This window comes from Sparus aurata, chromosome 18 (assembly GCF_900880675.1).
Source record: "Sparus aurata chromosome 18, fSpaAur1.1, whole genome shotgun sequence".
Lineage (NCBI taxonomy): Eukaryota > Metazoa > Chordata > Actinopteri > Spariformes > Sparidae > Sparus > Sparus aurata.
Window position 1 is genome coordinate 24,702,434 of NC_044204.1, and position 144,179 is coordinate 24,846,612.

The window sequence follows — 144,179 nt, forward strand, 5'->3', positions numbered from 1 at the left end:
ATTCGCTTTGACAACAAAAGGATTGTCAGTGGCGCCTACGACGGGTCAGTCTCACGCACACACACACATACACACAAAGCTTTGTTCACAGAGACACATTTTGTTCCTGACATTGTGTCGTCTCATGTTTCTCTCTGCAGTAAGATCAAGGTGTGGGACCTGCAGGCAGCCCTGGACCCACGAGCCCCCGCCAGCACATTATGTCTGCGCACACTAGTGGTGAGTGTCACAGAGCTTTTTGCAGCATCACACCAGGCTGAATCAGAGTCGACTGCAAAACAGAATTAATATCAGAAGCTAACAAACAGTCATTCACGCTGTACACTGGTTGATCAACCCTCACTTTCCGCTGCATTGCATCGGTGGCGTACCAGTACTTTAACATCATTTTATAATTCTATGTTTTCAGGAACACTCTGGCCGCGTGTTCCGCCTCCAGTTCGATGAGTTTCAGATCATCAGCAGTTCTCACGACGACACCATTCTGATCTGGGACTTTCTGAACGTCTCGACCAATGGCCAGTCAGAGGGACGGTCTCCCTCCCGCACCTACACTTACATTTCTAGATAGCAGGTACGAAGACACACGTGTTCACACTTAGTTGATGAGACCTTAGTGTAATCGTGTTATCATCTTCGGTCTGTATGTTGGACCCATTTGTGATCGCAAACTATTTTCTATCCCCCAGGTGGCGCCACCCATCGCACCCTTTCTTGGAGGAGCCCAGGGCTGATTGGCTGATGGGTGCATCCGTCGCGGAAAGGAGCCCATCTCTTCTCCTCCTTCCTCGTCATCTCTCTGTCCACCTCCCACCCCGCCTCCCCCCGCCACCTCCACCTCCCTGCCCGTTCTGACAGACTCTCGAGCTTGTGCCCATCGCCTACCAGTACTGAGACATGCACTCACAGACACACACACAGGTCAACACTGATGAGGATTCCCTCCTACAGAACCAACGCGACTTTCCCAAGAAGTTCACCTTCTACTACTAATTTATGTTTTGTAAAGTACACTAATGTCAGTATTAACTTAGACATGATGTAAGTCACAAGCTCCCTTTTTCCCCCTTGATACAAACTTAAAGCAGCTTCTGCTCCTCAGTTTTCCACCCCTGCCAAAACAGGTTTCCACAGATATGGAATCGCTTATAGATATATATTTATATATATGACACCTATACACACGCACGCATACACACACAGACACACACACACACACACACACACACAGACAGTGGCACAGTTGGACAGAGGATGACCGGAGCTGTGATGCGGGAGACAGAGACTCTTTACTCAGCTCCAGGAAAGGAGGGAAGGATCGGAGATGGAGGGAGTGAACGAGGGAGAACTGTGTCGGGGATGACCCCCCCCCCCCCCCCTCCCTGCTTCCTCTCACTCCCTCTCACTCCTCCTTGTCTCTCTCTCCCCTCTCGCCCCCCCCTTCCCTTCTAACCTCCAGAGATGCACACTCGCTTGGAATATGGGGGCGCACACACTCAAGTTTGCGTGAGTGTGTGTTTGTGTATGTGGACTTGTGAAACGGCAGAACAGAGCAGAAGCGTCAAACAGACAGACATGCATGTGAGGTTGCCACGGATACAGCATCCCGGTACACCTCTGCTTTTTTTTTCTCTTTAACTCTTACTTTCTTACTGTTTTTTATTACTGTTTTTTTTCTCATTTTATTTGAGTATTTTGGTTCTTAGTACAAAAATCATACTAAGCGTAGTCCTCTTTCTCTTTCCCTCTCTCTCACTGTCTTTCCCGTCATTCTTTCTTCTAACTTCGACCCTTGTTCATCTGTCCCTTTCACTCCATCTTCTCTCCCCCGTCATCTACGTGCTTGCTTTGGTTATGAGAGAAGCTGGAACTCAAGAGCTCAAATTTAGCTGTAAACGGAGTTGTCTTGTCAAAAATTGTGTTGTATATTAAAAATGATTTTTTAAAGAAGAAAATGACCTTATTGTGAATAAAGTACTTGACAGTGGTGGAGTGTTGAGCCAACTGTAACATGAATGAGTGTCTAATTGTCTGTCTGTTCTCGTCTGTGTATGTGTGGGTGGGTGGATTTGACACTCAGAACTCTTCAGTCCATTTGTACTTCAGACAAACAGTTGGGAACCTGTGGCTGTCCTCCTGAGGAGGACAAAAAATGTAGATATTTATTTGCAGAGTTGTGGACTCTAGTCTTTGTGACTTGGACTTGAGTCGACTCAAGCCACTGTTTTGATGACTTGCAGCTTGACTTGACAAAATAAATCGAGTGTGATTGGACTAGAAAGTTAAAGATTTGTGACTTGACTTTAAGCATGATGACTCAATTGACTGTTAATTTTATGTTGTCAGTTTAATTTAGTTTTGTTGTCAGTATTTCTGTTTGACAGTGATGGGAGATGATTCTTTTTTATTTTATTGAAGAAATTGGAGGAGAAGAAATGCATTTAAGTGATTTGTTTTTTGTCCATCAAATTCTATTTTCACTAAATATCACTAATGACACAATTTCAGTTGTTTTTACCAAGAAAAAGAATGAGTTGGGACTAACTTGAGACTTTGACCAAATTACTTGAGTCACATGTCTGTTTGTCATTTTTATGTTGGAAATGTGTGGTTGTTCTCAACAAACACTCGTTTTTGTTTTTTGTGAAACAGTTTTAACTTTAGCATCCAGTTACCAGATTTTTCTGGAGACCACAGCATCTTGCGGTCTTCCAGAGTGGAGTTTGCTGTGGAAGACATGAATGAAAGCTTGATGACCAAAATCCAAAATCCTTACTCAAGGGCTAAACATGTTCACAAAGTTCAAGAAAGCATTTACACTCCACCTAAAACTGAGTGAATTTACTGACAGATCAGTAACCTGGTTTTTATCTTGTTTGAAATATATTCACATGGAACATCAGAAACCCGCTTATTGAAATTAATAGTTTTATGATCATCTGTGTTCAGTGTTATCTTGATAACCTGCCATCCTCTGTTTTGGACCGAAAAACCGTATCCTGGCTGTGCATTTCCAGGTGTCTCAAATTCAGGATATGATGTTTAAACTAGCAACATATAGCCCAGACAGTCAAGTTCAGCACTGAGATACGAGTGTGTAAGTAAACACACTCCGATCTCTGATTGTACTGTGAGAGAACTGATGGAATGTGATGTGATAAAGTTTAAGAACACAAACCGGCTGCTGTTAAATGTAAATGATCTACAGATGATGTAAATATGGACGACAACACTGTGGTAAGTTGTTTTAAATCATCATTTAAGTCTTAAAGTCTTGACACACATTGGCTTCAGTTAATTTTACTCTACTTCTGATGCAAGAATCCCATGTATTCACTTGACCAATTTTTCAGTTTTCAGACCTTCATCAAATTAAATGAAGACTGTCAATATGAAACATTAATAAGACGAGTACAAGTGATTTAAAAGTACGCAGAATTCCAGACAATTAAAAGTAGCTGAATTCATGTCAACTTTTTTTTTTGTTTGGGATCACATTTTTTATCACAAATTCACTGTTAACAGTTTTTATTCTAGACACTGGTGTGCAAAAACGGTAACACTTGGTCATAACTGTCATTAATGAAGGGTGAAATTAATTAAATGTATAGTTAATTAAACGTTAAAGTTACTTCACTGGTAAAGATTAACTTAACAGTCTATTAACCATTACTAACCAACTATTATTAACATCAGTTTCAAATTTGATAAATAAAAGGTTTATAAATAATTTTGCAATGTCTGTTTGTCAATTGTCTAAAAGTTAATTAATTGTGAACTTACCGTTTGTTAATGATGTTTCTCACGAAATGTTTCTGCAGAAACGTATTGTCATATTTGTTACTTTTCACAATTTTGACTTGAAGTCATTTAAAGCAACAAAATGTAACTTTCTGGAGACGACTGTTCATTGTTGAGTCTCATACACAGGTGTTCACATGCTGATTATTTGGGTTTGTGGCCCTGATGAGTACCAACAATCATCTATCCGCTTGAAAGTTACATATTGTTGCTCTAACATGAACCAAATGTTTAGTCAAGCCGTGCTGAGATGACATTACCGGTGTGTTCAGGACGGCCACCAGGTGGGAGTATAAACCCAGCCATCTCCATCAGTGTTATGTGTTTATGAGACTTGGGCTCTGACTGTTTGGTAGCCAAGTTTTGAGTCTAAATAACCTGTTACACTAGATCACATACCCAGTCTTGTAAACAGTGTAACTGTGAAGGAGGAATGTGTGTTTGAGATGCTAAAAGTGGTGCCTTTATAGCAAAAAGGCCTGGCCAGTGTGTTTGAGCTCGATAACACGTCTGTCTGGTTATTGTACAGAGTGTATCCTCTCGACCGGGACGAGGAGGGGAGCTGGGCCTGCTGACGGGGTTAGGGTTTTCAAAATCTTCTGGGTTTAGTTTTAGTATAGTATAGTAGAATGCTTCAAATTCTGGGAGTAACTTATGTGGGATGGATTTGTGCTTGGTGGAGCACCATTAGTATATGATGTGTGTATGTGTTGGATATGGGTGTGTGTGCTTCCTCTGGGTCTGTGGGATTTTGGCCCATAATTCCTGCAGCTCTCAGGTCACAGCTCCGTTCTCACGCACATATTTGGCATTCCTTCCCCGACATGATTACCATACACCTTCCACTCTGGGTTTGGCTACGCGGAATATTTCCATCATTCCCCGAGTGGAACTGGAGCAACGTTCCAGAAATGAACAGCTCGCCCCACCACCCCCATACTCACTCTTCTTTAGCCCACCCCCACACCCTGTTTCCCTTCCACCCCACTGTCTCCTCCTTATACCACCCCCCCTCCTGCGCAGATTCCTGCTGCCTTGCAATAGGAATCCTCTGGTAAAACCCTTTTTTCCCCCCCCCCTGAGTCAGCTGTTTGTGTCTGCCGGCATGATTGGGTCATTTGGCAGCGACATCTCTTCAGTGACCTCCTGCTAGGATGGGGAAGGAAGGGGAGGGATGGTGGAGTGGGGAGGGATAAGAGCAGGATAGATGAGAGGAGAAGCAGCTATGAAACTCTATCTCACTACCGCATGTTTCCCTTCTACTGCTTTGTCTGATCCTTTAATGCTGCGTATTCAAGGCAAAAACTCTAGAATGTGGAGGTGACCGTCGATTTTTGGAGCTCAGCAGTTTGCGAAAGGTTCCTGAGTGAGGCCGGTCCAATCTAACGTCTGACAAGAACTTTGAAAACTACTTTTGCTCTTGTCCCTATTACAAATCTGCTGCTTTGATTTAAGACTCTTGCAGGGGTCGAGGAGCTTTTCCGCACTCTGTATGATGAATTGTTGTGGGAAATGCAAAGGTTTCATAGCTTCACAGTAGTTCTTCTACCTGGTAGGAGGAAGAGAGTGAAGCTCTTGCCATTGTGCGGCTGTCTGCAGCCGATACTCGCTCAGAGAACATTTTGAAATCTATGATGTAGTTTTCTAATCGCTCTGAAGCCAGCTAGGGCTGCAACTAATTAAGTTTCACTGGCAATCCGTCTTTTAGTCATCAGTTTTCTTTGCAACTTCCCATCAAAATATTTATATAGTTCCTGATACAGAAGAAATTCAGAACGTTCCTGGATAAAATCACTAAAGGACCTTGTTAGTTTTTGGTTATTCCGGTTAATTAAAGACCTGACAGAATTAAGGAACACTCCTCAGCAAACATCAGCCACAACATTGAAACCAGTGGCAGGGAAAGTGAAAAACATCGATCATCTTATTTACATTGAAGTATTCTGCTGGGTCCTGGAGTTGAGAATGAGAATGCCACTTGACACCCAAACACTTACAGGGCCGACCTCACAACCCACAGGACTCAAAAGGATCTAACCTGTGCCATTCACTCCAGGACACCCCTGTAGGTCTTGTGTCTATGTCTTGATGGGTCTGCCAGCTTTCTATTCACAGTGGGTGACCTGGCACAGCCTACAGCCGAGTAACACCAGAAATAATAAAGTTATAGATGTCTGAGTATAAATGTTAGCGTACAATCTCTATTGGTTGACACATTTGTGTAGCATCATGGTAAATATCCTCAAACCGCCCAACCCCTGCTGTGTATCAGTTTCTCAGAGCCCAAGGAAATGTCTTTCGATCACTTGTTCTGTTTAACCCAAAGATTCTCAATTTGAAATGATATAAAACAAAGAAAACAACAACTATTAATCTATCAAAACTGTCGCCGATTCATTTGTTTACGGATCAACTCATTAATCACTAAAGTCAGCCGGCTACATCCGTCGGCTCGGTCAATCAGAAAAGATCCCTTTGAGAAAAAAAGCGTGTGAAGCGGTAGAAAGAGGCCGACAGACACAGGAAGTGTTTCTGTAAGGTTTACTGAGTCGAGAAAGACTGCTGCACACAGAGCTGAAATAAATAAATGAAATAATTTTATCGTAATAATTATAGTAACCATCATAGTAAGATTGCTTATTTAGGGTTTCTGTCTTCTTTTATATATATAATATATATAACTTTCAATAAATTGTTCCCTTTAATATTTTTTCTCCTGTGTATGCATGAGACTTTGGTTTGTTCCACTGAATGTCCTGGTAGCAGCATTCTGTATCCACGGTATCGCACGGGAGCATCATCCCCTGGGTCATTTCTATGGCAATGCTTTATCGACAAGGCACCCTCGCCGCCGTGCTCGCCCCTGCGCTCGTCACCCTCTGCACCTATAAGCTGAGGGTGCAGTGTCCTCGGGGGGGGCAGGCCGTCAGGAGGAGTCATGAAGAAGGTCTCCAGTTGTCTTTGGTCGGGTGTTGGTTTGGTTTGCGGTGATTGGTTGGCTGTTTTTGGTGCAGCTTGGTTTTTTTTGTTTTATACATTCGAGTTCCTAAAGCTTCAGTCCCTGCGGTGAGTTGTCACGGGTCCATGCAGGGACTGAATGGTCCCTTTCCAGAGTCCCTTGCGATCCAGCTTCACTCATGGTTGTTGATGCACTCACACACATACACACACTAAGACACACCAAACAAACAAACAAACACACACACACACACACACACACACGCTCTTAGGTACATTTCCCCATCTTCTTCTTCGTCTTACAAACATGCATTTATTCAGCAAGTCAGTCACTCTATCCTTCCATTCATCCAACAATCGCACAGGTTCCCACCAATCTAGCAGTGAGACAAATAAGTGCGTCACATGTCAACAATCCATTATTGGTCCATTTTGATCTGTGCAGATCACTCAATCCCTTTGTCCACGCCGCCATTTTCCTGTCTTCCCTTTATCCTCAGGCTAAGCACCCACTTTCTTGTTCAGTCAGTCTTTCCCACCCTTGTTTTCTCTGCTTGGTCCAGTTGCACTCCCATACTTGATATTGTCCAGCTGGTCCAGAACAGGAGACATGAAGGCCTTGTGGTTTCTGTGGTTGTGGAATAAAGGCCTTCGAAGAGCCTGGGACTCTGGCTGCCCTTCAGGTTTTCTGTCAGTGTTTCTGGCCTATGAAGGGAAGCAGACCAGGTCCAAAGAGCTTCCAGCGGTGGACCGGAAATGGTCCAGTTGGTCCAGTAAGGGAACTAAAACTGAGAGGAATGATCACTAACTAGGGGGCTGTAGTGGCAAATTAGTAGGTGTAAAGCTAAACCCCGTGAATGATTCATCTAGTTTCTGGTCAATGTTTGTCCCTACAAAGGGAGGTGTTCAGTCGTGTGTGACAGAAGAGATGAGTGGGTTAGCCATTGTCAGGCTCAGGTCAAGGCTTTGGATGACAAGACAGTGGGTACTAGCGTTAGCCACTACTAGCGGGGCCCAGTAGCACGCACCCTCTTGCCGCCCCGCCTGCCGACGGTGGTGAAGCGGAAGGGTGTGGTGAGGTCGGGCTGCTCCCCTGGCGGGAAGCGCTTCATGAAGTGTACGTCCTGCTGGTTGGGGAGAGTGTGGGGTCCGCGGCGAGGACGGCCTCTTTTAGTGAAGCCCACATACCAGCCTGTGTATCGCGCTGACATCAGAGCTGTGTAGTGGTTTTCCAGAACCTTTTCCACGAAGACGCAGTCTGCGCTTCGATTACTGGCCTTCTGAGAGAGCAGAGAAACCACAGGTATCCACACACACACACACACACACATTGGGAGACACAAAGAGAGGCTGGTCAGGAAACTGTTAGATATTTTTGATTAAAAAAGATGTCTCTAAAAGGAAGAAGTCTCACCTTTCCTACCAGCTTGCCGCGGCGGTTCATGCACAGGTAGAAATTGGTTTCTTTGCCCCGGATTCTCACCTGGCTACCGAAGGTGTCGGCCTCCACTACGAGCTGGGCTTGTGAAGGGACAGACAGAGGGACAGACAGACATTAGAGCCACAGGCATTGCAGAAACATGCGACATGCTGTGTTGGCAGAATTTCACAAGGATATCAAGTTGTATCAGACGCATATTTAGAGGTAGAAAGACCTTTGTTTAGGGCCCACGTAGAAATAGCAAAGAACCGTTTTTCAAGCCAGCCACACTGCCAAGAAGCGTGACACTAATTGTGCAGATTACCAGCCACCATTAAATCAGATTTGGCTATAAACTAGATAAGGCATTCACATTGGATCACAGTTTTGGGATTCATAGTTGCTATTAAACGTGCTGATAAATCACACACAGATGTAAATGTCTCAGGACGGACAGATGGTTGTCAGATAAGCCCGGTCACACACATGGATGTGAGGCCGCTGACCACAAATGGGCCTCGTAAAACAGATAACAGCCAGGAGTAGAAGGAGCACGGTGGGCCGGGAGCAGCGGGGGAACAGTCAGACTCTGTGTCTGCGGTGCTGTTGTTTTAGAGGTGCGTGTGTGCCTCTGTATATATATGTGTGTGTGTGCATGTTCATCCTTCCAGGCACTACGGCTTCACCGACCGCACATCTTCAGAGAGCGCTTGTGCCTGTTTAAAAATAAATCCCTAAAATGGTTCCTACATGACCTTAGTCAACAAAAGGGTCAAGAGAAATCAATACCTCCCTCCCTCTTGCCCTCTTCCTCTCTCTTCCCCCAACTCTCCTCTCGTCTACCTTCTGCTCTCTCACTTCATGTTTACACCTCCTTTGCTTTATTTCTCCTCCCTCTGCTCTTGGTTCCCCTGTGGAACACCTCATCGCCATAGTTGGTCAGTTTTGGGTGGATTGTGTCAATAAACAGACCAGCTTCGTTTGCATCTGTGGTCCCATGTCTATGGCTTGAAGTGATAGCAACCTGACATGTTTGTGAATGGGCAGGATTTTTGCCATGTGAGCACACACAGAATGTGAACTCTAGCTTTTTACGGCTTGGCTTTCTTCTGCCCATTGATTCTGTGTGGTTTAAGAATGGGTTAGACATCATTAGTGATGGAGAAAGGTGGAGAGGAAGCGGGAGTGGGGGATGGACAGAGGGAGTATTGGAGGAGGGAGGGAGGAGGGAGGGAGGGAGGGAGGGAGGGAGGGAGAGGAAGCCTGCTGTTTTAAATCCAGAGGAGACAACAGGGAGGTTGAGAAATCAATGGAGGGATCGATGAAGGAGATGAGTTTCTAACACTCAGCCCGACACTACCTGCCAGGCTTCTCCCGCTCACTCACACTTTTTTTCACTAACACCTTCTCTTTCTCCCCCCCCTCTCTATCCCTTTCTCTCTCTCTCTCGCTCGCTCTCTCTTTTGCTCTCTTGTGAATCATTGAGTCAGCAGCCAGTCGATGAGGTCTTTGTACTCCCAAGACAAGCTCCACTGCCCCTCTGCCAAAGCCTGGGGAGGCATGTGTGTGTGCTTTTGTGAGTGCGCCTGCACAGTTGCATTCTGTATCCACTCATGCATGCACTTGGTCAACCTTCAAGTCTTTGTACTCCCAGCCGTCGGTTGGTGTGAGCGCGCATGTACGAACTGTGCAATGCGCATGCACTGTGTGTGTGTGTCTTACCATATTTGTCTCCGTCTTCTCCTCGCGCGCTGATCCTGCGTCCGATCACCTGCACGTGTTTGCCGCTGGTGCGGCTGTAGAGCTGGTAGACCCGGTGGTGTCGCCGACTCATGGTGTCTCGCACCTGCGTCTGGTTCTCCACATGCACGCTGAAGTTGACCCCATCCACACCGAGTACCTGCTGTTAACACACACACACACAGACACACACACACAGCGTCATGAACGGGCTTGGAAACACTGCATGTACCACCAGCATACAACTTGTCTTTCATACTGTACGAAAGCTCCTTGCCCTGCATGAAGATCCTTACCTGTAATGGATTGCACATCACCAGCAACATCTGGATACATCTGACAAAAAAGTGAAAACAGATGAGTTTAGAAATATGTAAGCAACACTGACTGCTGTAAGAGTCATGCGTGACACCATCATTTCCATCTCTTTCTTCTCTGCCGTTCTTTCTGTTCAACATCTCTTTTCCTCATTGGGCGATTACTCACACTGCTGGGTGTGTGGCTGGCACCGGGACTTGACTTACAGACAGGCAGATGTCCAGGCATCGGCAGACAGACAACACCCAGAGCAGTGTTTATCGTTACGCTACCAACCTTCTGTCCAAACCCACTTTCTGACCCGCTCTTGACTTTCGCCACACCAAAATCTGGCCTCCAAATGACCCGATTGGACCGTGGCGAAATGGCAAACATGCCGAGACAACTAGAACATGTTCTGGTTTGGACATCTAAGGGAATGGGCTGGCTTATTTGGCTGCTCCGTGTATGTAGACAGCTGGGCTGGACTACAGGTGTACACTTGCTGTGATGTGGCTTTGGAGTGCAGTGGACTGTGGTTACATTTAGAGATGCTATGAATAAGTGGGAAAAAAACTGTGTGGAAAGATGATTTATGGAGGAATCGATCGGTGGGGAGTAATCGCGCAGAAGTGATTTATATTGTGTCTGAAAGCATACCTTTTAAGTATTATCACTTACTCGACTATCTGGACCGTCAGATACATTTATGATTGAAACAGCTGGTTACACTTACAATTAAAATTCCTCACACATTATCACATTGCCTAATTGAAGTTTAGACCTTGACCTTGGATGTATCAGATGTTATTTACAGCTTTAGTAAGGGAGGGATTGTGTTGCGCAAAAATCTACTCTGGCAGTCCTTGAACTGCTCTGAATTAGTGGCTGAAGACTTGATGAGGTTCAGAACCGAGTGTGTGGGCTGAACTGCAATTCTACGAATTTTGTCTTTCCCCACCTCATCACTTGCTATCTCTCTCTGCATGCCTCTTCTCTCGCTCTCTGCGCTCCGCTCTCTTTCTCTGGCTTGACGTCTTCCCTATCTCTCCTCTACCTTATCTCTCGATCCACTCTACCTTTCTCCTGTCGTTCCCTGCCTCCCATCTTTATGTTTGGGGTTAGCGGGGTGACTCCTCCACACTGTCATGGGCATGCACACAGATGTGCAGATGTGTGCGGGGTGAATGTCTGTGTGTACAGGCGGAGCACGCAGCTGACAGCTGGGCCAAAGCAAAGACATACGCGCTGCTGAGAGAGGGAGATAGTGAGCAGGAGAGAGAGGTGGACTGAAAAGTACACAAATGGATAGGGAGAAGACAGGACAGGGGAAGGTGATGTAAGAATAAATAGAGGGGAGATGAGGCGAGGGAAAGCTGACAGATAATAAAAGAGGTGAGATAAAATCAGAAAGAATGGGCAGATGTGAGGAGGAGGGGGAGGAGGAGGAGGAGAGCGGGTCAACAAAGACTAACGTTACATCTCGAAGGACGGAGGGGAGAAAAAGTGGCATAATGAGAGACAGTCGTGTAACCACAGAGTGTGGTCTGGCGTGAGAGGTAGACAAAAAGATAAATAATGGGAATGAAAGAGGACGGGGGTTCGACTCATGCACATCTTCTGACTAACACACATATACCATCTCGGTTCCCTTCTCCCCTTCTCAACATGTTTTTCCCATGGCTGGTGTGTTGGCCCCTGACTCGCTCCTAATAGATGCAGATACCCCGGGCAGTGCACTGGAGTGTTGGCCCTCACATTTTGCCTGCGCAGCCGAAAAAACCTGAGCGCCTGTGCATTGTGAGGACTCTCAGCTGTTAAAACACCACAGCTGCACTGCTGCCGAGGACACTGCAGGAAAAGTGCCTCGGCACTGGATTCCCCCGCTCCCACAAAAACCACAGACACTCCATATTATGCCAGCCACAGAGAGAAAAGAGAAGGAGCGAGAGGAAAGGGGGAGACAGGATCAGTGGGGGATCGGGGGGAGGCGGAGGGATGAGAAAACGAGAGAATAAGAGAGCAACCGAGTGAAAAGTCGGGTAGAGTAAAGACAGAAGGAGGTATGGAGAGAGGGAAAGCCCGGTGCGCCTTGGCCGGCTGCCAAAGCAAGCAAGGGTCTGACATCATAAACCTGCGTCCCAGCAGATCTACCATATGGAGGCTGCGGTTAGACTAGCAGGCCTCAGCGCCGAGGACTGGGCAGCAGCGTGGAGTGAGAGCGGTCGGCCTGGTGGGACTCAGCACAGAGCGGCGGTTTCAGCTGTGTGTAGCAGTGGTTATCGTGGTAGGCCAACACTGGTGCAGCGGGCTTCGGCACGGTGCGAGAGTTTCAGATGTTCAGCAGCGGGCCTCGGCGAAGAATAGTGGTTAGGCTAGTGGGCGTGTGAGTGGTATGAGAAGTCATGGGGCCTACGGTGGAGCGGAGGGCCTAGACACGGAGCTGCGGCTTCAGAGGAGGAACTGTAACAGGTTGTTGTGGCAAAAAGGCCCCCTTGGCTTTTCTCACCGGCTGAAGAATTTAAGGGGAAAACTGCACGGACGAAATGAAGTGGCTGATAGGCAAGAAGGAAATGAATGGAGAGATGATTGGCTCCGAAATACCTAAACTAAAACCAGCAGACTAAACAGTGAGACTTGCTCCTCCTCAGATACTGCCAGGGGCGCCATCATTCATCGGTTATTAATTCATACTTTTTATCTGAGCAAGTATCTGTGGAAAAGAAAAAAAAAACAAACAAAAAAACACGGGGGTATAGGCAAAGACAGGAAGACAGATGTAGGCAGTTAGGTGGGTAAGTGGAGACAGTGTGAGAGAGACACGGACGAAGAGAGAGAAAGTCAGGCAGACACCAGCAGCAGCAGCAGCAGCAGCAGCAGGAGCACACACCCTGTCCAGGTTGTCTGAGGAATGAGAAGTATCTGGAGATGACTGCCATCTGGGAGAAGTACAGCCGACACAAAGAAAGAAAAATAAATCCCTCGGCTTTTAACAAGACACACCTCGAATGGGCAAACTCAAGCCCCCTGAGTCTGTATCCTCCTCCCTTAGATTTGCTCTTGGCAATTTATCATTTTCCTATCCCACTAGATAAAGCCGGTGTTATTTGACTCAACTTCTGAAATATTTTCAATAGGGGGGGGGAGAAAGAAAAAAAAAAAAAAAGAAGAAGCATTTTCTTGGCGATGGGAAAATGGCCTTTTCTAAGCCAGCTTGGCCATCCCTGAAGTAAGTGCAGATGGTGATGGAGATGTTTATGGCAGGTTTTATGAGTAACAGGGCCCTGACTCTGACCCAGTGACCCTGAACTGTCAGCCAATCAAAACAGGGCCTTCCATGGCATGTTTTCTATGGGGACTGATGAGGAGTGATGTAATCGTTAGACACTGCTACCCTCCTCTCCATCATCTTCATCTGTAGCGAGGCCTGCCCTGAAACTAGTTTAAACAACTGCAGACAGAGATAAGACCAGAGTGGATAAATACGATTTAAACAGGATAAAGTGACTTACAAGACGGTCAGCGTGGAAAGAAGGGACCACATTGCTTCCCCCCTCCACTATGGAACTTGGCCCAGAGACAGTCTCCTCGCTCGGTCTGAGCCAGTCCGACAGTCCGGAGAGTTCCCCTCTGTGTTTTGAATCCGCTGGATGTTGTGCAGAGTCAAAGAGTCAGCGGACACTCCCGTTGGCATCGGCGGCGGCGTGCCCCGGTTCCCCCAGCGTGGGTGAATGTGCGGGCGTGGGCAATGTGGGGTGTGAGGCCGGGGTAACTGTGCCACTGTGACCGCCGGGCAACCTCTAACAGCTGTCCAGACCGGTGGAGAGACGAATGGGCGGGGGAGCAAAAGGGGGGAGGTTAGGGCTTTAAAGGCGGCGCGTCCCCGACAAGGAGAGGTAACAGGTGAAAGCGCGCTCACGCGTGACAGATAACCAACTCCAGTCGACCTCGCTGACCCTCAGAGTGATGCTCGGCCCCGTGGACAGATGCGCTGCGTGCGTAATCTTCTGCGTAATCCAATGCGTAATGTTTCAGCACAACAGCAAGCTCTCCAAAATGACTTCTGCTGTAGGTGAGGTGAGAAAAGAAAGTGATGGAGTGTTTGTTCCGGCACAGACAGGAGCAGGAGGCAGGTCTAGTCCCAGCAGACCAGGGTCAGGAGCTGTTGGAGGTGGGCTACCTGGGCTGGCTGATGGAGAAAACGGCGAGCTGGAGACGGGGGCTCTGCGTGCGCAGGGTAATGCAGGGCGGCCTCGGTCATGACTGCGCCCCCACGCTGGCTCAACGGGTCTGTGGCTCAGGTGACACCGACCAACAGTGTCCGACGGAGAGGGTGATGAGGTCCCGGAGCGGTCCAGCTCAGAGGGGTATATGGAGAGTGCTGAATGAGAATGGGAGGGGATAATAAAGGGGAAAGAAAGACGAGGGAGGGAGGGGTGGCTGGAGAGGATGGGAACAGCTGTGACTGGGTGGCGGACTCAGCCACCCGCGACACAGCGAGGAAATAACAGCCGCACTTTGCACCTGATTTTCCGGACTTCCCCGCTCGCCTCAGCCGCTGGTAACCGCCTGGCTGCAGCAGTCCTCTCTGCGCCCTCTCGACACAATACCAGCCAAAACACAGCACGATGACATCACCTCCGAAATGTTTGAAGGGGGAAAATGCAATCCGATCTTTTTATTTATTTTTTTAAACGTAGAAAGTTTAAGCAGTTTCTCTGCAGGGGGAAAAAAACACGAAAGTCTCCTCGTTCCGAGAAAAAAAAGGCAAAACTCCGCGGCGTGCAAGAGGCGAGGAGTCGAGCTCGCCAGTTTCTGAAGAAATAAAAGTTAAAAAACGGGGCGCACTGGAAAGCGTGTTTACTCAAAAGCACACTGACAGATCGACTCCCAGTCCACAACCTGCACCGTCCCTCTTCCCTTTATATTTGCCTGCCAGTTTCATTCAGACACCAGAAGAGAAAACGCAGGAGAGAACGCAAAAAAAGAGCCCAGCCGTGCGTTCTTCTTCTTCTTTTTTTTTTTTTTTATCCACTTCACTGGTATCATGCAGATCCTGCTCCCTTTCAGAAAATTCCAAGGTTTCCTTCCATAAAAAGCTCTTGTTGAGGGGGGCTGCACAGGAGAGGCGCGTAGGCAGGCACAGACCTCACTCCAAGAAAAACCAGAACAAGATTTTAACAGACGCGGATCAATCCTCCCTCCCTCCCTCCTCTCCTCTCCTCTCCTCTCTCCCCCTCCCACCTCTCTCTCTCCCTCTCTCTCTCTGCCTCACACACACGCACATGCACACTTATTGGATCAAAATGGGATTAGTCAGTCGCTATGCGATGCCGACCCAACTTACACTGCAAAAAAATATCCCCCTTTAACAAGTGTTCCGTCCTATATGAGAAACATCTGCTAACGAGGTGAGATAATTTCGCTTGTTTACAGTCCGAACCAACTTGTTACTGTCATTCTTCCCGAATCGGGCGATTATCATGCGGCCTCGTCTCAACTGATATTTGTTTGTGGAAATTCCTGACACGAGTCAGATGCATTGGAAACAATTCGGATGATGTCATGGTTTTTCGGGAGGAATTAATTCGCTTCCAGAAAACGCGATTTAAAAAATGCACCTCAGAGCAAAATGAGCCGGGCTCTTGAAAAAGTCGGAGAAAAGTGGCGTCAGACAACCGCCTCGCGCTCTGCAGAGATCCTCCCGAGACAAAGACACCTGCCTCACACAAGTGAACATCTGTCTGCAGACTGGGCTGCACTTCTTGCCCTCCTTTATCTCCCCCGAAGATAACCTCACCCCTGCAGCCCCAGTGGCCTCAGAAATGGAGGGTGGAGGACAGCGCTCGCGCACGCACACACACACACACACACACACACACACACACATACACGCACGCACACACTGTGCAGCACCGCCGCGCTTTCAAGTGATGTATTTTGACTCCCCCATTTCATAACTTTTAAGTTAAACCTTAAGAGGGAAAAATGAAACGCAGAATGAGAGACAGTCGGGAGGGCGGTATGTAAGCACGGACACGGATCCAAAACGAACATTTCTCAGGGATTTCGGCAGCAACGCCCGCTCTGCGCTCCCAAAACTCCCTCTCACCGCCGCACAACCGCAGACGGTCAGCCAAGCCAACACAACACTCCTGCCATACCTTTCATTCACACACACACACACGCACGCACGCACACACACCAGTGCGCAGAGAGAGAGAGAGAGAGAGAGAGAGAGAGAGAGAGAGAGAGAATAGTGGGGAAAGAGAGTCAATTTGTGCGTTCGTGTGTGCGTGTGTGTAATAGAGGTGGGAGGGGGTTGGCCTCATACATCAGGGACAGTTATCTTGGCTCAAAGTGTAGGCTTATTCTTTTCAACATTGTACTTTCAAATCACTCTTTGACACACACACACACACACACACACACACACACACTCACAGACTTCTGCAACTGGACAGGGTTGAGCTGGGCTGGGTAGGGGTACTGTGGTTGAATGCCTTTCCAGTCATGCTCCATAGACAAGCCTCTGGCCTTCTTTCCTACTACTGGCTCCCTCTGTCTTTGCACCTGTGTCTGGGCGCTTTTTTTTTTTTTTCTTTTCTTTTTTCGCTGCTCACCGCACGGCTGCAAGGGACACGAGTGTAAATGTTGTGGAGAGGGATTTGAACCACATTCTGGTGATGAGGTATGGGGCCCGTCTGGTACTCTTAAGCCCAGATGGAAGAGTTCAGAACGGGGACTGTAGCACATCTTGGTACGAGGTTTTGGAGTCAGAAATAACAGGCAGCAGAGCCCGACGACGGTTTCGCACCGTGCACGAAAAGCCTGATTTAACGGTAGGAGAAGATTTGGACATGGATTTTCCAAAAGGTTACTGATGCTGACAAACTTAGTCTCACTGTAAATCTGTAAAATGTATGCTACACTGAGATTCTTCTGGGAAACAAAGCTCAGTGCGTTGCCTTGGCTGAGCACAAGTTTCGGCTGAAACACGAAAAGAAAATAAAGGACGAAATTAGATTGAGCCCCACTCACATCTGGAATCATAGACAGTTACAATAACATATTGTTGCTCAAACATTCGTATACTCGCCAAACAAAGCTGTACCTGTGGCTCAGAAAATGACCCGCAGCCAACCCCTTCTGTGGGGAAGAAGAAGGTGGGATCTCATGCAACCAAAACGTTACCTGGGTTTGGAGAAGGAACAGGAACAAAGAGAATCAAGGGTCATTATATCACAATCTCGCTTTGGTGCTAGACTTTGATGTCAGCTGTATTGAAGTCTATGGGAAATGCATGGAGAAACACACTAAAACCTGACACATCGATGTTGTTTGACCTCTGATAAGAAAATGTCTCCAGAAAATGAAAGGATACACTCCAGAGAGAAGGTTAAGGACTGATGTTTTTATTGTCCCTCGAGTAGTAAGCGAACCCCCTGTTCGCAGCGTCTCATCAGCGATATTTGGTCGGACCTGCCCTGTTCGATCACATTATCAACGGCCCTGTCCATCATTTGGAGAGGGGAAAAAAATCTGATCTGAACTGTATTCCTTCGTTTACAGGAAGCGTGTCTTCGTCAGAAACATCAGAAAAATTCTTCTCCCATTGACTCCAACATGCTGACACCACAGTCACCAAAGCGAGACGCTTGACGTAATGACCCTTCCTTCTTTTTAAGATTCCTTTGGTTTGGCAATGACAATTCTTTCACTCACCTTATCTTAATAGACAAAAAATAACACAAAGTTAAGACAGAACAAGGTTTTCAAGCAACCAGCCCCCCCCCCCCTTCCTTCTGTCACATCACTCTTTCTCATTCATTTTCTGTCCTCCCTATCCGTCTCTTTAATCTCCCAGGCTGTTTTTTATCTGCTCGCTCTGTCCCTCCCTCTGTTTGCAGCCAGCGTATTGATCGCCCATGTCTTTGCCTCTGCAGCTCCTGCCTATTGATCCTCGGCTAAGACACACACACACACACACACACACACACACACAAACTTGCGCACACATCTTCGCATACGTGACTGTCCCCTTCCCGTCCCCTCCACGCTCAAACGCCCGTCTTACTTTCATGCGGACCAACTTTGCCACACACACATCATCCATAAATGCACACTCACATGTGCACAAACACACAAAGAGACACACACCAGGACACCTATTTTTTTTTGCATATACCCTCTGTTGTGTTGAATAGACTTGGCATTGATGGACGTTATGCCTTTGTGCTCCTCTCTCGACTCATTAAAGTGAATGAGACCCGTGTGTGTGTGTGTGTGTGTGTGTGTGTGTGTGTGTGTGTCTGGGGCCCTGTAGCTGCTGTAGGTCTGGGCCCAGTAGCTTTCTCTCTCTCTCTCTCCCTTTGACTGGGCCTGCAGGCTTCTTCATCCAGGGAGCCTGGTCAATATGGCCATTCTGTCTAGCAATTAACATCGATCAGCGCTCGTCAATACCGTCAGCACCCAGACAAAGACCCAGGGTGCATTGCGTGTGCTTGCCCTTTCTCTATCACAGTCCAACAAATCCCCAAACAGCACTCTCATTATATGAGGGCATTCTGGCCTGACCCCAAGGTCATCGTGGAGGAGAGGGATGGTGTGCTGGACTCTGTGTTATGGGTGACTGGAGTGGAACCACATGCAGGGCTCGGAGCGTTCTGAGCCGCTGGCCCATTGTTGACTCGTTATAACCGAGTCTGTGTGCGTGCGGAGGTGTGAGTGGCGTTAAGATAGTCCTTGGATTGGATGCAAGTCAAAGCAAGTTGGCAGACAGGCGATATCGTCCCCCCTGCTGTGCACTCTAAAGTGTTTGACACTGTGAAAACTTTGAACAGTATAAATGCAATCCATCATTCTGGTGACACTGCGCAGATTTGGAGTTCTTAGATGTGTCAAGTGCAGTGGATTGTGTCCAATTAGCCCCGTCTATAAGGAATGGGCTGTATATGTTTGGATGGGAGGAGGAAGCGGGAAGGCAGGCCTGTGTATATGTGGGATCTCTGCGGGGAGAGAGAGACTTGTGGCTTTGATTAATACCTGCAGACATGGACCTTAAACTTCACATCAGATGTTGAGATGTCAGCCTAACATTGGTTTCTGGGATAGATATCCTCTGTCTGTTAATCACGGGCCAAGTTTAAACTGTTCCCCAATGTGTAAATGTATGAGACACTTAATAAAGGCCCTTTGATGACAGGGGGGCCCATGCGAAGTCAAGGAATGTGTACAGTGTGCCGGGCTTTGAAATGAGAACCTGTTCGCCACTTGTCCGCGTCTGCAAGATGAGAGAATCGACAGCTGCAACTAAGTAAGAGCAGGAATTAATTAGCGGCGGGCCGTTTGTGCGATAGTGAGCCGCGGCCGAGATGAAGAGAAAAGCAAAATATTGTTTTTATTAGCGGCGATGTTGGTGGTGCACAGCCTGCTCCCTTCTCTCGCTTAGTAAGATTAATCCAGCGAATATGAACGTTTACTCTCCTCCCTCCCAGAATCCATTGCAGCTGTTGTCTCTATACTTAGACCAGCTGAAGCGCTGGAATAACTTTACTTTGACACTTTCAAGTTGGAGGGTTTGATGCTGCGTTGGATTTGTGTCAGGGTGATTATTCATGCAATCTGGCCTGTCACTGTTAGGCCAAAACCTGGTTTTTACAGAGTGAATCGTGCCCAGGTAGTTGTTCTGTTTGGGCTACGGGATACGTGGTTACGATTCTCATTATGGATGTTATTCAGTGGCCTCAAGAGATTATCGTCATCGCTGCGGACGATTTTTTGCCAGAAAAAATCGACTGATCCAAAACATCTGTGTGCCTTTCATATTAACCAAGCGCATAACATCGACCTTAGATGCATCAACATATGCAATCCAGCAGCAAGACTGTCTCATCTTCACCTCTGTGCCATCTGGCAAGACTACTTGTTGAAGTTTGGACACTTTGCATTGATGAAGTGGTATGTAAAAAACACACTGAGCACCATCTTCATGCACCTGGATCGTATATCAGCATTATCAGTTACTCATGACAGAAGCTCACGCGGGGGCCAAAAAACTTCTGACCGGCCCAATAAAATGAAACCACAGACAGAAATAAAGTTCAGCTAGAGCAGATCTGACATTTAAATGCAAGACGGTAGAGACAGAATGCTACAGCACTGCACATTAAAGACGAAAAACTCGATTTACTGTGGGACTGGCACTAGATGCTGTCTAACACTGATTGGCAGAGAGGAGGAGGAAGACGAGGAAGATAATTGCTTTCGACCAATGAGGTTGTAGATAAATATGCAGCGCTCAGCGGCTGGGTGGATGTTTGTTTAATTATGGTCCTTGTGGTTGTGTATGTTTGGTTGAGTGAGGGTGTCATGACCTCTCAGTGACAGACGGTACACAGCTGAGTGTGTGGGGTTTGTGGCTATAGTGTGAATGGTATGCACAAAGTTGTGTGGATGTGTGTTTCATGGCTGTGTGTGTGTGTGTGTGTGTGTGTGTGTGAGAGAGAGAGAGAGAGAGAGAGAGAGAGAGGGAGAGTTATCCAGTGCTGTCCATGCATAATGATGTGAATTGCAGCTGTGGCTTGTGTTGGACGCTGATCCGGCATGTTGTTTTTTTTTCTTCCTTTTTCATGTTCAGGCGCTCAGCGATGGAATCCATGATCATGGTAACCTTCACTCCTGTCGTCCTTTCTGTTCATCTCTTCCACACTCCTCCCTTCTTCCTCCCCCCCTCCTCTCCAGCGAGTGCCCTTTACTCCTCCATCCTCCTCTCCCGCTCTCCTTTGTGCTGCCTCCGCTCGCCGCTCACTGTGTCCGCTTCCCTCATTTCTGTTTTTTCCTCCCTCCCTGCCCCTTTAGCCTTGCCACCGGGCAGAGGAGGAACTGTAATGTTTATGAAACCCTTTAATGTGCTATGTAATTACCCTGGCAACACCTCCCATCATTACTCATGCCAATAAAGCACCTTCGAATTGACATGTCAGAGTGGGAGAGCGGGAGACAGAGAGAGAGAGGGACAGAGAGAGAAAGAGAGAGAGAGAGGGGTACAGCACACACACTTTCCATCATTCACCCCCACCCCCACCTCCATTAATCTCTCCTCCTTTCTTTTCTTTCCCCCATTCTCCATTTGTTCATCTCCCATTTTTTTGTTGTTTCTTTCATTCTTTCCGTCCACTGCTCCTTCCTCTCCCTCTGCATCCTCCTTCTTCTCTCTGGCTCACTGTGACTTCTGCCAGATGCCCAGGTGGTGGTCAATTACAGCACAAGTCCTTTTGGAATAACAAAAGCATTCTTTAACTTGCTTCACTGAGCCTATTTTCGGAAGACCTCTCTGTATGTTGGAAACTGGGTGAATGGGCTCAGAGAGAGAGAGAGGGAGAGAGAGAGAGGGGGAGAGAGAGAGGGAGAGAGAGAGAGAGGAGAAAGAATTGCAAAAAATAACACTTACTGGACTGAGTGTAAATACGGATGCATTTAACAGGCGGGCAGCTGCAGGAGTAACCTGGATGATGCGTTCCTTAAAACAAATTGTTGTGAGTAATGCACAAATGTTTGTTGATGCTTAAAAACTTCCATATGCAATTAACACATACTCTGAGCCTCTCACAGCGGCCCCTCCCTTCCCAGCGCACCCACCCATGCTAGTCCTCCGGTCACTATACCTCCCACTTAGACAGCTGAGGCCTTGGCTCTTCTTCTGCTAGCACTTATGCTAAGTCCCCTAGCTTTTCTCTTCCTTTACCGCGAGCGCTCGAAAACCCATTTGCGGCCTCAGCGTCGGGCTCTTGCTCTAATACCCTTCGCCCACCTCTGTTCATCTGCAGCTGCAGCCTCTCACTCTTCCTCTGTCCTGGCAAAATCCTCATTTGTAAGACAAATATTATAACAAATTAAGCAGCAAAACAATGGGTGGGTGTCTGCCTGACGTCAGCCTGCATTTCATTAGCAATCGCTAGGCTAACGCGTTCCATATGGACGAGCCTGCAGGGTAGCCCCCTGCTGCCCAGCCCCAGCCTAGCCCAGCCCAGCATGGCCCAGCTCGACTCGGTTGCCACAGTCTGCCCCCACCCTCAGTCTCAGTCAGCCCATAGTTTGGACCCCATCCGGGCCCCCGCCATTATGTCATCTTTAATTTGGACTTGTCACACATCACCTGACACCTACCCCCGTCATGCTGTAACCTTTTGTCCCGTTGGAGCGAAAAAGCACTCCGGAGGCTTTCTCCCTCTCCTTTTCTCTCCCACTTTGCCTGTTGTTTTACTCTCCCTTTTCTGCTCGTTCCCTCTCGTTCTCTCACGCTCTTTCCCCCTCGCTCACACTTCTCTCAGTTGGCTTCTATCACTTACTACCTTCCTCTTTTCAACCTCTCACTCAGTGTAAACCCACCTGCCTTTAACCTCTGTCCTTTGTCATTTAGACTCGGGTCAGATGTGTGTGTGTGTGTGTGTGCGTGTGTGTGTGTGTGTGAGAGAGAGAGAGAGCAGAGGAAACAACTGAGAAAGCCTCAGACAGGAATCTGATGACACCTCTGCTCAGTCACCCGCAGCCCTTTTCCCAGACCCCCGACAGATGAGCTGAATGACAGTGATGTATGGGAAGTGACAGTCAGAGGGAAACTAAAGCGTCCTGGAAAGAGCTAAATTATAGCACATGACAGGATTCTGGAGTCAGACTGGTGTTTTGGACAGAGCTTTGGACTTCTGGAGAGCGGCAAGGCCGTGGGGCTGTCTCCCGTGATGGAAATATGGAATGTGACGGATGCCTGGAATTTGATAGAAGAAGAAGAAGAAGAAGGGGCAGAGATTGGAAGCTGGGAGAAAAAAAATGAGAAGAAACGGGCAGATAAGACAAGGATTTGTGGTAACAAGCTTGAGTTTATGTGTTCAGTGTGTACTGGAACAAAGGCGCAGACTGCGCGTGCACTACAGGTGTGTTGTTTGTCGGATGGGGCGTGTGTTTGCACGCGTGCCCTTTCCTGCGCTGTGTATCTATGTGTGTAATCGTGTGTGTGTTTTTTATAGCCCTTGTGCACTGGTGTGTGTGGGTTGCTGTGCATGCCCATGTGAGTTGCTGGGTGTCTCTGGTAGCCGTCCCTCATCGCCGCTCCGTTCCCCCAGGACTCTGCTGTTGGCTTCACTCTCCTCTCCTTTTCCGCCGTATGCTTTGTGTTCAGCTCTGCTTTACCCTCTGTTCTATTCTGTCGCTGGAAGTATGACTAACCGCAGCACCGTAAAGAGCTTTGCCAGTGTAAATTTTCATCATACAGATAATATTTTTTCCCCTATGACTGGTTCGAGACTTGCAGTTGGGTTGTCGGATGATTAAACTGCAGTCAGATAAATTCATGAGTTTTGAAAGCTCTATTTTTATATCTTGTAAGTCATAACTCCCCTCTTGCTTCTGCAATAAAAAAAAAAAAAAAATGAATGAATCAAGTAGTGAAAGCTGGTAGACAACCATTTGGTCAAATTATTCTCTTCAGCTCAATAGCCTGTATTCAGCTCAGTTGGAGGAAAATGATTTTTATTATAAGGGAACTATTCTGGATCCAAATGATCTGGTGAGAACTGCGCTGACCGAAGTGAAAGGAAACTTCGGAGGCTATAAATACCCAAACAACTACATATTGGATTAAACGGTGAAAATGGAAAAGAACAGGGAGACTCATATTATACACAACTAAATTATCTTCATTTAAATTCCTTTGTATAGAGCAAAGCCAAAAAATATATTCCCACACATTTTGAAACGCTGCACGGCAATTAAGAAGCGTCTCCTTCACTCAAGACTCATGGCCGTATGAACATTCCTATGAAGCTGATAATTGACATTTTCCATACGCAGATGGGAGACAAATTAAAGAAACCTGAATGGAGAAACTTAACGGATGCAGATGCTTCCACAGAGGGCACGAAGGGTCACTGCAGGGACGTGCACAGACATTTTGAGGGGCCTTTGCTCTCAAACTGAAAACGGATAGAATAAGGTGACTTCCATCAGCTACATTGCTTGTTGGTTGAAAATGTATACTGTGCTGAAGGAAGCGTGTTCAAGAACAAAGCTAGCAGCTCCTGTCACAAGCTAGGAAGATGCTTAAGTGGGTGTTAGGCATGCCTTGGCACACTAACTTTGCATCGTGTTCGCATACGACATGTAGCTTCATATTTACAGTATGCAATATTTAATCTGGCATAAATCAAAAGTCAAAACCATCAGATCCTGATACTTCCACATAATGCAAACTTTGTCATAACTAAGGAGTTATTTTGCATTTTGAAATCGGCTCCATGAACTGTGTCATGCCAGAATCGGGAAAGATATCAGCCAATCACATTGTTGCAGTGAACAGTTGAAATTCATGGAATTGCAGACAGACTTCTAATAAGCAGTGAAGAGGACAATATACCGATAATGCACAAGATTATTAGGCAAGGTGAGGTCACTGTCACAGGTCTTTTGAAAGCCATTCTGTATTGAGCTGTAAATAAAAGTTGGTGTTGTGAAACCGTGCGGGAAGAAAGCATTTTAAACGTTATTGTTGGGCAAAGTCACCAATGTTGTTCAGATTCAAATGGCGATTCTATACATGTAGGTTTTATGTCCACGAACCTTGAAAGTGAACTTCTGGCTACCTCCCTATTCATTTAGATAGGTGCCTTGTCTTAACCTGAAACAACTGCCTGGGGGCATTGCCAAGATCAAGATGGCTGCAGAGTGGCAAGACTTGCCTACAAGGACTTTGATAATAACATCAAAAAGACTGTAAAGACTCACCCTGAGCTCTCACTCAACAGCAATATTATTGTTTTTTGTCTTAATTCGTCTCACAGCTGTATTTTGAACATTTGCCTACTTTTGTCTTTTCATTTCATTGAACTGTTTTTCTGTTGATTGATGTTTTTTTCCGTCTCTTGTTGACCAGCCTCCTGCATCCTGGTGTTGCTTTAAAATGTAAGTACATCATAACATATTGGACATTTTGACAATGGCACTGGAAACAATTTCTGACATTTACAGCACTGGATAAATAATTTAAACCCAAGACGACACTTTGTTGGCTGCACCCATTAGATCAAATGGAGCCCTTAAAACATCTCATACATCGTTTTCTACAGTTTTGTGTAATCAGCATGACAGATCAGATCAGATTTTAAACCCAGCGTGAAAGTTGATTCTCGACATGGAACCACAGTAGTTTCACGAAAATATTCTCAACTAAGGTCCACTTGGCAGCGTCTTCTGAAGCTTTCAATCATATCTCCTCCTCAGTGGAGTGAGTTTGCTCACTCGGTGGGGGAGATGTCACACAGGTGGGATGCAACCACCTGAAGACTGAAGGTTCAGATTTGGATGAGAACTGAGGCACCTCCACCTGATGATACGGTTGAAAGGACAAGAAAAAGACAGTAAGTGTACCTGGAGTGCAATGTTTTTTGTAGATTCCAACTCATTTGGGCAGAATCCTTAGAAACTTGAATAACATGAAGGAGAGAAGTTTTGGTGTTTTCACTGTGTCCGACAACAACTTTTGGGGTTTGTGCAGAGAGCACATCAAACAGTGCTCAGAGTATCTTTGCTGATGAAAACAACAATATTTACACCAATAACACATGAGCTCTTTCATCTCTGTTTTCATTTTACAGTCAAACAGAGACATAAACCATGCCGACGTAGTGGAATTGTAGCACTCATGCTCTGTTTTCAACCAATAACTGTCATATTATGTGAGCTGTACTTTCAGCACGCAGCTAAAATCACAATGCTTGCACATTCAAAGTAGTGAGGCTGGCTTATAAACTGACAGTGGTGGAGTGGTAAATACCAGAGTGACAACATCAGACATTTGTTTAGTGAGTTTGGAGTGTCTGGTTGCGCGGTATGCTCAGTAGCAGTGTGTTTTCAGTGGCTGTGTCCTATGTGTGTGTGTGTGTGTGTGTTTGAAAGCATGGTTTGTTCATACGAGCGCAGTTTACTGTGTGTGTGTGTGTGTGTGTGTGTGTGTGTGTGTGTGTGTGTAGATGCTTGTGTGTTAAAGGCGTCAGTAGCTTGTGCCTCAAGTGTGTGTGTGTGTGTGTGTGTGTTGGCTCTCTGTGGGGTTGTTGGTTGCTCATGCTGGTTGGAAGTTTATGATCAGTATTTTCCGGCTTGCATGACTTAGCGTGTGAAAATCCATTCACACCCAACACAAACACACACACACACACACACACACACACCGAAAGACACACAGTAATGGTGTGGATCTTGATGATCTTCCATGGTGTGTCCGTTACTGTATGGTAGTCTTGGTAGCAGTGCAGTGAGGGGGGGAGTCAGGGTGTGTGTGTGTGTGTGTGTGTGTGTGACTTTGTGTTTTTGTGAGTGCAGCTGCGTGTCGGTGTGTGTGGAATGAGTGTAAAAGACATCAGACACCACCGTTAATGGGCTTAATCAATGACAGATGAAATTCCTGTTGTTTTTCTCACCGCAGCACTGTCTGCTCCAATAGAAACACGGCACAGAATGTGCAGAGAGACTGATGGGGACGACTGAGGTTGGAAATCTCACTTACGCTCTCAGCCACCATACACACACACACACACACACACACACACTCTCATGAAGGTGGCGAGGAAAGGTTCGACACTGGCACAGACCTGCTAGCATCTTGCTCCGCCGCAGAGTTTACGAATTGCATGAAATATGCATATTACAAATAAACTATGCGTACACTGGTTTTTGACTCTCTTACACACACACACACACACACACGTCCACACACACTCACTCACACACACACACTTGCCAAAGTCCTTTCTGTGCTCCAGCTGGGGACCCAGCTGCAGTGATGTCATTGCTTGCTGCCACTTTGCTGATTGTGACTCTTATTGAAAGCAGAGCACTTTGATTCAGCTTCAAGAGCGGTCACCGTGCACGGGCAGGCGCACTCAAACACACAACAGACAAACGCTAAAATAGATTGCACGCATTATGCACAGACGTACACACATGGTTCATACCATCAGCTTATTTTTTCTCTTTCAGTGCAAACACACACACACACACACGCTCACACACAGACACACACACACGTGCGCACGCACACACACACACGCTCACAAACACTGTCACGCACACAGTGCTTTAAGGTTGGCTCATACTGGCCACATCACTTTAACAGCACTTTTCCAAAGTAGACAAACAGCTTGAATAGGAGATGAGATGGAAAGCAGGATGAGTGAGGAGGAAAGCAAAACGGTTGTGCCCTTGAAGACTTGATCCAGAAAGAGAGATACAGAGAGGGGGGAGAGAGGGGGGGCGGAGGGGGAGACGGGAACGTAGCATTGACAGTTTGCTTTGAGAGCAGAGATAAGAGATGAGGTTACGCAATGAGGGAATGTCTCCTTTGCCTCTTCAAGCTATCCCCAAATACATCCATCTCGCTAACACATGTAAGTTTATGCACACAAACACCTACCACACAGCACGCTGACAAACACACACTCATAACTGTGTACAGATTTACGTATAGACACATACACAGAGTCTCGGCCAGGACTTTTTTTTCTCAACTATCAAGGTCTGATATAAAACATCATTCTCCTCTTAACCTCCCCAGCAGACACACATGCACACACACACACACGCTGACAAAATCAGTTACAAGACGCTGTGAAAGTCCTGCCAGTGTAAAAAGCTGCAAACATATGAGAACAGTTCGGAACAGTTTCCCCATATTATGGTCCATCTGGAAGAGTCCCAGCACCCCCCCTTTTCCTTCTGCGCTGGCCTTCGCTCTGTGTCCTCACTGCCAGTGGTACCATCTCAAGTTCTCAACCCTCCATCACCTCCTCCTCTTCCTCCTCCGCCTCCCCCCTGCGAGACCTTTCTACCCATTCATGTCCCCAGACTTTATTCGTTTGCCTCTTTCTAAAACCTTTTTGCCTTGTCCCCTTCACCGTCCCCCACTTTCTCTCACATCTACCCCCCCACCTCCCCTCCCCTCTCCTCTGCCTTGTATACACTCGTCTGTTGGCATGTCCTCTGTCTTTCCAGCCTTTGAAGGCTTTTCAAGCTGCTAATAAAAGACAGGTCCCCACCACAACAAAAGGGCTCAGCGCTGCCTTTGAATAAACAGTTTATTTCGCTTTTTTTTTTCTCCCCATCATGCACCCCCCCCTTCTCCCAGCCCCCCTCACCCCATCCCCAACCCTGTGTGTGTGTGTGTGTGTGTGTGTGTGTGTTTTCACTCTTGGCTAAGGGGGAAATATGTGCACTTGCTATGTTTTTTTCCATGCGATCACAATGCTCTGGAACAGATTAACAGAAGACGAGGGAGGGAGAGAGAGAGAGGGATGAAAAAGAGCGGAAGAGGGAACAGAAACAGAAAGCAGGTAACTGTGGCAACCTTGGCCTTCGGAGTAGAGCAGTGTGTGTGTGTGTGTGTTTGTGTGTGTGTGAATGTGTGTGTGTGTGTGTCTGTCAGTCAGTCAATCCGGTTGTATCATCTCTGCCGACTCGGACCTCATTGCTTAGGGGGTTGTGGGACATATGCTTTCCTCCCATCTCGGGCATCTTATCTTGTGTGCAGCGCAGCACACACACTCCTACAGGCACCTGTAGTTTGTGCTCGAAGGTAAACTCCCCAAACCACATTAGGCCTGTGTACACTGGCAACACCTGCCTTTTCCCAAGGGGGATTCAAATAAACATCTAGTTGAAGAGAGACCTGTTTTGTCGGATAAACTGGAACAACCTGGCTTTGAATCTGAGCGTAATCCACCACATCCAGGGGAATCACGTCAAAGTTAAGTTGACAATTTGTCCTGTTTACATGTGTAGAAATATTTTTCTGGCGAGAAATGGCTTGTAAGGCATATTTGAAAAGGCATATTTTTCCCCCCGCGAATGTAAATAAGTTCTCAGTTTGTTGGACCTGGACCCAGTGCGGCCCTGCGAGCTGGAAAGACACTCTGCTACTGAACGGAGCCCCAACGGCCTCAGCCAGGAGCAGGCTGGGAAGGGCGGCGCGCTCTCTCCAGTAGACCTGGATAAACACAAATACAACTCAAAATATTTGCAATAGATGAGGTGAACCTTAATTCGTCTCATCAGTCACTTACACAACCTCGGCACGAACCAAAATCACTTGGAAGATACGTTTATTAAGCGCTTGTAATGTGTGCTTTCAAGTGCTCCGAGAGAATTCAGCTACTTTTTCTTGCCCGGGTTTGTTTCCCCCGCTCGTTTTCAACCCAACCCACACAAGCCGCAGCCAGACTGTAACACAACCAAACGCTACACTGGACCAAACCACAGCTCGCTGCTCCACATCCACCAGCAGACTCGCTCCCTCGCTCTCAACCTGTGGCTCCTTCTGGCTCATTCTTTTCTTGTTCGTCCACCGCTCCTCCTCCTCTGTCCTCTTCTGTTGTTCGCCTACCTTTTGCCTTCCTACTCCCTCCTCTGTTTCGCTCTTTGACTCTTTTTTTCTCTCTTCTGGTGCTGGCAGGCGGTGTTGCCGCAGCCCCACAGCTCAAAGTAAATAAATGGTCATTTTTCGGCCTCTTTCTCTTGGATGAAGAATAACAGCGAGAGGAGGCATGTGTGTAAAGGTTTGTGTTAACTGTGTAAGTAAGTGTGTGTGTGTTCATGCACCAGTGTGTACATATCTGTGTATATATGTGTGTGTGTATGAGGCAGCAAACCACAGGCTTATTGGAGCTATTAGAGAGCTGGCTGTTCAGCACAGCATAGCAGCACCAGATGGGCAACGAGAAGTAGACACATTGCATGTAGACACATGCATACAAAACACACACACATACTTCATACAAACATAAAACACACAATTTGTACACAGACACATGGTGCACGTTAATATTGACAGATTGACAGACGGACTATTAATACATACTGTACACACGTGCGTAAACAGACTTTGAAATGTATGCAAACAAATTGATTACACACACATACACTTGCACACAGCTAGCATGCACAGCTGCCACACACTCTCCGAGCCCCGCGACGCTCCCGCTCGCTGAATGATGGACGGAGTGAGAGTGAGGACGTATGACACCAGAGAGCATCCCTTCATCTCTGTCACTCAGCTAATCCCTCTCCCCTCTCATCCATTACGTCACTCCGCCTCTCGCCAGACGCCCCCTCCAAACCCTCATCCCGCTCCGTGCGTCAGTCGCCTACTCTTTCCCCTCTCCGTTTGCCTACTTTCCTCCTTGAGATTCATCTGTTTTTCTAGCCCCTCCCCATACTCTCCTTTGTTTGGTTCTAATTTAAGAAAAAATGGCAATTTGGTTTATGTTTTCAATTTTTGCTATGACATACTGTAGGACATGGACAGTGTGTCTTGTGCAAGTCATACTGACATTTTTAAGTAACGGTACGATGTTAAGAGACTCTATTACACGTAAAAGTCCCAAAAGTTTGACTTAAATTGGCAATAAACAAGTTTTCTGCTTTAAATTATCGTTATGAAATACATGCTGATTGCACAACATTTTGGCTTTACAATAAAGACGCCAGCAGCATTTAGACTGGTTCCTTAAAACCCTCGCTTTCAAGAGCTGCAATTTGGTTTTGCCATCAAGCACGAAATCTGCCAGGAAAATGATGTTGACTGGTGATCCAAGGTCTAATTTGAAAGAAAGTTGATTTTGAGTCCCATTCCCAGCTTGTCAAATAGTGATGATTTGGCATTGTTGGTCGAGTTGGGAATGAGACTCAAAAATCAACTTTTATTACAAATTGGACCTTAAATGTAGAATGGCGCCCTGTAGAATGCATACCTCTGTCAAGCCAAGACAGCCCCCTATTTGTACTCACTCATAGATAGAAGCCACCCAAATACAGCTGATTCTGTAATGTTAAAAAATTCCTTGATCTGGCCCTTTTTTCAGATACACACCAAAAGTGAGTGGGGTCTGTTCTGGGCCGAGACCCATCCTCCATCCAAGTTTTGTGGTAATCTGTTTAGCAGTTTCTCTGTAATCCTGTGAACAGAAATAAGTGCAGAACAGGCCCTTTTTTAATATTTCATACTATTAAATATATACTTTTATTAGATTATAATTACTAATACAGTGGCGTGTAACAAGCACCTTTAAAGGCTTTAGATGTGTCGACAGGGAGATAATTTGATCTTCTCTGTAAACTTCTGGGCTATTAAATAAATCAATAACAATGCATGATATTTTACAGGCTAGGGGTATTTTTATGAATATAATAACTTAATATGCAAAGTCACTTGTAAATAAAGCTGTCAAAAGAATGTAGTACAAAGTATAGTTCTCCTCTCATGCACAGTGTAACAATTATAAATTCAACATCAAATGGAAACACTCAGCAAAATTACGTCAGTACTTGAGTAAATAATTATTTCTTTTCCGGCTGTTGTCACTCTCCGACCTGCACATACATTTATGTGTCTGGTAAAAAGCCTACAAAATTATTTTCCCTCCTTTTTGAATTGTCTTTAACATCCCTCTCATTCCCATTTTGTGTTTCTCTTACAGCTGTATGCGTTATTACAGCCTGTTTTGTAAATTTCCAGCCTTCAGCATTGCTGTCCAGCCAAACCTCTCAGAGTATGTTGTTTACCCTCTCCACATCCGTGCTTTACACCTTGCTTAGTACCAGGGATAACCTGTCCAGAAAGCCTTCTTTATCTAATGCCAGTGATTTGAAATCCCACAAAAACACACGGCTCACACTTATCTGCTTCCCAGAAGTCAAAGCAGCTCGTCTAGAATTTCTTATTTTCCCTGCAACGTTCCCTTTGCATCTCCCTCTTGGCCGGCAGGAATTTTACTACGAGCTCCAGTATTGCCCCTAACGTTCTTCCATTTGTCATCCATCAGGCTCAGCAAAGTTATTGGAACGTTGCAGCCCTGCTTCCCGTGGCGTGGATGCGGCCGGCGGGCACGTTCTTGGGGTTGCAGTAAAACAAGCGTCTAATGACACCCCCTGTAACCACAGCAAAGGGGGGGCACGCGTCACCAGTGCTAACCCAGGAAATGCTTTGGTTGGCCACAGGGTAATTGGGACTGTCCCATGTAATTTGGGCGGAGAGGCAGGCAAGTTTGGCCGGCACTCCTGCACTTGTCTCTCCCCTGGCTGTTGGTCAACCACACAGCACCACAGAAATGACAAAGGGATGGAAGAGGGGGGCGGAGAAGAGATGGAGGAGATAGGGGTACTGACGAGAGATAAGGTTGGAGTTGATGAAATCGGGGGGAAGGAGTGAAGACAGAATACTGAGAGGCTGCATGGAAAGAAGTCAGCAAACAGAACGCAGAAAGAAACTGTAGATATTGACGGAGCAGTCAGCAGTGTGTGTGTGTGTGTGTGTGTGTGTGTGTGTGTGTGTGTGTGTCACAGCGAGAGTAAAGAAAGTGAAGCGTGGCGTGTGTATGGTGGGCATTATTTTTCCCCACACAGGTTCTCCTACGCTGAGGCAGATGGAAAATAGGAAAGGGGAGCAGGGGGAAATTCAGCTTAGTCAGGTCTTCTGCTCCAGCAGTGTGCTCATCGCAGTGTGTGTACGCGAGGTGTGTACGTGTGTGTGTTTTCTCTGTCTGTCAGGTCCTCTTCACAAGCGGCGCTCACTTTAAGTGGGACAGACAGCTCAAAGACTAAAGAGTTCTCTGTGTGCGCTGGCTCAAAACCACAGGTGTGTGTTTGTGTGCACACACTTGTGCCTCCCTGTATGTGTGTGTGTGTTTTGGTGCGGGTCGGTTTCAGATGTGGTGGTCATGCATCTGTGTTTGTTTATACATGTTTGTGTGTGTATGTGGGACCGTGCAGTATGGCATGTGACTGGTTATCAGGTGTCTCAGGGTGTGTGTGCGTGTGTGTGTGTGTATATCTGTCTGCCTGTGTGTTTGAGTTAACCTTCCTAAACACATAACTGTGCACCAGAGTGTGTGTAATGTCTCTTGTTGTGTTTGTAGTGTCATACCTGTCTGTGTCTGCAGATTTTTTTGTATTAGTGGAATTAGGCGGCTTGTTCCGCATGTTGTCTGTGTGTGTGTGTCCTGTCTGCCTATCTGTCTGTGTTTTCTTGGCCCCTGATCTTGTGTGTTTGTGTGCACGGGCAGAAATATGTCTGCTCTCCTAAGCGCGCATATAGAAACGTGCAAGAATGTGTGTGTGTATGTGTCTGTGTGTGTCTGTGTGTGTGTGTGTGTTGCAGTCTATGGGGTCACCGGCAGGTCCTCATCTCCTCAGACCAGACCAGACGATGAGGAGGGGAGCGGCTTGGAGCGGAGTGCAGCGGTGTGCTGGGTAGCAGTCTCCAATCTGGGACATGGCCTTGGGCTGCGACTAAATGAAAAATGAAACAGCGCAGCAGCGGGGCCTTAAATGTTTGTAAATCGGAGACTGACTAAACCGCGCTAAACACAAAAACACACACGGAGCAGACTCCAAACAGATCTCCCGCAGAACAGCACCCCCTGACCTGCTTTCCTGGCCCGGTTCTGGCCCAAATCCAAACCCAGTCAGGTACACACTGAAGGCGATTTCTCCACCAGTGGCCTGCCCGGGGTTTATTTTCCTTTTAAAGGCTGCTTTGTTTTCATGATTAATCAGAGTGAAGGGTTCTCAAGCGGGATTCATGACCGCAATTGAACGCATTTTTAACTTCAATAAACAAAATATTTAGCAAGTGTTGTTGTTCTTTGCCCCAGTTTCTTGCGTAACAGTAATATGTTTAACAAAGCACAGATGCTGTATCAGCCTGGAGACATAAGTCTGCCTTACAGAGGGAGAAAGACAGAGAGAGAGACTCTTTAAGAATGTCCTTACCTTCGGTTCAGGCGCAACACGCACGTTCTCATCCGGCCGGGAGCAGAGGCTGGCCGAGCCCGAGGAACACTCTGACCTTTCTCCGGACAATGCTGACCTATTAAGTTGGTATCATGTTCTCTTTGTGACATTTGGGCTCAGCTCTCCACACGTGGCCGGCTGGGGGGGGATTTGGGGTAATACAGGAATAAGCTTAACTGAAACCACAGAGGAGGCAGGGTGGAGGAGGTGTAAAATGTGGTGGAACAGGAGATGAGAGACAGAAAGGGAGATATATACAGAGTGAGAGACAAAATGGGGAGAGGTGAGGGGGAGAGGGGTCCTGCCATGAACAGAGAGAGTATGAGGTACACTTTGCGCAGGGGACCAATAGAATTTTAAGCCTCTCTCTTTCTTTTTTTTTCTGTAGCAGTGGAGCTTACGAGTTGTTTCAATTCAGGAAGGACTCGCCAAGTCAAAACAGTTCCAGTATCCCTGCACCAGCACAGCAGACAACGCCAAACCTCTGCACAGCTGGGAAAGTCCAATCTGACTCATTTGTGGATTCCATTCAATGTCTATGCATCCACAGATGGAGAAATACTGCTGCAGTGTAAATAAGTAGTGAAACACAACACTGTGCGGCCGGCCCTTTCCTCTCATCCATTCTAACAGTTAGCACAATGAACAGTAGCCACTGACCATATGTCAATCATTGAGTGACGCCCGCTGCACCACTGACAGTCAAACTGGGTTCCTCCTTTTAAAAGAAAAATCATTTCCACAAGTCTCTAATGTGGTGAGAGGGATAACAACGAGCTGCTTAACGAAAAGCAGTGAAATGAGGAGAGAGATGGTGGTGATTAAGTCAATTATGTTTTGAGATGTTTTTTTTTTTTTTTTTTTCCCCTGACAGGATGTGGGAGACTACTGACTACTGCCCTTCAGCTATAGCTTCATCATTCCCAACAAGTCTCAGCACTCATGATGTCTCGCTACAGTTATTTGTGTGAATGAAAGGGCATTACCGCCTCGTGGCCTTACTTTTAATTCATTCATAGATTAGGGGGAGAAAAAAGAAAAACAAAAGGGCTCTCGTAACAGTTTAAAAGGGAAAAAGAAAAGAAAAGAAAGCGGCAGTAAAGGCTGGGACACATTATGTGCTATACACTGCAGATGACACTCCATGTTCCCATCCATCCATCCATCCATCCATCAGTCTGTGTAAGTCCACACTCTTGCTTCTTCACTCCTCTCTTTTCACTCTCATCCCTCCCTCCTGCTCCCTCATTCTCTGTCCTCTTCCTCTTTCATCTCAGGCCAGACATGCCCAACTGTAGCCAATTAGCATTTTTCTCCCTCTCCTTTTCTCTCTCTCACTCCACCCCCCCCTCTCTCCTCTTCCCCTCCGTTTTTTGCCCTCTCTTCGCTCCTCTCTCTGTTTGTTGTGTAAATTAGATTTGGGGGCTCTAGACAGATTTTGTACTGTTTAAGCTCTCTCTTTTTTTTTTTTCCTCCTCTCCCTCTCTTAACATGAATAAACCTGCTGGCAATTAAACATTTATGGAACTGGCATGCCCCCATTTATCCCATCTCACTCCGTCTTTTCTCCCTTTTCCCACCCGCTCTCCCTACCCATTCACCTCTAACCTGCTTTTATTCCGCTCTGTCACTCTCCCCTTTTCTTCTCGTGTTCTCGCACTGACGCTCGCATTGTCCGCCAGCCTCCTCACCTTTCAACACCTGCTGTACAGGTCGTCCAGTCCCTGCACTCGTCCGTCCTCATCCTTTGGTCCTCTCTCTCTCTCTATTCTCTCTCTCTCTCTCTCCCTGGGTGGATGGAATAGGGGAATGATTAGTGAGAACACATTCAGATTTTCCTTCCACGTGTCGTGCCAGTGAAACGCCCGTGTGCCCGCAGCATTTGGGACAGCTGTGCCAGGGAAGAAGTGGTGTTTGAGTGTGTATGTGTGTGTGTGGGGGAATGCATGAGAGTGTGTTGAGGATAAGAAAAGGCCGGGGTTGAAAAGCAACAGAGCGTGGAACAATAAGCAGCACTTGCATAACATAAATGAGGAGCCATGTAGCTGCTTGTACAATGTGTGTGGTAGCAGGGTGTGTGTGTGTGTGTGTGTGTGTGTGCGTGATCGGTGCACATGTTTGCTGCTTATACATCACAGATGTTTGTGTACCGATCGCGGTTGATCAAGGTGTGTGCAGACGCATGTGAGTGTGTGTAGGCTATGTGTTTTCAGTCGTGGGAAATCTAATTCTGCTCTTGCAGCCCAGATGTGCTGCATGGTGCTATGAAACCTGACCCCCCCCCCTCACCAACCATAGCAGCCCCCCTCTCCTGCCTTGTCCTCCAAACCCGCCCAGAACTCTGCGTTAAGACACATGTGGAAACAATTCAGTCAATGCCCTGAGCAGGGTAGCCCTCACACACACACAAACAGACGCATACACACACTTCACTCACACACACACACCCACACACAGAAGATACACACTCATTTCACACTCACCCCTCTCATATACTATGCACAGACACACACACGCCCAGCATATGCTCACATGTTACTCTCATCTGTCCCCCTGTTGAGGTGCTCATTGCATGGCATTTGACAGTGTGTTAACTCTACTGTGATCCTAAACTGCTATCAGGTTGTCTACACTCAATCAGTAAGTCGTGTGTATCCCCGGGATAGCTCAGGGTTTATGGAGGAGGTGAGCAGGGGGCTACACTTTCAGAACAATATGTGCGGAGAGGAGGACGTAAATTTGGGGGGGATTCTGTAACATTGTAATGCTAGCTACTAATGCTATATTAGCCTGTGATGCACAGTGTAAACAAAAGATCTGATGTGTTGTGATGTGAAGCAAGGAAACATGTTAGTTCTTTTCATTTAACCACACTATTATTGACATAAACATATATGTAGGCTATAGTAGTCATTACTGAATATAAAACACAAAATGTGAAGAAGTCCAATTCACTTTTAAAGAAACATCATTTATTTTAGACTTAGCAGGTGGGTAAAGACATATTTGTATAAGCTTCTGCTGTTGTCCAAGTTTTAAACTATTTAGGTTGTTAAAAAATCTTAAGTCTTGGACTTGTGTTATGACTGGGTGTTTGCAATCTCATATTTTTATATTTACCTTTAAATGTAATTATCTAGCCAGTAGTACTCATTATGAAAGTATAGGAATGTTGCTTACCTTCAGAATGACCCTTTACTTGTCACCTCTGTTTGTATTAAAAGTGAAGTGCAAATTGCGTTGAAGTAGCAAGAATAACATAAACAACATGTAATTTGTTTTTTAGGTTCAGCAGTAACCACCAACCAAATTCCTGTAGTCTAATTTTGTGGCTGCACTGACTGACACTGACTTGTATTCCTCATATAAACCGTTCCCTGTGTGTGTATTCAGCCAATACACCCAAAAGCCCTCGAGATGTGAGAAAAGCATTCTGGGATTCCACCGTGACATTTAGAGAATTCTGCTCTGTGCAGCCGTTCCAGTTCTCTCAGAGTTACTGCTTTTACTGCTTATTGTTGTGATTAGGGACATCCAGCTGAGCTATTTCATTAAGAGAAAACTGTTTGTACAACCTCAAACTTATGTCTTATATTTGCTAAAGTTTTTGATCAGTGGACACACTCCATGGTCTTTATACAGATGTTTGCCCTGTTTTCTGTATCTTCATGTGGACCTTCCTTAACTTATAGCCTAATCTAATTTATATTAAGCATGTTATACTGTATAAGCATTATTAAACCATACCTGGCCTTTCATGAATGCTCATTGTAACCCTTATTGTAAAGATGAGAACATGTATCTCTTAAGTACCACGTCATGACTGTGTAAGAATTCTAAATAAGCATTGCTTTACCTTATTTAACCATTTATTATCAACATCTGTTATCAATATGAGTTATTACAAATGTAAATATCAACACTTTTACCAAAATAAAGTTTGTTAACCATAACTTAAAGCTAAATGATGGAAGCTTTTACCTTAAAATACCAGCTTCAAAATCATTGTGATGTGGTTCAGTGTCTTGTAATGTGTCTCTGTCGCTGCAACTTGCATCTGACAAACTGTTACAGACACAGGGTTTGTATTTACTACGGTGGGGTTGCACTCAGAAACTCACAAATTGCCAATTCCTACATAATATTGCTTTAATGCTTATCATTGTATTTATTAACTGTTAGTCAATGCTTATCACCACATTAACTAAAATTAACAGCATCTTTATGAACTATTAAACAATGTAAAAACTTATATCTTATAGTGAACCTGAACACTGTTAATTGACTGTTAGTTAATGCTTTTTTACCACATTTACTGATATTAATTAACGTACCCTTATTGTCACTGCAATTTGTTTCTCCAGATTTGGGCAATACTGTGAAGCAAGGTGAGGCTGAAGTAGGTGAAGCAAATGGCAGCCACCACAGCTGAGAGAATAAGAGATCATCACACAAATCAATCAAGCAAACACACCATCCAAATATGTGTACCTTTAAGACTTAATACCCCCTTCACTGAACAATGACTACTGCAATTAGCCTGTGTCACAGGAGGAAAAGCACAGGTGTAACTAATAATATTAATGATGGCTGAATTCCACCACACATCTATCTTAAATGTTGTTCCCTCTGTCAAAGTTAAATTGACATGTGTTGACCAAGAAAAGTATAGACAACACTGTTTATATCACAATTTTTACTGCTTTGGGTTCCATTTATTTCCTATTAGCTCTTGATATAAACAAGACCTTACAGCATGAATGAACCATGAGGCCATTAACAATGTTTTTATTTGTATCTAAGTGCTCTGTTGACTTCAAGAGTTTTTCTCTGAGCCAGCATCTAGTGGTTTTTACAGGGAGTGCACCTCAAGGCACTTTTGCAAGAGCTCAAGGATCCAGCTGTGGTTGCTGCTTGACTCAGTGTTTATTGAGAGTGTGCACGCTAAAGTGAAAACAAATATCACGTAAGTCTGAACACACGATCGAGCCACCGAAGCGAAAGTACCAGCGCTGCCCGATAAGTAAAAAAGCGTTACTGTACTTTTGCTCTCTTCACCTGCGGCGTACAGTCGGGGCACAGTTTGAAATGTGATTATCAAAGTGTGAGAAAGTGTGTGTGTGTGTGTCAGGTCAGAAGAGAGCAGAGGCTGGGTTGTTTTTGATACAGCCCGAAGTGCAGAAACAAGCCCATTTCTGTAATTTAATATTTCACTGCCTTCACATCTGGAGCTGCATGTAAAAATGGAAAATAGAGGGGTGGGATATAAGACTGACATGGAGAGAGGGAGGAAGAAAGAGGAGAGAAAAAATACACCCTCCTCTCCTCTCCACTCCACGGCGCACACATTCACAGCCTTCACTCACTCACTACTCACACTATGACCACATGCTCGTCTGCGTACACACACTTTTTTTTTTTTTTTTACGGTAACACAGGATGCATACTTGCCGCATGCACATATACTTCTTGTCTTTCGTTTTCCTTCTCCCTCTCAATCAGTCTCCCTTTTTTTTTCAAACACACACACACACACACACCACTCTGGGGTGACTGGTGTTGTAAGTTGGCGTGAGTGTGTAGGTGATCTGGGTGTGATTACTGCTTGGCTCCCCGACAGCTCTGATGATGACATTCAGTGCTTTGAGCTCCTCTGGCCTGGGCCCGCTCCAAACACAACCAGGCAGTACACTCTCTCTACCTCGCAACCATGCATATATGTGGTCTAGATACTACAGCAACGCTCACTCGACGTATGCGCCTAAAGTTCGGCTGCGCATTCAGGTTTTGATGTGGGAGTGTGAAGTTCATGGACGACAAGAAAGACACGTTAGCTGTGTACTTTGTGCTCCTGGAGGTCAAGTGATGTGCATCCTGCTGTGTTTAAAGGTGAGATGTGACTTCCGAGGGTCACGTCACCCTCTCAGTCTCACACACACTCAACTGTTATGTTGTTTACAAGAAGTGCAACCTGCTCTCGAGTCCGCTGGTTGCTCCTCAAGTCTCTTCTATCTGTCTGTGTTGTCGCCGCCTCTGTCTGTATCCCATTTGCTCCGAGTGTTGGTTTGCCTCATTTAAATGCCAAGCTTAGGGAGCAGCTGTGTGTTGGATCGTTGCTATCAAGGCAGAGTCAACAAATGTACACACACACACACACACACACGCACCATCTTCTCAGTTGTGGGGCTTTGTGCCCAGATTGTGTTAATCCTCTGTCCTCCACATATTTCTCTACACCCATCAACGTCAACGCCGCTTTGATGAAGACACACACATGTGCTCGCACACACACACACACACACACACACACACTTACTATTCTCCATCATTATCATTGTTTCAGCTGGAGAAGAGTCAGCGCTTTTGTTTGTAATTACGGGGGTTTGAAGTGAAAGGGAAGAATTTTTAAGAAGAGAGAGAGAGAGAAGAGGATGGATGGTTGGAAAAGGGGGAAAAAAGAAAGACTAGGTCAGAAAAAAAAAAACACACCAGCGTGTCTGTGACATATTAGTCACATTTTACCGTAATTGTTGTTCGACCCCATCCCACACTTGTAAAAAAAGAAGAAAAAAAGAAATACTTTGGGAATGTGCTTTGCAGTGGATGGCTTCCAAGGTTTTGTCTGGTGTGTTCTGTACAAAGGGCAAAAGGAGCTTTGTGGCTGGCTGGTATGGCTTTAAAAACATTACAGCTATGGGTAGGGGCCTGTTCCGCTTCCTAAGCCTGGGGCTTGAGTTAGGATTGACCCCATCAAAGCAGAATAGATTGTGCCATTTGTAGAGGTACTAAAGAGTCTTCAGCTGTAGTCTTTCAGTTTCCCTAAAAATCAAAACGAATCCCTCAGTGCAAAACCCGAGATAAAGGAAACATGCCGCCTTACTTGGTTCTCCTCCATCTGGACATGTGGTGATAAGACAACCTGAAGATCTGTAAAACAAGAAAAGAAAAAAAAAACACAATTCATTGACGGACCGATTGATTCACTTTTCAGCAAACCTATCGATTCGACATCGCAAACAGTAAGCCCGTCTGTCAGAGGCATTAGCTTGTTTGACTGAGGCACAGAAAATGTTCAGAAAACAACCCTGCTGAATGATGACAGGCACGTGGCACACAGCAACATCCACACAGCTTGCAGCGATCCCTCAGGGTTCATAAAACACAAGCCTCGTTAAAGCCTGCGCCCCCACTGTGACAAGCAAGTGAAGGTCGCAGTTCAGGGATAAGGGTCGCCATGAGTAAAAATCAGAGTGTGAGGGAGACTTGTAGTAAACAATACTCGCCCGTCCAACTTTTAATCCTCCCATATTTTATCTTGTCAGTCTTTTTACATCTTTGGAGCTCGTCTTTCTCTCTTCCCCCCTTTGATCCCTTGTTTTCTTGGACAGTTCACACAAACTCCAGTGCCACTTTCAACACTCATATTTCATGCAGCATCTTGGAAACCAGCACTGTTTTTCACTTGCTTGTTTGTGCAAGGAGACATTTTCTACGACAGGGGGAAAACTGGTTGTGCAAAAAAACACTGCGATTTACGGCTGAAACGTATGCACACACACACACACACACACACACACACACAAAAAACGCTCAAGCACACAACTGCTTTCAAACTCGCAGCGCTTGGGGAGGTGTGTGACCCATGTACGTCCTCTCCTGACTCCCAGTGTTGCCCAACAGGGAGTGTTTGTGTGGTATCCACGGGCAACGGCTGGAGAGGGTGGGGGAGGCTGATGCAGAGAGGCGGGGCTGCAGCCACACTTTCTACTCTGGTTTGTTTGCATGTCTGATTGCCGAATGTGTGTGTGCGTGTGCCTGTAGAGAGCGTGCAGGTGGGCTTATGCACGATGTCATTCCCATATGGCCCTGTGTGTGTGTGTGTGTGAGTGTGTGTGTGTGTGTCTGTGCATGCATGTGTGTGCCTCTGCAGTGTGTGGAAAGTGTTGTTGTCTACAGGCTAACTGTTACTGACAAGCACACACTGACTACTGGAGTCAAAAAGTTAAATGCACTCTATGCTCTTTTCTCTCCCCGGAGGCTCCCTCTTTCTGCCTCTCTAACTTTCTCTCCTCCCATTTTTATTTTCTATATTTTTCTCTCTGTCATACTCTCCCTGCTTTTTCTCTCTCCCTGACGATTTCTTTCTTTTACTCCCTCCCTCCCTCCCTCCATCTCTGATGATTTTAGCAGAGGTGTGACTCATTGGGCATCGAGCCACAATGTCAGGTAGTGAGGGGAGGGCGGGAATGAGGTAGAGAGAGAGAGAGAAAGAGAGAATGAGAGAGGGGGGTAAGGAGAGTTGTTTTAAAAACAGTGAGGTATAGTGCGAGGAAGGAGGCGGGGGGGGGGGGGGGGGGGGTGGGGGGGGGGGGGGGGGGGCAAGAGATATGCAAAACGGAGAGGAATGTGCAAGAAGGAAAGAGTGAGAGTGAAGGAGGGAGGCTGGGGAGAGGGAGGGGTGTACAGTCAGCACAAGGAAAACATAAAAAAGGAGGGAAATGAATAATTTCTGAAAACTGTTTCCGTCACGATTGAGTTTTTTTTCCTCCTTGCATGTTTTCTCGATTGCCGCTCATGTTTTGGCCACGCAGCAGCGCCGTGCGAGCTGACCAATGTGTTTATGTGCAAACCTGTTCATGGGCAGGCCCTCCATTCATGACTTTTTATGCCTTTAAAGTAGCTAATTACCGAGGGGCTCATTAATATACGCCCGCCTCCCAGTAAAAAAAAAGAAAAAAAGAAAAAGACCTGGAGGAAATAGAGAAGGGGAGGGATGGTTGGGAGATGAGTGTAGAGGATGAAGAGGGCCGCGAAGAGGAGAGGTGGAGGTAGGGATGGGTGGAGAGGAGAGCAGGCACAAAAGAGGAGACGTTGTGGTGTGATTATGAGGATTTTAGAACAGAGAGGGTTACACAGGCACATTCATGTTCATGTGACTTGTCAATCAACTGTCTTTGTGGCCCCTAAGGCAGGGGCTCTACACTCTCATCTCAGGCTTGGCACTCGCCCACACACACACACACACACACACACACACACACAGATGCATGCACAAACACACGCACGCACGCACGCGCACACACACACACACACACACACACACACTTGGCTGATAATAGGAACATCGGGGTATTTTCTTCTGCCTTTTGATGAGACATTGTACTGAATGATTTTGTTTAATATGCCCTTATGTTCAGGCCAGCCCCGAGGACCCACACATTCACATGCGCACACACATACACAAACAAAAACACACACACTTGAGCTTTGACTCCTGTCCTCAGTAGACTCTGCGTCTGTGCCAGAGCCATGTCTCCGTCTCCTCTCTGTCTCCATCTTCTCTTCCTTCCTCATGTTTTTCTTCCTTCCCTGAAATCTCAGATCGTCTTGTCGACAAATCCGGAGAAATTATTACCCACAGATCCGTATCAAAACAAGATGATGGTATCTGTTGTGTTGTTTCACCAGGACCAGAAACATTCCCATGATGTTGTTTGTAATGTTTCAGGTGTAGCTCAAACTCGAGTCACTGGAGCTTCTCTCTCCACACTGCCCCCTTCAGATCACTCCCTCTCACTGATGAGATGCCACTGTTTTTTGTGTATCTGCTTCACTTTTGGACCAAACTCAAGGAAGCACTGGGTACAAAACATTCAGTCAGCATGTCATCTTGTTGCCAGTGTGTACGATGTGCAATCAGTCCGTCAAAACCACTATTTTACTTTGCAGAGTATTTTTGGTGTGCTGCTGCTGTTATTACATCTTGGCGTGTGTGTGCACATTATGATTAATTGGAGGGCGGCCTGATCAATCCGGTGCATTTTCAGCAGTGGTGACAGAGGCATGGGGAAGATCAAAGTCATCCTGATAGATTGCTATCACCACTCCCACCTGTTCCCTCTGGAATTTCCTCTCTACCCAGCATGTGTGCGTGCGCGTGCACGTCTGTTATGTCTATCAGACTGTTTGTGTTTCTGCATGTGTGCCTCGGTTTGCATCTGTTACCAGGTGGACGTGGACCTGTGTGTCAGCATGTACGCATCTGCGTGTGTGTGTGTGTGTGTAGTCTGTTTCAACACGTCTGCAACTTGCGGGAATCTTATAATCTGGAGCTGGGATATGTGCTCATGTCTGTGTCTGTCTAGCCCTGCTCCACCTCTCTTTCTTCCTTTTCTCCTTCTCTCTCACTCTTTGACAGCTCTAATAAGTTGAGTAGATCAGGTTACACCCCTCGATACATGCCAACTTCTCCCTGTTTTTTCTGCTCTTTCTCTAATTCTGTCTTCTCTCCTCTTTTCTTTTTTTTGCCCCGTTTTTCATTTAAACGCTGCGTCTCACCAGCAGACGGTTTCTCACGAACATGAGGATACACACACACACACACACACACACACACACACACACACCGACAGGGAGTGACACACAGTGCATGCACGCACTGTCTCTGCAGGCCTCTCAGGTTGCTGACATTTTCCATTTTTGCGCATATAAAGTAATAATAATAATATTAGTGGGTGTGACAGAGCAAGGGTCCATTCACTGCGACTGCCAGCCTCCTATAAATATCCCCCTTCTTCGGGGGAATCCGAGAAGCAGCAGAGACCTTCAGTTTACACAGCTGAGGAGCATGTGGACGAAAAAACCCTTTTATTCTCTCTCTTTCCCTCTCTTTTTTCCTCCCTCTCCTTTTCCCCCTATCCCTGCTCTTCACTTTCCTATCACATCACCGCTGGGCCTTGCTACTGTGCGTCTGACATTTCTGCTTTCTGTCTTTTGTCTTCTCTTATCTCCCGTCACCTGCCTTCCTCCCCCATGATGCCTTGCACCTATCTCTATATCTCATGTGACCTCCCACCTTTTTCCTCTCAAGCTCACATCTCTCTCTTTTTTCTCCTGTTTGGCCTCCCCTGATAGATATTGTGGTGACACACCGGACAGAGTTCAGCAGGTTATTGCTGGAGACCGTGGAGAGTGATGAGGTGAGGCTAATTGCAGGTGGAAGTCACCTCTAACTCTCTTTCATCACAGCCCTGTGTTATGTTGTTTCATCACTTCCCCCTGCCGTCTGACTCTCTATCTCACCTCCGCACGCAGACGCTCACATATGCACACACTCGGTGTCACATCTGCTGAAGCAATCAAAATAATCGCAGGGGCCCACACGCGCACAAGCTGCATACACACATGATGTACACGTATAAACATACATATATTCATAGCAGTTTATTTACATACTTCATCATATATGGGCCTTACTTCATGTGTGTATGTCAGTAAGACAGGCAGAGAGAGGGGAGAGGGAGATGGGTGGAAAGTGTGCTCTGGCCTGTTGTTTTATTGGTATTTAGCTCCTCCTAGTGGATTTTCGGTGCTAACGTCACAATAAAAGGCCTCTGACTTTCCTAGAAATGTGACGTCATTCTGAAAAGCAATCCGGGTACACAATGAAGTCGCCCAAGTTTCACCTTTAGCGTTGGGAAAAATGCCGAAAGGTATAAACTGGCCAGCACACAGGATCACGGTGACGCATGTTTTCTAGAAGAGGGGTTCTTCATACAGAATATACAAAATTAAAATTAAATAAAAGAAGACAGCAACTAAAAGCCTTTTCTAAAAGCTTTACTCTGTGTTCTTTAAATTATTATTATCATTTTTGTGGAGAAATTAATATCACCGCTCAATCACATGAATTCATCACCAGTCAGTGGACTTAAACAGACCAGAGCCTGAAGTCACCAGTTGTGATTCACCAACAGACCACGTGACCCGCAGGACCTACGGGAAAGCCACGCACCTGTCCCTCCGCCTCCAGCCGCGTCACCAGCCCTACTTTTTAATATTCACTCATGACCTCATTTCTCTGTAAACTTCCAACCGTGTTTAATCAACGCGTTAGTCACAAGCACATTTCTGAGTTTCAGGTTGAAACCCGGAAACCACAGACCACACAAGCCAGACGCACAGATGTTTTTCGCCTTTTTTCCCTTCATACGTCTCGGAAGGCATTTCATCTCAAAACTACAAGCCAAACCCTGTTATAACAGCAACAAGTTAAAGTGGTGGAGTAAATAACCAGCAGTGGTCGTGTTATTGTATTGTAACAGAGGACCATAGACCATCCAATGACTTGCTTCCAGCATTACACACTCCGAATCTGACCATGAATAAATAAATAACACACTGCCACTGTGCTGACTGAGATGTATCCTTCACAGAAATGACATCTCACTGTGGTCCCTCTCACAGACGTGTTGCTCAGCGGCTCAGATTTACCGGTTTGTCTCCAGTAGAAGCCGCTGTTAGACAGATCAGTATCTTACAATGCCTTTAATAAGGTGACCTTAGCTGCTCCCTATCAATTGAATCAAACTGCTTTAAAGTGAGGTAGCTCAGTCTGTAAGGTGGGGGAAAGTCAAAAAACACTATCATGTCCTGTCACATATAAGGTGGCCTGTCCAAAAACGATAACAGTTTCTTTTATCTTTATTTATTCACTTCAAGCGCATAGGCTACATCAATAATCAGAACTGATATTTTATATTTCACATACATGCTACTTTAATGTATTATATTCATCATGTTATGTATTATGTCTCTGCAGAATAAGATTCCGAATTTACTCTAAGAGGGCTCATGCAGCCTCGCAACACAAGTTGCACAACAACTAATTAGCCCATTAATAATAATAATAATACACTGCTAGAAGCCAACCACTATGCCCCTTGGTAGCACTAATATTTAATAAGGCATATCAATTATTTCACCTGAAGTGGGCGAGGTTACCAACACCGACTCGGAATTTAATGTAATTTATTTATCTTTGTTATTTGTCAGGGGAAAGAAATCACCCCCGCCAGATGTTAACTATAAAAACAGAATAAAAGCCACAAATCTGATTAAATTAACCAAATAAGTGTAATAACAAACAACGTGCTTAAGACTGCATAATACACACACATCCGAAAATAACATAACGTTTTAGAGCTGGATCTCAAGTTCTTTTTATCTAATTTCAAACGATTTAAAAACTAATCTTAAAACAAAAACATTCAGATTAAAGAATATTAACGGTGTTCACCGCTTATTTGGCAACAGAAGCTGCTGTTCAGATTAATATCCGGTAGATGGCGCACTAAGATCACAGATAGAAAAGAGACCAAAAATACTACAGCCTATAAATAATGGCCTCTGATGGGAACAGAGTGACAAGTACGGGAACTTAATTGACAGATCCTGATTGATGCTTCGGGATATCTTTATTGACGAGCTTTAACTGCGTTTTATGTAATTTGATTTATTGAGTGAGTGAGAAGCATAGTGAGGGAGGACAGGCCTTCAGTGGTCCGTTCACATACATTTATGCAGACTATTCGTCACATCCTCATCCTCACTTTGTTTATTTTTTTGGTCTAAAACTAAAATATTCTATGCACACATTCTTGTTTTATGTGTGCATATCCTGCTGTTTAAAGTGCACTGTATATCGGATTGTATATGTCTGTAATATCTTTCCAAATGAGCTTGATGTAGACTGCAGGCTGAAACACTCTGGTTTCCCTGACAACACTTATTCCTCCTGGAGGTTCAGATTCATGACCTGGTGCCTGGTGAGTGAAGTTATTACTATGACCTGCCCTTATGCTTAAAAAGACAAATGATCGCTCGGGTGACTTGAACTGTGATGGTTAAATAGGCCGGTCATGATGAGTCCCTCAGTGCCTTTAGTCAGGGTGGAGCAGGGACAACCCATCATGTCAAGAGTCAAGGTTAAGAAGGGCAGCGTGTGGCTGCATTTAGTGTTTTATGTGCTTATGACAGGTAGTGATGTTGTTTTAAAGCGAAATACTGTTGGACCAATATTTCATTTGAGTGATGAATCCCTTCAGGTGAGCCGTGTGTTTTTTTTAGGGGTTCTTACCACAAATATAGACAAAATATAAAAACAAAACAAATACACACACACAAACACTCCTCCTGATTCTCTGAACAAATACCCAAACACACACATACCCAAACAAAGTTGAATAAATACTATAAACATTACAGCAAAATGCTCTATCTGATGTTATTTCGAGATCATTGTTTTCTTTTTATACTATTCTATGCTAAAAAAAACAACAAAAAACAGCCTGGACAGCAGCCAGTAGATGGCGCCACCAGATCACAGATGAAATGAAGTGAATCAGCTGGCGTCCCCTGCGCCCACTGTGGGTCAAATGAAGTGTCGCCTGTACCTGCTCAGCTGAAACCACTTGGGGAAATTAAACCTACACTTCTTTATCTTTAAGCAAGAAAAGAATAAATGAAAAGTTTCAAGCCATTAGTCTTTAACTTTAGTTAATTCCCCCCCCCCCCCTCACCCCGCCGCCACCTTCTCACCCCGTGTCCCTCACCTCACTGTGGGCTGGAGCGCCGGGTCACGGTCAGGTGGTTGTTGAGCGGTAGTTCAGAGAAAGTAATGGCTGTCTTTCTGTCGGACAATGGGGTGAGCGAGGCGATAGGGGCGGATGAGACCGGCTTAATGCTCCGTGTAATGCATGTTAATGTAACAGGCACCGAGGGACCGCCGGCCGGAGTGCTTTGGGATTATTTATCACAAAACATTTGTATTCTTCCGTCGGAGAACGGTTGATCCCGGATAGCTGCACACTAATCCTTCACTCCGTTAATTAAAAAGAAGGGGAAAGCAATGGAACTGGTGGTGGTGATTTTTTTTTTTTTTCCTTTTCCAGAAATGTAATCATTTCTGGAGAAGCTTAACCATCTGCTTGAGGTTAAGTCTGCAAGCAGATTGTGTTTTCTGCTTATTTAAACCTGCGGATTTTAGTTTTTTTTTTTTTTTTTTCCTGAAAAGGGGAGGGTGTTGCATTTCGGGGGCTGCTTGTTGGACAGATACGTCTGGGACCATTCTTGTGCTTATGAAGAATAGTATAAATGATACTTATTGTGTAACATTTTAATTCCGCACTGAGCACTTTAGCGCAGCGGTGTTCATTCAGACACGAGTCATGACCTTTGTTATCCACCCTGGACATGAATCATACAGATATTACACTCCACTTCATCCCCTCTGACGCCTAAACTTATTATTCTCTGCGTTGGCTTAAAAAGAGAAAATGTCACAAACAACCACTTTCTCAAAAAGTTGAAGTATTCCCATCAGCCCCGTTTGTTTTCTCTCAAGTGAAAAGATCACAACATCATCAGACATCGACGCAGCTCGGTTTCCCTGCTCATTCTCACAGAGGACCAGCAGCCATCAATACTATTTTCGACAGAGGATGCAGTCCTCAGGTTTCGGGGGCAGTTTAACACAAAATGTAGCGTCTAGTGTAAAAAGGGGGGGGGGGGGAAACTTCCCCTAGGAAATAGAAAAATGTGCGTCTGGTTCTTCCCTCTCTCATCTCCATCTCTCTTGTTTTTCCCTCTTCTTTTAAAGCTGCCCGGGGGGGCCAAGGCTGTGTCGTCAGTCCCAAGAAGAGACTTTCAGATTTCCAGCCACCGTTTTACATTAGGATGCCACTCGTGTCCGTGTGGAGACGAACCCGTATTCACAAAGGCATCCTTTAGTTTCTCTCCTTCCCTCTCTCCCTCTCTCCCCCTCTCTGTGGTTCAGTGGTTGTCTAACTGACCAGGATTAACAGGAAAAAGATTAGATCTGAACGAACATGTGCCGCACTCTAAAGAGGCCAGAGTTGTCCTCTTTGTCCTATAACAAGTGCGGTGCTTAGCGGCAGCGGTTCATCCACAGAGTTCAGTCCTCGAAAAAAAAAACATCCCCTCAGCTTTTCCTCGTGTCATCTGCGAACTGTGAACACATCACCTTTGGGATAATCCAAACTATAATACCTGATTAGAGATGAATATGACTGAGGCTTTATGACGGTGCTTTTATGTTGATTGTGTTGATACATGTTCGGGCCAACTTAAGTGAATTAAAGTCGTGTAATGCGCATTTGTACGAGTGTACCGCTCGCACGTGACTGTCACTGTAATCATTTTAAGCTCCGAGATGTTGCCACCGCTCATTTAAATACTGATTAAAATTGAAAATACTGACCCATCAAAGATTCTTTTTGTAAAAACCCAATTTCGTGTCTGATGATTAATGAATGGGACTGTTTTTTTTTCTGGGCATTCATCTTCAAAGAGGTCTCATTAAAAGGCATTAAAAATCCCAGGAGCCCATACTGGCAGGGGCCACTGGCCCATTTGAGGCGAAGCGAATGAGTGCTCAGGCCAGTGTGTGTCTATTTTCTTGTAAAAAAAAAAAGCGGAACCCCTGATGAATAGTTTACTCTGTGTTGAAGCTATAATGAGGTTATAATAGATCAATGTAAAATAATGCCGCTGCCATCCTGGGCCTGGAGGGCACTGTGGTCACCATGACAAATCCTTGTCCATCCTCATCTGTCCAAGGCAGCCTAGAAAACGACACCCACAACACAATTTGTCCCCTAATCCAAATCTGGCTCTGACGTCTGGTGTCAAACTTACGCCTTCTCGTCTCTTTAATGGGTCAGAGGAACAGACACGAGGATGTGAAAGGGTTAAGCGTCTACAGTAATTAGAGTCGCACTTCGCGTCGGCGTCCTCCAATACGGAGCTGCGAGGAGCTGCGTCCACCCCCACTCTTTCTCTCTCTCTCTTCCTCTCTCCCTCTCTCTCTATCTTTCTAACACACACACACACACACACACACACACACACACACACACACAACCCACACACACGCGCCTACCCACCAGTTCCTCCGACTGTCTAATACACTGTAAAATCAAAGCGTGAGCCTCCCCCGTTCACACATCACCGGTGTTGCGCGTGGAGCACAACAGAGAGGGAGAGAGGTGCTTTCACTGTCCTCTCCCCTCAGCTTAACTCTCCAGTAAAGTTACCCACACGTCTAGATGTTACAAACTTACAAGTGAAGATTTTTTTGGTTTGTATTTTTATTTTTCTATTTGGGACGCACTCTGCTTTTGTTTGCACTTTTTTTTTTTTTGCACTCCGCAGCTGAGTGGCTTTATGTGGCGCAAGATGTCTAGGTGAGGAGATTTTTACGCACGCCGCTGAGATGGATCACAGACTCTCCAGAGGCAGCTGGGTGCCGGTGACTGGGCTGGTTATATGTCTGCTTCTGTGTGCGTGTGTAGTGGACCTGGTTCTTGCGCAAATTCGGTACTCCATCCCCGAGGAGCTGGAGCACGGAGCTTTTGTGGGCAACATCGCCGAAGACCTGGGCTTGGATGTGGCCAAGCTGTCAGCCCGTCGGTTTCGTATCGTCTCCGGCGCAAAGAAGCAGTATTTAGAAGTGAACTTGGAGAATGGCATCCTCTTCGTCAACGAGAAAATAGACAGAGAGGAGCTGTGTGAACGGAGCCCGGGCTGCTTTTTACACTTACAAGTGGTGATTGAAAACCCTCTAGAACTGTACAGAGTGGAAGTGGAGATTTTAGATGTGAACGATAACTCCCCCAGTTTCCCGTGGAGCGAGTTTAATCTTGACATCACAGAGTCGGCTGCGCCCGGCTCCTGTTTCCCGTTAGAGAGCGCACAGGACCAGGACGTGGGCTCCAACTCCCTGCGCTCCTACCAGCTGAGCGCAAACGAGCACTTCATACTGAATATCCAGACGCGCAACGATGGAAGCAAGTTTGCTGAGCTCGTGTTGGACACCCCACTGGACCGGGAGCAGCAGAAAAAGCACGAAATGATTCTGACTGCCTTTGACGGGGGGTCACCGGAACGCTCCGGGACGGCGCTGATAACTATCACGGTGTTAGACGCGAACGATAACGTGCCCGTGTTTGACCGCTCAGTTTACCGGGCGAGCCTGGTGGAGAACGCGCCGAGGGGGACGCTGGTGCTGAAGCTGAACGCCACAGACCTGGACGAGGGCTCCAACGGGGAGGTGACATACGCGTTTAGCGGGCACGCACCCCTAAAGGTGCGCGAACTGTTCAATGTGGACCCGTACACCGGTGAAATCCGAGTGAAGGGCGTCGTGGACTATGAGAAAGCCAGTGTGTACGAGCTGTATGTGCAGGCGAAGGACCGGGGACCCTCCGCCGTGGCAGTACACAGCAAAGTGCTTGTGGACATCCTGGATGTGAATGACAACGCACCCGAAGTCATCCTCACATCAGTGTCCACTCCTGTGCAGGAAGACGCGCCACCGGGCACGGTGATAGCTGTTATCAGCGTCATGGACCGGGACGCGGGAGAGAACGGGAACGTCGACTGCCAGATCCCGAGCAACGTCCCCTTTCAGCTCCACTCATCTTTTAAAAACTATTACACTCTGGTGACAAGCGAGTTCCTGGACAGGGAGACGGTGTCTGAGTACAACATCACCCTCACAGCCAGAGACCTGGGCTCTCCTTCGCTCTCCACCAGGAAAACCATCCTCGTCCAAGTGTCTGACATTAATGACAACCCCCCGCGCTTCTCTCAACCTTCATACACAGTGTATGTGACCGAGAATAATGCCCCCGGCGCTTCCATTTGCTCTGTAACTGCGTTCGACCCCGATTCTAACCAGAACGCCTATCTGTCTTATTCTATTCTCGAGGGTCAGATTCAGGGCATGCCCGTGTCCACTTATGTCTCAATCAACTCTGACAACGGCAATATCTACGCACTGCGCTCCTTTGATTATGAGCAACTTAGAAACTTTCAGATTCTGGTTCAAGCGCAAGACGCCGGTTTCCCCCCTCTCGCCAGTAATGTCACGGTCAACGTCTTTGTCTTGGACCAGAACGACAACGCACCTGTTATTGTGTCCCCGCTGCCTAAAAACGGCACGGTGGCCACTGAGGTGGTTCCGCGGTCAGTAGACGCTGGGTATCTGGTTACCAAGATAACAGCGTTAGACGCGGACGCGGGGCAGAACTCCCGGCTGTCCTATCAGGTGTTGCAGGCTACAGACCCCGGGCTGTTCAGCGTGGCTCTGTACACGGGAGAGATCCGGACTATTCGCCGGCTGGTGGAAAAAGACGCAACAAGGCAAAGACTGGTCATATTAGTCAAGGACAACGGGCAGCCGCCGCTCTCCGCCACCGTCTCCATTGTCCTCACAGTGGTAGACAGCGTGCCCGAGTCGCTGTCAGATTTCGGAGATCTCACTCTCAGCCCACAGCCCCCCTCCAACCTCGCTCTCTATTTGATCGTGTCACTGAGCACCATATCTTTAATATTCCTGGTGGCAATTATCGTGCTGGCTGCGGTCAAGTGCTACAAGGACAGGGAGACCATCAGCGGGTACAACCTCCCCCCGTTCGCCTGCTGCTGTTGCGGGGGCTTTCAGCCCGAGCCGCCCCCGGAGGTGTTCAAAAAATCCAACATCAACCTGCAGATCTCGTCCGCCGCCAAAGTGCCCACGAACTGCATGGAGGTGAATGGAAGCAGCAGTCTCTCACAGTCATATTGTTATAAAGTGTGCCTGACTCCTGAATCAGCCAAAAGTGACTTTATGTTTCTGAAGCCGTGCAGCCCGGGCAGCACACCGAGGAACAACGAGGCGAAGAGCGCAGAAAACTCGTGGAACGCGCAGAGCCGGAGCGCATCTGTGAACAACGGAGCAACTACTCCCAACGAGGTACAGAGAAATCAGAGTGTAAGGTGCCAGAGCTCGTGTTGTTCATTTCACTCACTGTCACCTCCAAAACCCAGCTCAGACTCCCTATCTGATCGAGAATCTAGACTGTGACATTCTCCCATGAAGGTCAAATTACGCATGCCAGACAGATTTAAAGTCAATTTGCAGCAAAAACTGAGCAAAGCCACAATCTCCCTCTTCTCCTCTCCCTCTTGTGCGTTACACAGCATGTTGTCTCGAATGTTTTTCTAATTATGGAAATAATTTATCCTAATTGCGCAGCCTATGGTAATGTTTGGCACCGGGGAAATGAAATGAGACGATGTGAGATTAGATTTTAATTGACATGTTAATGAAAGTGTAAAATCCCATCCTGCGAGGAGCATATTCTGTGCGCATACCGTGTCTTATCATCTGTATGGAATGAAGTGAGATATCAATTACTGTGTGAGAGGGAGAGGAGATGTGGCTCAAGTTGACTCCTCTTTTCAGTCTTGGTAACATTTCCGGGTGCCTTCACGACAAAAGAAACGCAGGTTGAAGAAGCTTGACACAATAATTCATGGATTTAATTTTCGGTCTGTGGCCTGAAAGATTAACGTCTACATCATCCACTGTGGTTGTCACACACTTCTCCTGCGATGAGGGGACACACACCTGCATCCGGCGCACCCACCTGAGTCTGAACAAAAAGCCAAGGTTATACACGTGACGGGCAAGGTGAATTGTTTGAATCCGTCGGCCTTGAGTTCAGACAATTCGTCTTCGATCAGTCGGGGGTTTACGACACGCCTTCTTGTTCTCAAACTAACAATGTAGGACAGATAACCTCACTAACTATGCCTCAAGGGCACGGGCGCAGGCCGAGCCATTATACTACACACAATGTGGCCTATTCGCGAGGGGGGGCTGCCCATTATTGATGAAAAATGGCAAATGGCCGATTTTGGGGAGACAGGGGAGGACATGGAGAGGGGAGGGGGCAAGGAGAAGGGGGGGGGTGCAAGGACATGGCTGGACTGAGACGTGGGCCGCCTGTAGATCGGGCCCGGCGTTGTCCTCTGAATGCGTTGGGAGAGAGAGAGACAGAGAGCGAGAGAGAGACAGAGAGAGAGAAAGGGAGAGAGAGAGAGAGGGAGATGTGGCTTCATCTTTGTCGAGCGAGGGATTGGGGAGAGGAGGGGTGTAATGGGAGGAGGGGGGAGGAAGGAGACAAGGAGAAAGGGAATTTACGGAGGCAGGGTGTCTACACCAGTGTTTTCTAATTCTAACAGACGGGGCAGCAGAGCGTAAACATGTGCGTACTGCTCATTGTCGCCTTCGTAGAAACGCGCAGAGGGACAAAGACTCAGAGTCATGATACCGGACTCCACCAGGCGGACTGAGAAATGTCAGCGCGGTCACTGGCACACACACCTCTGGCCACGAGAGGGATTTCGAGGTCACGGTGATTGTTCCGCCCGCAGCCATGCTCCTTCAGGAGAGAGTGTCCTTCCCGTCGTTAATTGGTTCCCCTAATTCACCCGGCGGACGTCCCTCAGCGCGCCCACGTGAGTCGTCGTGAGGTCGTCGGTGACACGTTACAATCTCAAAGGCAAATCGCAGCGAAAGTGCGCGAGCGTTGCACAAAGCGAGTACACGGGCCTCCGCTCAAGTTGATGAATTGAAGGTGAAGAGGGAGATTAAACACACATCCAACCGTGTCAGACGCGCAGGACAGGTGCGTGCACGTGTATGGCAGGGCGCTGCGTGCCTCGCGTGTTGAGCCGCCTCGGCTTATATACAGCTGCAAGGACCGCAAACTTTTCCAAGGCTCTCTGCGAGACTTTTAATTAAAAACCTTGCTCGAGGAGCATCAGGCAAATATTAATGTAAAATGATGCATAAAATCCACAAAACAATGACGTGTGTAATTTTCTTAATTTCCTCCCTGGCACGCTTTCCTTTGAAGATTAAAATCATGTTTCGTTTCATCCCGGTGGGGTTCTAATTGGTTTTGTGCGTAGCTGGCGAGGAGTGTATTTTGAATACAGATTCTAATAATACGCCAACGTCGCATTCTCCTTGTTAACAACTTTAAGTGAATTAATAGAGCGTGGAATCCATACTATGAGACGCAGACCCGGAATAAATATCACTCGGGGGCCCCCCCACCCACTCACCCACTCTCACCCCTCCCGCGGCACCACAGAGGATAAAAGCAAAACTAAGTGACAGGCGAGTGGTAGCTGAAGGCAACCAGCACCTCCGCTCTCGACGCGTCTGTTCCGCCAAACGTCCACGGGGCGGCAGCCGAGATCCACGAGGAAGAAAAGAGTCCTGTCTCCATTTCAGGACGAACACAAAGATAGACTGCTGCTCATGTCAGTTATCACTGACCTCTGCTGACTCAAGGAGAGAGCGTGAGCAGACAAGTCTGATGTCAAATCCACTTTCGAAGTAGATCCGTGCGGTGACATCTCACTGCCACACTTGTGTGCCGGAACATGTGGAGTGTGTCATTTTTATAATAACATTTAGATTAACTCTCTGGTTTTTCTGCCCTTTTCCCTGCAGCTGAAGCAGCCGAACACAGACTGGACCCTCACAAAGAATCAGAACTCCTCCATCAAAAGGTAACACTTTTGCCCTTTGACCTTGACAACCTAATATAAGGCACAAGTAACAAACTGTATAGAGCCTGTATAAAAAACCACTCCGGTTAAAATATATATAGATATTTAATTTACCTATAATTAAGGCACAAACTTGTATCTCGTTCACAGTTATAACTCTATCAACATGGACGGCACCCTCATGCGTAAGGCCATGCACGCAGACCCGGAAAACTACGTCACCTCCATGGCACCTGGACAGTACTGGACCTGGGGGACTCACATGAGAGGCATGAAAGGTAACAGCCAAAATATTTTGGGTTTGGTTTGTATGTACAGTATGTTATATGCACCCGACTTCAACAGCACACTTATAAAATGAGATGTCCTTTGTTGTTCACTTGGAAATGTGGTTTGTTGTTATACTCTGACCTCCACTACCACTGACAAAATAAGGGATATCTTTTGTTGTACATGTTGTTGTTTACTGTCCAGATTCCAAAGTACTTAACTATAAAAGTGTTATTGAAATGAAAAGAGCGCTGCAGCAATAATCTCCTTGTCTATGTCACACTACAGACTATAAGATGTCTCCTTCAACCAGTGGAGTCCCCTCTCGCCCCTGGACTCCTCGCTGCACGCCTCCTCCCCAACAGCAGCAGCCATCAATCCCCCCGCACCCTCACCCTCACCCTCACCCACACTCTCACCCTCATCCACACCCTCATCCACACCCACCACCCGACTACCACCACAACGTGTACATCCCCGGGACACCGTCGGGCTTCTGCACCTTGAGGCCCGCGTCGCAGCGCAGCAGCGAGCTGGACGTCCACAATTCCTTCTCCACCTTTGGCAAGAAGCGCCGTCTTCAGATGTCCCCCCAGGGGGAGGCTGCAATGATAAATAACGACCTGTACAATGACTGACCTATTACTGACTCTCTGAATGGGTGATTGAAAATGATGGATATTCTCATATGAAATCAGAAGGAGAGACCATTCAACACATACAGTATAATAATGGACACGTGATTTATAAGTGGTCTGAAGAGGATGCAGAGTTCACTAAAAGAAATAATGAATCAGTTTTGGCTAAAATGCTGAAAGAAAAAAATAAGTCTGATGGCTATTTATGTGACAAGCCACTGTAACATGGCCAGTGTATGTGTCTGCCTATTATTATTATTATTATTATTATTATTATTATTATTATTATTAACATTATTATTATTTAGACAATCAAACTGGAGCAGCAATTACATCCAAAAATGTTTTCAAAAAGCATTAGTGGACACTAATTTTGCACATCCTTATGAATTTATATTTTTCTTTCTATGAAAAGTGTTTTTTTTCTTTTTCTATGCTTGTTTGCTAACAGAGCTTGTGTGAATATGACCAATAGTATGATGATGTATATGCAAGCTGCAACGTGATGCAGATAACTGTAAAGCCGGGGGGGACTGTCCCCACACATGTACTGTATACATTTATGAAAAATAAAGTATTTTTTTCATATAGTCTTTTCTCATGTTACTTAAACGGCGCATGCGTGGCCCCTGCTGTGATTCATCAAACCCGAGGCTGAACACAGGTTTCGGTCGATCAACACGCACAGAGCATTTAGATGTGAGTTTTCTGTGTTTAATTAGCTCGAGTCAATTATTTTTTGGGGTGAAAAAGTTCCACAGCTACTCCTACAAGGGTGAAAAAGCTTTTCGCCTTGGTAAGCTGTTTTCACGGTGAGGAATAAACATAGTAAAATGCTAACATATGCTAATTGGAGTGCTTGCATATCCATTTGCCCGCAGAGGATAGTGGGGTTCATTAAGTGAACAAACAGAACCTCCTCTCTCGAAATATCACTTTAATTAAGACCACGAACACGAAAACAAGCGTCAGGGGAGCAGGAGGGGGGCTCAGCTCCAAATGCCACACCTGGATGGGAGCTCGGGGGCCCTGCGACTTCTCTCTCTGTGCCCTTTTACGTCTTACTTCTCAGGGAATTAGTTCCTGCCATCAACAGATGAGAGCTGGCCACTGCCCAGAAATGAACAGGGTAATTAGGTCGTCGTGCGGCTCAGATTGAAAATAATTCCGTTAATAAGGAAACGGGTGTCCGTAGAGAGCAGGGAGGAGGGGGGGAGCAGGCTAACCTTCTCTGCGGTGAGGTGATCCATGGGGACGGCTGAAGGGGCAGGCGTTTTTAGGTCAGCTTGGCTTACTTTCAGATGAGAGAGGATTGGAGCTATGTTCTCATTATAGAGGTGTAGGACTGTCCTCACTCTCTGCTACAGGAACTACTTTGAGTATAAAGTAACTACAGTTGTTTTGGAATCATCAAACAAAACGTATTCAGAAGCATCGTGTATATGTCGAGACGTGGAGAGCAAACCAGTCAGGCTCACACAAAATATCGTAGTTGGTGAAATTGTTTTGAAATGACAAAGTTGTGATCGGTGACATTATGGTCATTAAGGGTATAAGATCTCCCGGTCTGTTCCGTTACAGTAACGTGATGCACAGGGCACCTCGTGTCACTTCACATCATTCAGCCGTGTTGGTCATTTCCACTGGGAGCTGTCCGTGACCACGGTGCTGAAATTGTTTTTAACCAGAGGTTCTTTTACAGCCAGCTGCAATGTCCCCAATCGTCCACAAGAGGGCGCGTCTAACACGGCTAAATGAAAACTGGTGCAGTGTGTTAGATTTAATGTTTTGGAGGCAGTCACCACACAAACAACCATATTATCTTAATAACCCACATGTTTTTAAATTTGATTCTGATCTTTTATTTTCATCTTTGCCTTCCCACTCCAGTAAAGACCCATGTTTATCTTTAGTTCAACAATATTAAAAACTAACAGTTGTTTTTTTTTAATTCAAGGTAGGTAAAAGTAATAACAATAACAATAATAATAATAATAATAATAATGATAATAATAATAATGATGATAATAAACTCTATTTATATAGCAAGTTACATGGTGGTAGCGAAATAGTGAAATAAAACAAAAACAACAAATGCAATAAAAAATGTGAATTTAAGAGCAATTAACAAGAAATATAAAACAAAGTTTTTAAAAGCTGTTTTAACTACTAAAATTATAGCTGCAAAATGTACATTAAACATAAAAGTGCTCATCATTTAGAAAAACGGCCCGGTTGAGTGTTATACAGTAATACATATTAGTGGATAACTGATGCATTGATGCGCAGGAAACATTTAAATGTTGTGGCTGATCATGGTAGAGCTAATTTTGACTACTTTTTGACTATTTCCTGTGTGTTTTATTTTAATATGCAAGTAACTAGTGATTATAGCTTTCAAAAAGTTTTATCAAATCTCTGAAATGAGGCGCAGCAGAAGTATTTAGTAGCCTTAAATGGAAATACTCAAGTGAGGTAACACAAATTTGTTCTTAAGTGAATTACTTAAGAAAGTGTACTTAGTTACATTCCACTTCTTCTTGGGCTCAGGCTTATTAAAGAATACATACTCTTGTCATCTGGAGTGCCACAAGAATCAATGCCTGTGAGCCGTCTGCATGCCAGCATGAGAAATTATACACAACTATAATTGAAGTTATTGACCACATTCAAACAGTGTGGGGCAGTCAGATACTGGAGGAAATTAAAATCATGTATGACTCATACCCAGTCACAGTCAATGTGCCTATGAAAATCATGCACCATTTTCTAACACTGACATTGGCACTGGTTTCTCCACCAGAGGGCATCATTGAGTAAGAATCACTGCACACCAGACAAACAGTCTGATGTTGGAAGAGTGTTTTCTACCCAGTCAGTGTGGGGCTGGGAGGTCACAATGACGTAATCCAAAATAGTGTCAGACAAAGAAAGGAGCCTGATTGAATTCATTTAGGGGAAGAAAAAAAAAACAGAGAGTGCAAGTGGGAGGGGCAGAGGATGTTCTCCTCTCTCTTTCTTCCTTTTGTTTAGACAGATACACACAAACAACAGCTTAACAACTGTAGTATTGGCTGTTACTCATGAAATTAAAGGTCTGTTTCTGATTTTACTATTATATATATGTAAATAGAACTTACATGTAGACATTATTTGACAGTTTTACCTTAAATGCACACAGAAAGTCAAATGTTATGTATGAATGCAGTCTGTTGTGCTAAATATTTGTGTTCTGTTGCCATAAAAACATCAGAACCAATGTCCCAGGTTCTGTCGGCTAACAGTTAGTGTAAGAGTAACACATGATTTATAACTGACCCACTGCAAAGTCTGATGCTTTATTGCTTTAAGTGAGACAGAAGGATAACACATCTTGGGATGTAGTTGAAGAGGTTTTTTTTGTGGTCATTAATTTGATTCTGGTGACTTGATTAACCGCTTTAAACGCACTATATTATCCTGCCATATATTTGGAGCGATAATCCAATGTTCTCAATCAGTTGAATTTGACAGACATCAGGCTAAGGAGGAAATAACACTGCAGTCATTTACATCTTTGACAACTGGAAACAGGCAAGTCTTACTTTGTTCAGTTCCTTACTTTGCCTAGAAAAATATCAGTTTGTCTACCTATGAAATAGCATATTGCTGTTTATTAGTTTAAAAGAAAATTTGAGGATCAGGCTCAGACAAATGACTAGTGTTGTGTCTAATATGGATAGCGTGGAACTGGCTGCAACAAGTGCAAAATATGTACAAGTATTTCCTTTCAAGATTATCATCAAAGAATACGATGTCTTACTTGTATTGCTTGCTACACCATTCAGAGCTTTTGTAAAAGAAAAAATGAAGTTGAGTATAATGAAAAAGTAGAATAGTATAGGAGTCCTTTATGCACAAATGAGACATTAAAAATGAAGGGTGAACAGTAGGATATCAAGGATAGGTGTATGTAGGATGGTCCTCTCCTCAGGATAACAAAACAAGCCCATATTAAGCATGTGTGTTAGTCATCTGTACGGGAGGTAAATACGTAAAAACACACATTAACAATGCAGAAAGAACTCTACAACTTGCTTACTGTCAAGATGTGACTTAACAATGCCATCCAGTAAATTCTTTACATATAGAGTAATGGGCCTTTGAGTGAGCATGGCACATATAACATTGTCCACAATAAAAACCATAACATTGACAGTCTGACAGAGAAGTTGGTTCTGGTGGCTAATCACCTCCAATCAATCGACAACTAATCACTACAGCACAGAAACAGCCTATCTGCCTGCAACAATAATAACTGGATGAGATTTGATATTATTATCACTGGTGGAACGTAACTGAGTCCATTTAGAGTATTACCATATTCTGCTACTTTATATTTGTACCCCACTACAATTCAGAGGCAAAAGTTGTACTTTTTACTCCACTACATTTATTTGACAACTTATAAGTTACTCTGCAGACTTAGTTTAATAAAATCCAAAATACAATCAATAACCAAAATTTGATGCAATATTGTACATAAAGATTAAACTATTGATCGCTGAGAGGGCATTCACAAGCAGAGGCCGTTATGAACTACTTCAACCACCTTTACCAGCTTTAACAATAAATATATTACCATTATTAAAAACTTAAATAATTATAATCCATTGATATAATCCATGTTATGCTGAAATATGCCAGTCTGCATTTTGAGTACTGAGTACTGCATTTTGAGTTTGTACTTTAAGCATGTTTTGATGCTAATGGATGGTATGTGAGTTTTCCAATCTACTGACCTTTACAACACTTGTCACATTCACACATTCACATACACATTTATACACTGATGCTAGAGCCTGCCATACAATTTGGGGTTCAGTATCTTGCTCAAGGATACTTCGACATGCAGCCGGGGAAGCCAGCGATTTAAACAAGTGCCCTTCCAATTACTGGATGACCCACAGCCACCTTAACATGATGATAATATGTACTCGTACTGTACTTTATATTGTTCTTTTTGTGAGATTGCTTAATGCAGATATTATTGCCCTCATCTCTTGCCTGTGGTTACATAAAGTGAATAATAAAGAGGTCTCTGGGTCTCTATAAATGAATCATGCAGTCAGAACCACAGAGAACCCCTCCACTGCTGGCTAACAAGAGGTTAAGAGGCCATACAGACATTTGTAGAAAGTAACTGAGTATATTTATTGTAGTTAAGCACAGTCTTAAGGTAATTACTCTTTATACTTCTACTCCACTTAATTGGTCAGTGACCATTAGCCAACTTTTAATTTCCTTTTGCTAATGTGCATCAGCAGGAGAGAAAATCCGAAGTGAGAGGAACAAACTCATTGTTAAATAGCGACTTAAAATGCAATATATTTATAATGTATTTCCCTCGTGGTTTTCACACACAGTAACACCAAGCAAGGGATTGAGGTTGTGGAATGCAAATAGAAAAAGATATTTAAGTTTTCAACTAAATCATTGTATTATTTCTTATTTTTAAGCATGATTACACAGGAGCATCCAGCTTGTAAAATTGAAAAAATAATGACAGAGCAATCAGTATGTTTTCCCATCATGTACAAAACACAGATGCATTGCTCAGCATCTCCTAGTCCAACAATAACATGTAGGCCTTGTACTTTTCCACAAACCACAGATACACTAAAGCCATACATTTCATATCTTAACATTTTAACAATGCATGTCATGTCATGTTCAGGTAACATATACTGTATACGGGCTGTCTTTCATGTCAGGGGGAGGAGAGGATGGATGGTGGTGGCATGACAGCTAGGCGAGATAGTTGCCAAATGAGAGACCACTGTTCTAGGTATTGTTTACACATTTTTAAGTCAGAAAATACTGGATATTTTTAATGAGAAGCCATTTTCCAGCCGTGTTATTGGCAACAAAAGTGGACATTTTTTTGACGAGACATTGGTAATTCGACAGACATGTCTGTGGTAACATGATCTTTTCCTAACCCCTAACCAACCAAGTGTTTCAACATATTTAACATATTGTTTCAACATATCTATGAAGGATAAGAAAAAAGTACATCGCCTACATTTATTGTAGTGATTGACTGACTGTCTTTGAGGTCTAGGTAGAGACCTGATCATACAATCACCCACATCACAACCACTAGCTTAAAGTAATAATAGAAAACACCTGTATGATTTATAAAGGTTGACTGGTTATTTTCATTTCTCTTACATTAAGAGTTATGTCCGGCTAACTACTATTTCTCCAGCCTGCAAGGCATTTAGGGAAGGAATATCTTTGAATTTGTGGCTACATAAAATAAATTGGGCTGTAATTTCATACAGAGGAATTGGAAAACACAACATTACATTTTTTTAAGATGTGTCAAACAGGTATTGATTAAGTGCGGTGTGTAATGTTATTGGATTACATTCGACTCTCGGTTTTCCTTTTAGTTTTCTTTAACATAATACACTGACAAAATCACCATCCTTTACATTAAAAAGAAATATGTGTGGGACCACTGTTGTTGGAGTAGTTGCTGAGAGGTTTGTGTGTTTAAGGGAAAAACCCTTATGAATAGCCTGCTTTAAGCATTTTCAATATTAAAGCTGCAGTCTGGAGTTCTGAGAAAAAAACTGAACTTAGCCAGAGTATTTGGATAAGCACAGCCCCCAGCTCCCTCCTTCTTCCTACAGCCCTGCCTTCAGAGCCCTTCCCCACAGAGGAGCCTGCCCTGCACGAGCAGCCTTGTAACCATGGTAACAGCTAACGCCAGATAACCAAGATGTCACATTCAAAGTACCAACAACAACATAAGCCCTGATTGTTGTATTTCTGATCAATACAACTAAATTACAATGACGAGTGCCTCGTGCCGATCACTGTAGTAAACCGAGTAACAAACAATATTCATCACATCATGGCAGACGGAGTTACCAGGTAATTATTACCCAGTGCAACATTTTCGCCATGCTGCCTTTCTGAAACATGAGTAACGTTTTTTCTCTAAACCAATTCAACCACTTCAGAGCATTCTGAACACAAACTGACGTTATAACTGCCCAGTCACTTGAAAGACACTTTTGCTAACCAGTAGCCATAAAGACAAAGCTAAACACTGGAGTTAGCATACAAGCTAACAGATTTACCAACAAGCTACATAGCTCGACTGCAACATCAGCGACATGCACTATAGCGAGTATTACTGTAACCACCGCTATCTTAGCCCTGTGCTTGAATAATAGAAATAAACATATATCAAGCAGGGGTCCTTACTTGTCCAGCAGAAAAGCCGCTAACTCTGCGTCCTCTTGAGTCCTTACAAATCCCGCAGCTCCCTCCACCTCTGAAATGATGCTCCAATATTTATCCTAGTTTTCTCCCTGGCTCGGTCCAATTCTTTGTTTTGACTCTGCTTTTCTTCAGCAGTCTTCCTATTTCTTCTCTTTGATGTAGGCAATGGTGGGACAGTTTTTTGCTCAGTTACTTCTCTGCCATTGTTTACAGTTTGGGCTTGAGCTTGAACATATCTGACCAGGTAAGAGCAGGCACTGCGCCTGCGCGGGGGAGGGACATTGCCCAGTACGCGCTGTGCGAGGGAGGGGGTCTGCCAGCAGCTTCTGCACTAGAATGATTGACACTTCTCAGACACTCCCCTTGGCTCTGATTAGTTGTGTGGATCAGGAAGAGGTGGATTAAGAGGTGGATTCTTGCAAATCAAATTACAGCCACTGGGTGGACCCACAGACAGTGGATCTTTCCTCAGATGACCTGTATCTTATTCTACTGTCAGATCATAATGACAGTTTTAGCAAATATAACAAAAGAACAGTTACAGACTACAGCTTAAAGTTAAGTTTGAAAAATAAATGCTTCAAATAGCTTATACTGCAGAAATATAGCAGCACATTACACAACCCATGGCAAAATAATAAAATGCAGTGCACAATCATTCCTAAATGACAACAAACCTCTGTCATACATATGAAATACATTTAGTCAAGTGTGTTTTTCGGCCAACCTAATTCTGAACACATTTCAACATACTGACTAAGAAAAAAGGCACCATTTAACCAGTTGCATGCAACTCATCCTTGGATGCATAGCTCATCAGGAAGTTAGTTTCACACTGCTGTCTCTGTCAGCAGCCCTGGGCTGACACAAACACAGGATGTTATCCAGGAGAATTATAATATTATAAATATTATAAATATTCTTCCCACAGAGACCTACCTGTAGAGGTTTAAGTTTTCTGATATTCTTATCTCTCATGTCAGGTGATTGCTGACTGGGGTTTTGTCACACAAATCTAGTCACTATTTGCCAAAATACAAACAAATATAGTTAACTTGGTTAAAATAACTTGTGATGATGATGCTCACTGCATTTTGTCTGACAGGGAACAGATTAAACAGAAGCTCTTTCTGAGGGAACACTGAACATTTTTGTCCAGTGAAACCGTATTTTGTCTAGTTGTTGGTCAACAAAGCTGATTCTACAGTAGCTAAACACTGTACAGTCTCTGCCACAGGGTGCCACTGTGGACCACAAAAACATAATGCATCACTCTCCTCCAGTCATTACAGCGACACACCCATTTATAAGGGGTGCAGGACACAGCTTCCTGGAAGATGTGCCTTTTTATTTTTAAATTAAAAACGCGAACCTAAGACATGTCATGAAGTTTTTAGTCAGATCCTAAAAATCAACCAAAAACAACCCCTTCTTACAATCTGGATTATTGTTCCCTTAGGACGAGAGGATGCATCTCTGGGCCACTGTCTTTGTCTGGTGCGCAGTATGGCCAGGCGCTTTGTCTGTGACACGGTACTCCATAGCCGAGGAGATGGAGAGGGGCTCTGTTGTGGCTAATCTCGCTGCGGATTTGGGACTTGATCTTGGAGGTTTGGCACAACGAGAGGTAAAACTTGATATTTTCCATAACAAAAAATATCTAGACGTCAATAAAAAGACAGGAGAGCTGTTTATCGTGGAAAAGATGGACAGGGAATATCTTTGTGCGAAATTAACCTCCTGTTTCCTAAAGCTTGATGTCATCATAGAAAGCCCCTTACGTATCTTCAACATTGAACTCGGAATAACGGACATAAATGATAACGCTCCACATTTTCGACGAGACAGAGTCGAGCTAGACGTTTCAGAATCGGCCACACCAGGAGAGAGATTCTCCCTGCCCAATGCTGTGGATCCAGATGTTGGCGTTAACACAATTAAGACATACAGACTCAGTGCCAATGAACATTTCACCATCGAAATTCAGACGGGCAGTGATGGAACTCAATATGTTGATTTGGTGCTGACCAAATCTTTAGACAGAGAAAAGACCGCTGTTCATAATCTGATACTGACAGCTGTGGACGGCGGGATCCCTGTGCGCTCCGGCACCGCCAATATTATTGTGAGAGTACAGGACACAAACGATAATCCTCCTCGGTTTGACAAGCAGACCTACACGGTCAATATGACAGAAAATTCCCCGATCGGAACCTTAGTGATGAAGCTGAACGCGACAGATCTAGACGAAGGTGTGAATTCAGAGATAGTGTACTCGTTCACCCTGTACACGTCAGAGAAAACACAAGAGGTGTTTGCATTGAATCCTAAGACAGGGGAGATAACAGTGAAAGGTACTATCGATTATGAGGATATGAAATTTTATGAGATGCACATTGAGGCCAGAGACAAGGGGACACATCCCTTACTGGGGCAATGCAAAGTGGTGGTCCACGTGACAGATATGAATGACAATTATCCAGAAATTACAATACAGTCTGTTAAAGACACAGTGGACGAGAACATCCCAGTGGGAAGTGTTATTGCTCTGGTAGACATTAATGACAGGGACACTGGCGATAATGGGAAAGTTAGTTTATCCATAAATGAGAGACTGCCCTTTATTCTTAATAAGTCATCAGACAGACCCGCGCATTACAAGCTCATAGTGTCAGAACCCTTGGATCGTGAATCAGTAGCTGAATATGACATCACGCTGATTGTGACAGATGCAGGGACGCCGACTTTATCTGACAATGAAACAATACATCTGCATCTATTGGATGTCAATGACAACGCGCCACAGTTCCCTCAGTCATTTTATACTATACGTGTGATGGAGAATAACGCACCTGGGGCCCTGCTCAGCTCACTCACTGCGTTTGACCCTGACCTCCACGAAAACCAGTATCTAGTTTATTTCATCCTGGAGAAGGAGATAGCCAACACCTCCATGTCCATGCTGTTCTCCATCAATCCAGAGAACGGGAACCTTTACGCACTGAAAACTTTTGACTATGAGATCGAGAAGGAGTTTCTTTTCCACATCGAGGCCAGAGACTCTGGCTCTCCTCCTCTCAGCAGTAACGTCACCGTCCACATCATCATCGTGGACCAGAACGACAACGCTCCGGTCATCGTGTCTCCGTGGCGCGCACACGGCTCTGTGGTGGAGGAAAAGATCCCCAGATCCACCGATAAAGGCTCTCTGGTTGCCAAGGTGATAGCCTTAGACACCGACTCGGTGCACAACTCTCGGATTACCTACCAGTTTCTACAGGTGACTGACGCCACCTTGTTCAGTCTGGACCAATACAACGGAGAGATCCGGACCATGAGGATGTTCAGTTACAGAGATCCGCGCCACCAGAGACTGGTTGTTATCGCCAAGGACAACGGGCAGCCTGCTCTCTCTGCTACAGTCACCATCAAGCTGTCCACAGTGGAGACTGCTGTTAAGGCCTACTCTGACCTGACTGAGGTGCCTCTAGAATACGACATCTTCTCAGACCTCAACCTGTATTTGGTCATCGGTCTGGGCTCGGTGTCTTTTCTCCTGCTCATCACCATATTGGTCACCATCGTGCTCAAGTGTCAGAAACCCAAGCCCAGCAAAGCGGCTCCTCCCTGCAGGAACAGTGTGCTCAGTGAGAGGAACTCCACCATCGCAGACTCCACTCTGGTGTCCAACGATGCCTACTGGTACAGTCTGTTTCTAGCAGAGACCAGGAAAGGGAAGCTGGTGGTCAGACAGCCTGTGCCAAAGGGCTCCAGATACATCGTGTCCAGTTTACCGAGAGGCACAGGACTGACAGATACTAGTGACTCAGCTGCTTCTACTCTGCAGGTAAGACTGTAGTTTGCATTTGGTTACATTTCTGCATTTTTTAAACTGAAGTGGCATTTTATATTGCATCGTAAAAATTGTGACAATACACATACTAAATTAGTCTCATGATTCTATTCTGCAACATCCGCACAATTCAATCTTTAAAATCCTCTAAACAAACTGCAGTTAGTTCCCATGTCAAACACAGAGTGTTTCAAAATGCAAAAGGTGGCGCTGTTAACTCATTAAAAAACAGGCAATGGCCGCCATGACAGTGAATTTTGTCATTCGGGCAGTTTGAAGAAACGGGACAGCTCCTTGGTGCTGAAACGCCGCGACGAAAAAAGCGATCAACCTTTTGGTGCGCAAATATATCACCTGGATTAAACCCCTAAAAATATGCCTTAGACCAGGGCCGGAGGAATAAACTTGGATATATTCGGAAATGTGCGTTATATTGGCTGAATTGCAGTGAAGCCACACACAACAATGGGGTCCGTTGTAACAATGCGTTCTTGTAAAAGGTACGTGCTGCTCGTTTTTCTACTTTCTGTCGTTCGTAACATTTCGTCTTCAGTGACACATTATTCTATACCAGAGGAGATGAAAGAAGGATCAGTTGTCGCAAATCTTGCTACAGATCTCAGCCTGGATGTTAAAACACTGAATCAGAGGAAGATGCGTCTGGACATCATTGCAAATAAGAAATATCTGGACGTGAACAAAGAGACTGGTGAACTGTATATTGTGGAGAAGATTGACAGAGAATACCTATGCCCGACAAAATCATCAACCTCTTGCTACCTAAAACTGGAAATAATATTAGATAACCCTGTGAGAATTTTTAATATAGAAGTAGAAATTCTGGATATGAACGACAACGCCCCACAATTTCGAAGAGACGTCATTCATTTAGATATTTCTGAAGCAACACCGAAAGGAGAGAGATTCTCTCTGAGTAATGCAGTTGATCCTGATGTTGGAAGCAACTCAGTGAAAACATACCATCTGAGTGAAAGTGAACATTTTAATATTGAAGTTCAGACCGGAAGAGATGGGTCTAAATTTGCTGAATTTATTTTGACGAAGAACTTAGATCGAGAGCAGCAAGCTGTTCATAATTTAATACTCACAGCTGTAGATGGAGGCACACCTGCTCGATCAGGTACCGCAAGCGTTATTGTTCGAGTTTTGGACACTAATGATAATGCTCCTACATTTGACAGATCGAGTTATAACATATAAAGATGATGGAAAATTCTCCCATTGGAAGTCTTGTTGTTCATCTCAATGCAACCGATTTAGATGAGGGGTCAAATTCTGATATAACATACTCGTACAGTTTATATACGTCAGAGAAAACACAAGAAACGTTTCATCTGAATCCTTCCACTGGTGAAATCACTGTTAAAGGAATGTTAAACTATGAAGATTTCAAAATCTATGATATGGAAGTGATAGCCACTGATAAAGGAGCCAATAGTTTGTCAGGACAATGTACAATAAAGATTATTGTCGAAGACATGAACGACAACCACCCAGAAATATCTATTAAATCATTTCAGAGTCCAGTCAATGAGAACATAGAATTAGACACAGTGATAGCTGTAGTTAGTGTCAGTGATAAAGACTCAGGAGACAATGGAGTGGTGGATCTTCATATTCCAGATAATATGCCTTTCAAACTGAAGGAGTCCTCTGATAACTATTATGAATTAGTGGTGTCAGAGCCGTTAGACCGCGAGAAGGTCCCAGAGTATGACGTCACGTTCACCGTCACAGACAGAGGTTCTCCTCCTTTATCTGACAATGAGACTATGACGTTAGAGCTGCTGGATGTTAATGACAATGTTCCACAGTTCTCTCAGTCGTTTTATACGATACGTGTAATGGAGAATAACGCACCTGGGGCCCTGCTCAGCTCACTCACTGCGTTTGACCCTGACCTCCATGAAAACCAGTATCTGGTCTATTTCATCCTGGAGAAGGAGATAGCCAACACCTCCATGTCCATGCTGTTCTCCATCAATCCAGAGAACGGGAACCTTTACGCACTGAAAACTTTTGACTTTGAGATCGAGAAGGAGTTTCTTTTCCACATCGAGGCCAGAGACTCTGGCTCTCCTCCTCTCAGCAGTAACGTCACCGTCACATCATCATCGTGGACCAGAACGACAACGCTCCGGTCATCGTGTCTCCGTGGCGCGCACACGGCTCTGTGGTGGAGGAAAAGATCCCCAGATCCACCGATAAAGGCTCTCTGGTTGCCAAGGTGATAGCCTTAGACACCGACTCGGTGCACAACTCTCGGATTACTTACCAGTTTCTTCAGGTGACTGACGCCACCTTGTTCAGTCTGGACCAATACAACGGAGAGATCCGGACCATGAGGATGTTCAGTTACAGAGATCCGCGCCACCAGAGACTGGTTGTTATCGCCAAGGACAACGGGCAGCCTGCTCTCTCTGCTACAGTCACCATCAAGCTGTCCACAGTGGAGACTGCTGTTAAGGCCTACTCTGACCTAACTGAGGTGCCTCTAGAATACGACATCTTCTCAGACCTCAACCTATATTTGGTCATCGGTCTGGGCTCGGTGTCTTTTCTCCTGCTCATCACCATATTGGTCACCATCGTGCTCAAGTGTCAGAAACCCAAGCCCAGCAAAGCGGCTCCTCCCTGCAGGAATAGTGTGCTCAGTGAGAGGAACTCCACCATCGCAGACTCCACTCTGGTGTCCAACGATGCCTACTGGTACAGTCTGTTTCTAGCAGAGACCAGGAAAGGGAAGCTGGTGGTCAGACAGCCTGTGCCAAAGGGCTCCAGATACATCGTGTCCAGTTTACCGAGAGGCACAGGGCTGACAGACACTAGTGACTCAGCAGCGTCTACTCTGCAGGTATGGGCAAAATATCTTCTCAGCATATGTTACACACAGAGGTGCATCCTGAATATTCATCAAGTCAGTGCTTAATTAACGATAGTATGGCCTTGTCATGTTAGTGGGTTTTAATTTATTTCCTTTCCTCCCTTTAACCGCATTCATAGTTAAAACTAAATAGGAACCATCCATCATCAGTAAAAGTGTCATGGTGCACATTGACACTGTGGTATAAAAGTCGTCTTACAGTCATTGGCAACTAGTTTCTAGTAAAACTAAGCTACTAAGTACATTAACTTCAGTACTGTTTGTAAGTACAATTTTGAGGCACTAAGTCACAGTGACTGAGCAACTCAGCCTCTCCAGGTCAAATGTACGACTTATCAAAACTGAGTGACATTTTGTTCGATATTGTAGATATTTTTGATCATTCGGGTTCAAAAGTAAAACTGAAAAACAATAGCAATAGATCACATTGGTCTAGTTCGCAATAGTCAAATTGAACGTACACTCATACGAATAAAATATGTGTGTTCGGCATAATGTTAAATGCAGTGAAAAGGGTGTTGCAAAATTAAAGGGTGGCGCTGTTTTGAAAGTAAAAAGCCAGCCCATGAACGCCATGACAGTGAAACGTTGTGATCGGGAGCAGAAGGCGAAAAAAACGGACAGCTCCGCGGTGCTGAAAATCTGCACGGAGAGCGCGCTCCTCTTTTTAGCGCAAAAACGTTGAAAGGATTGAGATTTTTTCAATACTTTTGGGATTACGGTCTTTGCAACAAATTTCAATATCAACGGAAACGTGAGGTATATCATTTAAACTGCACTAAACCCACACACAACAACGGGGTCTGATGTAACAATGGAGTATTGCAAAAGGTACGTGCTGCTCGTCATTCTGTATTCGTTGGTTTCAAACATTTCGTCTTCAGTGACTCATTATTCAATACCAGAGGAGATGAAAGAAGGATCAGTTGTCGCAAATCTTGCTACAGATCTCAGCCTGGATGTAAAAGCATTGAACCAGAGGAAGATGCGTCTGGACATCATTGCTAAATAAAAAATATCTGGACGTGAACAAAGAGACTGGGGAGCTGTATGTTGTTGAAAAGATAGACAGAGAATATATTTGCCCTGCAAAGTCGTCATCGTCTTGTTATCTCAGACTGGAGGTAACACTAGAAAACCCAGTGACGAATTTTTAATATAGAAGTAGAAATTCTGGATATGAACGACAACGCCCCACAATTTCGAAGAGACGTCATTCATTTAGATATTTCTGAAGCGACACCGAAAGGAGAGAGATTCTCTCTGAGTAATGCAGTTGATCCTGATGTTGGAAGCAACTCAGTGAAAACATACCATCTGAGTGAAAGTGATCATTTTAATATTGAAGTTCAGACCGGAAGAGAAGGGTCGAAGTTTGCCGATTTGATATTGGAAAAGACTTTAGATCGAGAGCAGCAAGCTGTTCATAATTTAATACTCACAGCTGTAGATGGAGGCACACCTGCTCGATCAGGTACTGCAAGTGTCATTGTTCATGTTTCAGACACTAATGATAATGCTCCTACATTTGACAAAGTCAGTTATAATATAAAAGTGATGGAAAATTCTCCCATTGGAAGTCTCGTTGTTCATCTCAATGCAACAGATTTAGATGAGGGGTCAAATTCTGATATAACATACTCATACAGTTTATATACGTCAGAGAAAACACAAGAAACATTTCATCTGAATCCTTCCACTGGTGAAATCACTGTTAAAGGAATGTTAAACTATGAAGATTTCAAAATCTATGATATGGAAGTGATAGCCACTGATAAAGGAGCCAATAGTTTGTCAGGACAATGTACAATAAAGATTATTGTCGAAGACATGAACGACAACCACCCAGAAATATCTATTAAATCATTTCAGAGTCCAGTCAATGAGAACATAGAATTAGACACAGTGATAGCTGTAGTTAGTGTCAGTGATAAAGACTCAGGAGACAATGGAGTGGTGGATCTTCATATTCCAGATAATATGCCTTTCAAACTGAGGGAGTCCTCTGATAACTATTATGAATTAGTGGTGTCAGAGCCGTTAGACCGCGAAAAGGTCCCAGAGTATGACGTCACGTTCACCGTCACAGACAGAGGTTCTCCTCCTTTATCTGACAATGAGACTATGACGTTAGAGCTGCTGGATGTTAATGACAATGTTCCACAGTTCTCTCAGTCGTTTTATACTATACGTGTGATGGAGAATAACGCACCTGGGGCCCTGCTCAGCTCACTCGCTGCGTTTGACCCTGACCTCCATGAAAACCAGTATCTGGTTTATTTCATCCTGGAGAAGGAGATAGCCAACACCTCCATGTCCATGCTGTTCTCCATCAATCCAGAGAACGGGAACCTTTACGCACTGAAAACTTTTGACTATGAGATCGAGAAGGAGTTTCTTTTCCACATCGAGGCCAGAGACTCTGGCTCTCCTCCTCTCAGCAGTAACGTCACCGTCCACATCATCATCGTGGACCAGAACGACAACGCTCCGGTCATCGTGTCTCCGTGGCGCGCACACGGCTCTGTGGTTGAGGAAAAGATCCCCAGATCCACCGATAAAGGCTCTCTGGTTGCCAAGGTGATAGCCTTAGACACCGACTCGGTGCACAACTCTAGGATTACCTACCAGTTTCTACAGGTGACTGACGCCACCTTGTTCAGTTTGGACCAATACAACGGAGAGATCCGGACCATGAGGATGTTCAGTTACAGAGATCCGCGCCACCAGAGACTGGTTGTTATCGCCAAGGACAACGGGCAGCCTGCTCTCTCTGCTACAGTCACCATCAAGCTGTCCACAGTGGAGACTGCCGTTAAGGCCTACTCTGACCTGACTGAGGTGCCTCTAGAATACGACATCTTCTCAGACCTCAACCTGTATTTGGTCATCGGTCTGGGCTCGGTGTCTTTTCTCCTGCTCATCACCATATTGGTCACCATCGTGCTCAAGTGTCAGAAACCCAAGCCCAGCAAAGCGGCTCCTCCCTGCAGGAACAGTGTGCTCAGTGAGAGGAACTCCACCATCGCAGACTCCACTCTGGTGTCCAACGATGCCTACTGGTACAGTCTGTTTCTAGCAGAGACCAGGAAAGGGAAGCTGGTGGTCAGACAGCCTGTGCCAAAGGGCTCCAGATACATCGTGTCCAGTTTACCGAGAGGCACAGGACTGACAGACACTAGTGACTCAGCTGCTTCTACTCTGCAGGTAAGAGTGAAGTTTGCATTTCGTTTGAATTCTACATTTTATAAACTGAAGTGGCATATTAAACTGCATTTAAGAAATTCTGAAATTACGAATACTAATTTAGTCTGATGATTATATTCTGCAACAACCGCACAAATAATGCTTTTAAAATCCACTTCAGAAACTGCAGTTAGTTCTCATGTCAAACACAGAGTGTTTCAAAATGCAAAAGGTGGCGCTGTTATCTCATTAAAAACAGGCAATGGTCGCCATGACAGTGATTTTTATCATTCGGGCAATTTGAAGAAACGGGACAGCTCCGTGGTGCTGAAACGCCACGACGAAAAACGCGATCGTCCTTTTTGTGCTTAAATATATCACCTGGATTAAAACCATAAGAATATGCCTGAGACCAGGGCCGGAAGTTTAAACTTGGATATATTCGGAAATGTGCGTTATATTGGCTGAACTGCAGTGAAGCCACACACAACAATGGGGTCCGTTGTAACAATGCGTTCTTATGAAAGGTACGTGCTGCTCGTTTTTCTCCTTTCTTTCGTTCGTAACATTTCGTCTTCAGTGACTCATTATTCAATACCAGAGGAGATGAAAGAAGGATCAGTTGTTGCAAATCTTGCTACAGATCTCAGCCTGGATGTTAAAACACTGAATCAGAGGAAGATGCGTCTGGACATCATTGCAAACAAGAAATATCTGGACGTGAACAAAGAGACTGGGGAGCTGTATATTGTGGAGAAGATTGACAGAGAATACTTGTGCACATCAAAGTCGTCTACGTCTTGTTATCTTAAACTGGAAGCAATACTAGAAAATCCACTTCGAATTTTTAATATAGAAGTGGAAATTTTGGATATGAATGACAACGCCCCACAGTTTCGAAGAGACGCCATTCATTTAGATATTTCTGAAGCGACACCTAAAGGAGAGAGATTCTCTCTGAGTAATGCAGTTGATCCTGATGTTGGAAGCAATTCAGTGAAAACATATCATTTGAGTGAAAGTGAGCATTTTAATATTGAAGTTCAGACCGGCAGAGATGGGTCAAAATTCGCTGAGTTAATCTTAACAAAGACTTTAGATCGAGAGCAGCAAGCTGTTCATAATTTAATACTCACAGCTGTAGATGGAGGCACACCTGCTCGTTCAGGTATGGTCAGCATCATTGTTCGTGTTTTGGACACTAATGATAATGCTCCTACATTTGACAAAGTCAGTTATAATATAAAAGTCATGGAAAATTCTCCCATTGGAAGTCTCGTTGTTCATCTCAATGCAACAGATTTAGACGAGGGGTCAAATTCTGATATAACATACTCATACAGTTTATATACGTCAGAGAAAACACAAGAAACATTTCATCTGAATCCTTCCACTGGTGAAATCACTGTTAAAGGAATGTTAAACTATGAAGATTTCAAAATCTATGATATGGAAGTGATAGCCACTGATAAAGGAGCCAATAGTTTGTCAGGACAATGTACAATAAAGATTATTGTCGAAGACATGAACGACAACCACCCAGAAATATCTATTAAATCATTTCAGAGTCCAGTCAATGAGAACATAGAATTAGACACAGTGATAGCTGTAGTTAGTGTCAGTGATAAAGACTCAGGAGACAATGGAGTGGTGGATCTTCATATTCCAGATAATATGCCTTTCAAACTGAGAGAGTCCTCTGATAACTATTATGAATTAGTGGTGTCAGAGCCGTTAGACCGCGAGAAGGTCCCAGAGTATGACGTCACGTTCACCGTCACAGACAGAGGCTCTCCTCCTTTATCTGACAATGAGACTATGACGTTAGAGCTGCTGGATGTTAACGACAATGTTCCACAGTTCTCTCAGTCGTTTTATACTATACGTGTGATGGAGAATAACGCACCTGGGGCCCTGCTCAGCTCACTCACTGCGTTTGACCCTGACCTCCATGAAAACCAGTATCTGGTTTATTTCATCCTGGAGAAGGAGATAGCCAACACCTCCATGTCCATGCTGTTCTCCATCAATCCAGAGAACGGGAACCTTTACGCACTGAAAACTTTTGACTATGAGATCGAGAAGGAGTTTCTTTTCCACATCGAGGCCAGAGACTCTGGCTCTCCTCCTCTCAGCAGTAACGTCACCGTCCACATCATCATCGTGGACCAGAACGACAACGCTCCGGTCATCGTGTCTCCGTGGCGCGCACACGGCTCTGTGGTGGAGGAAAAGATCCCCAGATCCACTGATAAAGGCTCTCTGGTTGCCAAGGTGATAGCCTTAGACACCGACTCGGTGCACAACTCTCGGATTACCTACCAGTTTCTACAGGTGACTGACGCCACCTTGTTCAGTCTGGACCAATACAACGGAGAGATCCGGACCATGAGGATGTTCAGTTACAGAGATCCGCGCCACCAGAGACTGGTTGTCATCGCCAAGGATAACGGGCAGCCTGCTCTCTCTGCTACAGTCACCATCAAGCTGTCCACAGTGGAGACTGCCGTTAAGGCCTACTCTGACCTGACTGAGGTGCCTCTAGAATACGACATCTTCTCAGACCTCAACCTGTATTTGGTCATCGGTCTGGGCTCCGTGTCTTTTCTCCTGCTCATCACCATATTGGTCACCATCGTGCTCAAGTGTCAGAAACCCAAGCCCAGCAAAGCGGCTCCTCCCTGCAGGAACAGTGTGCTCAGTGAGAGGAACTCCACCATCGCAGACTCCACTCTGGTGTCCAACGATGCCTACTGGTACAGTCTGTTTCTAGCAGAGACCAGGAAAGGGAAGCTGGTGGTCAGACAGCCTGTGCCAAAGGGCTCCAGATACATCGTGTCCAGTTTACCGAGAGGGACAGGGCTGACAGACACTAGTGACTCAGCTGCTTCTACTCTGCAGGTAAGAGTGTAGTTTGCATTTCGTTTTAATCCGACATTTTATAAACTCTAGTGGCATTTTATATTGCATTTTAGAAATTGTGGTATTACTAATATAAAAATAGTTTGATGATTGTATTCTGCAACATCTGTGAAAACATTTTTTTTAAATCCACTTAACAAACTGCACTTAGTTCTCATGTCAAACACAGAGTGTTTCAAAATGCAAAAGGTGGCGCTGTTCTCTCATTAAAAACAGGCAATGGTCGCCATGACAGTGAATTTTCTCATTCGGGCAGTTTGAAGAAACGGGACAGCTCCGTGGTGCTGAAACACCACGACGAAAAACGCGATCGTCCTTTTTGTGCGCAAATATATCACCTGGATTAAAACAAAACGAATATGCCTAAAAGCAGACCGGTAGTAAAACTTGCATGAATTCGGAAATGTGCGTTATATTGGCTGAACTGCAGTGAATCCACACACAACAATGGGGTCTGTTGTAACAATGCGTTCTTGTAAAAGGTACGTGCTGCTCGTTTTTCTCCTTTCTTCCGTTCGTAAAATATCGTCCTCAGTGACTCATTATTCAATACCAGAGGAGATGAAAGAAGGATCAGTTGTGGCAAACCTTGCTACAGATCTCAGCCTGGATGTTAAAACACTGGATCAGAGGAAGATGCGTCTGGACATCATTGCAAATAAGAAATATCTGGACGTGAACAAAGAGACTGGGGAGCTGTATATTGTGGAGAAGATTGACAGGGAATATATTTGTCCTGCAAAGTCATCCTGCTATCTGAGACTGGAGGTGATACTAGAAAATCCACTACGAATTTTTAACATAGAACTAGAAATTCTGGATATGAACGACAACGCCCCACAGTTTAGAAGAGACGTCATTCATTTAGATATTTCTGAAGCGGCACCTAAGGGAGAGAGATTCTCTTTGAGTAATGCAGTTGATCCTGATGTTGGAAGCAACTCAGTGAAAACATACCATCTGAGTGAAAGTGAACATTTTAATATTGAAGTTCAGACTGGAAGAGATGGGTCGAAATTTGCTGAATTTATTTTGACGAAGACTTTAGATCGAGAGCAGCAAGCTGTTCATAATTTAATACTCACAGCTGTAGATGGAGGCACACCTGCTCGATCAGGTACTGCAAGTGTAATTGTTCGAGTTTTGGACACTAATGATAATGCTCCTACATTTGACAAAGTCAGTTATAATATAAAAGTGATGGAAAATTCTCCCATTGGAAGTCTCGTTGTTCATCTCAATGCAACAGACTTAGACGAGGGGTCAAATTCTGATATAACATACTCATACAGTTTATATACGTCAGAGAAAACACAAGAAACATTTCATCTGAATCCTTCCACTGGTGAAATCACTGTTAAAGGAATGTTAAATTATGAAGATTTCAAAATCTATGATATGGAAGTGATAGCCACTGATAGAGGAGCCAATAGTTTGTCAGGACAATGTACAATAAAGATTATTGTCGAAGACATGAACGACAACCACCCAGAAATATCTATTAAATCATTTCAGAGTCCAGTCAATGAGAACATAGAATTAGACACAGTGATAGCTGTAGTTAGTGTCAGTGATAAAGACTCAGGAGACAATGGAGTGGTGGATCTTCATATTCCAGATAATATGCCTTTCAAACTGAGGGAGTCCTCTGATAACTATTATGAATTAGTGGTGTCAGAGCCGTTAGACCGCGAGAAGGTCCCAGAGTATGACGTCACGTTCACCGTCACAGACAGAGGCTCTCCTCCTTTATCTGACAATGAGACTATGACGTTAGAGCTGCTGGATGTTAATGACAATGTTCCACAGTTCTCTCAGTCGTTTTATACTATACGTGTGATGGAGAATAACGCACCTGGGGCCCTGCTCAGCTCACTCACTGCGTTTGACCCTGACCTCCATGAAAACCAGTATCTGGTTTATTTCATCCTGGAGAAGGAGATAGCCAACACCTCCATGTCCATGCTGTTCTCCATCAATCCAGAGAACGGGAACCTTTACGCACTGAAAACTTTTGACTATGAGATCGAGAAGGAGTTTCTTTTCCACATCGAGGCCAGAGACTCTGGCTCTCCTCCTCTCAGCAGTAACGTCACCGTCCACATCATCATCGTGGACCAGAACGACAACGCTCCGGTCATCGTGTCTCCGTGGCGCGCACACGGCTCTGTGGTGGAGGAAAAGATCCCCAGATCCACTGATAAAGGCTCTCTGGTTGCCAAGGTGATAGCCTTAGACACCGACTCGGTGCACAACTCTCGGATTACCTACCAGTTTCTACAGGTGACTGACGCCACCTTGTTCAGTCTGGACCAATACAACGGAGAGATCCGGACCATGAGGATGTTCAGTTACAGAGATCCGCGCCACCAGAGACTGGTTGTCATCGCCAAGGATAACGGGCAGCCTGCTCTCTCTGCTACAGTCACCATCAAGCTGTCAACAGTGGAGACTGCCGTTAAGGCCTACTCTGACCTGACTGAGGTGCCTGTAGAATACGACATCTTCTCAGACCTCAACCTGTATTTGGTCATCGGTCTGGGCTCGGTGTCTTTTCTGCTGCTCATCACCATATTGGTCACCATCGTGCTCAAGTGTCAGAAACCCAAGCCCAGCAAAGCGGCTCCTCCCTGCAGGAACAGTGTGCTCAGTGAGAGGAACTCCACCATCGCAGACTCCACTCTGGTGTCCAACGATGCCTACTGGTACAGTCTGTTTCTAGCAGAGACCAGGAAAGGGAAGCTGGTGGTCAGACAGCCTGTGCCAAAGGGCTCCAGATACATCGTGTCCAGTTTACCGAGAGGCACAGGGCTGACAGACACTAGTGACTCAGCTGCTTCTACTCTGCAGGTAAATTAATTAATTTTATCACCAAAGTTAACATTTTTTACACAAACACAATCCCTCTCAGAAACTGTAATTTTTTTTACTTGTCTTCCCGGGTCGAGCAGTTGTGAAAGTGACATGTTAAAAAAAAAAGAAACCTGAACATGGATTTGGTATTAAGGTGACTAAAAACTATATTTTCCAAGTCTATAATCCAAAAAAAGGAAATCTTGGTACAGAATGTAGTGCACATTTCTACATTTTAAACATCACGTTGATTCATTTCAAATCAGTTCGACGTTGTTATGAACTCCATGCAAATATAATCATGCATAAACGCGTTTTTCTGCATTTTAGTGTCGCTGTTCCCCAGTAAAAAATCCTTATCGGTGACTTCATAGGCGCCATGACAGTGTCTCATCTGGAGACAGACCGGACGGCAACAAAAGCAGGGTGGACAGCTCCCGGTGCTGAACAGGCTCTAATGGATTAATCTAACGTGTATGTGTCTTAAACCAGCATCCTTTTATGATCAACGTCATCAGAGCGTATAACCTTTGCCTTTTTTTCTCTGCTTCATCCGAACTGACTCACAGAAAAGGGGACGTTTTTATTAGCGGTGTAACAATGCACATGCTTAACACTGGGAATTCTTGGAGGAGGTATGTGGCTGCGCTGTTGTTTATGGGTACGTTTGTGGACACGGTTGTTGCCGTGACCCATTATTCTGTACCCGAAGAATTGGAGGAAGGGTCGGTGGTGGCCAATTTAGCTTCCGATCTAGGTTTAGACGTGAAGACTCTGAGTAGGCGCAAGATGCGGTTAGACATTATATCCAGCAAAAGATATCTGGATGTGAACAAAGACACAGGCGAGCTTTACATCGTTGAGAGGATCGACAGAGAGTTCCTCTGTGCCATAAAGACACCGACATGTTTCCTGAAAATGGAGGCTATTGTGGAAAACCCGCAAAGAATATTTTATATCGAAATTGAAATAACGGATATCAATGATAACGCTCCTCACTTTCGGCGAGACACCATAAACTTGGATATCATTGAATCAACCGCAGCTGGTGAGAGATTCTCTGTTAATAACGCAGTGGACCCAGATCTGGGATCAAACTCCGTTAAAACATACCTTCTGAGCGAAAATGAGCACTTTGAGATAGAAATTCAAACCGGACGAGACGGATCCAAATTTGCTGATTTAATATTAAAGCAGGGTTTGGACCGAGAGAAGCAAGCAGTGCACAGTTTAGTACTGACTGCTGTGGATGGCGGAGTCCCCACGCGTACGGGAACAGCCAGTATCATTGTTCGTGTGCTGGATACTAATGACAACGCCCCAACCTTCGTCAAAGATAATTATGACGTTAATATTATGGAAAATTCTCCTGTTGGAAGCCTTGTTCTGAAGCTGAATGCTACAGATTTAGACGAGGGGACAAATGCACAGATTGAATATACATATAGTCTGTACACATCCGAAAAGACACAGGGGACATTTAACCTGAATCCATCCACTGGCGAAATAACAGTGAAGGGAATGCTGAATTATGAAGATGTTCGGAATTATGAGATGGAAATTATTGCAACGGATAAAGCAGTCAAAAGTCTATCAGAACAGTGCAAAGTAAAGATTTCTGTAGCAGATATGAATGATAATCATCCAGAAATATCTATTAAATCATTTCAGAGTCCGGTCAAAGAAAATGTGCCTTTAGACACAGTGATAGCTGTAGTTAGTGTCAGTGATAAAGACTCAGGAGACAATGGAGTGGTGGATCTTCATATTCCAGATAATATGCCTTTCAAACTGAGGGAGTCCTCTGATAACTATTATGAATTAGTGGTGTCAGAGCCGTTAGACCGCGAGAAGGTCCCAGAGTATGACGTCACGTTCACCGTCACAGACAGAGGCTCTCCTCCTTTATCTGACAATGAGACTATGACGTTAGAGCTGCTGGATGTTAATGACAATGTTCCACAGTTCGCTCAGTCGTTTTATACTATACGTGTGATGGAGAATAACGCACCTGGGGCCCTGCTCAGCTCACTCACTGCGTTTGACCCTGACCTCCATGAAAACCAGTATCTGGTTTATTTCATCCTGGAGAAGGAGATAGCCAACACCTCCATGTCCATGCTGTTCTCCATCAATCCAGAGAACGGGAACCTTTACGCACTGAAAACTTTTGACTATGAGATCGAGAAGGAGTTTCTTTTCCACATCGAGGCCAGAGACTCTGGATCTCCTCCTCTCAGCAGTAACGTCACCGTCCACATCATCATCGTGGACCAGAACGACAACGCTCCGGTCATCGTGTCTCCATGGCGCGCACACGGCTCTGTGGTGGAGGAAAAGATCCCCAGATCCACCGATAAAGGCTCTCTGGTTGCCAAGGTGATAGCCTTAGACACCGACTCGGTGCACAACTCTCGGATTACCTACCAGTTTCTACAGGTGACTGACGCCACCTTGTTCAGTCTGGACCAATACAACGGAGAGATCCGGACCATGAGGATGTTCAGTTACAGAGATCCGCGCCACCAGAGACTGGTTGTCATCGCCAAGGATAACGGGCAGCCTGCTCTCTCTGCTACAGTCACGATCAAGCTGTCTACAGTGGAGACTGCCGTTAAGGCCTACTCTGACCTAACTGAGGTGCCTCTAGAATACGACATCTTCTCAGACCTCAACCTGTATTTGGTCATCGGTCTGGGCTCGGTGTCTTTTCTCCTGCTCATCACCATATTGGTCACCATCGTGCTCAAGTGTCAGAAACCCAAGCCCAGCAAAGCGGCTCCTCCCTGCAGGAACAGTGTGCTCAGTGAGAGGAACTCCACCATCGCAGACTCCACTCTGGTGTCCAACGATGCCTACTGGTACAGTCTGTTTCTAGCAGAGACCAGGAAAGGAAAGCTGGTGGTCAGACAGCCTGTGCCAAAGGGCTCCAGATACATCGTGTCCAGTTTACCGAGAGGCACAGGACTGACAGACACTAGTGACTCAGCTGCTTCTACTCTGCAGGTATGGTAAAAAAAATATATTTAGCATAAATGTGACACAAAGATGTACATCCTGAATATTTAAGTGAATGCTTAATAATGATAGTATGGCTTCCTCATGTCAGCGGGTTTGAATTTGTTTCCTCGCTTCATTTTGTATGCATTCAAAAAGATAAACTAAAAAAGTAAAATAAGTAAAAGTGTCATCGTGAACATTAACACCGTGGGTAGACAAATAGTCTTGAAGTCTTCGGCATCTAGTTTCCAGTAAAACTAAGTAACTAAGTACATTTACTTGAGTACTGTCTTTAAGTACACATTTGAGGCACTAACACACACCAGTGTCTGGGCAGCTTCGACTCTGCGTGTATTGGAAAACCTTACTTAAACACGTTCTATACAGATATGCACTTAATGAATCTGACGAAATTTAGTTCAGTGGAAATTAGACTTTCTACTCAACGGGTATAAATAAATGTAAGGTTCACATTATTACGTCACCTCGTTTAATTTCTGATCACCAGTGTGTTAATCCGGGCTTTAACCATGCTGTTACTTCATCATCTTGCTCAGCACGCACGTGTACAGACGAATTTAACGGCACAAACTATGATTCGTACATAACTGTTTTCGTCACTTTAATTGGAAATCAAATGATAATTTACAAATATAAGCATTGCAGCCTAAAATGCTCGATTGCAGCTGGTGACAGCCACATAGGACACAGAGCGTCGCTCTTTACCACCAAGAAATACGTCTTTGTGACGCAACCGTGGCCAGATACCGGTGGAAAGAACAGATCAGCCATTTCTGGACTGCTCCCTTTTCAAGAAACCCGAGATTACAATATTATCACTCGTTTGAGGATTTTCATGCGGTGGCGCTGCTTCGGAACTGATATATCACATCTGGGAACTGGTAGAGCTTCATATTTCCGACAACCACAAACGCATGATCATGGATTTTAAATCCCGTTACCGATTTTGGAGATGGTATGTCTCGCTGTTTCTGTTGTTATGTGCAGCCTTCTCTACTACATCTGCTGTTACACACTACTCAGTCCCCGAAGAGATGGAGCAGGGATCTGTGGTTGCTAACCTGGCATCGGATTTGGGTCTGGATGCAAAAACCCTGAGCCGCCGTAAAATAAGACTGGACGTCATTGCTAATAAGAGGTATCTTGAGATTAACAAAGAAACGGGAGAGCTATTCGTTGCTGAGAAGATTGACCGGGAATATCTTTGCAACAGCAAGAATCCATCGTGCTTTTTGAAAATGGATGTAACCATTGAAAACCCCATTCGATTATTCAATATTGAAGTTGAGATAATGGACATTAATGACAATGCGCCGCATTTTCGTAGAGATACAATGCATTTAGACATATCCGAATCGACCTCCCCAGCGGAGCGTTTTTCACTAACCAATGCTATAGATCCCGATTTTGGTTCTAACTCAGTAAAAAACTATCATCTTAGTGAAAATGAGCATTTTGACATTGAAATTCAGACCGGGAGAGACGGGTCAAAGTTTGCTGATTTGATTCTGAAAAAGGCTTTAGACAGAGAGAAGCAGGCTGTTCATAATCTGATACTGACTGCAGTGGACGGTGGAGTCCCCACGCGCACAGGTACAGCCAGTATAATTGTTCGCGTGCTCGATGTCAACGACAACGCCCCTTCATTTGACAAAGACAAATACGTCATAGAAGTGATGGAAAACTCTCCGATTGGCAGCCTGGTGATCAAACTGAATGCTTCTGATTTAGATGAAGGCTCTAACTCTGATATTGTTTATTCATATAGTTTGTATACATCAGAAAGAACGCAGCAGATGTTTAACTTGAACCCAGAAAATGGTGATATCAGAGTGAGAGAGATGATCAATTATGAGGATTTTAAGATTTATGAAATGGAAGTTATTGCCAGCGACAAGGGGCCTAACTCCTTATCTGGACAGTGTAGACTGACAGTACAAGTGACAGATATGAATGATAATCATCCAGAAATATCCATCAAATCATTTCAGAGTCCGGTCAAAGAAAATGTGCCAATAGACACAGTGATAGCTGTAGTTAGTGTCAGTGATAAAGACTCAGGAGACAATGGAGTGGTGGATCTTCATATTCCAGATAATATGCCTTTCAAACTGAGGGAGTCCTCTGATAACTATTATGAATTAGTGGTGTCAGAGCCGTTAGACCGCGAGAAGGTCTCAGAGTATGACGTCACGTTCACCGTAACAGACAGAGGTTCTCCTCCTTTATCTGACAATGAGACTATGACGTTAGAGCTGCTGGATGTTAATGACAATGTTCCACAGTTCGCTCAGTCGTTTTATACTATACGTGTGATGGAGAATAACGCACCTGGGGCCCTGCTCAGCTCACTCACTGCGTTTGACCCTGACCTCCATGAAAACCAGTATCTGGTTTATTTCATCCTGGAGAAGGAGATAGCCAACACCTCCATGTCCATGCTGTTCTCCATCAATCCAGAGAACGGGAACCTTTACGCACTGAAAACTTTTGACTATGAGATCGAGAAGGAGTTTCTTTTCCACATCGAGGCCAGAGACTCTGGCTCTCCTCCTCTCAGCAGTAACGTCACCGTCCACATCATCATCGTGGACCAGAACGACAACGCTCCGGTCATCGTGTCTCCGTGGCGCGCACACGGCTCTGTGGTGGAGGAAAAGATCCCCAGATCCACCGATAAAGGCTCTCTGGTTGCCAAGGTGATAGCCTTAGACACCGACTCGGTGCACAACTCTCGGATTACCTACCAGTTTCTACAGGTGACTGACGCCACCTTGTTCAGTCTGGACCAATACAACGGAGAGATCCGGACCATGAGGATGTTTCAGTTACAGAGATCCGCGCCACCAGAGACTGGTTGTTATCGCCAAGGACAACGGGCAGCCTGCTCTCTCTGCTACAGTCACCATCAAGCTGTCCACAGTGGAGACTGCTGTTAAGGCCTACTCTGACCTGACTGAGGTGCCTCTAGAATACGACATCTTCTCAGACCTCAACCTGTATTTGGTCATCGGTCTGGGCTCGGTGTCTTTTCTCCTGCTCATCACCATATTGGTCACCATCGTGCTCAAGTGTCAGAAACCCAAGCCCAGCAAAGCGGCTCCTCCCTGCAGGAACAGTGTGCTCAGTGAGAGGAACTCCACCATCGCAGACTCCACTCTGGTGTCCAACGATGCCTACTGGTACAGTCTGTTTCTAGCAGAGACCAGGAAAGGGAAGCTGGTGGTCAGACAGCCTGTGCCAAAGGGCTCCAGATACATCGTGTCCAGTTTACCAAGAGGCACGGGACTGACAGACACTAGTGACTCAGCTGCGTCTACTCTGCAGGTGAGAATATTTTGCTACTGCACCACTGTATCTTCAGCAATAACTTGTGCGAGCTATGCAATTTATTAATGACCACTTTTTACATACCAATATAGGACTCTGGAATTTGCAATTATCTTTTGAAAAGTGTCTCGTCTGTAAGCCTTGCAACTTTTTAACAAATCATCTCAGACAGGCCTACGCCTATTTCCTCTCATTTATCTGACTGTGTTTGATTTCATCTTAATTGGAATAGTAAAACTCATGGCATTTACCTACATATAAATAGATACCGTACTGTGCGAATAAATCATTTCATATGAACCACGCTGAAGTTCTGAAAAACTACAATTTTCACTCCCGTACGTCAAAATGTGTTATTCGGAGGTTTTCACCGTGTCACTAGTCCTGTAGTATAGCAAGGGGAAATGAAATGGAATCAGCTTATAATAAATAGCCGTTAAATGCTTTTCGATGGAAGAACATAATTTGATTATTACCGTGTTAAAACATGTTACAACCCACGGAAGAGATGATGAAGCAGATACGAAACAATTACATCTTGCCGACCTAAGAAAAAAAAAAGTAAGACGGTGAAAACGAATGTATCTAATGCATTGACAAACGTTACATGGCTGGTGCTGCGGCTCCCGGTCTTTCTTTTATCTCCACTATCATAATAAAGCAGAACAACAAACAAACATTAAAAATATAACGTGTTATGGCTGAGGTGGACGCCTAATTTAGGTATTCATTATTCAATAATGAGTGGGTCTGTTTCTTGCACGCAGCGTCGCTGTTCCCCAGTCATACAAACTTGTGTGACATCATGATCGCCATGACAGTCTTCGTTTAACTGAAACAGAAAGAAGAGCGGCTGAACAGCTCCTGGTGCTGAATGATTTTGGATTTGGGGGATTTTTCAGTGAATGTATTTAAACCTCGTCTCGGAATTTGACTGAAGCTTCATATTACCACTATATTCTACACGGAATGGTTTAGACTACGTCGAGGAAACATACATATCTGCGGTAACAATGGAGGCTTCTGTCTGTTCTGAATATTGGAAAAGGTATGTGTCGGCAGTTCTTCTTTTCATTGCCACCTTCAGTTCCACGTCAGCTGTAACACACTATTCTGTCCCCGAGGAACTTGAAGAAGGCTCTGTCGTCGCAAATTTGGCTGGAGATTTGGGACTCGATGTGAAAGAATTAGTCGAAAGGAAGATGCGCATAGAAATCATAACGACCAGGAAATATCTGGACGTGAACAAAGAAACAGGGGAGCTGTACATTGTTGAACGAATTGACAGGGAGTCTCTCTGTCCTGCTAAGACATCGTGTTATCTGAAAATGGAAGCAATAATTGAAAACCCCAAAAGGATATTTTATATCGAATTAGAGATAATGGACATAAATGACAATGCACCACATTTTAGAAGAGACACGATAGATTTAGATATTTCAGAGGCCACGCAGGTTGGTGAACGCTTTTCTGTGAGCAATGCAGGTGACCCTGACGTTGGTTCAAACTCTGTGAAAACATACCACTTGAGCGAAAGTGATTATTTCACCATAGAAATTCAGACTGGAAGAGATGGATCGAAATTTGCCGATTTAATTTTGAAAAAGACTCTGGACCGAGAGCGACAGCCTGTTCATCATTTAATATTGACAGCTGTTGATGGCGGTGTGCCGTCTCGTTCTGGTACCGCCAGTATTATTGTTCATGTTTTAGACACAAATGACAACGCCCCGACATTTGAGGAAGAGAGCTACCACGTCAGTGTCATGGAAAATTCTCCTATCGGGAGCCTTGTTGTTCATCTCAATGCAACAGATTTGGATGAGGGTTCAAATTCTGATTTAATATATTCATATAGTCTGTACACATCGGAGAAAACGCAAGAAACGTTCAATTTAAACCCCAGCACAGGTGAGATTACTGTAAAAGGAGTGTTAAATTATGAAGATTTCAGGATTTATGATATGGAAGTGTTAGCCACTGATAAGGGAGCCAATAGTTTATCAGGACAATGCAAGCTCAAAATTGTCGTAGAGGACATGAACGACAACCACCCAGAAATATCTATTAAATCATTTCAGAGTCCAGTCAATGAGAACATACAATTAGACACAGTGATAGCTGTAGTTAGTGTCAGTGATAAAGACTCAGGAGACAATGGAGTGGTGGATCTTCATATTCCAGATAACATGCCTTTCAAACTGCGGGAGTCCTCTGATAACTATTATGAATTAGTGGTGTCAGAGCCGTTAGACCGCGAGAAGGTCCCAGAGTATGACGTCACGTTCACCGTCACAGACAGAGGTTCTCCTCCTTTATCTGACAATGAGACTATGACGTTAGAGCTGCTGGATGTTAATGACAATGTTCCACAGTTCTCTCAGTCGTTTTATACGATACGTGTGATGGAGAATAACGCACCTGGGGCCTTGCTCAGCTCACTCACTGCGTTTGACCCTGACCTCCATGAAAACCAGTATCTGGTTTATTTCATCCTGGAGAAGGAGATAGCCAACACCTCCATGTCCATGCTGTTCTCCATCAATCCAGAGAACGGGAACCTTTATGCACTGAAAACTTTTGACTATGAGATCGAGAAGGAGTTTCTTTTCCACATCGAGGCCAGAGACTCTGGCTCTCCTCCACTTAGCAGTAACGTCACCGTCCACATCATCATCGTGGACCAGAACGACAACGCTCCGGTCATCGTGTCTCCGTGGCGCGCACACGGCTCTGTGGTGGAGGAAAAGATCCCCAGATCCACTGATAAAGGCTCTCTGGTTGCCAAGGTGATAGCCTTAGACACCGACTCGGTGCACAACTCTCGGATTACCTACCAGTTTCTACAGGTGACTGACGCCACCTTGTTCAGTTTGGACCAATACAACGGAGAGATCCGGACCATGAGGATGTTCAGTTACAGAGATCCGCGCCACCAGAGACTGGTTGTTATCGCCAAGGACAACGGGCAGCCTGCTCTCTCTGCTACAGTCACCATCAAGCTGTCCACAGTGGAGACTGCTGTTAAGGCCTACTCTGACCTGACTGAGGTGCCTCTAGAATACGACATCTTCTCAGACCTCAACCTGTATTTGGTCATCGGTCTGGGCTCGGTGTCTTTTCTCCTGCTCATCACCATATTGGTCACCATCGTGCTCAAGTGTCAGAAACCCAAGCCCAGCAAAGCGGCTCCTCCCTGCAGGAACAGTGTGCTCAGTGAGAGGAACTCCACCATCGCAGACTCCACTCTGGTGTCCAACGATGCCTACTGGTACAGTCTGTTTCTGGCAGAGACCAGGAAAGGGAAGCTGGTGGTCAGACAGCCTGTGCCAAAGGGCTCCAGATACATCGTGTCCAGTTTACCGAGAGGCACAGGACTGACAGACACTAGTGACTCAGCTGCTTCTACTCTGCAGGTATTGGAAAAGCATCCATTTAGCATATGTCACACAGATGTACATCATGAATATTCATCACTTGCACTCTTATGTGACCATAGTAGTCATTGTGGTTCTCTTGTCATGTCAGCGGTTGAGAATTTGTTCTCTCTCCTTTACTTATTTTGAATTATTACGCATAAATAGTTACCAACTGTCGCAAAAGGAGACAGACATCACAAGTATAAAGGTAACTGTGGACATTAACATGTTGGATAAGTCTTCTTACACTCACTGGCAGTTCATTTCCAGTGATGGAAAGAAACAAAATACACTTACACCAATCATGTATTAATGAACATTTTTCTTAGGTACAGTACTTTTACTATACTCAAGTATATCCAATTGTATGCTTCTTTATATCCCTACTTAACTATATTTCAGAGGTTAACATTGTTCTTTTGACTTGACTACATTTATTTATCTACTTTAAATCAAAATAGAAAACACTGATACATTGTTATAGATTAAAGGCCCCTAATACACCCACAGGTGTTCTCAGGTTGAAGCTGTGCTTAGATTTATATCAGGTTATCATCTACTTAAAATAATGATACATGTGTAAATTGTCCTACCACAAACTAACAAGAGAGCTCCTGAACTTCAAAAGTTTTTGTTATTTTTTTTTTTTATCATGTTACTCGACAGGATAATAATGTGTGTTTGCAAATTATTATATTCAATGCATGTGACAAAAAAATGAAAATATTTATTAATCTTTCTGGACTTTGAAGACTCAATAATTAACTGTCTGAAAATGGGCTGTGATACATAGAGACAACGTTTAATTTTGATACTGTAAGAATGTTTTACATAAAATACTTGTATACCTTTACTCATATAATTTTGAATGCAGGACTTGTACTTGTAACTGAGTATTTTTAAATTGTAGTATTGTTACCTTCACTTAAGTAAAGGATCGGGTATTTAATCCAACACTGCTAGTTTCTAGTTAAAATCTTGAAATAGTTTCATGAACTTCAATAAGTAATTTAATAAATAACCTACTCTCCCCCTTTCATAAATAGATTTTTCTTGTTATATCAGCCTGAATTATTCTGCAAATATTAGTTGTTTTTTTAATTTTTATTTAAAAAAAAAGAAATTAAGCAAGATGTGTGGCACACTGACATCATACATCAAAAGTAACTGGCAGTAACAATTATTGATGATGCATTCACGGTCACTTTATTCATCATGTGTGGCATTGTTTCACTGACATCCCCGGACCCTGCGTCAAACTCGTAGAATAAAAAGAAAATGCGTTGCCCTCATAAACGTTTTATGTATTTACAATCACCGTGTACAGGTGTGACAAGAACAAACAAAGATGAAGTTTATAAAGACATGCAATTACACATCATCGAATCAAAGTGAAAAGTGTCTATCATGTCTTCAGACTTCCATCTCGCGGCCAGGGAATACAAGTTCAGAAAACAGAGTTGAAAACTTCACAAAAAACTTATTCAAGCACAAACTGTTATTAAAATCCATTCTCACTCTGTCTACGTGTAAAACGAAATTATTATTTTTTGTCTAAAAAGTTGTAAAGTCTTCTGCAGGACTACTTTCGTCGCTGCTCTCCACGAAAACACACCCGCTGATGAGGTCATCGTTTTCACGGGAGTTTATTGGAGGAGGCACAGCCAGACATTCTGCTACGTGCGCGTCACACTTGGGCTGAGCGTGAAGGACCGTTCTTCCGTTTGTTACTTCAACCAGAGGACTGTTTATCCGCGTTTCAGCACATTTCAAGGATTAACATACGGAATCTGAGCGATGGCACATCATATCAGAGTGATGCACGTGAGGGGGTACGTTTCCGCGTTTCTCTTTCTCTCTGCTATCATGAACACGGTCTCCACCGTCACCCATTATTCTATCCCCGAAGAAATGGAGGAGGGATCTGTTGTTGCTAATTTGGCAGCTGATTTGGGGTTAGACGTTAAGACGCTCAAAGAAAGAAAGATGCGCATCGATGTGGTTGCCCAAAAAAAGTATCTGGATATCAACAAGGACACGGGAGAGCTGTTCATTCTGGGAAAGATTGACAGAGAGTTTTTATGCCCTTCGAAGACAACTACATACTGCTTTCTTAAATTAGACGCTACAATTGAAAATCCAGTGCGAATGTTTAATATTGAGGTGGAAATCACGGATATTAATGATAACGCCCCTCACTTCCGCCGAGGAACCATGCATTTAGACATCTCTGAATCCACCTCTGTTGGAGAGAGATTCTCACTGAATAATGCTGCAGATCCAGATGTTGGGACGAATTCTGTTAAAGATTACCATCTCAGCTCAAGTGAGCATTTTGCACTCGAGATTCAGACCGGGAGAGACGGGTCAAAGTTTGCTGATTTGATTCTGAAAAAGGCTTTAGACAGAGAGAAGCAGGCTGTTCATAATCTGATACTGACTGCAGTGGACGGTGGAGTCCCCACGCGCACAGGTACAGCCAGTATAATTGTTCGCGTGCTCGATGTGAACGACAACGCCCCTTCATTTGACAAAGACAAATACGTCATAGAAGTGATGGAAAACTCTCCTATTGGCAGTCTAGTGATCAAACTGAATGCTACCGATTTAGATGAAGGCTCTAACTCTGATATTGTTTATTCATATAGTTTGTATACATCAGAGAGAACGCAGCAGATGTTTAACTTGAACCCAGAAAATGGTGAAATCAGAGTGAGAGAGATGATCAATTATGAGGATTTTAAGATTTATGAAATGGAAGTTATTGCCAGCGACAAGGGGCCTAACTCCTTATCTGGACAGTGTAGACTGACAGTACAGGTGACAGATATGAATGATAATCATCCAGAAATATCCATTAAATCATTTCAGAGTCCAGTCAAAGAAAATGTGCCTATAGACACAGTGATAGCTGTAGTTAGTGTCAGTGATAAAGACTCAGGAGACAATGGAGTGGTGGATCTTCATATTCCAGATAATATGCCTTTCAAACTGAGGGAGTCCTCTGATAACTATTATGAATTAGTGGTGTCAGAGCCGTTAGACCGTGAGAAGGTCCCAGAGTATGACGTCACGTTCACCGTCACAGACAGAGGTTCTCCTCCTTTATCTGACAATGAGACTATGACGTTAGAGCTGCTGGATGTTAATGACAATGTTCCACAGTTCGCTCAGTCGTTTTATACTATACGTGTGATGGAGAATAACGCACCTGGGGCCCTGCTCAGCTCACTCACTGCGTTTGACCCTGACCTCCATGAAAACCAGTATCTGGTTTATTTCATCCTGGAGAAGGAGATAGCCAACACCTCCATGTCCATGCTGTTCTCCATCAATCCAGAGAACGGGAACCTTTACGCACTGAAAACTTTTGACTATGAGATCGAGAAGGAGTTTCTTTTCCACATCGAGGCCAGAGACTCTGGCTCTCCTCCTCTCAGCAGTAACGTCACCGTCCACATCATCATTGTGGACCAGAACGACAACGCTCCGGTCATTGTGTCTCCGTGGCGCGCACACGGCTCTGTGGTGGAGGAAAAGATCCCCAGATCCACCGATAAAGGCTCTTTGGTTGCCAAGGTGATAGCCTTAGACACCGACTCGGTGCACAACTCTCGGATTACCTACCAGTTTCTACAGGTGACTGACGCCACCTTGTTCAGTCTGGACCAATACAACGGAGAGATCCGGACCATGAGGATGTTCAGTTACAGAGATCCGCGCCACCAGAGACTGGTTGTTATCGCCAAGGACAACGGGCAGCCTGCTCTCTCTGCTACAGTCACCATCAAGCTGTCCACAGTGGAGACTGCCGTTAAGGCCTACTCTGACCTGACTGAGGTGCCTCTAGAATACGACATCTTCTCAGACCTCAACCTGTATTTGGTCATCGGTCTGGGCTCCGTGTCTTTTCTCCTGCTCATTACCATATTGGTCACCATCGTGCTCAAATGTCAGAAACCCAAGCCCAGCAAAGCGGCTCCTCCCTGCAGGAACAGTGTGCTCAGTGAGAGGAACTCCACCATCGCAGACTCCACTCTGGTGTCCAACGATGCCTACTGGTACAGTCTGTTTCTAGCAGAGACCAGGAAAGGGAAGCTGGTGGTCAGACAGCCTGTGCCAAAGGGCTCCAGATACATCGTGTCCAGTTTACCGAGAGGGACAGGGCTGACAGACACTAGTGACTCAGCTGCTTCTACTCTGCAGGTATTGGAAAAACATCTATTTAGCATATGCGACACAGATGTACTCCCTGAATATTCATCAGTTAGACTCTTAAGTGATGATAGTAGTCATCGTGGTTCTCTTGTTATGTCAGCAGGTTAAGAATTTGTTCTCTTCTTTTCACTTCGTTTTAGTTATTACGCATACATAGTTACCTGCTGTCTCAAGAAATTACAAGTATAAACAAAACTGCCACAAAACCATTCAAGATACAAAACACTGACACATTGTTATAAATTAAAGGTCCCAAATACACCCACAGGTGTTCTCACATTGAAGTTGGGCTGAGATTTACATCAGGTTATCATCTACCTAAAAGAACGATAAATGTGTAAATTGTCCAACAACTAAACAAACAAGCGAGCTCCTGAAGTTCAGAAGAATTTTCTGTCATGTTGCTCGACAGGCTAATAATGTTTCTGGACTCTGAAGACTCGAAAACGATATCATTTGAAATGGGCTGTTTTGCATAGAGACCACTTTTAGTTTGCATACTGTGAGTATGTTTTGCAGATAATACCTGTATACTTTTACTCATATCATTTTGAATGCAGGAATTTTACTTTAAACTGAGCATGTTTAAACTGTAGTATTGTTACCTTCACTTAAGTAAAGGATCAGAATCCTTCATCCAACACTTCTAGGTTCTACTGATACCTTGAAATAGTTTCAATTAGTTCAACAAGTAATTCAATAAATAACCTACTCTTTCCCTCTCCCTCTTTCTTGTTATATCAGCCTGAATAATTCTGCAAACTTTAGGTTTTGGCTGAAGAATTGAAGCAAGATGTGAGGCACACTGACAAAATAAATCAAAAGTTACTGACAGTTGCAAATATTGATGATACATAAGTTAAGCCAAGGTGTTGAAGCGAAATCTAGCGTTGTGTATATTATTGCTTATTCGGCCGGAGAAATATGCTGTTTTAGCAGCATTAAGAGCACGCTTACACTATCACACCATGCAAGATAAAAAACGTCCAAGATTTTCGGCACGCATGTTCCATTATCCTACAGGCATGCTAGAGATCTCGGGCTTCATCCGTAAACCAGGGAGTAGATTTCTTTGGTCCTATTGTCTTGGTAGAGACAGGTTCCACAGAAGGACATAAACAAGTAGTGAGTTGACTTCATAAGTGAAGTTTTCCCCAGATTCTGTCACAGTCGCAAAAGGAGCCAAGACCCTAGGAAAATTTTAATTGAGTGTCGTTATGACTGTCGGGCTGATATGACCAGAAGTAAAAACATTTGTGTCACCGGTACAAGGACAGGCTAATGATGTTTCAAATGTAATATGAAAGTGATCTGACACAGCAGAAGAGACAGAAGTGACATTCAGGGCTGACACATCTAATTTGTGGGAAAGGATCAAGTCCAGAGTGTTACCACTGGAATGAGTAGGTTCATGAACAAGCTGAAAAAAGCTTCACTTAAAGGGTCAGAAGGCTTATTCAAGTGAAAATAGAAATCCTCAATAATTAGGATCTTATATGAAGTCACAAGGTCTGCAACAGAAGGAGTAAGGGTATTGAGGACTGTAGATTACCACCAGGAGAAAGCCTGTTCCCTGGACAAGGCCATTGCACATTATGAAGATTATTTTAGAACCAGAGCCTCAAATGAAGTAAATCTAATATCCTGGTTGGAGGTTAAACTGAAAATAGATTTCAGGGGAGAGGTGTGCCTAATCACCAAAACCATATAAGTTTTATGTTTGTACTTGACTTTGTGCTTTATATGTGAACTAGGCCTAAGTATATAAATGAGAGCGCTAAGAGTTAATTATGTTAACCAGTACAACAAACAGATAAAAGTGAGGCCTTTAGCTTTATTACGCATCTGCCTTTCAGTTGTTTTTGCATGGATCAATCAAAATATTGACAGCTTTGGCTATTTTATGATATTGACCAATCCATTTTCTACAGTATAAAACCTTTGTCCAAAATCATGAGATAAACTGTATGAAAGTTGGGTTGGTTCACAGCACAGAACGAAATGTGATTCCTACTATGCCTCTGATGTTTTCTCTGTTCATGTTTTGCACCAAAGATGATTACTCGTTTCAATTTTTGTGCGTGGGGGACGACTTAACACACTGACTTGTCGTCAAATACAACAACAAAGTTCTGTGTCGCTCGACTTGTATATATGTATCGCTGTATGATCTGCCTTTGCTTGTTCATTCAAGAGGCAGCAACAAAATATACCATTAAGAGCCCAACTGCCAATAATAACAATATGCCGATCTATCAATATATCTGTCTGTCTGTATGTATTTACCTATCTATCTATCTGTCTATTTGTCTATCTATCTATCTATCTATCTATCTATCTATCTATCTATCTATCTATGATGGTAAGTATGCTGCTTGAAAAAAAATATATATATCTAAATGTTTTAACCCACTTTTATAGATTGGATTGTATGAAGCTGCAGTGTCTGTTATAAAGGATCAAACTAACTTGCATATTTGTTGGTATTTTTCAAAGATAACGATTCATTCATAGTGCCTCGGCACCACCTCTGTGATCGTAGGATGCATACACAAATAATCCTTCTTTTCTGCTTGCAATGACCTGACCATTGAACTACTTGTTTTGTTCTTCTCCCCGCTCTAAAGTACCCTAAATGAGGGAAGTCCACTCAGCAGCTGGAGGTATGCAGGAGTCTCACTCCCCCGCCCCGGATGCCCTTTTTAATGAATGATGTTACAGAACTCAGTGTTTGAATTTTTTTTTTTTTTTTTTTTTTGTGTTTGTTTTCTTTTCAGTGGTTGGATTTTTCTTTCTTTTATTATTTTGCCTTATTTGATTTCTCTCGGAGACGGAGATTCTTTTTAATTAACCTCTTCATGATCTACATTCTGGTTACTGATACTACTGTTACAGTCTCATCCTTAAAGCCCACTAGAATAATCTATGTACAGTAATTAGCACTACTTTGGACTGAGCCTAAAAGTATCACCCTAACGATTTTGATTGACTTAAGGGGATAGAGACATGAGACCACGGTAATGATAATAGATAGTCTATCTGTTGCTTAGTCCAACAGACAATCAAATGTGCTGATCCAGATGAAGTCGTATTTTAACATTATTCCTGTCCTAGTCATTGCTTTTTCTGAACAAAGTGAGAGTGGAGCATAATCAGTCCCTGAGTCACACATCTGATCCCTGGGCTCTGTCAACATGCTGCTCTACCTGAATCTATTGATCACAGGTCTAAAAAGAAAACAAACTTCAACTAACAATGCTGCCATTTGCCAGCTTTGCTTTCTTCACAATTTGGCTTTTGCTGTTAACACATCTCAAGACATTTCTTTAATTCAATCACTATGTTCTCAAAAGGATCCTGTGCATGTTAAGATTAATTATTTGTGTTCATCCCCTGACTGACCCATCAGTAATAGATAAGGAGTGTGTTAGTTGTGAATGTTTATTGGAGGGAATGGACTGTGCTGTATCCGTATGATTGGGTTGGTTATAATTCTAGTGTTACTGGCATCACACAGACACAGATTAACACTTTTGAATTTTCTGTCTGCTGTAGTGTGAATTATGACCTAATTCTTTGTGCAGGCGAGGCGCAAAGTGAAACCAGTCACCCAGTTACCTAGCAACCACCCTCCTTCACATAATCTTGGAGCATGGTATTCATAGATAGACCCCCTGCCACATCACCACTACATGTTGAAGGATCCCCTTCACCCACTCTGCCCCCCTGCCTGAAGCCCCTGTCTGAGAGATCGGACGTCGGCTGCATGAGATATGTCAGTTTGGCCAGTCACAAGGCTGTCCATGTCGTGCTTAGTTCCCAGATTCGTCTAATTTGTCTCTTTGTCTCGTTGGCAGGCATCCACCACCAGTAGTGGCAGTTCCGCCTAAGGCAACACCTTCAGCTGCGTACTGGATTTGACGCTGACAGGAAACCAGAGGAGAGGAGAAACCCCTTGCCCGTAAAACTCCCCCTCCATGTCCACCCTGCTCAGTCTGATCCTTGCTCCTCACAAGTAGCCACGCTATGACACCAAACGGACTACGGTGGCTAATCAATGACACGACCCTCCCCCACTCTTTCTTTAAGCACACGAAAAGCCAATCAACACCGCCTCTCTGTCCATTCAATATGCATGATAAGACTGCATGGCTTCAACCACACTCCAAGACCTCCATACAAAAATTTTTTCACATTTACCAAGAAGCAGACTGGACAAAAGACAACACAAATGGATTTTCAAAGAAGCCACAAATAAGGACTATTGGAGTGAACACGGGAATGTTAAAATGCCTTTAAGAGACTGTTTTCCCTCTCTAAAAATGAAACACATGTTGGATATCATTTTGAACCTCTGTGCTTTGTCCTGCCCCCATAACAGCTTCAATGTATAATATACAAGTTATCTAAGAAGTGAAACAGCACAATTAAGTAAATGTCAGAAAAGCACTAACCTACGATTTCAACATATGAAACAAACGGGAGTCAGTATTTTATAAATGTGATGTAGCTTTTAGTAGTTTTATGTTTGTACTTGACTTTGTGCTTTATATGTGAACTAGGCCTAAGTATATAAACGAGAGCGCTAAGAGTTAATTATGTTAACCAGTGCAACAAACGGATAAAAGTGAGGCCTTTAGCTTTATTATGTATCTGCCTTTCAGTTGTTTTTGCATGGATCAATCAAAGTATTGACAGCTTTGGATATTTTATGATATTGAACAATTTTCTGTAACTATGCCTCAGTGTTTGGTATTTTTTTTAAAACAAGATGGAAGATTACATTTTGATTTGACTACAGTGAAGAACAACAGTATAAAACCTTTGTCCAAAATCATGAGATCTTCCAAGAAGGTCAACAGATCTGTAATCTCATCCTTTTCTCCTAGTTCCTGGGCAAGATGGAAGTGGCTGGCAGCAGTGGGACACATTTATTGATTCATTAAATTATTCAGCTTAAACTTAGATGTGCAATCTGCTTGAATGTTATGTCCACTTGGATGGAGAATGTGAGACTAGGGAATGGAACTGAACACATATAAACACAGTGTGTCTTTGAGAATGGATTGATTAATATCTTTATGAATAGTGTACATACATCACAAACATAACCACGTACTTTTACCTTTTTTTTATTTTCAATGCCAAACTCTGGATGTTCCCTAGTATCTCCTAAGGATGTGTAACAAGTTGAAAAGTCAGAAGTTAACGTGGTGACTTAGCAATTACTTTATAATATTAAAATGACAGTTGTGGTTGATTTTGCCCAATTAAGGCTGTGCTCATGTTAATTACTGACTTTAAGTATCTGCATATGCAACACAAATACAGATATGACATATACAGTATATCATCTATAAATATGCCTTTCTTTTCAATACCAATACTGAACTTTTAAATGTGAACAAAAGCAGTGCCATCAGATTTATGAGCCAACTTGTGCGTGAGACAGTAAAATATTCAGACATCATGTAGTCAAGCTCTTCAGCACAGCTCACATTGCATTACCTGTATAAAGTTGAAATGTTTTACAGACAAACATATACAGTAAGTGCTTTTGTACGGTGGTACTTTGATGGTGCAGTATGTAATAACCTGTGTAATGTGAGCTAACTGTATGCAATGGTCCGGTGTGTATGATCTATTAAATACAAAATAACAAACTGAACAGCAAACCTAAAGATGGACTTCTGAATCTCTTGAGTTTTTGCATCAAGTGGTATCAAGTTTTTATTGGGACAGCAGCATTTTTGTAAAATACAAATACAAGTATGTTAATAAGTTAAAGGCCTACTTAACCACATTAGTATGCCTGTCTCGCCTTCTTAGCAACATAACTGATGTGGATAAGTTTCAGTTCTCTTGATGTGTCAAGTTTAAAAAAACACACTGAGCTAATTTCTGAAACAAATCACAGACACTGAGAACACTGAGTCACCTTATGGAAGAGTAATTAGCTTGAATGCACACACATTAGTACAGTTATGAAGTGGCAAGGTTGGATATGTATTGATTTTTCTGATTCAGGAGCTTTCCGGCCCTTTGAAGATCATCTGGCCCAGATAGTGAGTTGAGCCAGGGATAGTTATGTACTGCAAGAACACATTCTTAACTCATGGAGAAGACTTTATGGTGGCACAGACCATCCACACAAAGATGTTAAAAATATATAATGTCAAAACAAACTCACTTTAATGTGGACCACTCTCAGACATGTAAGATCCTAGGTTTCTGTACTGAAGGATGAGTTATTTTATGTGTATGTAGATGCTTAATGTGGTGGGAAAAATTGACAGAATCTTTTTTTATTGAAGGTCAGAAAATGATTTACTTGCACGGTTTTAGCAGGTGATGTTGTATGGAGCACTATCTTTAAGGCTAGAACTGGTATTATTCCCATATGGACTGACTCCCCCAGGATGCTCATAACTGGGGCTCTTATTTTTATCTCATCATATTCTTTTTTTCATCACTGAGACAGTGTTTGTATGGTAATGAAATTAGAACACCTACAGGAGAAAAAAAAGCAAATTAAGGAAAACGTACTATGCCTGTGTGTGTGCTCCCACAAAGATCTTCCCTCTCCAGTCATGACTTCCCACTAGTGTAATTTAAGTATTGATTCAAATGAAACATTCAGTGTTTGTCAAATATAAGTTCTAAGGACAGACAGGAATCCATATAAACTCTAAAAAAGTATATTTCAGCAGTAGTTGAGGTGATGTAAAGTTTGAGTGAGTTTCATGCAGATTTCTGCTTTGGTGAAGGCAGTCTACTAGGTGGAGTATATCAACTTTTCACCTAATGAATTACCTACATGTTGTTCCCTCAGTACACATGTAACCTGCTATTCTCACCTGAGTGAACCTGCATTAATTAGGTTTCTCGTGATGCTGTGCGTCTGACGTCATGACGCCTCCGCCTTCTCCAGAATCTTCTACCTGCAGTTGAGCCGCCAATTTCTGTCCGACAACGGAAGAAGGTAACAAAGATACTGAATCTTCTTTGAAGGTGAGTCAAAGATAAAGCAAATATTTTAATGTCAGATATAAAATGGTCCAACTGTAGTGTTAAATTCGTAAATTTTTAATAAACTGACTGAACCAAACCAGCTGTCTTACTCAGTCCAGCGAACTTTAGCAAGTTTTAAATTAGCATAATATTTTAAATGCAGTTTGCTGGTTTTGTCAAAAGTATATTGTTTTAGCTCTGTGTTCAAATCTGATGTGTAACACTTCGAGTAAAATTATAGCCCACTGATACTATAGCTGGTCAGTAAATTAGCTGTACCTTGCCACTGTGCCAGTAAACGTTAGCATTCTGCTAGCATGCTTAGCGTAAGAACTAACCCTACCTTAAAGTTAGCTGTTAAATATCAGACCAGTTGGTAGTTTGCGCTTGGACAGGCAGGTCAGTAGTTAGCAGGCGGTACTGTCTTTGTTTAATATCGTAACGTTAGCTTAAAGTTGTGTATTCATGCAGTGTGTTGGTGTTGGCTTAATGTTAGTTACTCATTAGCATAAGCACATCATTGGAGCATGCTGGGCCCTCGGTTCTCTTCAGACTGCTTCGGGCGCGCTCATTTATACATGAGTGTTGATTCACATGCCTGTCGGCGCGCACAGTTCATGCGGTCACACTTTTTGGATTGCCCTCATGGCCACGGGTGATGTGAAAGGTAAGGTTAATTATGCTTTAGCTGTGGTGCTTGCAGGAAGCGTGAATTTACTGCCGCTTGCGTTGTTTTCGATGTAGTTAACGTTGAGAGGGCAAGGAGGAGAGGAGAGAGGGTGCGTGCAGCGCTCGTACACGTACGTATCGGCTGTGGGGGAGGGAGTAGATGTGTGCGGTGCCTCGGTGGCAGGGCTGCCTTCGTATTTACGCTGGATATTATCGAAGCATTGGCGATAAATATTTGCTGTGTGAAGAGTTTCCCAGCTCCAGGTCTCCAGACTAACTTTTTTTTACTAGGAGCACAGTGGCCCCTAACTGAAACTGCACACCGTAAATCAATATTCAAAGCAAATAATAACATTTCCGATCATTTTATTGTATTACTGATAAATACTTAAAACTTTGTCACAAGCAACACTAGAAAAATAAGGCATACAGACATTACCAATACAGTACTATTACTGTCATTACAGTATAATATTATGATTTAGAAATCATAACTGCAATGCAATCTACAGAAATGTCTGTGCGCAGTACAGTAAATACTTTAAATGTATGTAGACACTTGGGGCGCTGGTTAACGAGCCATTATTCACTCTCCCTTAGAGCAGATTCCCTTGAGGTCCAAGAGGCTCAGAAGGCCAGCCCTTGTAATTTGGCCTTCTAGACCATTTACCCTGACTGAATCACATATGTACAGACTTTTTGGCATCAAACTCTTCTAAGCTAGGTCCCTCCATGCTAATGCGAATCAAGTCCTCTACAGTGTCTACATGCAGAGACCCCCGACATCAGATTTAATCCTCTTCTGAGCAGAAAATCCCCTTTCACAGACAGCAGAGGAGACGGGGAGGACCAGCATGATGTGCATAAGATGTAGGATGTTCTACGAAGAATATAACATTAGTTTAGGCCTTATTTAATAAGAAAGTCATAATTGCCAACTAAATTAATGAGGACATGACCATACTTTGTAATCAGAGCAGAATGGCAACTTTGTTACCATCTTCTCCCATAGGGCATGGTAATACTTGTCCATGTAGTTCCTGAAGATGATTCTCTTCATGGAGTGATATTACGACACAAGTTCCTCTCCAGATCCAGCCCTATGAGTAACAATAAGTTGCCCCTTTCACGTCGTTCACTCAGAGCGAAGCATCGCGGGAGTGAAGAAGAACCAGGAGAAGACGCATAAAAGCCGCAGCCGCGGTTCGCCAATTCTCCGCCGATGGTGATTCACACAGAGCGAAAGATCTCCGCCGTGAATTCACACAGAAAGCCGGCGCTGCGGCTCCTAAAGAGGCGTGACGGTAATGTGTACCCCCCTGTCAATCTCGCGGGACGGAGGCTGTTTTCCGAAAGTTCACTGAATTCTCGGTCCGGAGGGCTGACGGTCGCAGAGTTTTTTTTTCATCACGAACACTCGGTGAGTTAAAGTTTTTTGCCGGTGACAGACGCTGTTTTTCGGGCAGAAATGTTGTAGGGTCTGTAGTCTGTAGGACAGGCGGGAGGACGGACACTTCTCCACTATATCTGTGGTATCTTTTTCCTCATATAAGTAGCCAAAGACAGTTACAGTTACTATGTTACTTTTGTTTGGTTCTGTAACGTTGCTTTGTGGGACATTTCTGTTTATTAAGTTGAGTGAGGGACCTGTGCAGTCATCAGACTGTACGACACCCCCTCCATATGCGCAGCTGGCTCATCCATTCACACTGGTTCAGTTTCCCAGTACTGCGCCTCTGATACTATCAGACGAGTTTCATATACAGAAGTTATTGAAATGTTACATAAATAAAATGTTTAATTTTATTCAAAAAAATCGAGGTTTGTATCGAACCGTTTTTGGTGTATCGTTACAGCCCTAGATATTACTCTCTAGCCAGATTGGCATCACAGCCATTTGTGAAAAGAGTGATAGGAAAAGCTGATCAAACAGTCTTAGTTAAGGATCGAGGTAGATGTTTGAAATGTTGTTCTGTGATACTTTTTATATCTTGTCATGACAGTTTAAAAAGAATCACTAACCTTGTTAAGACAGAGGAGAAGTGGTCCAGCAGGAAGTCCAGCTCCTCTGCGCCATAGTCTGTCAGCTGATCTCTTTGCTTTGGCCAGGAATCATGACGAATATTTTGAATGGCCTCACTGCCTTTGATGTGTACTCTTCATCTACCAAGGAATAGAAAGACAGATTTGAGATAAAGAGAAAGATTAAATTTGTCATAATGATATCTTATTCTTCACAGAAACTTTTTTATTATTGTGTTTTCACTTGCCAAGTAGACTTCTGAATCTTTGCTTAAAGTGCAGCACAGGGCAGTCAACAGTTGCTTTCATTGCTTGTTGCAGCTTTGGTGTGCTTGCGATGGAGACGCCATCCTTTCTTAGCCCAGCAGCTTCTCCTTTGATGGTGAATTTGCTAATGGCCTCAAACAAGTCAGCCAGGAAGTGACAGAAACCCACAAAGCTTCCATCTTCCATCATCTTCTTGACCTGTAAGACATAGCCAATCAGTAACAACTCACCACCAATATCTCGTATAACTCAGTGTCTCGTAACTCTGTGTCTCATTGAGCTGCGCCTCCATTTAGGAAATCCATTCCACGGTTTGCCGCCAGCTAGCAGACTAGCCGGCAGGAATCACTGGTGGAGTCATTTCAGCAGACAACGTTAAAGCACAGGCATGGCTCATGGATTGGAGATCTCAGCAGGTTGGATCGGATATTTCCGATCCGTTAATTAGGTTGGTGTCGATACAGATACTGCATCTGATCGGCCCCATTCCTATCTTGAAGTAAACTGCTGTAAACTGGCCAGGACTCTGCAGGTTTCTGTCCTTCCTTCCAGGTTTTAGTAGGGTTTGCAGGGCCCGGTTTACATGAGGAAGCCAGCGTGTCCCACTGACACTACCTGGTACATAGACACGTACACTCAGCTCCTCTCCAAGTGCTTGCAGCTCTCTCAAAGACTTGCTGCTAAAGTGGTGCTTCTTCCAAACCATGTTGACGAGATTATGGACATGATCCACCATGGGGACTTTCCTTTGCACGGACAGCATTGCCAGCTCCAGTTTATAATTACAATGAATTCAACTTAAATTAACATGCATTATTTACCACCTTAACCTCAGCCTCAAGGTTCACATAACCTATCTATGTGGCATGCAATGAAATGGGATGACAAAATCCCCTGCCTCAGCTTGGACGAGGGCTATAACACCTCCTTTGTGGCCGAGATTGACAGCTGCGCCGTCATCCCCCATTGCAAATATCTTCCCTAGCCTGTCCCTAGATGCTGGAAGGCTGCTTTGGTGGCATCATATACACCTTAAAATAAAATCACATGTTATGACTGTTGTGTACAATTATATTTCTTATATTCACTGGACAAAAACCACCAGCTCCCTGAACAGTTTATTTCCCTTTCATCACACTTAAGAGCTGAATCATTATGGCAATTTTATGTGGTTATTTAAACTACAAAAATATTCACAGCAGAGAGAGTTTCAGGAATTAGTGTTAAGTCTAAACATAATTTTACTTAAAGCATAGGCTAACGTTGTGCATGTGCATGTTGCACTTCCATGTGGCCTATCAAAATATTTGTTGATTTTCCTTGTTGCAGGATCCTTGCATATATGATTTCACATTCCTTTGTAGAAATATCAGTGTCCCTATCGATAATGACAGACAAGGAGCGTCCTTAATCTTCTAATGGGTCTTTCGTTTCAGTGTATCTGCGATTGTTCCAATAAACTGTGCGCATGCTGTATCATTATTATATGTTGGGTTTAGCTTCACGCCATTTTTTCTTTGCAGGTCAAGTTGGCCTTTATATTTGGTGAATGTCAGTTCCTCCTTGGCAATGAAAAGGGCTGTGTTAAACTTAAGAATTAATTCGGCCTCCTCCACGTACTGATTTACAGCCTCTTCTAAATGCAGCTGACAGTGGAGTTGCATTTTCACTGGCGTACAGGTTAGGGCTGGGCGATATGGACTAATAGTCATATCCCGATATATTTAGGCTGAATATCGATATACGATATATATCCCGATATTTTTATGCAAAGTGAGAGCAAATGTTAAGTCAAAATCAAAGCCAAATATGACATGTGGGTGGGAATTTCGTCATTTTAGGGGCAAGTCCATTTGGCCTTTACTTTTTTTTTTGTCAGGGGCACAAAGGCCACTGAGTAAAATTTGTTGATTTACCTTTCAGACTGATACCATAACATCCTAATTTATAATAAGACATGGATTATGTATTAAAACATTTTTTAAATACCAATATCAAGTTAATGTTACATTACAAAACAGTTTTTTTAAGTAGGGTTAGAGTGAGGTGAGTTTTGTGACACCTTACTGAATATTAGTGTTATTGAATATTTCTCCCAAATAGAAATTCCCCAAAATTATGGCAAAGCACATTTTTTCCAAACAAAAAAATTGTAGAATAACCAGCAGGAGACCACTGATGTGTGGAATGATTTTGGTGGCACTACACTCTGAATAATAGTGAAGTTATTGAATATTTTTTGTAGTTTCTCTTTTCAGTGTTGCACTTTGTAGACGGTCCCTGCGCCCTTGTCTCACAGCTGGCTGACCATACAGACCAGAGTTAATGTCCAGATGCTCGTTTTGATTAACATACGGTTGTAGCTCGTTGTCTTCCTCGCTACGGTAGGAAAGAGCCGTCAGTTGTGTTTTAACAAGGTTTCACTTATGAGTTATTGATCCGGGAAGTTCGAATCTGTGAATATATTTCCAACTTTACTGGACTAAATCCTACCACATACGTCAGTTACGTATCATGTCAAAACCGGCTGAGCTCGCTTGCTGTGCTGTAAGTTTCGTTCTTCTGTTTTGAGACGCTGCTGCTGTTTGAGAGGCTTTCACGTGAGATCATCGTGATGATGAGACTCCACCTGCGCGAACCGCGAACTCACTGAAGTTACTGTGAGTGACTACTGTGCACTCAGGTGGCTGTAATTCAGGGCAAGCCCGCTACGCTGACCGGTGGCCGTGCAATGATATTTTTTCACAGGGTATCAAGGCCAAAGTGTGGGGCAATGGCGGCCACCAAAGTGTTTGTTGAAGAGTGCCGGAATTTCTGTTCCAGCCCCTCCCCTCTCTGTGCATGAAGGAGGAGGGGCGGGGGGAGCAGTGCAGAGAGCTCCGGGTCAGCGGTTTGCCCGGAGCAAGGACCACAGCGCAAATTTGAACTATATTGATGTATGCGATATGGTCTAATTCCATATCACATTTCAAAAATATATCGATATAAGCATACTTGCCAACATTGGGTTGTGAAAAATAGGGAGATTTTTTTCATCGGTGTATCGGCCCAAGTAATAAGGTTCCTTCACCAGGTGTGCGATTTATTTGTCATAATTTCTTGCCTTGTATTTTAAACCACACATGTCCAAAATTCTTAGAACAGTGTTTCCCCTAATTTTTTTTATAGCAGCTGTGCTCTGAGTTGATAACCTAGCAACACTAGGAGGGTCTGGGGGCATGCCCCCCCAGAAAAAAATTTGAAAAATGACCCTTTAAATCTCACCTACTCGTGAGATTTTTGAAAAGGAAATCATTTTCAGAATTTCAGAATCAGAATCTAAGACATGAGACAAAATAGTGTAGAAGCTGACATTGCTGCTTGAAAATATGTTAACATCCTGAGCATTTCAGAAGTCAGTGAGCCACATGCTATGGAAGCTATTGAGAAATAATTCATAATATTTATCATAATAATTCATCATAATTTCTGCATATTAATATTCATATTAAATAGAGGAAGCACTAAAATACAATAACAATAGGTGTCTTACTCGTCCAGTTTACTGATACAATCTGCAGCTGGTTTGGAGTCACTGGGTCACATGACATGAAAGATATTCTTAAAAACAGCAGTTATTTTGTATTAATTTATTTATGCTAAGTAATTTAATGACGGTCCCTAAATCAGTCTCAGTGTTTCAGCGCCAGGCTCTGAGAGGTGAGCTGACCGTCCTCCTGCTGCTGACACTGGGAGAACCTCAGTAAAGTCTCAGCTGGACCCGATATCTACAGAATATCCAAACTGAAACTAACTTCACCCCGGTTCGATGAGTCGCCCGTTGCAGCCTTTGAATAGGATGACGAGGATTTCAGTCACTCAACTTCAACGGTACAAATAGCAGTAATGACAATAATAATCGATTTCAAGATAACTTGGGGTGTAGTGCTTTCACTGTGTGCAACTTAAATTCCCCATTCGCTCGTGATATTAAACCGACAAAAATCACGTCATCATCAAAATCCAATGTCATTATGTTTATCAATACCCGACCGACCGTGCCTTGCGCAACGCCCCCCCCCCCCCCCCCCCCCCCCCCCAAAAAAAAGAAAAACGGATTTGCATGATTCACGAGAGCCTCATTTTCAGGTCGGAAAAGCCGGATTGCGGGATTTATCAGTAACAATCACACACCTGCTCATCCACACAGGCAGGCCAGGGTTGCCAGATACTGCAACAAATATAGGGACACAATCTTACTTGTTTCCTTTACTGTAAAATCGGGAGATTAACGGGAGAAATTACTGACCGGGAGCATCGAGGGAGATAGGGTTAAAAATCGGGAGTCTCCCGCGTGAATCGGGAGAGTTGGCAACTATGTATAAGTTTTATATCGATATATCGCCCAGCCCTAGTACAGGTCACAGCATATTTTATGCCTTACTGGGCGTTCAGATGGAACGCGATAGACGCGAATGGAGCGGCAACTCTACATTGAAAATCAATGTAAATGGCGCGATGACACGCGATTCAGGCGACGGCGATGCGAATGGAGCCCTCACGTACGGTTGTTTACGGTTGCTCAGAGCAACGATGGAGGAGAAGCTAATTGTAGCTGTGTGTGGGCACCCGGTGCTGTACAACACCGCAACTCACCTCAGACAGATGGACAGGCGCTCCGCAGCTGAGATGAGCGCCTGTAGTTGGTGTCCAGGCGGGAGATCCTGGCACCGACCCGAGCTAACAGGTCCTCGAACTGGGCTCTGGTCAGCCTGAGGTACCGCTGGAACCGGTCGTCATCCAGACGGAGCTCCTGGAGGAGACAGTGAAATTCCCCCAGCTCCGTGCGTCTCCGGAGGACTTCATGAATCCAGACACGACGGCGGGTGGTTATCCGGCGTTTCTGGGACTTGTACAGCAGGTACAGTGCAGCAACGGTGGTGATATCAGCAATGATAGACTTGGAAAGACAGCGGGTTGAGAAATACCGGTTCAAAAATGAGCGGGGAAGCGCGAATGACGCCAGAGTCCTGCACGGGTTCGGGTACCCGACGGGTGACCCGCACAATTTGGATGAAACGGGTGAAAAATAATGTCCTGTGTTGGACACGGGTGCGGATCGGGTCGGACGCCTAGAGAGCGCGGGTCGGGTTTTGCAATTGTCATTTTCATGGCGTCAGGTGCAAAAAAAAAAAAAATCATTAACGACACATCTACAAAAATATGCCTGCATTTCAAAATGATAAGCATGTACCGTATTGACTCGAATATAGGACGAGGTTTTTTTGGATGAAAATTATGTGGAAAAAGTGGGGTCGTTTTATAATCGGGGTCTAACCGTTGACACATGCTGATAGTTGTCTGGGTCGCTACACGACCACAACAGCAGAGGGCGCCAGCTTATTGTAGAGGGGTCACTGACACTGTGGCTGGGTTATCTGTCAATCACAGCGGAGAAGAAGTGACAGGAGATGAAAAATGGAGAGACGTGGTGATTTTACGGAGCAAAGTGGATCAAAAGTGTGGCAAGTTAACAGACATCTGAGGCGGAGCTATGATGCTGATTTTAAGATAATGGAGCAGCGGAGGCGCCAAACAACTGTCAGCCAGCCAAGAAATATGGAGTTATGGAGTGTAACGTCCGAAGATGGCGGGTCCAAAAAGATCGTCTGAAAACGCTAACAGTAAGAGAAAAGCTTATCGTGGTCCTCTAAGCGGCCGCTTCCAAGAGACTGACAGGAGGGTATGTGACTTTGTTATTGAGAAACGAATTTTGGTTATCAGAGTCTTTTTCTGAAGTCTTGAAAAGAGGGGTCGTCTTATAATCAGGGTCGTCCTATATGCGGGTCAATACGGTATATTTCATATGAGCTCATTCATGCGTGCTTGTGCCCTCCCAGAACTCCCATTCCCCACGCTGGCTTACTTTCATTTTTAAAAATTGCGTCAGTCTAATTTTGCTTCGGGTGCGGGTCGGGCGTCGGTATCAATTTATAGCGGGTCGGCTCGGGTGCGGAATGTAATTTGTGCTACTGTCGGGAAACGGGTCGGATGCGGTTTTAAGTACGACGGGTATGGGCGGGTGCGGGTTTGCAAAATAAGACCCGTGCAGGACTCTAAATGACGCGAATGAAGCGATTGACGCGAATGGAGCGAATAGTCCAAAATGATCAAGCGGCGCGGATGAAGCGTCTGAAGCGATTGTATTCGCGTCTGTCGCGTTCGGTCTGAACGCCCCATTAGACTAGCATTGTGTTTTACCAACGTGTTATGTTTTAACTGCGTGCTGCCAGCATTACCTGTAAATGCTATGTTCCCCGCATGTTGCGGATATCGACTGCAAAATTTGCAGTTCGTGGAATCCGCCTCTCTGATATACCTTAACCAGTCAAATTCACACAGCCATTCCTCACGAAAACAGTAGGCCTATTTTCTGCCTTTTTTCACCACACTTGTGACTTCAGACTTGGACTCATCCTCTGAGTTGGGCTTTAACTCTTGCACACTACTAGGTTTAACTGGGAGAAAATATGTCAAGAGTTCGCTTCGCCATTGTTCTCTGAAAGTGAGCCTTCTCCTTCTGCGCTTGGAACAACTTTGAGACCCGCCCCCTCCACACATTAGCCACTTACAGTGCCATTCCGCATTAAAAAAAAATTTTTTTTTAAAACGGCAAATTCACTGGTTGCAAATGTGCGACTAAATTTTCCATTTAATCGCACTGTCTCCAACTGCTTGGTCACAGTCTGGAGCCCTGAGCTCAGTGTTGTTGTGCCAGTGTGTTAATAAGCACCTGTGTTAGTTTGTGTCTGCTTCTTCAGACTCCTGTCTTTCCTGTCTTAAATCAGTAACCAGTTACCGGGTGGGATAAATTCTCCGAATCAGAAATAAGTAAGTGGTACCCCCAGAGGGGATTTGCTTTACATGTTGATCCTTAATATATGTACTTGTGCTCTCTTCTCAGACCACCATGGCTCGTTCGACACCTGCAGGACTGAAGGTGATTATAGGGGAGAACAACATTGAAAAACTGACTCTTCCAAATAGCATCCCAGAGTCGCTAGATGACCTTCTCAGCGAGATAAACACTACCTTTGGGTTAAAGGGTAACTTCAGACTGCAATACATGGACCAAGATTTTGGCAATGACTTCTTCAATCTGAATTCCACCACTGAACTTCAGGATTTAGGGACAATCAAGGTGATCCACCAGCAAACAAATTCTCCTTTGATCGGTGCCACTCAGTCCACTTCATCTGTGTGTTTTATTTGAGTCTGATGACGGTGCTTAGTTGGCATCAAATGACACAATAATCCTCTCATCCCCTGAGTCTGTGTCATCTCAAACACAACAGTGGCCAGAGGACTTTGCAGTTCCCCAATTTTCATATGACATGGAGCTACAGCTAGAGAGGGGGAATACTGATTACTGTGTGAGCCAAAAAATATTCACTGTCGGCTCCTGAATGCTGTCTGATATCCTGAAAAGAGTAGCAGAAGAAATGTACCAATACAAGGCCTACCCAGAGGAAGCACATTTCTGCGCAGCTGCAGAGGCCCTAATCAAAAAGCACCCATGTTTGAAAGAACCTGGCTAATTCAATTGCTGCTACAGTTGGAACCAGCCACTGAAGTACAAAATGGCAAACTACAGGACTCAGGTCAAATTGCAGGGGTGTCTTGAGCTGTGTGTAAACTCCCTGAAATCTAAAGCTACTACAGATGCATTCCATGCTAAAAGAGTGAAGAAGCAAAAATGGTCTGAAGCTAACTTTTATCCATCCTTTCCTACTGGTGAGACATTTTAAGAGAGCAATCACATAAATCACACCATAAATCAACTACATTGAGAATATATATAGTAATAATTAAGAATTTTTTATATGTTGAGTTCAGTTTCACGCCTTTCTTTCTTTGTAGGTCGAGTTTATTTATTTATGTTGTTTGTTTCGGACATGTCAATTCATAAGCATCACATTTCATCATTGTTCAAATAATACAACACACATGGCCGAAAGGGAAAAGCGGGAGAAGCCAAAACTTATCAAGTCCCGCCCCCATTACCCACAGTATAAAATCTTCATTCTAATCTTTTCTTGTCTTTTGCAAATTACTTTTTTCTTTTCTTCTCTTTTTTTCTTTTGTTATGACCTTTGACAAAACATATTACAGCAGTAGCATACAGAGCTGAATTCAAGCTCTAGACAGTACAGACAGTTGGCCTTTATATTTGGTAAAGGGTAGTTCTTCCTTGGCAATGAAAAAGGTTGTGTTAAACTTAAGTATCCATTTGGCCTCATCAGTGCACTGTTGCATTTTCATTGGCATACAGGTTACAGCATAATTAATGCCTTAGACTAGCACTGTGTTTTACCAGTGTGTCATGTTTTAGCTGTGTAGTGCCAGCATTATCTGCAAATTTCATGTTCCCCACATGTTGCGGGTATTGACTGCAAAATTTGCAGTTCCTGGAATTCGTCTCTCTGTGATACCCTAACCAGTCAAATTCATGCACCCATTCTTACAAAAACAGTTTTTTCTGCCCTTTTTCGCCACACATGTCTTCAAACTCGGACTCATCCTCCGAGTTAGGATTTGACTCTGGCACACTACTGGGCTTATCAGGGATAAAATAACCCCGAGATTCCACCAGATACGTGTCCGGTGCGTTACTGCTCTCATCCGGTTTTGCAGTACCGCAGTTATATCTATGTGTTATAAACACAATGACAAGAAGTGTTCCCGACCGAAGGATTAATAGAAGAGCTCGTATTTGTCTCTTTTTTTGAGATTTGTGTGCTGGCGTCAACATGGACTGTTTTATTTTGAAAAGTAAACAGATGTTATATTGTTGTTTCTGTGCGTGACTTCGAGTCTGCTCATCGCTAAATTCAGCTGAATTGCTGCGTCATGCTGTGGCATCTGCTGAAATAGAAGTCCTGTGTATCTGTCGAGGAGGGCTTGATTCTTTGATTTGCCCCTTCTATGTACCAGTGTAAAAAAAACAACCAAAAAAACACTGGCAAATTCACAGGTCGCACATATGTGAGTAAATGTAAAATTTGGTAGCACTGTCTCAAATTTTGGTCACAAAATGCAACGATTTGGTCTAGGGATGGGCATTCGATTAAATTGTCTTAATCGATCGTCGGGAGAATTAACGATCGATTTTCGATTAATCATTAATATTTTTATATTAAAATTCACTATTTATAGGCTATATTCAAAAGCTGCTAGCCGCTGATATTACCCGATATAGATACAGTGCAAATCCGTCATTTATGGCCAGCTGGAGTGTGTGTGCAAAGCAGGCAACGGAAATCCAGTTCACTCCGGTGGGACTGTTGGCAGCAACGGTATTTGCTGCGTTGTCATGAACGCATGCAATAACACAGTCTTCAATCTCCATTGCTCTACAGCTTCATTTATTTTCTCAGCGAGGTGGTCAGCCGTATGCCGGTCTGGTAGGCTTTCTGTGCGCAGGACCGCTGAGTTCATTTGCCAGTCGTCGCTGATGTAGTGGCAGGTGATGGTGATGTAGCTCTCAGCTGTTAAAGCGGTCCAGCAGTCTGTGGTAAGAGCAACTTTTTCAGCTGTGCTAAATTCTTTTAACAGCTCTTGCTTACGTTCTTCGTAGTGAGTTTCTATCAGTCTGGTGATGGTACGTCGTGACCGAATGTGATAGGCTGGTTCCAATAAGTTTATCAGTTTTCGAAAAACCTTCGCCCTCGACGATACTTACGGGCAGCATATCCATCTCAATGAACTTGCAGATCCCGTGGGTAATTTTCTCTCGTTGTGCATCGCAGCTCCTCCGTGTCCATGCTAACACCGAGTTTATGCTAGGTTGAGACTGAGCGCAGGATGCACCGCCACTAACCAGGGTCGGATGCGCGTTGTTCAAGTGGTACATCATTTGAGTCGTGGACGAGTTGTACTTATACACAGCTTTGCAGTGTTGGCAGTGAACTCAATCAAAATGGTCCCACGCCACACTTCGCCGTGACCTCTTAATGATTAACCTTACTTTTGAAATACACGGAAACTTGCAGGTAACTGAGTAGACCTGTGGCATTTTTTTCAAACATTACCCCGTGTGGTAAAATGTTGGATTGCTGCTACATAGCGACATTCATTGCATTCCTCAAGACTCACACTACGCAATAGAACCTGCATTAGTTTTATCGATAAAAAATTAACGTCATCGACAAAATTCTTAATGATCAATTAATCAATCATCGATTAATCATGCCCATCCCTAATTTGGTCACAGTCTGGAGCCCTGCTTCAGGATTTATTACAGTGAGCTTTCATGAATTGGTCATAATTTGATGTGGTTGAGATCGTATAACACTGAATTTTACATTTTTAAGTTACACGTATGTTATACTTTCTGGGGTATTGACATTTTGGCAGGTATGCTTCAGTGGTTACTAAGTGTGTTCTCAGTTTGTACACAGGATGAGGAAAGTTGCATTTTTTTCCATAATACAATATCTACTGCTTTTGTGTTTTGTTTTTAGATTAATACAGAGTTCCAGAGGCTCATGGCTGATCTTCTTGAGGAGAAGTTTGTGGCCCAGTCAGACATGCACTCAATTCAGCCGATCAAAGTCATCCGTGCTAAAGGAGGAGCAACACGCCAAAAGACTGTGGACACTTTGGACCAGGTAAATCTGCACCTTCAAACGAGACCCTTCATAACTAAGAGGGCTGTCACAATATATATGCAGGGTTTCCCCTAGAATTCTTTTGTAGCAGCGGTGCTCTGAGCTGGTAACATGGCATAAGTAGGAGGGTCCCTGGAAGAAAGTGTTGAAAAATAACCCTTTAAATAGTGACTACTGATGAGATTTTTGAAAAAAAAAAAAAAATACAGATTGAGACTTAGAAAATAAGTCTCATTCTTACAAATAACATAACAATCAACAAATTCAAAGCATCTGCTAAGGTCAGATCATTGTACAAATGTGCCTTTAACTGGGCAGAAACAAAGTTTATAATTTGTGTTTGAAACGTATTTGTTGAATCAAATTTATTTTGAATACCGCTGCTCATATACTGCTGGAGTCCGTGGGTCACATGACACGGAAGCTATTGACAAAAAAAAACATAATTTATGCATATTAATGTTCATATAAAATAGTGGAAGCACTAAAATACAATAGAAAGAGCCGTGTCTTACTCGTCCAGTTTACTAATACAGTCTGCTGCTGGTTTGGAGTCAGTGGGCCACATGACATGGAAGATATTGAGAAAATGTTTTTTAAATTAATTTCTGCATATTAGTATTCATATAAAATAGAGGAAGCACTAAAATACAAAAAAAGAGGTGTGTTTTATTTCTCCAGTTTACGAATACAATTTGCTGCTGGTTTGGAGTCACTGGATCACATGACAGCTCCCTCAGCAACAGACTGATACACCCTAAGTGTTTGAAGGAGAGGTATTGCAGGTCCTTCTTTCCTGCTGCTGTCAGACTATACAACCAGCACTGCTCCATATAGACCTCACTCTGTACTCTGCACTGTGCAATAAGTCTGTACAAACTCATTTCATCACCCATATTTATTATCTATATTTAAAATCTGTATATAAATATGTGCTGTTCATTCTTGCACTGTGTCATGTAAATATGTATATACGCCAATTTGATTCTATTTTTCTTTCCTTTTTAATTATATTGTCTATTTTATATTGTCCATTTTGCTATTGCTCTTGTTCTTGTAACAATCTGACGCTGCTGTGACAAGCACATTTCCCCATCTGCGGGACATTAAAGGATTTCTGATTCTGTTTCTGAAGATATTGAAAAAACAGCAATTATTTTGTATTAATATATTTATGCTAAGTAATTTAATGACGGTCCGTAAATCAGTTTCCAGCGATTCAGTGCGAGGTTCTGGGAGGTGAGCTAACCAACCTCAGTACAAATGCGGCTGGGACCCGAGTGAATATCCGTTGAATATCCAACCTAAAACTAGCTCCACCCTGGTGGTTTACGTAGAGTAGCATTTTGCCTAGGAGTGTGGACAGCAGGTCTGAGGGGCTTCAGACAGCTCTGTCAAGTTTACCTCGCTAGATGCTAGCAACTTTTAATGCAAGCTAGCAACTGGGGTCTAATGAATGTAACGTAAATCCAACAAGTGCAGTAATTCACTCATGACATGGGGTAAACAGTAAAATCAGAGATGGTTGATAAAGGATCTAAAGGATATTTATTTGGTACTTATTATTTGGTTTTTATTATAGCCTAAGTTAGGCTGCCTCACTTTACAAATGTTATTGTCCGCATCATGTCTGGCTTTGATGAGTCGCCTGTTGCAGCCTTTGAATAGTATGAGGAGGATTTCAGTCATTCAATTTAAATGGTGACTTGTAGAAATTATACAAATAGCAGTAATGACAATAAAAATCGATTTGAAGATAACTTAGGGTTTAGTGATTTCACTGTGTGCAACATAAATTAGCCATTCGCTTGTGATATTAAGCCTACAAAAATCAGGTCTTTTTTTTTTTTTTTTTTATGCGGTGGCCGCGCTGAAAATCCAGCAGCGTTGGCTTTTCATGGCTTTCATATGCAAGAATGTTTTTAGAGACTCAAAAACTACACCACTGAGCTCATCCCTTTTTCTTTCTATAATGAATCTCTGTGCTTGTAAATGACTGTGTAATAGGTGTAATAGTGTAATAGTTAAGCTATAAGGGTAAGGATGTCTGTCTTATGAGATTTAGAACAATAAAATTAAACGACATTTGTTGTTCTAGACTGGACATTAATCTTCGGAGGGCATGTGTGCTTAAAGCCCTCACCATCTTCCTGGGAGAAGATGCAGATGACCTGATCAAGGAATATCTTGTAAGTTTCAACAGTTATTTGCATGTCAGCACCAGGTTTTCCGCTAGAAACAATAGGCAGCAGACAACGTGACCGGCAGGTTTTCAATGTACTAGGGGTGGTGAAAAAAATCGATTATTGATTAATCGCGATGATAATATTGACGATTATGATTCGATTATTAAATTTCCAAAAATCGATTAAAAAAAAAAAAAATCTTTTTTTTTTTTTTTTTTTTTTTTTTAAAATAGTAATACAAACTGGACTCCTCCTCTTACTGGCTTTCGCTACATGGTCCACAATCTGGAGCCAAGATATGTTATTCCATCCCGGAGCTTTTTCACACTTAAATCGATTCTAAATCTTTACAAGGAGACAAAGCTTTCCGTGCAAGTGTCCCTCAACTCTGCTCAAAGGGTAGCAATAACCTGCGATGCCTGGACATCCAGAGCTACAGTCTCATATGTGACAGTAACAGCTCATTATGTCAGCAGTTAATGGAAGCTAATGTCCTACGTACTTCGAACGAAAGCTATGGATGATAGCCACACAAGCGCAAATATGTGTGAGTTTCTCAAAGCAATGACAGACGAGTGGGGAATAGAGAAACACACCCTGGTTCTCGTCACCAACAATGCTTCTAACATGAGTCTGGCTGCTGAGCTTGGCAACTTTCTTTTAACAGTGAAACACTACATTTAAAACAAAGTAAAAAATAATAATTTGGATATTACAGATACACTATACAATATTGAAGGTGCTGTGAGGTGTTACTCCCAAAATAAGTAAAATAATTCAGCAGCTGACTGATGTTAAATGGTAGATCAATAATCGTTAATAATTGAAAATCGAATCGATAATCGTTAATAATCGAAAATCGATTTGTAATCGAATTGAGACTTCAATAATCGGAATCGAATCGGGAAATTGGGCCGATTAACCACCCCTACAATGTACCGGACAAATGTTTGAAATTCTGGTCAAATATATTGCATAATGAGCTCTTTTAACATGAACGTAAAGAAACTGAAGGCCTGTTCTCAGATAAAACAATTTGCAAACAAGAAACACATCTGGACTGGCTCATACCATTTTAATAACGCGTGCGCGACTTGAAATTTAAAAAAAGTCAGTTCGCCATATGCTTTTGAAATATATATGCAATAAAAACTCCCTGACATGTTTCAGGATTTTTTGTTTTTTTTGTTTTTATGCATTTTTGCTTCAGCGAAGAGTGCAGCAACTGAATTAAAATCAAAAGCGTGCATTGTCTCTCTGCAACTTGCAATGCGCATCAGTTTTGTCACCTCGTTCTCCCTGAGGCGACTTCGCTGTTTTGATGCGGTTCTGCACACTGGAGACGGGGATCACGCAGGCTATCTTGGCCAGTTTAGTCCACTCGGGGTAGATTTAGCTGAAATCTCTGATGAGAACATCGCAGGCTGTTGAGAAGTTCAAGCCTCCATAACTGCGGAGTGCTGTCATTACAGCGTTGGCGTCTCATTGCGCACAAGTGGCAACGATGAGTGGGGCTGTAGCTGCAGCCGACTCGTCCTCACTTGTAATTTATTTGCCAAAATGACCAATAATGGTTTGGATGGCTGATTCAGCATACTCCTGTAGCTCTGAACAGACTGAGTGATAATTAATCAGTGCTTGGAGGGAATATTTTCACTGGACATTTTGACCGGCGGGGTCAAAAAATACCAGACTTCGGCAAATTTTACCAGTCAAAGTCCGGTAATTACCGGATACCGGAAACCCAGGTCAGCACGTCGCAAAATATCCTAGATTTACTGTACTATAAAAGAGAGATTTTCTCAACTGTTAGAACAGCCATAACACCTGAACCATGGTTAGGTTGCTGATATGTTGTATTTATTATCATGGCCATATTGGACATAATGTAATTCTCTGCAACAATACACAACATATTGGCTTGAATATTTATTTTTTTAGTAAGAAGGATTTGCCTGGCTTAGTTGATTATACATGTTCAAAGGAATAGTTTGACATTTTGGGAAATCTTATTTTTCTTGTTAGATGGTCAGATTGATACACCTTTCTCTGCTGGTTGTGGTGTGTGATGACACCCAGCCAAGAAATAGCCCAGCACATAACACATATACATCATCCAAAAACTTCATCACAGTAAGAAGTGAGGCCATTGACGATTTGTGTTTGTGTCCTGTACCCGTCTGTAGGACTCTGGAGGAGATGATGCTCAGAGGGACTTGGAGCAGCTCACCATGCCAGTGTTTGTCATTTGGAAGGAGGGGGAAGGACTGCAGGAGCCACCTGAAGGCATTGGCATCGTCATTGATGGCGTGGAAGTGTTGCATGAACTGACTTCGGTTGCCTCAGCTTGTGCCCTGCTCCTAGGTTTGATTCATGCACTCAACCTAGCTTACCCAAAAGCCCCACTTCACTTTTGAAGTGCTCCATAAAATATTCATGCAGCTTGATCAGCGCAGATGTCCCCCAAAGTCCATAATCTGTATAGCAAACTTCAAAGCTTGCAGTAACGACACACTTCGATGTATGCCTCTGCAACAACAAATGGCCTAGTACCATATTGTACTTTCACACAGATTTTGTAACAGATTTGGCAGAAGTTTTTTCCAGACATATTTCCTTCCATTTGTAGGGAAAGGATGCATTTCAGTTTTGATATGTTCAGTTACTCAACAGTTGTGACAGTGTGTAACAGTGTGATTTAAAACTCTAAAAGAAGTGTTCATATTTTTTCATCTCCATTGTTCAGTTACACTGTTCTGATGCATAATATTCATTGGCTATAGCTGGTTAAAGAGGTTTCTGTATACTGTTGGCACTTTTTCATAGTTGTGATAACACTATGTGTTGAGATTGGTAGGCATATTTGTATAATACTTTGTACTATTTTGCACTATTTTGGACTTTGTTGACAAAATAAGTGGTCCTACTAACAGTTACTTATGCATTTTGTGCATATGTGTTTTAAAAAGGACAAATGTGTAATGTGATGGCCCAAAAGCTGTGTTGGTGGCCATAAAGTTAATGGTTCTTTACATTTATACAATAAAGTAAAAAAAACAAAAAAACAAACCAAAAAACCATATTCATATTTTCAGCCAACTTAAAATTGTAATTTTAGTTGTATTAAACTAAAATTCCATTTTAAGGTTACTTGACTTGCCTTGATTTTAAATTGGATTAATGCAAAACATTGATTTGAGAACAATTAAATTAGTAAGTACATGTGACTTTGTCAGTTGTGTTAATCTATTAATTTAATTTCAAATAACTTAATTCTTTTAGGTGTTAGCAATTGAAACAATTCAATTAACTTGATCCAACTATTTTCTTTTTTCAGTGTAATAATGTGTAATAATGTAGCGTTTTGTATGTTATACATGAATGAATTAACTGGTCTGTGCTATATAATTCCTCAAATGAAATGCATTACTTACCTGCTGCATCCTATAATGTTGAATTCAAAGTACAGTCTAATGATTACAAAATACATACTTATTTTTAATATTTTTTGGCATCTGAAAAGTCATGGTAAGAGTAAGAGTAAGAATCTTCATATAAGCTGAAAGTTCTGGTTCAGCTTCCTGCCTCTGCTGTTGACTGCTTAATCCTTAAAGGTAGTACGGCACTGCAGTAGCATTACACTCACTGAGTGTGGTAGTAACAAGTGCACCAGAGTAAAACTTTAACCAGCACAACAATGCTTTTCTGACACACAAGATTTAGTGTGAACTGACCATAACTAAATTGACAATGACCAATGAAAGTCCTTATAGTGCTATCCAGTCAAATAGTGCATTCAAATTCAAATAAACCTCTTCATATTCAAATAAAAATAAAAGTTGTCAAAAAAAACCTAGTTGATCATTTAAGGAACCCCCTTTCTCCTGTAAAAGATCCAGTTATTCAATTCAAAATACTAATCCAGCTGCAGGTACTGTCTTTTTCATGTCTTCACTTTTGTCAAGAGGCATTTGGCTCTTCAGATCTTGATAGCCTGAGAATCACTGAGGGTAGCTAATCACTGTAATGTTCAGGGATTTTAGTCTGCTTTAGACCAGTAAAAAGTTTTGTCTTCTAGCTTAATCATCCTTATTAAGAAAGAATTTTAAGCAATGTAAGGGCACAATTTGTGTGAGTCAAAACAAGGGGACATTTCGTAAAGCAGGTGTTTGAGGAATTCCTTGACAATACCCTTCTAATGTATGACAACAGTGGAAACTGGCTCTAGTTAAGAGCCCCTTCTGGTCCGGTCTCACTTGGCAGATTCAGCATATCCACCATGTGTGAGAACATCACAGCCATTTTTATCCTGGAAAGAAACACACAGCTAATAATAATTAAAATTTAGATGAAAATAGCAGCCACATTATGTCTCAACTGAAGTTTGAAAATGAACTAATGAATTTTGCTAAAGGTCACAAGTTGAATAGCTGAAGGGTATATTTAGTGAATTGAAATACATTTTATGATAATGTAAAACAAACACTCATCAGTAGATTTGGTTAAGTGTTAATACTATTTTAGAGACAATGGATGCTTGCAGGGCGTCTTTTTTCTTTTGAGGGCACATCTGTCTCTGCTTTTGTGTTTGCACACATGACCTCATCTCCCTAGAGAGATGAGGTAATATGTGAGCAAGAAAGCTCATTCACATTCATCAAAGAAAAAACCTTTAACCACTGTAGCACTGGTTGAGCACTGAGGAGGTGTGTGTGTCTTTGGTTTTTATATATATATATATATATATATATATATATATATATATATATATATATATATATATATATATATATATATATATAAAATAAAGGCTTTTACAGTATATTCACTTTAAGTATCATTTAGATAGATTGGAGCAAAGTGAGACAGGAAACGTTCCCTTTCCTTTCACCACTTGACCCTGAGAGGAGACACTGCCTGATGTCTGCTGCTCTGCTCCACTGGCAGACTAGCACACTGACACAAGGACGCACAATCTGGAACAAAACACTAGAACAACCACCAGCTGGCACTAGTAGGCTAACACATGTGCACCAGATATCAAGCCCCAATGTATTTCATGTATTAGTATGTATCTGGGGTCGATATCTTTTTTTAACTAAAGAGAAGATTATGGTTTTAAGAGTAATATATTATGTGTCTCCTTAACAACAACTCATGCCTTCCCCTTTATACCCCCATAAGAAAATAATTATTTAATTAATTTATTGTAGTTGTATAATTTTATAAACCATGACAGAGATATTACTGTGAAGGGGAATATATGTTGGCATGATTTGGAGAGCAAAAGCATCAGGGCGTGTGGATACAGCTGACTTTCTTTGTCTGCAGCATTCACAGCTCCTGCATCCCTCCCCCTCTGCTTCCTCAGCCCAGCTTCCTCTCAGCACCATGGACAGTGACCTGCCTACTGGAGCTGCGTTGCCATGGCGACGTGCTGTCTGTTCGCTGGAGCTCGCGGTGTGCTGTGAAGCTGCCTGTGATTTAATATTCAGACACCGCCCCCACCAACACCACCACCACCACTTTACAGTGCAACATCCATTCCATCATCTGAGCATTCTCTGTAAAATACCACCGCTGCCTCTGCCTACTGAGGGCGAATTGTTTTAAAAGACGTGGTGTTTTGAGATGTGGTAGCAGTGATGCAGCATGGGGGAGACGATGGAGACAGAAACGGGAGCTGTTGCAGAATGCGGCAGCGCTCGTGAGCGCGCACGTAAACGTTTGGTCTATTTCCAGAACCGATACGCAGCCGCGGCATGTTGGAGGGGTGCGAGGAAATGTTTTTTTTAAAAATGTAGGTCACTTTTTTTTCCGGTTGTTGTTAGTGCAATCGTTATTTACCCCCTTTCTAACAAAATCCATTATTTCTTCCACGCTGTGCTGCAGAGTGGTGAGGCTTCTGCGTGACGCACAAGGCACGATTACGTATGAACAATGCAGACTACAAGAGTGGGTTCATTAGAGCTGCACTTGCAGGTTTAATCCATGAGATGTCGCTGCTCACCGCTGCAGCAAGAGGAAGATTGTGGGTGTGTGCTGAGTAGATGACACAGCTGAAGCAGGCAGAATGTGAATATCAGCAGCTCTTCTACAATGTCCCAAACACAATGACACATAAATTAACGCTTTATGTTAGGGTTCGTAATCTGTAAACGTAATGATAATATGATACAGCTCTAGAAGTTTCCTGTAAACAGCTATACAATAAAGCCCAGTGTTCAACTGGTACACTTTCAATGAATTTATCAGTGAATTGCTTGGCTAGCCATGTGGAGCAAATATGTGATTGATTTACGTTTGAGTTTTACTCTTCTTTCAGGGAAATCTCCTTTACCTCATACTACAATTAACACAGCTCTTTCCAGGACATGTCCTTATTGTTAATGTAAAGATTATCATTAAAAATCCTCATGTGCAATTTCTGATTGTTGTCATCTTTGAACACTTCGTTGCCAACATTCTTTAAAATGTCAAGAAAAAATACAACGGATGCTTATTTTCTTAATAAGTGAAGGTTAACAATTAAAGGTTATATTGTTACTTTAAATACACATGTTTATTGACTAGATATGCGAGTTGTAGGGAATGGATATTATAAAACAATACATAATACGATAAAAAGCTTAAAATCAACAACTTGAAATGGGATATTTGACAAATTTTGGAAACGGAAGCCTCGGTCTCTAATTTGAAATATGTGTTTTTACATAGCTATTTTCAGAATCCACTTGTAAGACTCAACCTTTAACACACGGGTGATGCTAAAATGAAACTCTTTTCTGGACTGATCTAATAATAACTTCAGCTCCTGCTAAGAGAGTCTACTGGCTGACTGTAGATGTGAGGAAGCATTTCAGAAAATACATAGGCTACACTGTAGGCTCAGCTGAAAGCACCATCCTTCCTGTGACAATGGGTGGTGCTGTTACACTAAATATCACTACAGAGGTTGTGTGTGTGTACGTGAGGAGGCTTTCTTTTGCATGTGCATTCAGTAACAACCCAAAGAGAGGGGTGAAAGAACGGACGCTCGTTCTTCTGTCAGTATGATGGTTCCTGCGGACATGTATTGTATTTTATTCGCGGGATGAAACTGAAAATTCAAGAATAATTTTGCGGAGGGGTTTAAGACCGTTGATTCAAATATTTTTTTGCTAAAAGATGGCGATAACGGATATAAGAGGAAGACGGCTGGATGTGTGGATTTCCTTTTGTCTGGCTCTGCTGATTGGGACTCAGCTGGAGGGAATTTCTGCTCAGATACGTTACACCATTCAGGAGGAGGTAAAAGTAGGCACTGCTGTTGGAAATGTAGCCAAAGACCTTGGATTAGATCTCGGGAGGCTGCCGGACAGGAATCTGCGCGTCGTGTCGGGGACAAAGCAGGATCTGTTCAAGGTAAACCCGAGAGACGGAGTTCTGTTAGTCAACCAGAGAGCCGACAGGGAGGAGCTGTGCGCACAAACGGTTCCGTGCATCACAAATCTGAAAGCGGTGGTAGAAAATCCTCTCGAGATGCACCAAATCATAGTTGAGATTCTCGATGTAAATGACAATAAGCCGAAATTTCCTGAGGAGAACTACACACTAGAGGTGCTGGAGTCCGCCGTAGTCGGATCCCGATTTCAGATAGAAGGAGCCCACGACCTGGATGTTAGTTTGAATTCCTTACAGGCATATAAAATAAACCATAACCAGTATTTCCGCCTGGAAACCGAGGAATTTGAAGAGGATGGAAAGGTCCCATTCCTGATATTACAGCGGCCTTTGGATAGAGAACAAGTCGCTCAGCACTGGTTACTATTGACAGCTACAGATGGGGGCAAACCATCAAAATCTGTTACTATTAACATCACCGTTGTTGTATCTGATGTAAACGACAACCCACCGGTGTGCGATAAACAAAAATACACCACAACAATAAAGGAAAACGCACCAGCAGGCACATTCCTGGTGACAGTAAACGCATCAGACTCAGATGAGGGGATGAACAGTGAGATAGAATATACTTTACGGAGTAAACACAGAGGACTCTCATCAGAGCCTTTTGATCTGGATAGTAAAACTGGCAGACTAACGGTGAAGGGGGGCCTTGATTATGAGGAAAAGCAAGTGTATGAGATAAAGGTGCTGGCTTCAGACAAAGGTGCCGTGTCGCTCTCCACACACTGCAACGTGGTTGTCAGAGTGGAAGATGTGAATGACAACCCGCCCGAAATAGAAATCACATCCCTCTCAGGTCGCATCCGAGAGGATGCACTTCCTGGTACCGTGGTGGCGCTGATGGGTGTGACGGACCTTGACTCAGGTGTGAACGGGCAGGTGGTGTGCAGTGTTCCCGCTCATTTACCCTTTGACTTAAAGCCGTCACCTGACGGTCAGTCTTACTCTTTGGTCACAAAGGACTACCTAGATAAAGAGACAACAAATATGTATGAGATTACAATAACAGCAAAGGATTTAGGGAGCCCCGCTCTGTCCTCCACAAAGGTGATACAGGTAGATGTGCTGGATGTTAATGATAACAGACCTTTGTTCATTGAGAGCCCATATACTTTTTATGTGCCGGAAAACAACAAGGCTGGAATGTCCATTTTTTCTGTGAGTGCGTTAGATGCTGATGGCGGTGAAAATGCGGCTGTCTCATATTCACTCAGCCGGAGTCCAGGGCCCACTGTGACCTCATTTTTGAATATAAATGAAGCCAATGGCACCATATCTGCGCTGAGAAGTTTTGACTTTGAGGTTCTGAAAAAGTTCCAGTTCCAAGTCGTAGCCTCAGATTCTGGAACTCCGTCACTGAGCAGCAACGTCACAGTGAACGTGTTCATTCTGGATCAGAACGACAACGCTCCAGTCATCCTGTATCCAGTCAGCTCCAACGGTTCTGCTGAAGGTGTGGAGGAGATTCCCCGCAATGTGAACGCAGGACACTTGGTGACTAAAGTCAGAGCCTATGACGCTGATATAGGATATAACGGCTGGTTACTGTTTTCACTGCAGGAAGTCACTGACCACAGTCTCTTTGGTTTGGACCGCTATACAGGACAGATCAGAACACATCGCTCATTCACAGAGACAGACGAGGCTGAGCATAAACTGCTCATACTGGTCAAAGACAATGGGAACGTTTCTCTGTCAGCAACAGCTACTGTCATTGTCAAACTGGTGGAGCCCAAAGAAGCTTTTGCTGCTTCTGATGTTAAAAGTGCCACTAAAGTTGACAAGGAGGACAATGTGACATTTTATCTGATGATAACTTTGGGCTCAGTCTCTGTACTTTTTATCATCAGTATCATCGTGCTGATTGCGATGCAGTGCTCCAAATCCACAGACTATACTTCTAAATATCTACAAGAGACTAATTATGACGGGACTCTGTGTCACAGCATCCAGTACAGATCTGGAGACAAACGCTACATGTTAGTTGGACCCAGAATGAGTATAGGATCTACTATAGTCCCTGGCAGCCATGCTAATACTCTAGTGCTCCCTGACAGGAGGAGGGGATCTACAGAGGTAAGAGCATTATTTCGATTTTAATTGAAAATAAGTTTTTTGCACTGCTGATCTGAACTTGTGCTGTCCATGGTGCTGAAAGTTTGTTTTTGTTTTTTATTCCTGGATTTTCATTTGGCAATGCGATGAATGGCAAGTTGACTAAAGTGTTGTTCTGAATTAAGTTTATATATCCCGTTCAGTATTCAGTATTATTACATTAGGTCACACGTTTGTGAATCAATCTGTTTTAAATGAAATAAACCTCAGTAGCAGATATGAAAGGTGTGTTTCTTCTATCTGGCTCGATGACATTAACCGAGCAAATTCGAAGATGATGTGGTAGCATGCCATTTAAGAAACGATGCATTGTATTGCATGTGTTAATTCTCGTGCTGTTGATGACTCGAAAATTGCACAACAAGCTAATCAGGTGGTTGCTGACATACTTAGAAAACATGTAGTTGACTTGCTGGAGGAGGCAGACCTGAGCACCCTGCACAAAGTGAGACTGGGATGCGTTTTACCTCATCAGCTTATCGTGTATCCTCTAGGAGTTGGCAGCATGGAGGGACATATAAGTGGATTGGAATAGAGAAGGAGGTGTTGAGATAAAACACTTGTGATTTGATTTCGTATTGTGGCTCACAGGCCACATGGTGTCAGTGTGTGCTCATGGTTGTGTTGCTCAGTCTACACAGGCCCTGCCCATCTCGGGATCATTTCTGATAGAGGGTCTTTGCTGACGGAGTACACATCGTAGGCTCTGTATGTAGTAACATAGATATCGGTCTATATATTTGTTTGAAAGCGTCGGTTTGAGAGGCGTGAAATGGATCTTATCAGACTGCTCTTGTAAGCAGTTGGATCACTGTATTTGCTGCACAGAAAACCCTATTTTGTTTTTTGCTTCACAATGAGAGAACGAGGACAAAGGCGCCGAGTGAACTGCTGCTGGGTTGCCGGGATTGTGTTGCTGTGCTGTGTGGAGCGGATTGTGGCCCAGTTAAGATACTCTGTTCCGGAAGAGGTGCAGGTGGGATCCTCTGTTGGAAATGTAGCCAAGGATTTAGGACTCGACATCAGCACGTTGACAGACAGGCGGTTTCGTATTGTTTCGGGGCCCAATCACGCTCTGTTCCAGCTGAGTCAAAACAATGGAGTGCTGTACATCGGGAAAAATGTGGACCGGGAAGAGCTCTGCGAAGGCATCAAGGTTTGTTTGATAAACCTGAAAATTGTAGTGGAAAGCCCACTGGAGATACATTACGTCGGGGTTGAAATAACGGACGTTAATGACTATTCACCGACGTTTCCCGAAAGCGAGCAGCGGCTGGAAATAGCGGAGCACACTCCTCCAGGTACTCGTTTCCAAATCCATGCAGCCAGAGACCCTGATGTCGGCGCACAGTCAGTCCGATTATATAAACTGAGCCAAAATGACTTTTTTGACATTGAAATCAGAGACAGCGAGGAGGACAAGATCCCGTTCTTAGTGCTGAAAAAGCCTCTGGACAGGGAGCAAAAGGCAGAACACCGTTTGGTGTTAACTGCTCTTGATGGAGGCAGTCCGTCAAAATCTGGGAGTCTAAATTTAAATATAACAGTGCTAGATGCAAATGATAACCGCCCTGTGTTCAGCAAAGACATATATACTGTGTCACTAGATGAGAATGCACCAATAGGAACTCTTGTAATCAAATTAAACGCTACAGATTTAGATGAAGGTTTGAACAGTGAAATCGAATACACGTTTGGAAAAACACAGAAGAAAAAAGTGCATGAAACGTTTGAATTAGACAGCGTCACAGGGGAGATTCATTTGAAAGGGAACGTTGACTTCGAGGACACTGAGATTTATAGGCTAGATTTACAGGCTTCAGATAAAGGCCAGCTACCTTGGACAGCTGAGAGTAGAGTTGTAATTAAAATTAAAGATGTAAACGACAATAAGCCAGAGATTGAAGTAACATCACTGTCTAACGTAGTCCCAGAAAGCTCAAAGCCTAGCACTGTCATCTCCCTCATCAGTGTTACTGACAGAGATTCTGGTCTCAATGGAAAAGTTATTTGTAAAATCTCAGGTGATGTGCCGTTTGATTTGACGCCATCCATTGAGGAAAATATGTACTCTCTTGTCACAAAGGGACGTTTAGATCGAGAAACGGTGTCCCATTATGACATCACAATAACAGCAACTGACTGTGGTGAACCTCCACTTTCCACAGTGAAGACTCTGAGTGTCCAGGTGTCTGATGTCAATGACAACAAGCCAATTTTCAGTCAGAATCCGTTTGAACTTTATCTTGTAGAAAACAATGCCCCGGGCGCTTCAATATTTTCAGTAAGTGCTGCTGATAACGATCTGAATGAAAATGCACTAATAACATATCACATTGTGAGAGGTGATGGGCAGCACAGTGATATCACATCTTTCCTCAATGTCAATTCAGATAATGGACAAATAACTGCACTGAAAAGTTTCGACTTTGAGGTTCTGAAAAAGTTCCAGTTCCAAGTTGTCGCCACAGATTCTGGAACTCCGTCACTGAGCAGCAACGTCACAGTGAACGTGTTCATTCTGGATCAGAACGACAACGCTCCAGTCATCCTGTATCCAGTCAGCTCCAACGGTTCTGCTGAAGGTGTGGAGGAGATTCCCCGCAATGTGAACGCAGGACACTTGGTGACTAAAGTCAGAGCCTATGACGCTGATATAGGATATAACGGCTGGTTACTGTTTTCACTGCAGGAAGTCACTGACCACAGTCTCTTTGGTTTGGACCGCTATACAGGACAGATCAGAACACATCGCTCATTCACAGAGACAGACGAGGCTGAGCATAAACTGCTCATACTGGTCAAAGACAACGGGAACGTTTCTCTCTCAGCAACAGCTACTGTCATTGTCAAACTGGTGGAGCCCAAAGAGGCTTTTGCTGCTTCTGATGTTAAGAGTGCCACTAAAGTTGACGAGGAGGACAATGTGACATTTTATCTGATGATAACTTTGGGCTCAGTCTCTGTACTTTTTATCATCAGTATCATCGTGCTGATCGCGATGCAGTGCTCCAAATCCACAGACTATACTTCTAAATATCTACAAGAGACTAATTATGACGGAACTCTGTGTCACAGCATCCAGTACAGATCTGGAGACAAACGCTACATGTTAGTTGGACCTAGAATGAGTATAGGATCTACTATAGTCCCTGGCAGCCATGCTAACACACTGGTGCTCCCTGACAGGAGGAGGGGATCTACAGAGGTAAGAGCATTATTTCGATTTCAACTGAAGTTTTTCGCCCTGCTGGCCTGAAATTGTGCTGTCCATGGTGCTGAAAGTTTGTTTGTGTTTTTTATCTGTGGATTTTCATTTGGCAATGCAATGAATGGCAAGTTAACTAAAGTGTAGTTCTGAATTAAGTTTATAGTTCCCATTCAGTCAGTATTCTTACATCCGGTCACATGTTTTTGTGAATCAGTCTGTTTTGTATGAAATAGACCCAAGTAACAGATTTGCAATGTGGGATTCTTCTGTCTGGCTCGATGACAATAACCAGGACAATTCTAAGTTGATGCGGTTGCATGCCATTCAACAATAATTTTTAGACATCTAGATATATCTTGCCCACCACTGGAGCGATCTAGTAGTTCCTATTCATTTGCACTTAGGAGGTATATTAGCTGACCCTTGAAACTCAATAGAGTAATATCCATTACAGTGCATTAGGTCTCCAAAAGTCTCCAAAATATTTTTTTTTCTCATGTTCATTTAGTGAATACTAATTATTCACCCTTAAGCAATAATGACACAATTATCACTGCTGTAATTAAATGACAATAGCAAGTGTCTCTTAATTTATTGTTATGCTATACAGAAAGGAAGGGAAAGTATCTACCTAGAACGGTAGAAAAACAGATCATCCAAATCTAAAATTGTAAAATATAGATTCAGAAATGGTCATCAAAGCTATGAATTAATTATAGTTAAGGAGCTACTATTTGCAAACACACTGGTTTCAGGCTTCATGTCGCGGGTTGCTTATAAAAATGTCATAATGTGCCCAGTCCACAAGGTGTCAGTGTCATATCAGCATCAACTGCTGAGCTGGTTGGTCCTGCCCCTCACAGTGGCGTTTTGTTCTGGTCGACGGAGAGGAGACAGCACCGTCAACAGAAACGAGTGGTGCCGTTGTTGCATTTGTACAGACACGTTGCAATTATGGGATATATTCCAGCTGTATATTTTGTGGAATAGGCCATTTCCTTTTTTCGAAAGGACCTGTGAGTGGATGTGATAATAATCAAACCTGAAAACATGGGAGCAGGAGGACAAAGACGAGGAATACAGTCATGGTGGTTTGCCCTGCGCTTTTCTGTGCTGCTCAGCTGTGTGGAGCGGGTTTCAGCTCAGATAAAGTACTCAGTACCAGAGGAAGTAAAGGTGGGATCTGTTGTTGGAAACGTGGCGAAGGATCTCGGATTGGACATCAGTTCGCTGGGAGAACGACGGTTTCGTATTGTCTCGGGAACTAAAGATGCTCAGTTTGAAGTAAATCAGAACAATGGCGTCTTGTATGTGCATAAGAACATCGACCGAGAGGAGCTTTGCGAGAGCGTCACTCCGTGTTTGATTAACCTTAAAATGGTAGCTGAGAACCCAATGGAGATACATTATGTGGGGGTAGAAATCATAGACGTAAATGATCATTCACCGAGCTTCCAGGAGGAAGAAAAAATATTGGAGATTTCTGAGTCCACTCTTCCTGGCAAACGTTTCCAGCTGCCAACTGCTCGCGATCCAGATGTTGTCATCAATGCTGTGCGCCTGTATAAATTAAATCAAAACGAATATTTCAGTATTCAAATTCGAGAGAGAGGTGAGGACAAGATCCCTTTCTTAGTTCTGCAAAAGGCTCTGGATCGCGAAAAGCACAGTGAGCACAGACTCATTCTGACCGCAGTTGACGGTGGAAATCCACCGAGATCAGGGACGCTTAATGTCACTGTCATCGTTCTCGACTCAAATGATAACCATCCTATATTTAACCAAGAAGTCTATTCAGTGACAATACCTGAAAATGTAGCTGCAGACACAAGTGTAATCACGGTAAAGGCAACTGATGTGGATGAGGGCACAAATGGAGAAATTGAGTATTTTTTCGGAAGTGAACTGGACCGGAAGATATATGACATGTTTAGCTTAGATAAAGACACCGGTGAGATTCGAGTGAAGGGAGAAATTGACTTTGAGCGTGTTGACGTTTTTAAGTTAGACGTCCACGCCAGTGACAAAGGACAGCCTCCAATGAGTACGGATTGCAGGGTGATAATCAAAGTGCTCGACAAAAACGATAACAAACCTCAAATAGAGGTGACGTCCCTGTCAAACACGGTCCCGGAAGACTCCAAACCTGGAACTGTGGTTTCTCTTATTAGCATCACAGACCAAGACGCCGGATTAAACGGTAAAGTCATATGTAGTCTTTCAGAAAATGTGCCATTCGATTTAAAGCCATCATTCCAAGATAATATGTACTCGTTAGTTTTGAAACAGCATCTGGATCGAGAATCAGTTTCGCATTATGACATCACACTAACAGCTACAGACTGTGGCCAGCCCCCCCTGTCCACATTCAAAACTCTGAGTATTGATGTTTCAGACGTCAATGATAATGTTCCACAATTTCCCCACAACCCGATTGATCTTTACCTGGTAGAAAATAACGTGCCTGGAAACCCAATATTTTCTGTTACTGCTTCGGATAAAGACTTGAATGAAAATGCTGCCCTGACTTATCATATAGTGAGAGAGGAAGGTGGTCAGGTGAAAATGACAGCGTTTTTAAATATAAATTCTGATAATGGACAAATATCTGCGCTGAAAAGTTTTGACTTTGAAGTTCTGAAAAAGTTCCAGTTTCAAGTCGTCGCCACAGATTCTGGAACTCCGTCACTGAGCAGCAACGTCACAGTGAACGTGTTCATTCTGGATCAGAACGACAACGCTCCAGTCATCCTGTATCCAGTCAGCTCCAACGGTTCTGCTGAAGGTGTGGAGGAGATTCCCCGCAATGTGAACGCAGGACACTTGGTGACTAAAGTCAGAGCCTATGACGCTGATATAGGATATAACGGCTGGTTACTGTTTTCACTGCAGGAAGTCACTGACCACAGTCTCTTTGGTTTGGACCGCTATACAGGACAGATCAGAACACATCGCTCATTCACAGAGACAGACGAGGCTGAGCATAAACTGCTCATACTGGTCAAAGACAACGGGAACGTTTCTCTGTCAGCAACAGCTACTGTTATTGTCAAACTGGTGGAGCCCAAAGAAGCTTTTGCTGCTTCTGATGTCAAAAGTGCCACTAAAGTTGACGAGGAGGACAATGTGACATTTTATCTGATGATAACTTTGGGCTCAGTCTCTGTACTTTTTATCATCAGTATCATCGTGCTGATTGCGATGCAGTGCTCCAAATCCACAGACTATACTTCTAAATATCTACAAGAGACTAATTATGACGGGACTCTGTGTCACAGCATCCAGTACAGATCTGGAGACAAACGCTACATGTTAGTTGGACCCAGAATGAGTATAGGATCTACTATAGTCCCTGGAAGCCATGCTAATACACTGGTGCTCCCTGACAGAAGACGTCCGTCTGGAGAGGTAAGATGTTTAAAGTCGTTACAGCTGTTTGTTTTGACATGACCGCTGTCCATGGTGCTGACGTGCTTTGTTTTGCTCTCAAGCACAACAGAGCACTTATAGAAATCTAGAAATGATCGATATGTTTCGGAATGTTTGGGCAGTTTGTATTTGACAATTGCATCTCTAAACATTGCAAGGAATTTTAACCGAAGACTGATGAAGTGATTAAAAAAAAAGAAAAAAAAAGGAGTTGGTACTGACTGTTGTTGTGCAGTGTGTATGGGCTTTGTTGCTTATATATTGAGCAACATCTGACTGACGACACATAGCGCTTGATTCTGACTGCCTTTGATACTGAAACACATTAACAATTGTGATGAAGAAGAAAATAGTGCACAGGAAATAACGTTAGGAAGAGTCAAAGTAACTTATCAACTTATTATTACTTCTATAACAATCTTGGCTTGTCTTGTATTTTATCTGGACCTCGACTCTGTAATAAAGTTTTGATTTGAAGACATAAGACACTTCCTAAAACAAATTATTTCAGGAAACTTAACACTTAACACACGAAAGAGGAATAGAGATAAATCATTTGTATTATACTATGTATACAGGACATTGTGATTTGGACAAAATAAAAACATGTAGTATATCCTTGAATGTATAGTGTAAGTCCATATAATGACTATTACTTTCGTTTGATGACCTCCGGGTGTCACTGTAACATTGTGAAACGATAGAACACGTTGTCCCTCCCCTGAAAAAGCTTTTGTTTGCCAGCTAGAGGAGGACAGGCATTTGAATCAAACACGCTGGGCGATGTATTCGTGTTGTACATTTTGAAAAATATGCGAAGAACAACGGTTTGGAGATAAAGATTTTTTTTTGTCGCAGTACAAATCTTGCTTGTGTTTTCTCCAAGTTGAGGTATAATGATGGGGACGGACGGACAGAGTCGAACGCTGGAGTACTATTTGCTTGTGTATGGTTTAGCTCTGCTGCTGTTTTTCGGAGAGCAGGCTGTGGCTCAGATACGATACTCTGTTCCGGAGGAGGTGAAAGAAGGAACTGCTGTTGGAAATGTTGCAAAGGATCTTGGCCTCGACATAAACTCGTTAATTGACCGACGGTTCCGTGTTGTGTCCGGATCTAAGGAGACATATTTTGAGGTAAACCAGGACAATGGAGCTCTGTATGTGCATAAGAAAATCGACAGAGAGGAACTGTGTCGGGGTAGCGGCGCATGTCTAATGGAGTTGAAAATCCTTGTTGAAAACCCTTTGGAGATGCACCATGTAATAGTAGAAATAACTGATGTAAACGATCACTCACCTAATTTTCAGGCAAAAGAACAGAGATTTGAAATAGGTGAACAAACATTACCAGGAAGGCGATTTCAGCTACACGCAGCTCGCGACCCCGATGCTGGAATTAACTCAATTCGTACATACACATTGACATCAAATGATCACTTTGAAGTAGACATCCGTCAAAGCGATGAGGACAAAATACCTTTTTTAGTGCTGAAGAAATCGTTAGACAGAGAAAAAAAGGACAAACACACGCTGCTGGTTACAGCAGTTGATGGAGGTAAACCTCCAAGATCAGGCACACTGAACGTTTCTATTATTGTTCTTGACAGTAATGATAATCGTCCAGTGTTTAGTCAGGAGATTTATCAGATTTCAATACAAGAAAATGTTCCAGTCGGTACTTCAATATTTAGAATGAATGCAACAGATCCTGATGATGGAACAAATAGCGAAATTGAATACAGCCTTGTAAAAACTCTGAAGAAAGAAGTCTATGACATCTTTGAATTAGACAAATTAACTGGAGAGATTAGAGTAAAAGGATTAGTGGACTATGAAGAAAACGACGTTTATAAACTGGACGTGGAGGCATCAGATAAAGGAACACCTCCACTGACAGGTGAGTGTAGAGTCATTATTAAGATAAAAGACGTCAATGATAATCCACCGGAAATAGAAGTAACATCTCTGTCAAATACAGTGTCTGAAGACTCAAAACCTGGAACAGTTATTTCACTCATCAGTGTGACAGATAAAGACTCTGGTGTGAATGGAAAAATAATTTCCAGTATAATCTCAGACGTGCCTTTTGAATTAAAACCTTCTTATAAAGAAAACATATATTCAGTTGTCACTAAAGGATTTCTGGATCGAGAGCAGGTGTCACATTATGAAATAATAATAAAAGCCACTGACTGTGGTGAACCTCCCTTATCTACTTATAAAACGCTCGATATTCAGATATCAGATGTAAATGACAACAGACCACATTTTCAACAAAATCCATTACAGTTTTATCTGGTAGAAAATAATGTGGCTGGAGCGTCAATATTCTCTGTCAGCGCAACAGACAAAGATGTGAATGATAATGCAGCGATTTCATATCATATTGTGAGAGAAGGGAGTCAGAATGACATCATGTCTTTCCTAAATGTAAACCCTGATAATGGACACATCACAACTCTGAAAAGTTTTCGACTTTGAAGGTTCTGAAAAAGTTCCAGTTCCAAGTTGTGGCCACAGATTCTGGAACTCCGTCACTGAGCAGCAACGTCACAGTGAACGTGTTCATTCTGGATCAGAACGACAACGCTCCAGTCATCCTGTATCCAGTCAGCTCCAACGGTTCTGCTGAAGGTGTGGAGGAGATTCCCCGCAATGTGAACGCAGGACACTTGGTGACAAAAGTCAGAGCCTATGACGCTGATATAGGATATAACGGCTGGTTACTGTTTTCACTGCAGGAAGTCACTGACCACAGTCTCTTTGGTTTGGACCGCTATACAGGACAGATCAGAACACATCGCTCATTCACAGAGACAGACGAGGCTGAGCATAAACTGCGCATACTGGTCAAAGACAACGGGAACGTTTCTCTGTCAGCAACAGCTACTGTCATTGTCAAACTGGTGGAGCCCAAAGAGGCTTTTGCTGCTTCTGATGTTAAAAGTGCCACTAAAGTTGACGAGGAGGACAATGTGACATTTTATCTGATGATAACTTTGGGCTCAGTCTCTGTACTTTTTATCATCAGTATCATCGTGCTGATTGCGATGCAGTGCTCCAAATCCACAGACTATACTTCTAAATATCTACAAGAGACTAATTATGACGGGACTCTGTGTCACAGCATCCAGTACAGATCTGGAGACAAACGCTACATGTTAGTTGGACCCAGAATGAGTATAGGATCTACTATAGTCCCTGGCAGCCATGCTAATACACTAGTGCTCCCTGACAGGAGGAGGGGATCTACAGAGGTAAGAGCTTGAAAACAATGTGATGTACAACATGTTTATATGTATTCCATTTTCTTATTACTTTGTGGTCAATGGCATATTTTCTTTGTTATCACCTGTTTATCACCACAGTGTCCCACATGACACAGAGTACCACCCAAATCGCTAAAAGCAAGCTTGGTCATGTCACATATCTGCTTAAGTGTGATGCATATGATTTGTATCTTAACCCGTGCGTCAGAGTGTATGTAGTGATAGTGTCGTTACCTTTTGAGTCTTTTCCATAAGAGATACAGGTGGGCTTTGTTTCTTTGCTTTGCTGTGTTGATACGAGCCACACTGCTCCACAGTTGTGTCCATACTTCACTTACCAGCAGTGTGTCATTTGCAAGTTTATGCAAGCTGATAAGTGACATTCAAGTTGATTTTCTTGCATCGATTTTATAGACTACAATATGAGTGTTTACTACGTTACAGAAGAGTTTTTTTTTTTTTTCGTCTTTTCTGAAATGTAGCCGCATGTAAGAATTTTAAAAACTAAGTTGAAGTTCTGTGATATATTCTTAACATGCATCCAAGTCCTGGACTACAACGAAAAGGGAAGTTTGAATTTAAAGGCGTTTCCGTTGATTTGGTTGTGCAGCAAATTGCGCATCAGGCTGGACTCGTGTTCTCAAGCAGTCACGTGGGACGTTTGTTTCACATCTCTGCCCATGGTGCTGAAACGCACTTGCTTTCTTGTCCATATAAAACATGGTGCACACACACACTAAGTCTACTGACTACAGACATTCTATGCATACTGTGACACACAGATTGAAGACATTGATCAGGAGTTTACATGCTGAAATGTTAATGGTGCATGAAGTCTGAATTTGGTGATCTGTTTTGAAAAAAGATTGGTGCAAACAGCCTGGTACTTTAACAGTGACCTCTGGGTGTCAGTATTACATTAGGAAACCACAGAACACGTTGTCCCTCCCCTCACAGAGCTTTTGTTTGCCCCCTGAAAAACGCAGATTTCATCTGAATCAGCTCGCCACCCGATGGAATCGTGTTGTCTCATTCGTAATTTTGTCACACACAACGGATTTGACATAGAAATTGATTGCAGTAACGGGATTTTTTGCGCTGATGAGTTGTTGGATAACGATGGGGACCCAGAGAGAAATCAGAGGAAGGGTATCCTCCTTGTTCTCAGTTCATGTCGCTTTATTGCTGCTCGTCGGTAAACGCGCTTTGGGAGAAATAAGATATTCTATTCCAGAGGAGGTGAAAGAAGGAACTGCGGTTGGAAATGTTGCAAAGGATCTTGGACTCGACGTCTCCTCTTTGTCTGACCGACGGTTCCGTGTTGTGTCTGAATCGAAGGAGACATATTTTGAGGTAAAAGAGAACAATGGGGTTCTCTATGTCCGGAATAAGATCGACAGAGAGGAGCTGTGTCGTGGCAGCGGCGCATGTCTAATGGAGTTAAAAGTCATAGTGGAAAACCCTTTGGAAATACACTACGTGGTTGTAGAAATTACTGATGTAAATGATCACTCACCTATTTTTCAGACAAAAGAACAGAGATTTGAAATAGGTGAACAAATATTGCCAGGAAGGCGATTTCAGCTGCACGCTGCTCGCGACCCCGATGCTGGAACTAATTCTATTCGTACATACACATTGACATCAAATGAACATTTTGAAGTAGACATCCGTCAAAGCGGTGAGAATAAGGTACCATTTTTAGTGCTGAAGAAATCGTTAGACAGAGAACAAAAGGACAAACACACGCTGCTGGTTACAGCGGTTGATGGAGGTAAACCTCCAAGATCAGGCACACTGAACGTTTCTATTATTGTTCTTGACAGTAATGATAATCGTCCAGTGTTTAGTCAGGAGATTTATCAGATTGCAATTCAAGAAAATGTTCCAGTCGGTACTTCAATATTTAGAATGAATGCAACAGATGCCGATGAAGGAACAAATAGCGAAATTGAATACGGTCTTGTAAAAACTCTGAAGAAGGAAGTCTATGACATTTTTGAGTTGGACCAATTAACTGGAGAGATTAGAGTGAAAGGATTAGTTGACTATGAAAAAAACGACGTTTTTGAACTGGATGTTGAGGCATCAGATAAAGGAACACCTCCATCCGCAGGTGAATGTAGAGTCATTATTAAGATAAGAGACGTTAATGATAATCCACCGGAAATAGAAGTCACATCTCTGTCAAATACAGTGTCAGAAGACTCAAAACCGGGAACAATGGTCTCTCTCATCAGTATGAAGGATAAAGACTCGGGTGTGAATGGAAAAATAATTTCCAGTATAACCTCAGACGTGCCTTTTGAATTAAAACCTTCTTATAAAGAAAACATATTTTCAGTTGTCACTAAAGGAGTTTTGGATCGAGAGCAGGTGTCACATTATGAAATAACAATAAAAGCCACCGACTGTGGTGAACCTCCCTTATCTACTTTTAAAACATTAAATATTCAGATATCAGATGTAAATGACAACAGACCACATTTTGAACAAAATCCATTACAGTTTTATCTGGTAGAAAATAATGTGGCTGGAGCGTCAATATTCTCTGTCAGCGCAACAGACAAAGATCTGAATGATAATGCAGCGATTTCATATCATATTGTGAGAGAAGGGAGTCAGAATGACATCATGTCTTTCCTAAATGTAAACTCTGATAATGGACACATCACAGCTCTAAAAAGTTTTGACTTTGAGGTTCTGAAAAAGTTCCAGTTCCAAGTCGTCGCCACAGATTCTGGAACTCCGTCACTGAGCAGCAACGTCACAGTGAACGTGTTCATTCTGGATCAGAACGACAACGCTCCAGTCATCCTGTATCCAGTCAGCACCAACGGTTCTGCTGAAGGTGTGGAGGAGATTCCCCGCAATGTGAACGCAGGACACTTGGTGACTAAAGTCAGAGCCTATGACGCTGATATAGGATATAACGGCTGGTTACTGTTTTCACTGCAGGAAGTCACTGACCACAGTCTCTTTGGTTTGGACCGCTATACAGGACAGATAAGAACACATCGCTCATTCACAGAGACAGACGAGGCTGAGCATAAACTGCTCATACTGGTCAAAGACAATGGGAACGTTTCTCTCTCAGCAACAGCTACTGTCATTGTCAAACTGGTGGAGCCCAAAGAGGCTTTTGCTGCTTCTGATGTTAAAAGTGCCACTAAAGTTGACGAGGAGGACAATGTGACATTTTATCTGATGATAACTTTGGGCTCAGTCTCTGTACTTTTTATCATCAGTATCATCGTGCTGATTGCGATGCAGTGCTCCAAATCCACAGACTATACTTCTAAATATCTACAAGAGACTAATTATGACGGGACTCTGTGTCACAGCATCCAGTACAGATCTGGAGACAAACGCTACATGTTAGTTGGACCCAGAATGAGTATAGGATCTACTATAGTCCCTGGCAGCCATGCTAATACTCTAGTGCTCCCTGACAGGAGACGTCCGTCTGGAGAGGTAAGACGAAAGTATGATTTTACATCACTTCTACTGAGGATCTTATTTTGTCTTACACTTGCTGTAGAATGAATGACGTCATTCGTATTCATATCTCCATGTTTGCCTTTGTGAAAGAGCCTAATTGTTGACATGTGATTTTGGCCTCCGCAATGTTTCATGTTTCGCTTCCGTCAAATTTGTATAATGTGTGTTGGTTATTTAGGTCACACTCTCTCGAGCATAATATAGTTTTGTACCGTGACCGTGATAAAGCTGAGTAGTGGTAATTTTAGTGGTGAGTTTGTTTTTTGTTTTTATTAAAGAAAAAGCTATAATAGACGGTTATATTTCTTATTTCAGGACACTTGAAAGGTTACTTTGACCATTTGTTCAGTAAAGCTTTCATACTAACACTGATGTGCGCTGTCCATGGTGCTGAACGCTTGTCTTTAGCATCTTAAGTCCTGTCACGGTTTACTGTAGCACTGCAAACACTTCTGTAGTCGCTGACAGGGTGTCTGGGTGTGACTGTTGCTATAAACTGGGATTTTGCATAGCTGTCAGCTGCCTAGTGGTAAGCTTGCCTATGGAGAAGAGTATCTTGAATACTCAAAATTTTGTTTTTGGAGCATTTTGTGAGACTTCGTTTCGGAAATGTTTCACTTCGGTGGAATGATGGCCAATATTAAATCTCTCCTTCATACGAAATGAATGCAGTGAATGGTCCACTGGGTGTCAGTGTTACAGTAGGGATTTGCTCAGACTTCATTCAGAATAGACTCTGCCCCTTTCAAGTGTGTTCTTTTCAGCTCGACCACAAAGAATCACATCGTTTCGGATTTTGTTCTGGACATATCATCCACGAACGTGTCTTCCTGACATTTAAACTCAGGAGAACTGGAGGTGTTTTGAGCTGAAGATTTTTGTGGGCGCTGTTTTCAGATGATTACGCCGAAGAGGACAAAGGACAAAGAGGCGGAATGATGTCCTGGTCGTGCGCTCTGCTTTTCTCCCTGCTGTGTTGCTTTGGCGAGCTGGTTTCAGCTCAGATAAAATACTCGACCCCAGAGGAAGTTAAAGTGGGAGCTATCATTGGAAATGTTGCCAAGGATTTGGGACTCGATGTCAGTAGCCTGGCGAACAGGCGTTTTCGCATTGTGTCTGGAGCTCAGGACGCGCTGTTTGAGGTAAACCCGAACAATGGGGTTCTGTATGTGCATAAAAATCTCGACCGAGAGCAGCTGTGCGATAGAAACGGTGCTTGCTCAATAGATGTGAAAATAGTTGTTGAAAACCCACTCGAAATTCATTATGTCACGGTGGAAATAACAGATGCGAATGACCATGCACCGACGTTTGTCGAGAAAGAGAAGCTTATAGAAATAGCAGAAAATACTCTGCCGGGAGCACGATTTCAGCTACCAGGCGCCCGTGATCCAGATGTTGGAATAAATTCAGTCCAGCGCTATAAACTCAGTCAGAACGAACATTTTAATCTTGAAATACGAGACAGGGGCGACGATAAGATCCCCTTTTTGGTGTTGCAGAGGCCCTTGGACAGAGAGCAGAAAATAAACCACAGCTTGATTTTAACCGCTATGGATGGAGGGACGCCGCCGAAATCAGCAAATCTTAATATTACAATAAAAGTTCTGGATATCAATGATAACAGACCAAGTTTTTCGAAAGAGGTTTATTCTGTGGTATTGAAAGAAAATGTTGCTTTAGAGACGGTGGTGATAAAAGTCCAGGCAACTGATCTAGATGAGGGAACTAACGGGGATGTGGAGTATGCGTTTGGAGGTGACACTAATTCCAAGGTGTTGGAGCTTTTTAGTCTAGACAGAAATACGGGCGAAATTCGAGTTAAGGGACAAATTGACTATGAGACCGCTTATGTTTTCAAATTAGACGTCCAAGCCTCTGACAGGGGTCAGCCTCCGATGACAACGGACTGCAGAGTTATAATAAAGATCCAAGATGTCAACGACAACAAACCAGAAATAGAAGTGACGTCAATATCGAGCATGGTCCCCGAGGATTCAAAACACGGCACTGTGATTTCTCTGATCAGTGTCACAGACATTGATTCTGGCCTCAATGGCAAAGTCCAGTGCAGTCTGACGGGAAATGTGCCGTTTGAATTAAAACCGTCGTTTAAAGAGAATATGTATTCATTAGTGACAAAAGAAAAACTGGACAGGGAAAGTGTGTCACATTATGACATATCGATCACAGCGACAGACTATGGCGAGCCTCCACTTTCCACGTTCAAAACTCTGAGTATTCAGGTGTCAGATGTGAATGATAACACGCCAGAGTTCTCACAGAGTCCACTAGAATTATATTTAACGGAGAACAATGCTCCTGGCGCGTCAATATTTTCCGTGAGTGCATTTGATAAAGACTTAAACGACAATGCCGTAGTGTCCTATCGTATAATAAGAGGGGAAAGCGGCCATAAGGATATGGCATCTTTTCTGAATATAAATTCAGATAATGGACAAATATCCGCTCTAAAAAGTTTTGACTTTGAGGTTCTGAAAAAGTTCCAGTTCCAAGTTGTCGCCACAGATTCTGGAACTCCGTCACTGAGCAGCAACGTCACAGTGAACGTGTTCATTCTGGATCAGAACGACAACGCTCCAGTCATCCTGTATCCAGTCAGCTCCAACGGTTCTGCTGAAGGTGTGGAGGAGATTCCCCGCAATGTGAACGCGGGACACTTGGTGACTAAAGTCAGAGCCTATGACGCTGATATAGGATATAACGGCTGGTTACTGTTTTCACTGCAGGAAGTCACTGACCACAGTCTCTTTGGTTTGGACCGCTATACAGGACAGATCAGAACACATCGCTCATTCACAGAGACAGACGAGGCTGAGCATAAACTGCTCATACTGGTCAAAGACAATGGGAACGTTTCTCTGTCAGCAACAGCTACTGTCATTGTCAAACTGGTGGAGCCCAAAGAAGCTTTTGCTGCTTCTGATGTTAAAAGTGCCACTAAAGTTGACGAGGAGGACAATGTGACATTTTATCTGATGATAACTTTGGGCTCAGTCTCTGTACTTTTTATCATCAGTATCATCGTGCTGATTGCGATGCAGTGCTCCAAATCCACAGACTATACTTCTAAATATCTACAAGAGACTAATTATGACGGGACTCTGTGTCACAGCATCCAGTACAGATCTGGAGACAAACGCTACATGTTAGTTGGACCCAGAATGAGTATAGGATCTACTATAGTCCCTGGCAGCCATGCTAATACACTAGTGCTCCCTGACAGGAGGAGGGGATCTACAGAGGTAAGATTTTTAAAAACATAGTTTTAATCTGTATTTAAGCATACAGTCCATTGCTTGTTTATTGCTGAAACATTTCTTCTATCTCTCAATCTGTTTTCACAGCGAACAGAACAAATATAACTCACAGCAAAGTCTAATTCTTTTTTTTAAGTCTCCTACTTTCATGAACAGAATCCAAAAGATTTGTTTCTATTCTTCATGTCTCATTCATCACATACGAACTGCTCCTTTACAAAAAATGATATAAAAAATTGAAAGTCAAGGTTAAAAATGCTAAATGTGGCTCCATAACTCCGTCTGCAACAGCAACTCTGATGTACTTTAACTGGTTGTGTTTCCTGTTGATGACCACACACATTTATGAACATGATGAATCATAACAAGCTTGAAATACATAAAGGGGCTGATCCTTTATAAAAAAAGAAAAAGAAAAAAAAAGACAGATTTTTCCTTGACTGTGGTCACTCTCCATGGTGCTGAAATGAAAGTTTATTGTTTTCAAGCGAAACAGATTAACCATTGTCTGTATTAAGTATGTGGGCACTACGTTTTTGACAGGGGATTTGAAGCTGTTGCAATGTTTCTGTTGCGTTGTGCAATATGCCTGGACTTAGTGGTCTTAAAGTAGATTTTTGCTGTCATTAAAGGGAAAGTCGGCTTGAAGTTTAATTATTTCTGTTGTTAAAGGGAAAGGCTGTGCAACGAGTTATGGCTGCTGTCAATGGTGCTGAAACGCATGAACACGTCAAACAATAATACAATATTCAAAACAACCCCACAGTGAATAGTATTCTGTTGAAGACCAGAGTGGTCATTGGTAGATGCCAGCACACTTAAGGAATGTATCGCTTCAAAATCTTTCAATTAACGAGTAGAGAGCGAGTGAAAAAGAGGCCGAAAGCTAGACCAATTATCAAGGCACCTTACACATTACTTTATGCTCCCACGGACTTGGAATATTAATTTTAAAAGAGAACAAAAAA

At 43.6% G+C, this 144,179-nt stretch overlaps 9 protein-coding genes and 1 pseudogene across 16 annotated transcripts in view; 9 read left to right on the forward strand and 1 right to left on the reverse strand.

Annotated features, from left to right (window-relative positions):
* The window catches only part of fbxw11a (F-box and WD repeat domain containing 11a), a 15,072-nt gene extending 13,056 nt beyond the window's left edge, over positions 1 to 2,016 (forward strand). For both annotated transcript variants that reach the window (XM_030396713.1, XM_030396714.1), the window contains 4 exons: positions 1 to 44; positions 141 to 219; positions 410 to 574; positions 690 to 2,016. The exon at positions 1 to 44 is cut by the window's left edge and continues 67 nt beyond it. In XM_030396713.1, the coding sequence (XP_030252573.1) occupies positions 1 to 44; positions 141 to 219; positions 410 to 571 (285 nt within the window). In that variant the 3' untranslated portion in view covers positions 572 to 574; positions 690 to 2,016. The remainder of the gene's footprint in view (positions 45 to 140; positions 220 to 409; positions 575 to 689) is intronic.
* A 4,329-nt stretch (positions 2,017 to 6,345) lies between these two features.
* On the reverse strand, positions 6,346 to 103,989 carry fgf18a (fibroblast growth factor 18a). Of its 4 annotated transcripts, XM_030396141.1 has the most exons (8): positions 103,856 to 103,989; positions 40,929 to 40,975; positions 35,657 to 35,836; positions 33,427 to 34,224; positions 10,216 to 10,255; positions 9,902 to 10,082; positions 8,174 to 8,280; positions 6,346 to 8,039 (listed from the first exon to the last, which is right to left on the reverse strand). In XM_030396141.1, the coding sequence occupies exons 4-8, from the start codon at positions 33,438 to 33,440 to the stop codon at positions 7,764 to 7,766; spliced, it is 618 nt and encodes a 205-aa protein (XP_030252001.1). In that variant the 5' UTR covers positions 33,441 to 34,224; positions 35,657 to 35,836; positions 40,929 to 40,975; positions 103,856 to 103,989; the 3' UTR covers positions 6,346 to 7,763. The 4 variants fall into 4 exon arrangements, with proteins under 4 accessions (XP_030252001.1, XP_030252002.1, XP_030252000.1 ...); XM_030396142.1 differs by lacking the exons at positions 35,657 to 35,836; positions 40,929 to 40,975; positions 103,856 to 103,989 and having other exon boundaries at positions 33,427 to 34,565; XM_030396140.1 differs by lacking the exons at positions 33,427 to 34,224; positions 35,657 to 35,836; positions 40,929 to 40,975; positions 103,856 to 103,989 and adding an exon at positions 13,729 to 15,372 and having other exon boundaries at positions 6,346 to 8,036.
* LOC115568599 (protocadherin beta-15) lies at positions 50,758 to 57,758 on the forward strand. Of its 4 annotated transcripts, none has more exons than XM_030396046.1 (5): positions 50,758 to 53,441; positions 53,532 to 53,663; positions 56,202 to 56,260; positions 56,411 to 56,538; positions 56,819 to 57,758. In XM_030396046.1, exons 1-5 carry the CDS (start codon positions 51,123 to 51,125, stop codon positions 57,166 to 57,168), a joined length of 2,988 nt encoding a protein of 995 aa, XP_030251906.1. In that variant the 5' UTR covers positions 50,758 to 51,122; the 3' UTR covers positions 57,169 to 57,758. The 4 variants fall into 4 exon arrangements, with proteins under 4 accessions (XP_030251906.1, XP_030251907.1, XP_030251904.1 ...); XM_030396047.1 differs by having other exon boundaries at positions 53,532 to 53,645; XM_030396044.1 differs by having other exon boundaries at positions 50,758 to 53,663.
* Positions 65,720 to 83,304, forward strand: LOC115568650 (uncharacterized). The gene is given in 11 exon segments (XM_030396151.1): positions 65,720 to 68,301; positions 68,572 to 68,636; positions 68,853 to 69,008; positions 69,689 to 70,380; positions 70,446 to 71,174; positions 71,980 to 72,210; positions 72,212 to 72,349; positions 72,351 to 74,517; positions 74,860 to 75,540; positions 78,412 to 80,162; positions 80,637 to 83,304. Coding segments are annotated over 11 exon segments (11,541 nt in total). The 5' UTR covers positions 65,720 to 65,914; the 3' UTR covers positions 83,181 to 83,304.
* Positions 83,937 to 99,834, forward strand: LOC115568618 (protocadherin alpha-C2-like; annotated as a pseudogene).
* Positions 89,939 to 99,834, forward strand: LOC115568622 (protocadherin alpha-C2-like). Its single transcript, XM_030396120.1, has 3 exons — positions 89,939 to 94,141; positions 96,781 to 96,816; positions 98,011 to 99,834. The coding sequence occupies exons 1-2, from the start codon at positions 91,733 to 91,735 to the stop codon at positions 96,790 to 96,792; spliced, it is 2,421 nt and encodes an 806-aa protein (XP_030251980.1). The 5' UTR covers positions 89,939 to 91,732; the 3' UTR covers positions 96,793 to 96,816; positions 98,011 to 99,834.
* A 19,973-nt stretch (positions 103,990 to 123,962) lies between the features above and the next one.
* Positions 123,963 to 136,429, forward strand: LOC115568651 (protocadherin alpha-8-like). The gene is made up of 2 exons (XM_030396152.1): positions 123,963 to 125,708; positions 135,644 to 136,429. Exons 1-2 carry the CDS (start codon positions 124,125 to 124,127, stop codon positions 136,427 to 136,429), a joined length of 2,370 nt encoding a protein of 789 aa, XP_030252012.1. The 5' UTR covers positions 123,963 to 124,124.
* Positions 127,169 to 129,780, forward strand: LOC115568859 (protocadherin alpha-3-like). The gene has a single exon (XM_030396524.1). The coding sequence runs from the start codon at positions 127,378 to 127,380 to the stop codon at positions 129,778 to 129,780; it is 2,403 nt and encodes an 800-aa protein (XP_030252384.1). The 5' UTR covers positions 127,169 to 127,377.
* A 970-nt stretch (positions 136,430 to 137,399) lies between the features above and the next one.
* The window catches only part of LOC115568595 (protocadherin alpha-C2-like), a 195,076-nt gene continuing 188,296 nt past the window's right edge, over positions 137,400 to 144,179 (forward strand). Inside the window, exon 1 of the mRNA XM_030396033.1 lies at positions 137,400 to 139,903. Coding sequence (XP_030251893.1) covers positions 137,531 to 139,903 — 2,373 coding nt within the window. The 5' untranslated portion in view covers positions 137,400 to 137,530. The remainder of the gene's footprint in view (positions 139,904 to 144,179) is intronic.
* Positions 140,671 to 143,232, forward strand: LOC115568636 (protocadherin alpha-8-like). The gene has a single exon (XM_030396135.1). The coding sequence runs from the start codon at positions 140,866 to 140,868 to the stop codon at positions 143,215 to 143,217; it is 2,352 nt and encodes a 783-aa protein (XP_030251995.1). The 5' UTR covers positions 140,671 to 140,865; the 3' UTR covers positions 143,218 to 143,232.

Bases quoted from the DNA above. Each gene is read 5' to 3' on its own strand.
- fgf18a (XM_030396139.1), bottom strand. From the start codon at position 13,760: ATGTGGTCCCTTCTTTCCACGCTGACCGTCTT. The intron at 10,083-10,215 runs GTAAGGATCTTC...GTGTGTTAACAG, and splicing joins TGATGTGCAATCCATTACAG to CAGGTACTCGGTGTGGATGG. The intron at 8,281-9,901 runs GTAAGACACACA...TCCCTTCACAAG, and splicing joins AGAAGACGGAGACAAATATG to CCCAGCTCGTAGTGGAGGCC.
- LOC115568599 (XM_030396044.1), top strand. From the start codon at position 51,123: ATGGATCACAGACTCTCCAGAGGCAGCTGGGTGCCGGTGACTGGGCTG. The intron at 53,664-56,201 runs GTAAGGTGCCAG...TTTTCCCTGCAG, and splicing joins AGGTACAGAGAAATCAGAGT to CTGAAGCAGCCGAACACAGA. The intron at 56,261-56,410 runs GTAACACTTTTG...TCTCGTTCACAG, and splicing joins CAGAACTCCTCCATCAAAAG to TTATAACTCTATCAACATGG.
- LOC115568622 (XM_030396120.1), top strand. From the start codon at position 91,733: ATGGCACATCATATCAGAGTGATGCACGTGAGGGGGTACGTTTCCGCG.
- LOC115568651 (XM_030396152.1), top strand. From the start codon at position 124,125: ATGGCGATAACGGATATAAGAGGAAGACGGCTGGATGTGTGGATTTCC. The intron at 125,709-135,643 runs GTTCTGAAAAAG...TCGACTTTGAAG, and splicing joins TGAGAAGTTTTGACTTTGAG to GTTCTGAAAAAGTTCCAGTT.
- LOC115568859 (XM_030396524.1), top strand. From the start codon at position 127,378: ATGAGAGAACGAGGACAAAGGCGCCGAGTGAACTGCTGCTGGGTTGCC.
- LOC115568636 (XM_030396135.1), top strand. From the start codon at position 140,866: ATGATGTCCTGGTCGTGCGCTCTGCTTTTCTCCCTGCTGTGTTGCTTT.